Below are 144,179 nucleotides of genomic sequence, written 5' to 3' on the forward strand. Positions count from 1 at the left end.
TAATGCCGGTGTCCCGCAGGGATCCATCCTGGGCCCAACTCTTTTCCTGATCTATATTAATGATCTTCCAAATCACATCCTTACATCATTTGTAGACATCTATGCTGACGACACTACCATTTATGGTAGCACATCTAAGACAGTAAACGACCAAGTTCTCTCCAATTCTCTCTCCTCTGATCTTGAGCACGTAGTACAATGGGGTAAGGAGTGGCTGGTTACTTTTAATGCATCTAAAACCAAGCTTCTCTCTTTACATCATCAACATTCTGATCTACATCTGGCATCAATTGAAATGAATGGCTCTCGTCTTCAGGAGGCCTCAAGTTTTAACAAGCTTCTTGGCTTGACCATTACTCCTGATCTTAAATGGAACACGTACATCAAATCTGTTGCCAAGGCCGCTGGAAAAATTGTGGGATCTTTCTATCGATCCGGTAGATATCTCACTGCTGATGCTATTCTCTATCTATATAAGAGCCAGGTACGTCCAAGGATGGAATACTATTGCCACATCTGGGCAGGAGCTAATAGAAAGGACTTGGCCTGCCTTGATAGAGTTCAAAATAGACTTCGTAGCCTCGTAGGAGATGTCCTTTTCTCTTCCTTGCAACCTCTATCTCACAGAAGAGATGTTGCGAGTTTGTCTCTGATGTATCGTTATTTTCATGGAAAGTGTTCGACTGAGCTTCATTCTATGGTCCCCCCTCGCCAAACTTTCACAAGCAACACTCGTCTAGCTGTAAACACTATCAATAATTCCCCCCCACTCTTTATCTGTGCCTAAACCTAAACGTAGATTCCATGAACAAAGCTTCTTTCTTAGAACTGCACGCCTGTGGAGTTGTCTTCCGTATTCCTGCTTTCCGGCTGACTACAATATGGCTGTCTTCAAGTCTAACGTAAATAAGTTCTTGATGAGCCATTCCATATAAGTTATCAAATTTACCAAATTTTCATTACTAATGATTACTATATTGTCCAATTTCTACTGTACACTCTTTAACCCTTATCCTTGAGTGGCCTCTTGGCCTTGATAATGTGGTGATGCCTATGTAAAAAAAAAAAAAAAAAAAAAAATCATACTTTCATAAATCAGAGTCCATTTTCTGTAGGCTGTTTTTGAACCCAGTCAACGGCGGGTACCTTTGTTAGTATATATATATATATATATATATATATATATATATATATGTGCATATATAATTATGTTTTTACTATAATAATTAAATACCTACAGACACTAGTGTTTCATCCTTTGGGAATCTTCAGTGCAGGATGTCACGATTAACACCAGCCGAACGATTTGAACCCCGCAACACGAGACATCTCTGGCTCGATTAGCGGAGACCATATCCATTCGGCTACCATTAACCACGTGAAATAGCATTGAATTTTTTAAACATTTTAATTTTAAATGTTCATTACGTCAGTCAGACAGTGATCTAATCGTTATACGATGATCTATGCATATATATATATATATATATATATATATAATATTCTGGGTAAAAATAAAATTTTATAATAAAAGTCATTGGAATATTATTTCATTGGCATAGGGTGGGGTGAAAAAGTTAAAAAAATAAACAAAAAAATGTAAGTAGGACCCTCCCAACCCGCTCTAATGGTAAACCGGCCACTGTTTTCTGGCTCGTTGGGGACCAAAAACGAATCCATCCTGAATACATGAAAAGTCAGATTTTTTTTGTTTTCAATAAAAAGTTTGAGCCAAAATCCACGACAAAAGTTAACGTCTGCTTTATACTAGCCTTCCTTGTGCCTCTGTTGGGCGATGGGAAAGTTAAATCACGCATTTTTTTAAAACCATATACAGTCATAAGCATATGCACTAGGACGAACTGGACTCATAAAAAAAGAATTTTAAAAACTACCTGCCTGGCAACTATACCCGGTGAACCAAGTGTAAGAGAAATTTTTTTTATATATTACAAAGGAGTCACCATTAATCAAGGCCCGGAGGCCACTCGAGAATAAGGGTTAACGAGTGTATGGTAGTCAATGGGACAATATCGTAGTAATTGTTAGTAGTGGAAATTTGGTAAATTGGATTACTTTAGGGGACGGCTCATCATCATTGTTTATGTTGGACTTGAAGATGACCATATTGTAGTCAGTTGGAAAGCAGGAAGACGGGACAGAGTTCCACAGGCGTGTGGTTCTAAGAAAGAAACTTTGTTCATGGAATCTACGTTTACATGTAGGCACAGATAACGAGTGGGGGGGGGGAAATTATTGATTGTGGTTTCAGCTGGACTAGTGTTTTTCGTGAAAGTGAGGCAACAAACAATTGCACTTAAAGGAACGGTCAGAATACTAAAAAGATCTCTCGGTTGGAATATCTGAGTTAGTAGGTGACTGTTTGGCATCGGGTAGGATGCCCCATTCCCAGCTTGAACAAATTGATAAGACAATTAAAAAAAAGAAGAAAAATACTCAAGCTGAGATCAAAACCAAAACCTAAAGACACTCTTGACCATCAGGATAGCTTGATACGATCATTAAAAAGTGTTTTCAAACATACTTATTCTTAACATAAAGAATCTATAATGTGAATGATTCATGCATGCACATTCATGAAACAGTTAGCAAACTAATAAAAATCCAATTACTTCTATGTATTAATTTTTCAATGTTTATCCCTTAGCAGCCCTTTTTTCTGGATGAAAACTAATTAAAATATTTTTCACATGTCTGAATACCCTATATACCAAGTTTCAAGTCGGTAAATACAAAATTCGTTGAGTATATAGGTCGGGTTGTCTTCACAAACACACGTTCTCACTTTTATATATAGACTAGCGGGGGGGGGGTACCCGGCGTTGCCCGGGTGTTTGTAGGTGTGTGTATGGAGGGGGGGGGGGTAATTAATAACCCTGCTTAAATATTATAAAAAAGACGATGTAAAAATAAAAACCCAAAACCAAAACGGAAAAAAATGGCATATATAAACCTGTGTATGAGAGAGGGGTAAACTAAAGAATAAGCGAAGTAATAAAAAAAAAAAAACGTTGCCCGAGTGTTTAAAGGTGTAAAATAAAATAAAATAGTTTTGGTCGGGATGAGGGATTGAACCCGGAAGCCTTGATGCGGAGGTGGAAACCGATGCCAGCTACTTAACGGTCTCAACCACGAGTGAGAGTAATTGATTAGCTGTTAAGTTAAGGCTTATAAAGCTAGTAAAAGATGTTTGATTGACAGGAAGACGCTAAATGAGGTCATCGCGGGATCGTTATTTTTAGTTTTCACTTCCCCCCCAGATGATGGTGGGAAGGGGGGTGTATATACACATTAATGTGAGTGTATGTACGCTAACGTGAATATATGTACGTGTGTGGACGTGGGCGCGTATGTTTGTGTGCGCGTATGTATATGACAAGTAATATAGCTTGAAATGTGAATGTGTGTTTTTGTGTGAGACTTGAAAAGGCTTGCGCAACATTTTGATACATCCATCTTAGTTTATTTTTAATTTTTAATTTTTAATCAGTTCATATATGTGTCAAAGTGGTAACGTCACCAGCTTTAAAATGCTACAATTTTACTTTCGGTTTTGATTCTAGCTGATGGCACCCAAATACATTTTCTTTTTTACTTTTGAAGTCACGACTCTATAATAATATATAGGATATGTGGACAAATCAAAATATCATATTTAAGCGTATTTTGCGTCCGGGCAAAGCTCTCCCCCCCCCCATCACCACCACTAGTCTCACATAATAAACCTTGTGTCTAAATTTGCCCTATTGGTGAGGAAAGTAAAAGAAGGTCTCGATGAAAAAGATGTAATGCTTCAGTGAGATGATGACCTCTAAGGTCCGAAAAGATACTAAATTTTCATCTTAGCTAAATAGACTAGATAAAATATCTATTTTTCTTGCCTTCCCATGAGGGCAAAATTACACATAAGGTCGGTTTTAAATGTGGAGAAAATTCAGCTCCCAAATTTTGGAAGAAAAATAATTCGCATAATGATGTCAGTATTTGAGGTGATAGGCAACAAACTCATCCTCTCTTCAATGGAGGGGATAAAGCTTAGGAGTATACTGAACAAATAATAGCTGAAAACACTATCAATGATCCCCCCAGCTCTTTATCTGTGCCTAAACTTAAACGTAGATTCCATGAACAAAGCTTCTTTTTTAGAACTGCACGCCTGTGGAACTCTCTTCCGTTTGCCTGCATTCCAGCTGATTACAATATGTTCGTCTTCAAGTCCAACGTAAACAAGTTGTTGATGAGCCGTTCCACTTAAGTTCCCAAATTTACCGAATTTCCATAACTAACTATTACTATATTGTCCAATTTTACTACTGTACACTCTTTAACCCTTATCCTCGAGTGGCCTCTGAGCCTTGATAAGTGGTGATGTAAAAAAAAAAAAAAAAAAAAAAAATCCCCAAAAACTACAAGTTAATCTTAGTCAAAGACCCAGGCTGTACATAACGTTCTGTTAAAAATGCCAGACTCATAATTTGTCAATTAAGTTAAGTCAAGGGAGACAAGTCAGTTTGTCATACTGAATTGGTCGCACGACTCTTCCGCATGGTGTTTGTTTAGCAATTTGGAATAACAACTGATTGTTCTAATCTTTTAAACCAATGCATTTCAAGTGAAAACATCATTACGTATTTACATGTTATAGTGACGTTTATATAAATTTAAAAAATCAAGAAAAATGGTCCAGAAGATGTGCTAGATCTATTTTTAACAAAAAAAAAAAAAAAAAAAAAAAAAAATCATCCACAATTGTGTTCCGTTGATAATTCAGAATGAGAAACCATTCTTCTAAGGGACATAACTCTATTGTACTAATAATTGTAAGACTTTTTTTTCTTTTTGCAACTACTTTATTTAATGTAACAAAGTTTTATAAAATTGATAACAAAAAAAAATGTAACATGCGAGGATATTGTATTTTTTCTTAAACAAACATTCCAGTAATTGAAAGAAAAAAAAAATGATTTTTTTCCAACTACTTTAGTAGAATAGAGTTGCCTCCCTTTAGAACAATAAGTTGTTATTCCGAATTGCTGTCTCGTTTAAAAATGGCGGACTATTGAACGCCATTTAAGTCAAGGGAGATAAGTCAGTTTGTCATATAGAATTGGTCGTGCAGCTCTTCCATATTAAAGCATACAATAAAACTTGATAATTCGATTAATTCTATTTCTACTTGTTATTATTTTTCTACTGGATCATTTTTCGTAATTTATACCGATTTTGCCACGACACGTAAATACTTTAGACAATTCAGAAGCATAGACGAGCCTAACTGCGACCTACCGGTGTTAGGTGAGAACCTATCCTCAATGTGAAAATGTTCCGATTACCAAACCAGATTTAATGTTTTAGGTTTAAATCAATCTGTAAAATATATATAAAAAAATTAAAACGTGCTCAAAAGTTTCGCATATTTTTTTTTTCATGCCTATTTATTATTTATGGAAAACCTAAAAAAAGGAAGATCTGATTGGTAATCGAAGCATTTTCACATGGAGGCTAGGTTTTCACCTGACACGGATATGGTCGCACTTAGGGCCACCTATGCTTATGATACTTTCAAATGTTTTCACCTGAAATGCGTTGGTTTAAATGATTACAACTAGATTTTATTAGCAATGATTATTAGTGTGAAACGTATAAAAATTCAAGGGAAGTAACTCACCGTGCTTCTTTCGTCAAGGGAGACAATCAAGCAAGTCACCTTTTAACGGTGTTGTGATGCACTTCGAGAAAGTCCGTTCCGGTGAGGTCAGTCTAATTTAATTTGTTTTTATGTAATTAAAAAGAATATTAACAAGTTTTAACTCAATTATTATTTAATTTACGTTTAAGTTTAAATCTTAATAGTCTTTTGCGTTTTCCTTGTCTAAAATTGGATTTCAGTTCGTGGTTGATCTCTGAAATAACACCGACGAACAAAATAAAAACAAATACTTTGAAATGTCTATCTCTTCTCTTCTCTATCTTCTGGCATTACATAATCGGAATTTTGTCTGTGAGTTCATTCCCTACAGACTCGAAAACGACTGGGTCGATTTTTATGAAATTTCACACGAAGGTACTATATATGCCTGGCAGTGTTCTTGGATTGGTTTTGTATCAGAATGTCTTCGATAAGTATCAATAATCGATAATCAAAATAATATGGATGAAAGAAGGAACAGGATATTCTGACCAAAGTTAACATGTTACAGAACATAATCTCATAAGTGGATTTGAGAAGTTTTATTACCACACAAGCCGTACGTTCTTTGATATGACAGGGGCGCGGGCGAAATCAATGTTTCTGTTTAAAGCACAGTTGAACCAGGGGTACTTATACAGTTTCAAAACATTAAAAGAATGAAAATATTGGAAAAAAAGTTGGTACTTCAGTGAAGTAAGTACCAACTTTTTTTTTGCCCTTTTTTACGCTCTTGCATGGAACTATGATTTTAGTCGCCGTTTTTGTTTTTTTTTGTTTTTTCACTTCAAGTGCGTACATTATTGTTGAGACATTGGTGGCCATAATTTTTTTTTTTTTTTTATATTGCCATTCTTTTTTTCCCCAAATTATTATCTTTTTTTTTTTGTTTGTTTATTTGGGGAGGGGGGAAGTATTTTCATGGGACCATGATTTTTGGCGTCCATGTTTAAAACAAAAAAAAAAAATCATAATTTGGAAAAAAAAGAATGGCAATAAAAAAAAAAAAAAAAGTGTCCACCAATGTCTTAACAATAATTTACACACTTGAAGTGCACATTTAGACCCCCCCCCCCAAAAAAAACCCGTTCGGCCAAAATCATGGTTCCATGCAGCAGCGTAAAAAAAAGGGCCAAATTTGGTCTCAAAAAGGCCAGTCTGGCAAGCCTTAGAAAGGCCAAAATTTCAAAACAAGATGGCAGCCTTATTTGTTGTACATTAAAAAATATTGAAAAAAATAATAAAAATTAATTTTTTTCGGGTTTTATTTCAGCCTTAGGGTCTAATAATGTGTTTTATATAAAAATAAATAATTTTTATAAATTTTTGTCTATCAAATAATTTACGCCGCTGAAATATACATTTGCCTTATTTTTATTATTATATTTTCTCCACTAAATATTTATATTTGTTACATTTATTTTTTCATACATATTCAAATAATGCTTTTGGTCTTTTTTTTTTTCCTAAATTAGTACTTTAAAAAAGTTTTCGTGATTAAATAAACCAAAGAAAACCTTTTGTGCATGCGCTTTTAGAGAGCAGTCATTAAACAAAACAAACCGTTTACGCAGGGTCCACGTTCCCCGTGAAGTACCAAAAAGTTATATTGTACGTACTTGTTATGGAATAAAGTTTTTTATACAAAAAAAAAAAATCACTTAATTTGATTAAGAAGTTTATTTTTTTTACAGAGGAAAATCAAACTTTTAATGAGATCAATCGTGCTGTGACCATCTTGTTTTTCGCGGATGAGGAGGGGGGGGGCGCCAGGGCAGATAACTCCAATCACCGCTTAAAGTTTGTCAAAATTTGATGAAATTATTTTGAAACAGGAACAAAAAAATACCTAGGTAAATATTTTAGTTTTTTTTTGTTTCAAAGTTTGTCTGTCCTTTTTTAATCTTTTTTGTTTAAAGGCATCCCCTCTTTGTTCCAGGCAAATGGCGCCAATATGATCGGTCTCATTAAAATTTGTTTTTCCGCTGTAAAAAAAAAACAAAAAAAAAAACTACTTGATCCAATTAAGTAAAAAATTTTTGTATGAAAACTTAATTCCATAATGAGTATGTACAATACAATTTTCTTTAATATTTTCATTTTTTTTAATGTCTTGATTAAACTGTACAATTACCGAAACATGATATTGACATTTTCATTTTAAACTTTCATTCAAGCCATTATCACTGCACAGGCAATAAGTCCAGACATGTAAAATCAACAGAGGGGCACATTCGAAATGAATGTTTCTGTTTAAAGCACAATTGAAGCATGATATTTGACTTTCCGCATTTTAAACTTTAATTAAAGTCATTACATATAAAAATAATTTTATGAAATCACCAGTAGGTTCTCTACAGTGCAATGTAGATTACAATGTATTGTGGACTAAGTCACTGCATGTAAAGCTGTGAGAAATTTAATCTCACATTGCTTAGAACTCGGCGGAGAAGAAATTGTCATGTAAAGAAATGCAAACTTACTTGGTATGAGGAAAACAAGTCGTGTTCTTCTTGATTGCAATATCATTATAACATTTCGCATCTCTGTTGAGTCTGTTAGTTGACTTCGAAAGAAGTGTTAGTTAAATTTCTACTGGGTAGAGTTGAATGTTCTTGGTCATGGATTCATTTAGTTATGACTCCAGTTAAAAGAAAACAAATGTTTCCACTCAATAGATAATTATGATATCAACCTCATTAGCTGATATAAGGAGACAATATAAGATCATTTAATGAAACTTAATTGGTTAGGTAAAATAGTCTCACAGAGAAAGGGCGTCAATCGCCCTTAAATAAACGACTCCATGGATATGGGAAGGAGAAACACTAAACTACGTCTTGCCTTCCTGAGATAAATACACAAAGTGAAGTTAGCAGTTTGAATACTTTGGGGATGGATGGCGAACAGAGGTGTTCAATTTTTGAAGTAATTCGTAAAAATGAAGGCTATACTAAATACTGAGACCCCTTTTAGTAATTTATAAGTGCCTTTTGTTAAGTAAATTATCATTGATCTTATCATTTGGACCAGGTGAAAATGTTTTTTTTCAAAAATAATTATTAGATCAGGGTTAAGGTTTCGAATGAAGTAGATTTCATTCCCCCCCCCCATCATATTGTCCCTTTTGGCAATGGTTTCAACCATTTCTTTGATTAAAAATTCGATATTATGCGTAACCGCTTACTTTCTAAAGTGGTCTTGTGATTTTGACCAGGACTATATATATATATATATATATATATATATATATATATAGTCTTTGTGTTGCTTGATAATCTTTCATTTCACTTTTACTTTCCCTCCTTATTTGATTGTCACTTTTTGCTGTGTTGTGTAACAGAGCGCGTATAAAAAAAAAAGCAGCAGGGAAGGAGAAACACTAAACTATGTCTCGCCTTCCTGAGATAAATACACAAAGTGAAGTTAGCAGTTTGAACACTGCCCAGCGTGGTGTTCAAATGTAAATCCACCAATCAAAAAGGCTGTAATAAAACATGGCATTACTTCATCAACCAATAAAAGTTTGCATTTCAAGTCTTGCAATTTCTGACACACTGCCAAAGGAGGAAAGAAAAAGTAATGAGTATCCATTACTTTTTTTCCAAATATTAATTACAAGGTAATTGGCTAGTAAATAATTTTATTGGTCTCAAGGACTTAACTAACCATCATAGGTTTTATTTTAAAGTAATTATATGTGACTTTTTCTGCTCATGATAAATGAATTTATAACCAATAAATCTAGTTTATCAAGATTACCAATATATTATTAATAATAAGGACGATAACTTGAACAGCTCCAATCTCTGCCCCCCCCCCCGCCGCCAATCTTTTTCGAAAAACACCCGTCTAGCTGAAACCACTGTCAATAACTTTCCCCACTCTTTAACTGTGCCTAAATCAAAATGTAGATTCCACAAACAAAGCTTTCTTAGAACTGCACGCCTGTGGAATTCTGTTCCGTTTGCATGCTTCCCAGCTGACTACAACTTGGTTGTCTTCAAGTCCAACATAAACAAATTCTTGATGAACCGCCCCCTTAAGTAATCCAATCTACCAAATGTCCATTAATAACGACTACTATGTTATTATCTCATTGATTACTGTACACTCAATAATCCTTATCCCCGAGTGGCCTCAGGGCCTTGATAATAACTGTAAAAAAAAAGAAGAAAAGAAAAAAAGTCAAATGATAACTTAATACTGAGTTTAGTGATTTATTTTTTCCAAACAATTTGGACAGTTTTATCCGAGCTACATTGCGAATGTTTTTCAAAGTGGCGACTAGAAATAATAAAACGATCATCTTTTTGCGATTGTATTTCTTTCACTGACAATCACCAAAAGCTCCCTTCTGAGTGAAAATTATCTTTTCAACTTTTTTTTAAAAAATAAAACGGAGAAAGTTAAATTATTTAAACAACAAAAGTTTAATAGAACAATATACTCTTTTTTTTTTTTTAACGAAGGCTGTTAAAAAAATAACTGAAGAAGTTCAGATATATGTTCTGAATTTCTTCAGATATTTTTTTATCAAATTTCAACATTAACGTACTTTATCAAATCTCAACATTAACGTACTGTACACGCAATAACCCTTATGCCCGAGTGGCTTCTGGGCCTTGATATAAGTGGTGACTGCCTTGTATAAAAAAAAAAAAAAAAATTAAAATGTTTATACCTTCAAGTATCAACATAAAATTTGTTGTATATTTAGAATTACACGTATTAACAAAACACCGAAAAATCTTTGTAAATGCAAAGATTGAGAAAAATGAAATTTTATAACAAATATTTTCATAAATATTTTCATAAATATTTTCATTTACAACGTTGCCCGGGATTGAATGATGAGCAACGAATGTTTCACACTCCCATATTTTTATTGTCATTGGACTCGCCCATTTTTCAATCATATCGATTACACCTGGAGGAAGCTTCACAAGCCTCTCACAGTGACTTAGTTCACAATACATTATACTCTACATTGCACTGTAGAGAACCTACTGTGATTTTATAAAATTATTTTTGTATAACGGCTTGAATTAAAGTTTAATATGAAAAAGTCAAGTATCATGCTTCAGTTGTGCTCTAAACAGAAACATTCATTTCAAACGCGCCCTTGTCATATCAAAGAACCTACTGTTGATTTTATATGCTTGGCCTTACTGCTTATGCAGTGATTATGGTGTTCATTTAAGATGAAAAAGTCAGCTATCATGGTTAAATTTTGCTTTAAACAGAAATATTAATTTCGAATGCACCCTCTGTCATATCAAAAAACCAACTGTTGATTTTATATGTTGGGCTTTTCTGCTTGTGTGGTAATAAAACTTCTCAAATGCACTTGTGATGTTAGGCTGTGTAAGGTGTTAACTTTGGTCAAAATCGCTTGTTCCTTCTTTCATCAGATTATTTTGATTTTTGATACTTATCAAAAACATTCTGATACAAAACCTTACTAAGAACACTGCCAAGCACATAAAGGACATTAGTGTTAAATTTCATAAAAATCGACCCAGCCGTTTTTGAGTCCATAAGGAATGAACTTACACATACACACACACACACACACATAGGCAAAGTTCCTTTTATATAATTTATATAATTATAAAACTTAGATCAGCTTGCTTGGGCGTTTAAACCGTCCATCTGGTTTCTGACTTTCGGTTTCAAAAAATTTGTCTGCTTACCTATTTCGTGGCCTTCCTATCTTAGTCTGATATTAGAAGCCACTGCTGCTATTCAAAACATACACAAGGTTTAGAAATTTCTTTTTTTGTTTTAACATATTTTAACATACTTTCTTTACAAATAAATGTAATTTGACCCCATTGAGTTAAAAAAAAAAAAACTGATTTAAATAAATATATAATATATAACTATAATCATATTTATAACCATATTTACTGCTTTTAGTAGCGCTCCTGTGGAATCTGACGATTTATTTTTTTCAGGCCTTAATTAAAAAAATAGGGTGGGGGGGTAGGTAGAAACTTGGTTTTAGTAGTGCTTTTAGTAGGACCTCCTATTGAATAGTCCCGTGACCTTTGTAATAGCCATCTTTACGAAATCCGTAGTTGTCGGCTCTTGAATTGGAACATAAAATCTAAGAGACATGGTAGCTTCCTTCTCCCGTAATAAGATATTAAAAAAAAAGAAGAAAACTTAATCAATATACATAATTTTTGGAATATGACATCTTTGTTCCATGACTGGTATGTATATCATAAAGATTTATCTTTATTTTCTGTACTTTTTATTATTTTTAATTCAAATTCTAAATAATAACCCAAAATTCATTAATTAAGTAGTTTTTGGTATTTATGGAGAATATCATTTTTTAGCAACCCATTTTTGATTAAATTATCCAACAGCATATTCTATAAGTTTTATTTATTTGTTTTGTTTTAGCATTTTTTTTTTTTTTTTTAATTAATATTGAATAAATTTAGTTTCAGTATAAATTGTGTATCTTATTTTTCTTTTTTTCAATGCAAGTTTTTAAAGTTTTCTAATGTTTTTCTAAAAAGCTCTAACTTTTTGACAGATCTTGCTTGCTAGGACCTCATGAATGATGTCATTTTTTGGTGAACTGGCCTGAATCTATTACATTGGTCGCAATAGAACTCGGTCAAAGGGCAGTAACTCCTTTTCTTTTTCAGGTGGAGTTACCTCATTCCTTTTAATTCTGTTATGTGAGTTCTCTCGTGGAGACAGATGTTGGCAGGCCCCAACTAAAGAATAACTTTGAACCCAGGTAAATAAAGATGGAGATATATTCTGTTTGTGACACACAAACTCAAGTAATATCAGACTCAGACTAAACGGTGTAATTTGTATCATTTTTTTTGTTGCCTTTTTATACGGCATAATCACGTTTGGCACAACGGTTCCTGTCAGATTACCGAAGTTAAGCAACAATATGCCTACCCCAGTACTAGATAGGTGATCATTTGGGACTTCTAGGTGTGGTATGTGCTCTCTGCTTATCTTGGTATTGTTTCCAGTCGTCCTGAACTTCTTATCACTGGACTCAAGCAGCATTGATTCAGGAGAGGTGTGGTTGGGGATTGCAAAATCCTTGACACACAATTACATGCGCAGCTTCCCCTACAGGGGGTATCCTTTGTCTTTCGAGACTGAACGGAGGCATTGATGTGTTGCCTCCTTGTAAATAAAATGTCTACGCAAAATGGAAAAATTTATCTTTTGTTGACCTTTGACAACTAAATATTTTCGTTTACTAGCCAAATAAAAAAGTTACTAGCCAAACCAACATGATTTTTGGAATGTAACATGTTCGTTCTGTTACGATTATGTACATCATAAAGTTTTTTTCTGTATATTTTAAATAGGTGTTATTCTAAATATACAACAAATTTTATGTTGATACATGAAGGTATAAACATTCTAATTTTTTCAGGTGTTTTTTTTAAACAGCCTTCGTTAAAAAAAGATTATGTTGTTCTATTAAACTTTTATTGTTTAAATAATTTAACTTTGTTCGTTTTATTAAAAAAAAAAAGTTGAAAAGATATTTTTCGCTCAGTAGTGAGCTTTGAAAGATTGTCGGTTAAAGAAATGCAATCGCCAAAAGATAAGCTTTTCATTATTTCTAGTCAGCACTTTGAAAAATCACTCGCAAATGTGACTGTCTCACTCGCAATATAAAGCCCTGCTACGTCAAGTGAACTGTGAATATCCTCATCTTTTCCACTAGTTTCTATCATTCATGTACACACACAAATATACACACATTCGTTTTTGGGCATAATTTTCTGCAATACATTAATAGTTACTAGCGGGACCGGTGAAAATTCCACAGGGGACTCATTCATATGTAATATATTGATGTTGGCATTCTGTAGATGTTCAGCGTAAATGGAGACAGCCTGATATTATTGTAGCTCTTTTGTTAAAACTGCAAAAGTATTTATCTAAGCCAGCAGGGATACCCGGCATATCCCAGTTGTAAAGTATGCTTAAATGTGATATTTTAATTTTTGCAGATTTTGTATATATTATTATAGAGTTAATGTTCTGTTGATTTTTAAAGTTCTGATTTAAAAAAAAACAAAAACATCTATCCATACAACTTGGGTGTATCAGCTCGAATTGAAACCAAAACCCAAACCAAAATTTATGAATAAAAAAAAATATATATATAACTTGAGTTCCGAAACCAAAACTCATGAAGAATTTTTGGTAAAATTATTTATAAAAATATAGATGACTTAAGTGCCATCAACTATAACTGAAACCGAAATAAAAAAAATTATGAAGAATTCTTGATAAAATTATTTATTTCAAGATTCATAACAATTAAACGACAGTCACTTGGATGTAAGTGCGTAACACGCAAAATAAATAACACACACATATCCTATTAATATATAGATGATATGCCAACATCCCCATTCATAACATGCATGCCAAATTTTATGTTGTTTTGCTATCAAATTTATTCTTACCCTTTTTCAGAATGTAGCGGACTGAAGATGCTCACAACCCTATCCCCAGCATATCGGGCATCTCGTCATTTTTTTTGTTATACAAGATGTTGCAGTTTACACACAACGGCACGGTAAGTAACGATGAACAATGTCAAATTTTTGTGTAGAGAGTAAGATATTAAAATATGTCATGTTGTATAGAGATATCGACATATCAACTGAGTCATGTTGTATCAGAGAGTTATCACATGGGTATACATTACAGTTCATATTTACACAAGGTATCATTTGTTATAAAAAGAATAATATATGCTTCATACATTTTCTTTCTTCAAGAGTTCTATCTTCACTGCTGCGCTCCGTGGTGAAACATGAAATGACCAACCATAATTGATTGAGACCTCTGTTCGTCCTTCTTTTGTATAACCACAGAACAAGACTTTATATTTTTAAAATATGAATTTATTTCAGTTGTCTCAAATGGTCTTCACTGGAGTCTGCATTTCGTCTACATGCTTATTCTTCACAGCCTTGCTTCTTGGCTTGAAGTATGTCTATTCACTCTCGTGACTAAACTCCAACTCTCTGACTCTAAACTTCCCGACCTCTTGACCTCAGTTCCGTTACATCATCATTCAGAAAGCACACATATCACTAACGTGTGACCTTTCCACGTCTGCCTGCCCAACGTTATTTTGTTTATATTTAACCTAGCTAATTTATGTAAACATCCTCAGCTAAAACCCATTGCTACACTTTATTCTATAAACAATAAATAACTCCCAATATAAACTATTTTAAGAATATCATTGAATAGATAGATAAATAGATAGACAGATCGATAATAACTAATTAACTGTTAACAATGTTAATTAGCCAACAAAATTAATTAAGAGTATATCGAGCTCTTGGAATGTTTTTTTTTTTTTTTTTTTTTTTTGTATGGAAATCTCTCCAGACAAAGTATGAAGCCACTTGCTGTTAGGAATTAACAAAAAAAAAAATACCACTTCAAAGTTAAAAACTAACCAATGAATAGATCCCAACCTAGAAAGCAGCAATTCTTCCCCCTTTCTCAGAAACATTGCTCATGGAATGCAAGAACAAAAGGACAAAATAAGGGAAGTGAGAGGTGTGAGGCTGCTGAAAGTAAACTTTCTACTCTTGGTTTCTCTCTCCTTTTTTTTTTTTTTTTTTTACATAGGCATCACCACTTATCAAGGCTCAGAGACCATTCGAGGATAATGGTTAAAGAGTGTACATTAGTTAATGGAAGAATATCGTAGTAATTGTTAGTAGTGGAAATTTGGTAAATTGGATTACTTAAAGGGACAGCTCATCAAGAATTTGTTTATGTTGGACTTGAAGATGACCATATTGTAGTCAGCTGGAAAACAGGAAAATGGAAAACAGTTCCACAGGCATGCAGTTCTAAGAAAGAAACTTTGTTCATGGAATTTATATTTCGGTTTAGGCACAGATAAAGAGTAGGGGAAATTATTGATAGTCTTTTCAGCTAGATGAGTGTTTCTTGCGAACGTTTGGCGAGGTGGGACCATAGATTGGAGCTCAGACAAGCACTTGTCATGAAAATAATGATAAAGCAGAGACAGACTCACAACGTCTCTTCTGTGAGAAGCAGGTTGCAGAGAAGAGAAAAGAGCATCTGCTATTAGGCTAAGAAGTCTATTTTGAACTCTATCAAGGCAGGATAAGTTTTTCTGGCAGCTCCTTCCCAGATATGGCAACAGTACTCCATCCTTGGACATAGCTGGCTCTTATATAGGTAGAGAATTGCATCAGCAGTGAGATATCTACTGGATTGATAGAAGGATCCCACTATTTTTCCAGCGACCTTGGCAACAGATTTGATGCATGTGTTCCATTACTAGGAGCTTGTCAAAACATGGAGCCTCCCTAAGGCGAGAGTCATTCATTTCAATTGATGCCAGATGAGGATTAGAGCATTGATGATGTAAAGATAGAAACTTGGTTTTCAATGCATTAATCTAAGTTATGAATCCGTCATCTTTTATCTATTTTTATATTCGTGCCCCCCCTCCCCCCCATCCCCCCATCCCTCCCCACCCCCCCGCGCATTGCCCAGGTGTGTGTATGTGGTGTAATAGGGAACACCGGGGGAAAAATAAAAAAAGTGGTAGTTGGGGGGGGGGGGGAGATAAAAATCAAGACAACAGTAGGTAGTTTGGGTGGAGAGAAGCTTTGTTAAAAGGAAAAGTGGTAGTGGGCAGGCAGTGAAGGAGGAAAAAAAAAGTAACGTCTTGGCCAATGCGTTCATGGCGCAAGCGGAAGTAGAGAGCGTTGAAATTAAGCATAGTCAATCCAACGGAGACGATGACTTGCGAAAATGTCAACGAAAAAAAAAACGACCCCTCCTTGTACAAAACTGCCCAGTGGAGGGTGAAAGAATGAATGTTTTTGGCTAATTTTTCGATATTTGTTGTCCGAAAGATCGAATTTCAAAATGATACCAATCTCGTGAGGATCCATTGCATGTGTTGAAGATTTTGCAAGACGTACAAACACACACACACACACACACACACACACACACACATTTTGCCTTTTTTTACTCTTTCACTTCAAACAAGGCATAATAATAATAACAATTTAATAATAATAATAATTTAATAATAATAATAACAATTTAATAATAATAATAATAATAATTTAATAATAATAATAATTTAATAATAATAATAATTTAATAATAATAATAACAATTTAATAATAATAATAATAACAATTTAATAATAATAATAATTTAATAATAATAATAATACGATGTGTAACATAAGCAGTTACTAACAGACGAATGTGAAAAGTTGAGTAGCAAGTTTGTTCACATTACATTTAAACTTCTGCAAGTTAGTACAGTCAGGGAAAACAGAAAACAAGTCCAAGGGAAGAAACTATTAGAGTAGAAGGCTTTCCGGCATCTAGGAACCTTAACAGTGAAGGGGTGGGATTTTGCTGCTTGTTGAGTTAGTCAGGAATGTCTACATAGAGGGCGCACAAGTGTCTTTCTTCTTACCAGCAGGAGTGAATTGTCCCTTTTTGAATTCTATGGAAACCGACTAATATCACCTGGGTGGTTAAGTTATATATGACTATACATAGCTCGAAACGATTTAAAATGATTTGATTGTTTTCGTATGATTAGAAATAATCGATGAATAGTTCTACACACATCTCCCTATATTTAATTTTCCTCTGAGGTCATCAAAACGATGCCTGTAGTTAAGACTTGCATCACACATTTATCGCATCATTTTCCTATAATTCTCTCCATGCAACACGTCTTTAATCCTTAATTCTGGGGTAAAATTCCAGAGCCAATGTTCCCAAAACAACCTATAATATATACAGCAATGTTCCGGAAACGTCTGCAATAGCACTAAAACCATGTGTATCAGTGCCGTCCCCCTTTCCAATGGACTGTTCCAATGATGTAGATTGGGAAATGACCCCCCCCCCTCTTATTTGTTTTTTGACTTTTGGCAGCATTCACCCAGGATGGGTTGAACCGGCCCCTCCGATAGACCACAGAGTGCCCTAATATGTAAAATAGCTCATTTTGCAAGTGCAGTTTGCAACAGCCTCTATATATAGTAAATGACCGCCTGTGCATAACAAAGAGTCACATCCTTCAAGAGGTAACCTTGTTAATATGCATAGGTATAGATAGAATACGGCTGATCTAGAAGAGTAAACCTTGTTATCAGCATAAATGTTAATTTATTGAGGTGAAGGGGTGAGATTTTGCTGATTGGCTAATTGGTAGAGTGTATTTGGATGGCAAAGCTATTGTAGTTTTTCAGAATTTTTGTTATCTTGGTGATACCATTGGAGCACAAAGTGGAGCAGGTACTAGCATGATTGCAAGAGTAATAACTGGATATAGTATGTTCAGAGAACCTGTCATTACAATCTAGCAGAGCATTACCACTGTTGACAAAGGGAAGAGTCAAATCACACGTGTACGCAGTGTGATGATGTATGGAAGTGAAAACTGGCCAGTGATGGTTGAGGACATGCGTTGCATGGAGCGGATTGCTATGAGAATGATACAATTGATGTGCAGCATGTATCTTAAAGACAGTCTTCTCAGAGGAAGATTAAATATGTACAGTATAGCGAGATGTGTGCGGAACAGGAGACTTTGATGGTATGGTCGCATTGAAAGAATGGATGAGAGTTTTCTGCTGAGCAGATTGGGAAAGAGTTGATGTATTAAGTTTAATCCACACATGAAGACCATGGAAAACATGGGAAAAAGTGGTAAAAATTAATTTATGTGGAAGAGGGAGAAATAAGGACCTGGCCAGAGATAGATTAGTTTGGGAGTCAGTTTCTTAAATCTATCCAATGCTTGCCAACAGATGTTGTTCACAAGATGATGATGATGATCTTTGTCTTTAGTCCGGGCATCTCTATTGTGACAAACTATATAAGAGCCAGGTACGTCCAAGGATGGAGTACTGTTGCCACATCTGGGCAGGAGCTGCTAGAAAGGACTTGTCCTGCCTTGATAGAGTTCAAAATAGACTTTGTAGCCTTGTAGGAGATGTCCTTTTCGCTTCCTTGCAACCTCTATCTCACAGAAGAGATGTTGCGAGTTTGTCTCTGATGTATCGTTATTTTCATGGAAAGTGTTCGACTGAGCTTCAATCTATGGTCCCCCCTCGCCAAACTTTCACAAGCTGAAAACACTATCAATAATTCCCCCCACTCTTTATCTGTGCTTAAACCTAAACGTAGATTCCATGAACAGAGCTTCTTTCTTAGAACTGCACGCCTGTGGAATTGTCTTCCGTTTTCCTGCTTTCCGGCTGACTACAATATGGTTGTCTTCAAGTTAACGTAAATAAGTTCTTGATGAGCCGTTCCATATAAGTTATCAAATTTACCAAATTTTCATTACTAATAATTACTATATTGTCCAATTTCTACTGTACACTCTTTAACCCTTATCCTTGAGTGGCCTCTTGGCCTTGATAATGTGGTGATGTCTATGTAAAAAAAACAAAAACAAAAAAAAAACCTCTGCCTCACTAACTGAGTATGTGGATCCAATAACGTCTCGTAGATTTTTCTGAAATAGGTAAGGTAGACAACATTTATTCATTTATAGGAATGCACATGCGCGAATCTGCAACAAAATCTTACCATCAAAGAAACAACAACTTCCTTTTTTTGGTTCACAGGTTTATTTATGTTATCCCTCTCTTTCTTCTGGATCTCGTAAAATCATATTTGCTAATCAGCTGGAATGAAAGGACTCCTTCTGCCCAGCTAGCTTTTTCAGGGCAGAGAACGGCGGTCGACGACAAAAGACCAAAATTTGCGACTGTTTCAGTAAGCTGGACAAAGGATGATCGTTATTTCTTCAACTCTTCAAGTCCAACGTAAACAAATTCTTGATGAGCCGTTCCCAATTTAAGTAATCAGATTTACCAAATTTACACTTCTAATTAATATATTGCCCTTTTGACCACTGTACACTCTTTAACCCCTATCCTCGAGTGGCCTGTGGGCCTTGGTAAGTGGTGATTCCTGTGTAAAAAAAGAAAAAAAAACTGTTGCTATGATGTCACTCACAAGGTTTATACAGTATGCAACGCAACTAGATATAAATAAAAGAAAGTAAATCGCACGTGCATGAATTTGAGACAAAATCAACCTTTTTACGGTTCATAACTCACCCCCACATACTAAAAAGTGAAGAACCTCCCAAATGTATACCATGTCACAAACCTTATACAATGAAACACTTTTTACTTGACTGCTATGACTTCCGACAAATTTGTCAACACTACTACAAGGCCATGAACCTGTTATATCGTAGATTATTATGAATAACAAGTCATTACTGGGGTTGTACAGAAAGGGTTTATTTAGGTAAAAAGGTACACACATTTCTAAGCGTCCATTGACAGCTTAGTACTAAATTCTGTCTCCCACGTGAGGAGAGTTTGCTTGTCTTTTTATAGACGTAACAGTCCATTCATTTGAGGGGTGTTGGATCAGTCCATTATATCACCTTCCTCCCAAGCTAAATTCTTCCCTAGAATTTCGCTTCACCATTTTTTTCTTTTTTGACTTTGTCCAAAAAATTCAGTTCACTACCCAAGGCCACAAGCTTAAAAGCACTCTTCAAAAAAAAAACCCCTAAAACCATTCTAAATTTCCTGAAAAGAGCAAATCTTTACTATAAAATATAAATGCCATCGAATAACAAACTATACCAAAGCACTGCCCAAATAACTCTTTATACCCAGCAAAAATCGACTCTGAAAGTATCAAAAAAATTTAAATCTTATATACAGCATTAAATGACCTAATTCAATCCGATCACTAACGAAGCAAGAACCCCTGAATTTGAATTTCTTCTTAAGACCCTTTAAGCTTAAACCTTAAATTTTAGTTATTTTTCTAGAATAAAAATCATGCAATAGATTTTGATCAAAATTGGAATAAGAATTCTAGACATAAAGTTTATTATATATATATATATATATATATATATATAACTACTTCATTTACTCACATAAATTTAATATACGAAAGTATAGATTTATGCGTAAACTTTAAGTATTTACTTCAAAAGTGCTCAATACTAGTTAGATATATGTGCACGTATGTGTATACACATAGGTATATTTATATATATAAAAAAAAAAGAAAAAAAAAAAGGAAAACGTCTACCTTAAACCACTAACCTAGTTCTAAAACAGATCCTTTGTTCGATAAAATGCATGCCCATTGGCTGATAGGAAGGGGCGCGGTGGATACTAGAAAGCTGATTGGCTAACTAAAAATCCTCAACATATATAAAAACAAGAAACAACCACAGAATTTGCGCATAAGCCTGACGAATCCTACCTATAGTGGATGAAACGCAGAATATTCAGTGTAGCTTAATCACCATATATATTTTATAAATTACTATATATATATATATATATATATATATATATTGGTTTTAATCTTTATAAGAGGACGTAGAAGTGGTGCAAAATTATTCAGTTAAGGGAATTAATTTTCTTTGTCCTAGGATGGGTATTCTTTTAGTAAATACAGAATGTTACAGAAAAATCTGATACTTAAAAGTAAATCAAATAGGCGATAAAAACAAGAGTTATATATGCAGCGATCCGATTTGCTACTTGGTCCATATTGTAGTCATTGAAGTCCCATATCTTATATAACCTTTTTCTTGACATTGAAAAATTTGTTGAAGGTCAAAATAGTTTTTGAGTGATCAACATTTCCATGACATGTTATTAGTTTATAAATTCTTTTTATTTGGTTTAATAAATTATTGTTTTCTTTGCAGCAGACTTGGCAGTATCTTTTACATATTTATTCCTATTCATGTCGCTAGTAAATGTTAGACGAAGGAGTTTTAACATTGGACTCTTGGTAAGGGTACTATCAGTTACAAGTATCAGTGGTTGGGAAGGTTTCTTATCTAGTAGAGCAAGTGCCTGCTTTTATGTCAAGATAAAACTCGAAAAATACACAGCAAGTATCTACAAAGTACCTAAAATTTTTTTGATTGGCATAACCCCAAATGCATAATATCTAAAATTAAAAAAAGAAAAAATTGACTTTCCAGGTCAAATGGCATTTGTATCATTTAAAGTTACTGGTTACTTGCCTCCCCACGAGGGCAGAGTTAGACACGAGGTTGGTTTTTAATGTGAAGGAAATTCAGCTCCCCAAAAGGGGGCACTCTGGATAAGAACAAAAATAAGAATTGTCTCAGTCATGAAGAATTTCTCCTCCACTGAATGAGAACAGAAAAGGTGAAGTGTAGTATCAGCAGAACAGATACTACACTTTGTTTCTAGCCAAAAGGCCTTAAAATTTTATTTTAATGTTATGTGAGGGGATGTAACGTTGATTTTTTTTTTTTTTTTTTTTCAGTGTTATTTCCCTTATGTTAACTCGAGTTATTTATGTGTGTGTATGTCCAGAGAAAGGAATGGGCTGAGCGAAGAAAAAGGAAGAGAGAGGGATTGATTTTTGCCCCGGGCAATGCCAGATAGCCCTGCTAGTAATTAATAATCTATGTGTTGGTAGCATTAAATGTAACCATCTCCTTCAACCATATAGACTGAGGGTCATTTTCTAAGGATTCAGCCATTGCCTTGGGTTTGTGAGAGTGTTCGCTTTGCCCGTATGTCTAGAATCGTGTGTAGTATCTGTTCTGATAGTGCACTTTACTTTTTTCTTCACTGTTTTGGTGTCGGTTAATAGAGGAGAAATTCTTCATGACTGACAGATTTTTTTTTATTTTTGTTACTAACCAGAGTGCCCCTTTTTGGGAAGTTGGTTCCCCCCCCCCATTAAAAACTGACGTTCTGTCTAATTTTGCTCTCGTGGGGAGGCAAGTAAACAAAAAATAAATTAAAAAAATATACCCATTTCAGACATGATTGAATCACGCAGGTTGTTTATGAAAATGCAATTAACAACCCCTGTGTCACACCCACGTTAACGTGATGTTTAGATATTCAGCCTTCAAGAATGATCTGAATTTTTCTTTTGGCTAAGCGGGATGTTATTATATTAAATATTCGGCTAGTAAAACTATATGAATTAATTTTCCCGAGATCTTCATGCCAGACCTTGAATATGGTAACTCATGTCACCTAGTTTCACTTGCCTTATCCAGTGTGTGGCATATGTTTTCTGTGATTAGTAGCGCTATGACAACAGCATATTCTTTTCATTGTTTTGACTCTTGAATATATATCCGACATAGACACAGTTAATCAACCGAGAACCACATCACTCTTTGTAAAAGTATATAAGATATCAACGGATACACACTCGAGAGTTAAAACAATGAAAAGAATATGCTGTTGTCCTAGCCCTAGTGATGAGTTAGGATACCTACAGTAAAATGACTGTTTTTAAAGTAATTATCTCCCCTTCTCATGAAATCTCTATAAAATGAGATAGTAAAAATCCTGTAAATTGAAAAACAAAAATAAAGAAAAATTTCTATAATGTATGTACCCATGATGAAATGAAAATATCATATTCACAAAATCATGTAAATTGATCAAGTAGTCTTATTATTATAAAGAAAATCATTTTTAAGCAAATAATGGGAATTCGTAGACATTACAACATTAATCTTGCAAGTTTGACTTATTGTTGAGTTAATTCCCTTTGTTTCTTGGCTTTGTTTTTAAAATGGTGACCAAGGCGGTTGTTCTCGGTTATTCATCAAATTTGATTTTCTTATTTAAAAATAAAATTATGCGACCAATTTACTTGATTTTTGGAATATGATATTTTCTTTTTGTTACAGTTATGAACATCATAGAGACATTTTTTTCTTTATTTTTGTTTTTAATATTGGGAGAATTCTAGACAAGAACCTAAAAAGGATACATTATTTTCAGCAAAGTTCTCTAGTTTTGTTTCATTTTTCTTTTAAGGTGTGCCATGAAAAAAAGGAAAACTCACTACGACGTACTCGACGTTGATTTTAACGCAACACCAGAACAGATACGAGCAGCGTATGTCAAAAAATCTAAACAGCTTCACCCTGACCTCAACCCCAATCAGCCCCAGACACACGAGAAGTTTATCCGGATGACAGAGGCCTACAATACACTGATCAAGAAGAATACTCGCCACAAATATGATCTCAGTCTCCGAGCTTATCTCCGCAGGGAAAAACTCCACAGATCTACTTACTCTGGTCATACGTCTGCCAGCAGTTCCACACGGCCTGGAAGTAGTTTCGATCAACCGTAAGTCTTTGGAAATTTTCTTTAACCATTAATCCTATTGTTACATGCAGGAGAGTCTTGGATTACGGTTTGGCAGTGAGGTTATCAGTTATAGGATGCGTGTTCAGTTACTTGAAGGTCGTTATTTGTAGATTGTATAGAATAAGAAATCAATAATAATATTTATTGCAGACTATTATCCCCATCTTTCAAGTGTTGCTTCATGACGTTTCAGTCAACTATTCCTCTGGCCTTCATCAGGTGGTTACCGCGACAGGATATGAACTCTGAATCTCCGAACTGCATTCTCAGCAACTACCACCTTCCATAGTTGTTGTTGTCTCACCACGTTTTTGGTCAAGTAAGCCTCTGGCCGGCTTTGGGTAGGATTGAAACCACTATCTTCAGACAATGCTCACCTGGGACCGTAGAGATTCAACGTCTCTATTCACTGCGCCACGGGCTTTGAAGGGCGATCAAGGTTGGATTTTTTGATCTTATAAATCCACGTTTATTCATTATATGATCTTCCATGGTCGGGTACGTACCAAATGGTATATATTATTTAGTGGATGGATAGCGGTTTCGATCCTACCCAAAACCGGCCAGAGGCTTAGTTGGCCAAAACGTGGTGAGGTGACAACAACTATGGAAGGCAGTAATTGCTGAGGATGCAAGTCAGGAGATTCGGAGTTCCTATCCCGTCGCGGTTACCACCTGACGAAGGCCAGAGGAATAGTTGACCAAAACCTCGTGAAACAGCAACTAAGAAAGATGAGAATAATAGTCTACAATAAATAAATGAATAAATGAATAAATGATACTCATTCCAATTAATTAAATAATAAATGAAGAGCGTGTTTTCCAATTACATTTAAGAAGATGACGTCAAAAAGGAGAACGTAAGAATTGAGTTACATATACACATATTTAAGAAAGCAAGAACGTTAAGAGAGCGTTCTATGCACACGTGTGTATGTGCACGAACATGTATGCGTGAGATTGAAAGTGTTCATTGCGTATATGCATTCTTTGTGCACACGTGTGTCTGGATGCTTGTGTGTAATCACAAGAGTTCATTAAAGTTTACGTTAAAAGTTTATTGTGTGTGCGAGAGTTTGCTAAGATAAACACGTATATTCTTTCTTACCTTGTGAAAGAATATACATTCATTTTATCTTGAAACGGAGATGCCGCCTTGTTGAGACAAAAAGTGTACCACTCACATGAGCCGTTCGAATGGGAAGAGAGAGATAGAAAGAAGATAACGGAGTAGACAATGCCGCCTGTTGGCTGAAACGGGAATTCCGCCAAGGGCAGGTTGCTGGTGAGTATTTAAAAGTGTATACGTGTGTGTAATTTGAGTAAATGCATGTTAAATCTAAAACGCATGTGCTTATAACAACATATACGAAGCTCCTTCATAAAGTAAAGCCTCACATTTTTTGTATGTTTTGAGATCCACAGTCCTTCGAAAAAGTGATAAAAAAATCAAATGAATAAATGTTTGCATTATTTTGATTAATCGGACAATCATTCTCATTTTGGGTGTTATTAGCACAACGTTTCGGTCACTATACCCTACAACCTTCTTCGGGTGTTGAATACATGTTTCCTATTCTCTACAAAGGAAAAGAGGGGTTAGCTCTGCATTTCAAGAATTCAAACCGTGGGTTTGAGGGTGGGTCTGCAGAATATAAAGAAAGTTCAATCTTCAGGGGGTCACTATATAACACTTAAAATGAAAATAATTCTCCGATTAATCAAAATAATACAACCATTCACATCTCATCTCAAAAATCCAGAATTACAAATGAATATATTTTTATGGTGAAAATCTCAGATTGTTTTCTTTTCTCGTTCACTTTTATTTTGCCAACGATATAACCCGTGAAAGCGAAAGAAAACATATCCTTAACCTGTTGTATATTGGTTTATATTAAAGGAGATGATATATTAAAACGTGTCATGTGTTATCTAGTGGATGTAAGATATTGTTCTTTCACAGACAGATAATAAATGTATAAATCGTATGTATGTTGTATGAGGACACGATATTGACGTGTAAAACTAACTACATCACGTGTTCTCTTACGCCACCTAATTACGTGTCTCATACCAATCTAATCCACAACTAGTTATTTGTTTATTCAAAACCCCAAAATAATGTTTACATATATTTTCTATTTTCGCATTCCTTTTGCGATTCACACGTCAATTATTTCTCCCACAATTTAATTGTTTATTCTCCTAATCATAATAACTGATCCAACGACCATCTGTCGCTCAAATCAATTAACAAGAATACAATAACAATAATAATAATGTTTTGACCATTGACCCCGCTTGCCACAGTTAACAGATACTACGCTATGATCACAGCCTAAAGGGTCATAACATTACAAACCTTCGTTGTACTTTCTAATTTGAAATTCAGTCTCGTTATACAAGGACTGACGTAGTGCACAATGGAACGGTGGCGTTTACATTAGTCATACGTTTACATTAGTCATACGTTCTGCTTTAGAAGGACCCATGGTTGTGCTAGAAAATGTTGACATATAAAAAGCGTCATGCAGTAAATTAATCTCCCTTTTTTGTAAACCTGGGCTGGCAGCTGCAAATGCCACCAACAACACGTGCACGCTCCACACAAGCACACTGTAAGATATGTAAGACTTTCCTCTCTGCTCTCTATCCCTATCTTGCACATTATTTAAAGACTCTGATAAACTCTTCATTATAGACATACTTTCGTCATGAGCCCAGAGGGGTTAGCTCTGCATTTCAAGAATTCGAACCGTGGGTTTAAGGGCGTGTGCGTGCAGTCAGCACCAATCCTATTGGGGTTTAACTAGCTTCCTCTGAAGGAGGAAGTGTTATGGAAGTATGAAATTCACAAGCAGTCCCCAGTCGTATGTATATCCCCGTTAGGGGAGCTGACGACGTTAGGTTTTTGCAACTTTTTGCAGGGAGGTGTTGACGTCCTGCTACATACAGCACCTGGACTTCCCAAATTGGTCACCCATTTTAGTAATGACCAGGCTCAACGTTGCTTAACTTTGGTGATCTGATGGGAACCGGTGTGTCAACATGATTATGGCGTATGTTTGAGGGTGTGTCCGTAGATCATAAAGAAAGTTCAATCTTCAGGGGTCACTAAGATATTTTTTTAGGGTTTTCCTATGACTCGATTTTTCGGGATATCTCTGCAAAATCCCCCAATACATTGTAAGTCTCTCTCTCTCTGTTCCTCTTCCTCTCCCTCGCTCTCCCTCGCTCTCTCTCTCTCTCTCTCTCTCTCTGTTTATCGATTTATCTTTCGCAGCTCCTCTTGTTTACGTAGCAATTGACGTCAATAAAATAACTTCGCATTTGCCTTGTTTCTGACCAGAATGTGAGATACACTCTGGAATCATTTCTTCATCAAATTCTAACAAACTTCCTCCTATTGTCCGTGTACCGACGTCAACATTTTCTAGCACAACCATGGGTCCTTCAAAAGCAGAACGTATGACTAATGTAAATGTCTACCGTTCCATCGTGCACTACATCAGTCCTTGTATAACGAAACTGAATTTCAAATTAAAAAGTACAACGAAGGTTAAGGATATGTTCTTTTTCACTTTCACAGGTTATAATGGGACATCACTGTTACGAGGGGCGTGCAATAAGTAATGCCTCTGACCCACTTCCAGTTGTCTGATCTAGCTGAAATTTTGCATGTGCAATGATTAATATCTCTACAGGTTATGTGGCAAATTACAGCTCTGAACTAATTGTGGTTTCTGTTTTACAGGTGTTTGAACTGAGTCAAGTGTGAAATGGAGCCTGTTGAATGTCGAGCAGTAATCTGGTTTTTGTATTTGAAAGGACGCACACTACAGGAGACTTTTGATGAAATGAAAGAAACGTATTGTGATAATGCCCCATCATATAACCTTGTAAAACGTTGGCATCGTGAATTCAAACATGGCCGGGAGTCTGTGGAAACAGCTCACAGACCTAGTCGCCCCCCCCCTCTTCTGCCATTGATGAGGCATCTGTCTATCAAGTTGAGGCTACCATTTTGGAAGATCGACACATTACTATTCGCCAAATAGCCCAAGATGTCAAGATTAGTGCAGGGTTTGTGGAAACTATCATTCATGACCATTTGCATATGCATAAGGTGTCTGCCAGATGGATTCCCAGGTTGCTCACACTATTTCAGAAGCGAGAACGTGTTGAGTGCTTGAGGATGAATTTGGTGATGTGCCAAGAAGATGAGTCAAATTTTTTCAAAAGACTGATTACACAGGATGAAACCTGGGTCCATCACTATGATTCAGAGACCAAAGCCCAGTCAATCCAGTGGAAGCACTTGGACTCACCACCTCCAAAGAAGGCAAGGGTGCAGCCCACCGCTGGCAAGGTCATGCTCACAGTTTTCTGGGACGAGGACGGAGTAGTGATGACAGATTTCCTGGCAAAGGGTACAACAATTACAGGAGCCTATTATGCTTCACTTTTGAGGAAATTAAGGGAAGCTATCAAAATCAAGAGGCGGAGCAAGATCAGCAAAGGTACCCTCCTCCTGCAGGACAATGCTCCGGTCCACAACTCACATGTCGCCAGATCAGAAGCACGGGCGTGTGGTTATGAAATCCAACCCCATCCTCCCTACTCTCTTGACCTTGCACCCACTGACTTTCACTTCTTCCTAGCCATGAAGTTGTTTTTGAAAGGAAAGCGATTCCCAGATGATGCAGCCTTGATTTCTGAAGTCACGTTGTGGTTGGACGACCAACCTGGGGTGTTCTACAAAAATGGTCTCCAGAGCTGCATCAAACGATGGGAGAAATGCATAACTCTGGGTGGTTCCTATGTAGAGAAAGACTAATAACTGTGCCAAGTTTTGTTGCTCTACTGCTATGGGAAGTGGGTCAGGGGCATTACTTATTGCACGCCCCTCGTATCGTTGGCAAAATAAAAGTGAACGAGAAAAGAAAACAATCCAAGATTTTCACCATAAAAATATATTCATTTGTAATTCTGAATTTTTGAGATGAGATGTGAATGGTTGTATTATTTTGATTAATCGGAGTTTAGTTTGATTTTAAGTGTTATTGATATAACGTTTCGGTCGCTGCACCCTGCAATCTTTTTCTGGTGTTGAATACGTTTCCTTTTCTCTACTAAAGAAAAAGAGGGATTAGCTCTGCATTTCAAGAATTGGAACCGTGGGTTTGAGGGTGTGTCCGTAGATCATAAAGAAAGTTCAATCTTCAGGGGTCACTAAGATATTTTTTTAGGGTTTTCCTATGACTCAAATTTTTCGGGATATCTATGCTAGTTGTTAATATTAATGAAAAAAGTGTTTTACAAAACAGAGAATCGATACTCACGTGTATTTTTATTTAAAAAACACACATACACACACACAACGCAAGGGGAACATCTCCAAGGGAAGAAGGTTTTTTTTGTGCAAGATAAGTTACTCTTCTACCTACCTGGACAAATTTTTTAGTGATTTTGCTCACTTGAAAACGCTTAATCGGTTCGAAAAACAAATCCACCCAATATATATTACACTAACATAGATTGGGTTGGTTTCTAACAGTATTTTGTATAATTTTTTTCATTTTTAATTCATGTTCCAAATTTCAAATTTTACGAGCCAAGCGCACAGCTATTTTTCTTGCTTTCATGTAAACGCTAGACACTTTGTTTTTCAAACTAACTTAAAGTGAGAAAAACCACTAAAAAATTTGTCCAGGTAGGTAGAAGAGTAACTTATCTTCGATAACATTTATTTGTTATGTATTTGATTTTCTTTTAACCACTTTTTCGAACAACTATGGACAGTTAAACATACCCTATTTTTTTTTTTTACTGAAGAAGTTAAAGAGGTATGAAGACGCAAGTAGTACCATTAAAACGAGTGACGTTTTGTGCTCAAGAATTTATTTTTCTACATAGTCACCAGTGTTTTCAATTTACTTTTGCCAGTGATAAACGATGGCTACGTATGGGCATCCGGAGCATGCTTTGTCATATGAGGGTCGTTCTAAAAGTTAAGCCTCCTATTTTCTATTTTTTTTTTTTAACTCACAAAGTTGAAGAGCTATAAAGACGGTAGTGATACCATTAAAACAAGCACACTTTTGTGCTTAGGAATTTATTTTTCTATATAGTCACCACGATTCTCAATTTACTTTTGCCAGAAATTTGATGGCACATCTCTGCTTTTGGCACATGTCTATGGCACAGGTTGCTTTCTGAGAGTCTAACACCGTCAATATCAGCAACAGAGAGGTGAAACATTCAGGCCATGAATGCATAAGTTCAGTCATCATAACAATGCAAGTTACAATTCCCTCTGAGCCATTACTTTTAGGACACCCCTCATATATTGTTACTAGTCACTTTGCATTCATAACCTTTGACCTCATCAAACACTCCGATCTTTCATTCTAGTTCTTCATTCTTTCCCAAATGGGTATTGTACAGTTTAATCGAGACATTAAAAAATGAACATATCAAAAAAAAAGGTTATATTGTACGTATCCGTTATGAAACGAAGTTCTTTTAAATAAAATTTCACTTAATTTTATCAAGTAGTTTTTCTGTTTTCGAAAAAAAAAAACAGTTTGTTATGATACCGAGCAAAAGGTTCGATTTTTAGGAAGAAAAGCTAATATTAATGATGAGGAGGGAGTGTCGGCACTTTACATGGAGTTATCTCCCCGTTTAAAAATTTCCATAATGGCTGACTTCAACGCGCTCTCATAAAACATGTTTTTTCCGCTGTAAAAAAAAACAAAACTACTCGATCAAATTAAATGAAATTTTTTTTCAAAGATCTTCAGTCCAAAACGGATACGTACAATATAACCTTCTTTTTTTTTTTTTTTTCGATATTTTCATTTTTTATGTCTTGATTAAACTGTACAGGTATCCCCAAATGATATTTGTGGCTGGAATCAATGTTCCTTTTTATATGATTACATCTTAGTTTTATTAATGAACACAAACCATAATAACAATACACAACTGACAATTACAACTACTACCTTGTGTGTGTGTGTGTGTGTGTGTGTGCTGCTGTAAGCGAATTACGATAGTCTGATGTGTGCTTTTTTTTTTTCTACATAGTAGTCACCACTTATCAAGGCCTGGAAGCCACTCGGCGATATGGGTTATTGTGTGTACAATGAATGGGATAGTGTCGTAGTAATCGTTAGTATTGGAGATTTGATAAAGTGTCTTACTTAAGAGGGCAGTTCATCAGGAATTTGTTTATGTTGTAATCAGGTGGAAAACAGGCAAACGGAACAGAGTTCCACAGGCGTGCAGTTCTAAGATAGAAACTTTGTTCATGGAATCTACGTTTTGATTTAGGCACAGATAAAGAGTGGGGAAAATTATTGACAGTGGTTTCAGCTAGATGGGTGTTTATCATGAAATATTGACTAGGGGGGGGAACCAGAGATTGGAGCTCGGACGAGCACTTGCCATGGAAATAACGATAAAACAAAGACAGGCTCGCAACGTCTCTTCTGTGGGAGAGAGGTTGCAGGGAGGAGAAAAGGGCATCCCCCACTATGCCACAAAGTCTATTTTGTACTCTGTCAAGGCAGGATAGGCTGTTTTTTTGCAGCTCCTGCCCAGATGTAGCAGCAGTACTCCATCCTTGGATGTACTTGGCTTTTATATAGATAGAGAATTGCATCAGTAGTGAGATATCTTCTGGAGCAGTAGAAGGATCTCCCCATTTTCCCAGCGATCTTGGCAACAGACTTGATGTACGTGTTCTATTTCAGATCAGGAGTAAAAGTCAAAGCCAGAAGCTTGTCAAAACATGGAGCCTCCACAAGATGAGAGCCATCCATAATCTAACATAACAGTGTGCTTGCTTAAATTCGTTCATTTGTTATTCTCTCACTCTGTCTACCAGATTTTATCTGTTTTCTTTTTTTCTGCCTGCTTCTCTATGTAGACCAGGGGTCGGCAACCTTCGGTCCGTGAACCAAATCAGGCCCTCAAGTGAATTTTGTTTGGCCCACCATCACGCATGATATAATCAATGTTCCTTTTATACTATTACATCTTAGTTTTTTTTTTATTTAGTACATTAATTACATTACCATAATAACAAGGTACAGTTGATAATTACAGCTGAAGCTACTACCTTCTGGTGTGCGCACGCCCACAAATTACGATAGGTGAATGTGTACTTAAAATGTGGAATAAAAAATAGGAAGCATTTCTTTTGAAACACCTCTTACCCCACCCATATAACATGTGAGTCCCTTTTCTTTGTTATCTATAATAGAAAAGCGAAAATGTGTTTGTGTGTATTTTTTCGTATGTCCGCCAATGGCATTTTTTTTTTGGGGGGGGGATCACTAATTCTTACAACTATATATCGTCCAGTAAGAATATTTACACCCTTCATTATGCTGCATAGTATAGTAGCCGTCCCCCAGCAGAACCTTACAACTGGATGTTGTGTAGCACAACCTACACTTGTAATTGCTGAGACAACTCATCTTAAAAGCCTTCGTCTTTGGCAGCCATCAAAATCTTCTCCTGATTACAGTGGAACGTTCCTCTTTTTAGCCAGTCTACAGAGTGTTTATCTATATATTCCATCCAGAAATTATTATATGAATTCATCCAGAAAATACTTTGCACTCTGTTAGTTGGTTGGTCCAGTCTTCTTTTTTGCAGTGGAATATCTTGCTGTATTTTTGGTGACTCTTTTAGACTTCAACTCCAAATAAGGGAATGAAGAGTTATCCCCCTTACCTGTAGAAATATTTTTGGTTCCTCTCCATTATAATAGGGAAATTCGGAAATGGAAATATTGAATTTATAGTAAAACCAATGGTATCTAATTAATTGTCATGTCACAATGATAAACACATTTAAAAATCACGAAGACGATAACTTAGAAAATTAATTATTAATGAAAATAGTTTTCAAAGACAACTAGTAAAAATCGAGTTTTACAAAAAAATAAAAAAAAAAATAAAAATTTATAGGGAACCGGACAGTTCGAATTGTAACAAGGGAGGTAAATATTTTCTGAAAACTTTGGCCAATTTAGCAAAACTTAATTTTTGCTAACATTGTTTTCATTAATAATTGAATTTATAGTAAAACCAATGGTATCTAATTAAGGTAAAATCCATTGAAAGCGGTCGGTGGTTCTATGAGAAAATAAAGCTGTGTACGCATTATAAATGTTTCTTTTCTGTGTCTTACGTTATACATTAGTACATTAGGGGTCATTTCGAGTTAAAAGTTTATTTACTGCACTCATCTGGACTAGAGAAAATCATGATTTAAATGTGTATGTCTCGTCTAAATAACTAACGATAATTCTCTGATATGGCCGACCAGACGGGGGATCAAAAAGTCAGATCGAGCATACCGGAAAACGAAATGAGATCAAATTGACAATTGGCCTTTTTTTTTTTTTTTTTTTTGGCTTGAACTTTGCGCTTTTCAGATTAATTTTTTATGTTGTATTTTCTTGGTGGATAATTTTTTTTTTTTGCCGTGTTTTTTTTTTTTTTTTGCCCGTTTTTTTTTTGGGGGGGGGGGGGGTTCTTGAATAAAAAAGAATAACTCAACTGTTTTTTATTCAAACGTAAATAAAATTCAATTTCGATTTGGCTCATTTCGTTTTCCGGTACGCGGTATGCTCGATCTGACTTTTTGATCACCCGTCTGCCAGACGGCCATCAGAGAATTATCGTTAGTTATTTAGACGAGACATACACATTTAAATCATGATTTTCTCTAGTCCAGATGGGTGCAGTAAATAAACTTTTAACTCGAAATGACCCCTAATGTACTAATGTATAACGTAAGACACAGAAAAGAAACATTTATAATGCGTACACAGCTTTATTTTCTCATAGAACCACCGACCGCTTTCAATGGATTTTACCTTTTCCCCCTTATCGTTTTTCGTAATTTTTGGATACTTTCATTAATGCCACATGACAATTAAATTGCTACCATTGGTTTTACTTGAAATTCAATATTTTGAATTTTGCTATTATAACGAAGAAGAACCATAGTTTTAAAAAGAAAAATAAGCATAATAGTTTTGGGGCGCCTTTTCACCAGTACAATGACGAATTGTGAAAAAGCGACATTTTTCTAATTACTTTTTATCTTAAAAAGTGTTAAAGTTTTTGAAAATCTAATCTATAACAAAATAAAAAGGAAATGCGATAATAATTGCAGTTAAAAAAAAAAAAAAAAAGTAGTTACGTTGATAAAAATTCCGGTTATTCGCAATAACTGATTGTTCCAAGGGAAGTAACTATATTTTACTAAGAAATTCGTTCGGGTTTTCATCCGTTTATTTGGAACGCTAAAACATTCCTGGAATTGTGAAAAAAAATAAATAAATAAATAAATAAAAAATAAATTTAAAAAAAACCCTAAAAATGTATATATTTTTTTCAACTACTTTATTTAATGTAACCAAGTTTATAATATTAATAACAAAAAAATATAAGCTTTAAATTACAAAAAAAAAAAAAAAGAAAGAAAAAATGTGACCATCATCGTTAGCAGTGTCAGAAATTTCGTGAAAACTATTGAATAATTCCACCCGCTATCTTTCGAAGCTTATAACTCCTCGAAAAATGTAATTCAAGCCCTAATTTTTTTTTTCAGTTAAAGGAGCAAGGACCAAGGTTTCATTTAAAAAGAAAAAAAAAAAAAAAGTGTTTCTTTTAAAAAAAGGTTTTAAACTTCGGACTTTACAGGTAAATTTCTAAAAAAACACTACTTTTTTTATTTTAAATTTGAATATATTATTTATTGATCCTTTATCTCCAATTTGTGATATATAAAACTTTGGTACATAAATTAATTATTTACTTTTTAATAGACATTTGAAAATGGGGGGGGGGGGTGAATTTAAAAAAAATCGTTTGTCTAAAATATTATATTTGGTTTATTGGAAAGAGCATAAAATTTCACATTGACCCTGAAAATATCGTAAAAATAGAATCAATAGAAAAATTTTGATAGATTTTTAAAGTTTAAAAATTGAAAAATACTGAACTTGTAACATTCAATTAATTTCATTACTATTTTTTTTTTTTAAATATTTCTATTACATTTTATACAACTTTAATAGTTTATTTTGGGAGTATAATCCATAAAGAAAATAAACAACCCATTTTTAAAAGAGAAATTATGAGTTTTTTATATTTTATTTGCAGTTTCGTGTTAGAGGTGTCAAAAATTCCTACAAAAATTCTGATACACCTATCGTAGAAGAATTGTAATAAAAAAAAGATTAAGGTGTAAATAGTGGGGAGGGAACTGAAATTGCTTCACGCGTACGAGCGGTACCCCCCCTTCTATATTTTTTTTGGGGGTGGGGTATTCAAGTTTGTATTGTTTTCACTGGTTACCATATTTGGTTTCATGTGTGCACATTCAATTTTTACCCCTAACAATCAACTTTTTGAAGATAAATCTGTAGTTGGTAATCTAGCGCATAGTGACCATAAATTATTGCCCGTAGATTGATAAATGAAAAATCCTTTGTGTAAAAAAAGGTGCGCATGTTCTCATTGAGTGATTCCAATATGGGGGATCGATTTATTATATTAGAAACTGTGCACAGGAAAGAGTTTTCCTGTTAATCAATAAAATTATAAATGTTGGCTGATGAAACTTGAAGATTAGGTGTTAAAAAAAAAATTCGCAAAAGAAAAAAGAAAAATTGTTTGGGCGAAACCTTTGAAGATAACCATAGATATGTATATAAAATAATCAAAAAAGGGCAAATTTCATGTGAAAAAAAAAGGCCAAACAACATGAAAAAGGCGAAATTTGGCTTAAAAACGTTGTGTAGTTCCATAATGGGTCCTCGATTATTTTTTTGTATAAACGAATCACAACTTCTCAAGGCCCAGAGATCCCTCGAGGATTAGGGTAATCAAAAGGACAATATAGTAATGGTTAGAAGTGTACATTTTGTAAATTGGATTACTTAAGGGGAACGGCTCATCAAGAACTTGTTTACATTGGACTTGAAGATGACCATATCGTAGTCAGCTGAAAAGCAGGCAAACAGAGGACAGTTCAACAGGTGTGCAGTGCTAACAAAGAAGCTCTGTTCATGGAATCCATGTTTAGGTCTAGGCACAGGTAAAGAGTGTGAGAAACTATTGATAGTGTTTTCAGCATGAATATTTGGCGAGGGGGGGACCATAGATTGGAGGTCAGACGAGCACTTGTCATGAAAATAATGATAAAGCAGAGACAGGCTCGCAACATCTCTTCTGTGAGAAAGAGGTTGCAGGGAAGAGAAAAGGGCATCCCCCACTAGGCTACGAAATCTGTTTTGAACTCTGTCTATCGAGCAGCTCCTGCCCAGATGTAGCAACAATACTCCATCCTTTGATGTATCTGGCTCTTATATAGGTAGAGAATTGCATCAGCAGGAAGGATCCCACCAATTTTTCCAGCGACCTTGGCAACAGATTTGATGATCAGGAGTAAAGGTCAAGCCCATAAGCTTGTTAAAACATGGAGCCTCCCCAAGTTGAGAGCCATTCATTTCAATTGATGCCAGATGGGAATCAGAGCGTTGATGATGTAAAGATAGAAGCTTGGTTTTAGATTCATTAAAAGTAACCAGCATAAAAAAATATTTAAATATTGACTTTTTCATTGTTTTTCTTGGTTCTAGATAACCTGGTAGATTAATGTCCATTCGATAATAATCCACTGAAAAACATTGAAAAAAAAAAACGAAAATAAAAAAAAATATAGAGTGGGGGCGGGGGATATACTACTCGTACACGTAAACCAGTTTCAGCCAACTCTTTGCTATTTGCACCAAAATGAATGTTCTTTTTTGTAATGTTAAAGCTTATATTTTTTTGTTGTTGATTTTATAAAACTTTGTTACATTAATTAAAGTAATGTAATAAGACTGTTACACATTACCCGTATTGTTACATTTCAATATATACGGCATAATCACATTGACACACCAGTTCTTGCCAGATCACCAAAATTAAGCAATGTTGAGCCTGACTAGTACCAGATGGGTCACCATTTGGGAATTCTAGGCACTGTATGTGCTTTTTGCTCATCTGAGCATTGTTTTCAGGCATTCATGTATGTCTGTATGTATGTCTGTATGTATGCATGTAGGAAATGCCAAACCTTGCCGCCCAACCATGGAGATCTCTGGATCTGTAAGATGTGTGATCGGGCTCTGTTGTCTAAGGCAGGTTTTGTTAATCACATGAAAGCCCACGATAATACAGGTTCAGCTGCTGTTAGTTTCATACAAATCAATGAACGTTTTCATTGTCATGTCTGCTTGAGGGTGTGCAAGTCACTGGCAGGGCTAAAAAGTCATATTCGGACACATGGATTCTGACAAGACGTTGCAATCATCATGCATGTATGCATGCATGTCTGTATGTCTGTATGTATGTATGTATGTATGTCTGTATGTCAGGTTTTGTTAATCACATGAAAGCCCACGATAATACAGGTTCCGCTGCTGTTAGTTTCATACAAATCAGTGAACGTGTTATAGTCAGGTCATGTCATATGCTACTGGTACCATGTAACCCAGTACTACCTGCCTCATGGTCGGGTGACCGGCGACTAAACTGGTTCCCCCACCAGACTTGTTTGGTGAAGAGGGCGGCTAGTCTCCCTGAAGGATTAAAAACAAGACCTTTTAAAGGGCGAATGAACTCTTTTTCTGGGTCAACGGCCAACTAGCACCGTGTATATTTGTGTGTGTGTATATGTGTATTGGGATCGAGAGGGCTCCCGTAAGCCGTGGTGAAGGCAACCTCTCTAGGAGAAGCAAATCTCTGATTTAAAAAACCATAAAGTGGAAGATCAGTACCCGCATTAAGCTGGTCTGCAGTTTAATTTGTTGCTGGCTATCTTGCTCTTGCTTGTTGCTGGATCTCAACATTTTGAACAGAGAGAGAGACTTAGCTGTTGTACAAAGCTAAGACTCTGTAACATCATCTTTGTATAGATACTTGCTCAGGCATTTGGGCTCATGGATTTTAAATGTCTGAGGGAGTGGCACTCGTCTGACAAGACGTTGCAATCATCATGTCTGTATGTATGTCTGCCTATCTCGCCATTGTTTCCAGTCATCTTGTACCTCCACTTGCGACTGGTATGCAAAAATGTTGACTCAGGAGAGGCATGGTTGGAGACTGCACAACTCTTGCCGCACAAATTTCACACACAGGCACCCTTACAGTGGGTATCCATAGTCCGTCAAGACTGAAGGAAGCCACATTTAAACCATTTTGACCTGCACGTTATCTGAGACTTTATCGCAAAAGAACGAATAAAAAAAAAAAGAAAGAAATAAAAATCCGACTTGGCATTTTTTTTAAAAAAGTGCAAATAAAATGCATTTATTTGTGCTTCTTCCATTATCTTTTCAAAGTTTCTGCCATATAACATGTCCTTTTTTAAAAGCCTCCCCCCTTCCTCCATCTTATGCCGGCCCTCACCCTCATATTCACAAGTCCATTTTCCCTGGCACACGGGTCATTCCATGTCAAATCATCCAGAAATATGGGATTTTGAAACCCATATCCACAGACCTGGCTGTAGCTGTCAGTGCCTATATTGTCTCTCTGCAGTAAGAAATTCTGAAAATTTGAGCACGTAACTCCAAGCGGTTTCTGATTTAGAACATTTTTTGTTTTGGTGTTAGTCGTATGATGCGACGCCCAGGTGACAATTTTGTGATGTCATTTCTTTGAATATTTTCTAATTAAAAGATCGTACGGTCCTGAAAATTCAACCAAGTAAGTTTTTTCACCCAAGGAATCCATAAATGGCTTCAGATTTTCTCAAAAATAAAGCCTTATTAAGGGTTTTTGGATTTTTCCATATGTGCCCCAAAATCGAATAAAAAAAGGCCGTAAAAAAGTAATGCATTACCATGCCAGCTACATTCTTGTTTTACTTGATTTTGTCAAGATGCTTGAAAAAGTGGTAGTCGGTAGGTTAGAGGTTTGGAGAGTATGGTGGATGAGGCAGATTTTCGTAGCCCAACTCGTTCAACTTCTACAGGCTCAGTTTAGCAACGTGTGAATGGGCATTGTCGTGGAAGAGAATTGGGCCTTTTCTGCTGGGTGCTGTTGTCGAAGTTTCTGATGCATTTCATCCATTTACAATAAGATATAATCAAAAATACAATAAAAAAACATAATAAAAAAATTAAAAATAATACTTATTTATATCTTAATAGTTTATTGTATACTAGCCTGGGTACCCGGTGTTGCACGGGCGTTTGGAGGTGTGTGTTGAGCCCCCCCCCAAAAAAAGTGGTAGTAGGCAGGAAGGCAGGCAGGCAGGCAGGCTCAAACCCGTACAGTAAAGGAGGAAAAGAATGTGAAAAAAAAAAATAACGTGACGCCTTATCCGCTACGGCCATCGTGAAACGAGAAGTGGCAAAGGTTTAGATTAAGGCTAGTCAATCGAAAAGAGGGGATGACTTTCGAAAATATTGGTGAAAAAAGCGACCCCTCCCAAAAACATTAACTCCTTCATCCCCAACTGGGCACTTTTTTATGAGAAGGGGGCCGCTTTTTTTTGCTGATCCACATTTTTTGATTGATTAGCCTTGATTTTGACGTTTACACTTCTGGTTTTGTGATGGATGCGAAGGCAAAGATGTCACATTTTTTTTTTTCACATTCTTTTCCTTCTTTGGGGTACGGGTTCGAGCCTGCCGGACTACTACCACTATTTTTTTTTTTTTTTTCTCAACACACACCTTTAAATACCTGGGCCACACCGGGCACCCCCGTTAGTCTATAAATATAAAAGCAAAAATGTATGTTTGTATGTGTGTTCGCTTTTTTTGTATGTCTACGAAAGGCTTTTTTCAGAGAAGCGGTCAGTTGCTTCACAACTTTTTAAAACTTTTTATATCGCATATAAATCGTAATATCTCACAGTTAACAACGAAGCTCGCCTGTCTATTTAATTTGCTCGATTTCGGGAAGATAAATATTATACATTTGTCGCTCGCCGCATATGGGTTAGTCTTTTTCCTATAGCATCTTGGGAAAATAAAAATCCCGCAGTCAAACTTGACCTCATTAACTCATTAAAACGGGCACCTGCCAAATCCAAGTAATAAAATAAATTCAAACATGTTTCCGTTAGCATCTCGCGGTGGGGCAATCGTTAACGTCGCACGTTTTTTTTTTTTTTTTTTTTCACACTTTGATTTACAACTTTGCCTCAACGGTTCGGGTTTGATCCTCATACTTACCTACCAAAACATTCCCCCCCCCCCCCCCCCCCCAGAGTTTCCACACACACCTCCAAACACCCGGGCAACGTTGGGTACCCCTCGCTAGTCTAATATATAAAAGGCAAAATGGGTAAGAGCGCTTGTGTATGTCTGCGAAAGGCTTTTTGTATCGAGATTCTCGTGTCGGTTAGATTCCGCGAGAAGTTTTCGCACACTTCCCAGATCGTAATATCTCAGATTTGCAAACGGACATCCTTTCTTTCCCTTCTACCACTTTTTTCTTTCTTCTTTTTTTTTTTTTTTAACGCCTCTCTCCTCCCTTGTGGTTCCTTACTACACCACCTCTCCACACCTGGGCAACGCAAGGTACAGTTCTTTCTAAATCTCTAAATATTTAACAATAGAGTTGTTATTTTCCCCCAATTACCGTAAAAACATTTTAAATGTGCAGAAATTTTCTCAAATGTAAAACTTACTTGTGGAGGATGATCTCTAGATTTTAGCTTTACTTAGCTTAATCAATTTATTGTTTTATTATTACTACCGGCAGTGGAAGATCATGGCATACAATAATGTTTTCACCTGAAATGTGTTGGTTTAAAAGATCATTGATCTACACAAGCATCAATATTTTTTTTTTTTATTTGGATAATTTCCTGTGAGTTAAACATTGATTTTTAAAAAAAATTTTCTTTAAAAATCAAAGAACCAATGCAAAGGTTTTATCAAAAGTCACTTAAGTAAATACTTTTATTTTAAGATTCCTGTTTTTCATTGTGAATGATAGTTTGGCATTAAATTGCAAACAAGAAACAAAAAAAGACATTAAAAAAATAATAAACAAAAACTAAAAAAAGAACAAAAGTCAAACTTATTTTCTAATAAAGCTAAAACACAAAGATTCAAATTTAAACAATTTATAAATTAAAGTTAAGAAAAAAAAAAAAAATGACTGACTTGTTTTCAAAATAACCAAATTATAACCGACTTCACATGTGTTTTTTGCCAGCCATACTTAATCTTGGATAGACAAATTTTTGTTATTTAAGGTTTAAGGAATTGTTAGATTTTATTTGTCTTTTTTTTTTTAATAGTTTTTTTTTTTTTTGTGTGTCGGCTGTTTAAAATGAGATTAGATTTTGTTGTCAAATATTTTTCCTATTTTATGATGAATTGCTCCTCTTCTTTTTCTTTTTATTCTCCTCCTCTTCTTCTCACATTGCCACTTGGGCATAAGGGACTATGGAAAATTAGGAGCCAGATTTATAGCTAGGAAGAAGAACATAAAAATTGTACAAAACTTCTAGTATATCTATATGTATGTATGTGTGTGTGTGTGTGTGTGTGTATATATATATACTAGCAGGCCGTTATATTTTGATTCATGCATATTAGAAATGGAAAAAAATCTTGAGATTAAAATTCGAAAAACAATTTTTGTAGAATTGGGGGTGATATGATGGGGAGAAAAGAAAGGACAGAAAAAACTTGAAGAAAATTGTGGAATTTTTAATTTTGATTTCAAATGATGTATTTTCAAATAAGTTTCTAAATATTTTTACTTTATATATCATTTTAAAGAGCGGTTTTTGCTTTATCTAATCGTTTCAAAACAATTATGCCTTTATTTATTTATTTATTTATTTATTTTTTTTTTAGAACGTTGAATACCAGATAAAAAAAAAAAAAGCAAATTCGCGCAATTTTCTTATTTCAATTCAAGCTAGGCCGAAAATCTGCTGAAACAGCTTGCAATATCAATGAAATGTTTGGTCCAGGAACAACTAATAAACGCAAAGCACAATGGTGGTTTAAGAAATTTCATGGTGGCGATGAAAGTCTTGAAGATAATGATCATACTGGTCGACCATCGGATGCTGACAACAATGAATTAAGAGCCTTAGTCAAAGCTAATTTATGCACAACTGTCTGAGAACTTGCTTCTGAATTAGATGTAACATATGCAACGATTTCTAACTACCTGAAAGAGATTGGAAAGACAACAAACTTGATAAATGGGTGTCACGCAAATTGAACGACAATAAAAAAAAAATGCTGTTATAAACTGTCATCTTCCCTTTTGCACAACAAGAACAAACCGTTTCTTGACCAGGTAGTGACTTACGATGAAAAGTGGGTTCTTTACTACAACCAGCAATGCTCAGCTTAGTGGTTAGACGCCAATGGAGCTCCATGACACTTCCCGAAGCCAGAGTTGGTCATACTATTTGGTGGTCTGTGACCGGTTTCATCCATTTCAGTTTTTGGAATGCAGGCAAAGCCATTAGATTACGGTGCGTAAGTACTGTCACCAAATGGATGAAATGCATCAGAAACTTTGACAACAACACCCAGCATTAGTCAACAGAAAAGGCCCAATTCTCCTCCATGACAATGCTCGACTGCTCATTGCTAAACTGACCCTGCAATAGTTGAACGAATTGGGCTCCAAAAATCTGTCTCATCCGCCATACTCTCCAGATCTCTCACCTACTGACTACCACTTTTTCAAGCATCTCGCAAATTTCTGTACAAGAAATGCTTCAAAAGCCTAAGCAATATGAAAAATGCTTTCAGCATCTTCATCACTATCAGAACGCAAGATTTTTATATTGCTGGCATAAATACACTTGTTTTGCATTGGAAAAAAAATGTGTTGATTCTGATGGTGTTTATTTCGATCAATAAATTTTTGTTTGAGGCGAGATATGTTCGTCTGAAAACAAATGCAAGAACTTGTTAATCTGATAAACGAAGCATGGAAAAGTAAGAAGGAAAAAAAATATATAAAAAAGTTGAAATGTAAATCAGCTCAAATTCTTGGAAGATGTAACCTCCGACCTTCTTCAGGTGTGTCTTGTTGAACTTGGGAATTTGGATGGAATTTCGAGTGGAATCCTTTATGGGATGAAGTAAAAATTATAGACAGAAAGGAACGGTGGAGAGTAAGACGACTGAAAGAAGCAGCACATATGTTGGGGAAAAACCAACTACAAAGCAGAGTATAGAATATAATAATATTAGAATTTAATATGATATGGGAACCAGTAATTATTTTTTTTTTTTTTTTTTTTTTTTTTTTTTTACAAAGGCGTCACCACATTATCAAGGCCCAGAGGCCACTCAAGGATAAGGGTTAAAGAGTGTACAGTAGAAATTGGTCAATATAGTAATCATTAGTAATGAAAATTTGGTAAATTTGATAACTTATATGGAACGGCTCATCAAGAACTTATTTACTTTAGACTTGAACACAACCATATTGTAGTCAGCCGGAAAGCAGGAAAACGGAAGACAATTCCACAGGCGTGCAGTTCTAAGAAAGAAGCTTTGTTCATGGAATCTACGTTTAGGTTTAGGCACAGATAAAGAGTGGGGGAAATTATTGATAGTGTTTACAGCTAGACGAGTGTTTCTTGTGAAAGTTTGGCGAGGGGGGACCATAGATTGAAGCTCAGTTGAACACTTTCCATGAAAATAACGATACATCAGAGACAAACTCGCAACATCTCTTCTGTGAGATAGAGGTTGCAAGGAGGAGAAAAGGACATCTCCTACGAGGCTACGAAGTCTATTTTGAACTCTATCAAGGCAGGACAAGTCCTTTCTAGCAGCTCCTGCCCAGATGTGGCAACAGTATTCCATCCTTGGACGTACCTGGCTCTTATATAGGTAGAGAATAGCATCAGCAGTGAGATATCTACTGGATCGATAGAAAGATCCCACCATTTTTCCAGCGGCCTTGGCAACAGATTTGATATACATGTTCCATTTAAGATCATGAGTAATGGTCAAGCCCAGAAGCTTGTCAAAACTTGAGGCCTCCTGAAGACGAGAGCCATTCATTTCAATTGATGACAAATGTGAATTAGAATGTTGATGATGTAAAGAGAGAAGCTTGGTTTTAGATGCATTAAAAGTAACCAGCCACTCCTTTCCCCATTGTACTACGTGCTCAAGATCAGAGGAGAGAGAATTGGAGAGAACTTGGTCGTTTACTGTCTTAGATGTGCTACCATAAATGGTAGTGTCGTCAGCATAAATGTCTACAAATGATGTAAGGATATGATTTGGAAGATCATTAATGTAGATCAGGAAAAGAGTTGGGCCCAGGATGGATCCCTGAGGGACACCGGCATTAATACTGTGAGCTTCTGATTTTTGTCCCTCAACTACTACTCTTATGAACCTATCAGAGAGAAATGATTTAATAATTGAGAAGACTTTTCCAGCTATACCATAGCTAGCGATCTTATGAAGTAAACCTTTATGCCATACCCTATCAAAGGCTTTAGATATGTCAAGAGCAATTGCCCTAGAAAGATTGCCACCGTCGAGAGATTTGCTAATCCTATGCGATATAACTGTAAGGACATCTGCTGTAGATCTAGCAGAACGGAAACCATATTGAGTGTCACTAAGAAGGTTATTTTTGTTGAGATGTTTGATTACTTCTGTATTTAACACAGATTCTAGCAACTTACTCATGACGCACAGGAGACTTATTGGCCTGTACTGAGAGGGGGATGAGCGATCACCTGAATTCTTAAATACAGGGCATACTGATGAGATTTTCCAGGGAGATGGGAAACTATTCTCCTTAAGACAACGTTTAAACAGTTTTGTAAGTATGGGCGCTAATTCAGGTTGAAGTTTTTTGAGTACTATAATTGGAATACCGTCAGGGCCAGTTGCCTTACTCGAATCAAGGTTTTTGATTAGCTTCGCAACATCACATACAGATATACGTATATCACATAGCGTGTTTTCTGATACAGGAGGAAATATTGGGGGTTGGCGGTCTTGGTCGCAAAGGGTAGAATTAGCTGCAAAGTTCTTGACAAAGAGTTTGGCTTTGTCAGATGCTGACGAGATTACCTCAGGTCCATTGATAATAGTTGGGATGGAGCACACGCTTCTGTTCAGGATTCTGTTTGCTATTTGCCAAAACTGGTGGGAACCAAGCCGCTGCTCAGCTACTTTGGACTTAACAGATTGAGCATACAACACTCTTGCGTTCCTTATTACTTTCTTACAATGGTTGCTGGCAGTCCTGAAAACGGCTTTAGTTTCCATACATCTATTACGTTTGAAGCAGTGGAAAAAGTGATTTCTGTGCGCAATGGCAGCAGCACATTCTGGAGAGAACCATGGCTGGCTGTTAGGTTTTTGCTGAAACTTTTTAGAGGGTATGAAATGGTCAATACCTACATTTAACCATTCAGTTAGGTCTAATACTATAGAGGACACATCCTTTTTAAACATGGAATGCAGAGGTAGATCAGATATAAATGTACGGAAGCTATCCCAGTCAGCCTTAGTGTATCGATATACTGTACGATGAAGAGGTACGTCTGGGGACTTATTACATTTCATTTTTATCTTGATTGATACAACAGAGTGGTCGGAAGATCCAAGAGGCGACAGAACAGAAACTGAACATAGTTCAGGGCAAGTTGTGAGAAAAAGGTCTAGTAGGCTCGCATACTGGCCGTCATTATCGGGCACACGGGTAGGTTCCTGAACAATCTGAGTGAGGTCATAGGCAATGGAGAAATCATGACAGAACCTCCCCTCATCATCGGTCTTGTTTGAGTGGGTCAACCATTCGACGTTGTGAACATTGAAGTCTCCACATATGTGAATGTTAGCTGAAGGATAAGTAAGTAAAAACATTAATATATATATATATATATATATATAGAGAGAGAGATAGATATGCGTTAACATATAGTAATAATTAGTAATATTTACCACTAGAAATAAAAATAGGTTTAAGGCTCTTAAAATTTGTACAAGAATTGTCCACAATGACTCGTGGCGCAGTGGTTAGAGTACTTGGAAAAATCAATTGTAAAAAGTGATAATCTCCTGAAGGTTGAAGGTTCAATCCTCAGTGTGGGCGACCGAAAAATACAATTGTGAATTACTTAGGATGGCTGATGGAACAAGAGCACACTACCTCCTGTGAAGCAAATAAAGGATTCTGCTCAAAATTCCATCTAAATTCTCGAGTTCGACAAGATACACCAATAGAAGGTCGGAGGTTACATCAACCGAAACGTTGTGAAGATTACACTCAAGATGAGAACAGTAGTCCAAATAATCAATCCTCAGTTCAAAAATTCAGAAACGTCGATCCATCAGGAATCAGATGTATTTGAGTTGATTTATATTTTAAATTTCGTTTTTTCTTTTTTGATGAAGATACTGTCTACCACTTTGCAGAATAAAAGTTACATCAAACTTTATTAAGCCATCAGGATAATAAGGAGGAAAATGAGAGGAAAACAGAAAAAAGGAAACTATTTAGGCCATGGCATTTTGAAGCTAAATGCTTCTCATCAGAAGAGTTTTTTTTTCCATTTTCCTTTTATTTTCGTCCTAATTGACCTGGTGATTTAATAAAGTTCATATGTAACATTTATTTCTTATCTTTTTAATTTTATTTATGAATTGCTCCTCTTAATCAGGTAGAGCTTTTACTATCTTGATAGGTTTGCTTTATAAAAGAAATATTCTTTTTTAGCTCATTTATTTTATATATAAAAGACTATATGTCTGTCTGTGTCCATATTTTCAAACTCTGTCTCCTCCGAAACTACAAGTCGCTGAGCGTCGCCAAGGGCCTCAAATAATTGGATTTTTTTACAAACTCTTCTTTTATGGATCTTTACCAGGTTAAAATAGCTTTGAGGGGTCAAAAATGGATCAAAATTGAAAAAATCGTAAAACGTTTTGTACATTCATCTTAGTTTATTTTTACATTTTTAATTTTTAATCAGTTCATATGCATGTCACGTTGGTACAGTGGTAACGTCACCAGCTTGAATGATACAGTTTCGATTCTAGCTGCTGGAACCCAAATGTTTAAAAAAATCTTTTGACGACTCATACGGTGTCTAAATCGAAAAAAATCGTTATACATTTTTTATATTCATTTTAGTTTTTTTTTTTTTTTCAATCAGTTCATATGCATGCCACGTTGGTACAGTGGTAACGTCACCAGCTTTGAATGCTGCAGTTTTGCTTTCGATTCTGAGAGCACCCAAATACTTTTTTTTAATTATTTTTTTTTTACTTTTGAAATCACAACTCTATAATAATATATACAAAATCCGGACAAATTAAAATATCATATTTAAGCGTATTTTATGCTCGGGAAAAGCCCCCCCCTCCCCCTGGCTAGTTATATATATATATATATATATATATATATAAAGACAGAGAAAGAAAGACATTTTAGCCTATTGACATAGAATTAGTGCTTTTTGTCAAATACAAGGCTTGTCTAAAAAGTATCTGACCTTAGGCCAGAAAAAATATTTCACATACCTTCAAAGTAGACCCCTTGTGCTTCCACACGTTTAGTTCACCGATACTTCCACTGCTGGAGGTCCTGGATATGACCTTAAACTATATCCAGTGGTGAGGCCACCCTTTAATTGCCATTGCTCCCAGGTCCACTCTGACCCTGAGTGGTAGTACCTATTAGGGTCCCAACTATGGGTTAAATAGAAACCGACTTGAAAACAACAAATGTATTCTAATTAAAAAATTTTTCTTCCAAATCTTTGGATTCAGCATTAAATAACCAGAAAAGGGTTGATATGCCGTAAAACAAAAACAACCAATCCACTGCTGGAAGCACCTCTGGAAGTCGTCTTTTGGAATGGTGTTCATCTCTGCCGTCGTGTTCCGCATTATCTCTCTTCTACTCTCAAAACTGGATCCTTTCAGTGACCTCTTCAATTTTGGAAACAACCAGAAGTCACAAGGAGCCATGTCTGGAGAGTAGGGAGGTTAGGGAACGATTGGAATTCTATGTTCGGCCAAGAAATGTTGAATCAAATGGGATGAGTATGCGGGAACATTGTCGTGGTGCAGTTGCCAATTTTTTTGCAGTCTGTTGCACCGAACTGCATCATCGACATGCCAGCACGTATTCATGTTGCACAATTCCACAGATATCAAAGAAGACAGTCAACATCACCTTGATTTTATTTCGCTCCTGTCACGCTTTTTTCAACCTTGGAGACCTGGGATGCTTCCATTTCAATGACTGTCTTTTTGTTTCTGGGTTGTACCCGTACACCAATGATTCATCTCCAGTTATCATAGTGTTCAGAAATTCAGGATCAGTGTTTGTGGTGTCCAGGAGATCTCGTACAATGTGAACACATAGGTTCTTTTGTTTTGGCGACAACGATCTGGGCACCAATTTGGTTGCCACTCTGTGCATGCCCAAATCATCACGCAAAATTGCATTTGCAGAATCTTTACTCACTCCAATCTCTTCGTCAAGCTCCCGCACAGTCGAACGATGATCTGCCATCACCAAATTTCGCACCTTTTCAATAATAGCTGCACTCCGAGCAGCCTGGGGCCTGCTAGAATGCTGGTCATTCTCTGCTGATGTGCGGCCATTTTTTTAATCGATTGAACCATTTTTTAATTCCAAACACCCGCTGAATCTTACAAATTGTTTCGCTTTGAGAATCACCAAGCTTTTGACAAAATTTGCTCAACACGTTCAGTTATCTTGAGAGAATCAGTAATCCGACGAACATGTTGTGTAGCACTAGCAGTATCAGAATTTTTGTAGGAATTTTTGACACCCCTAACACGAAACTGCGAATACAATATAAAAATCTCGTAATTTCTCTGTTAAAAGTGGGTTATTTATTTTCTTTATAATAAACTATTACAGTTGTTTTAAAAGTAATAGAAATATTTTTTTTTTTTTAAAAACTAATGAATTTTCCGAACTCAATATTTTTCAATTTTTAAACTTTAAAAATCTATCAAAATTTTTCTATTGATTCTATTTTTACGATATTTTCAGGGTCAATGTGAAATTTTATGTTCTTTCCAATAAACCGAATATAATATTTTAGACAAACGTTTTTTTTTAAATTCACGCCCCCCCCCAAGTGTCACCCATTTTGAAATGTCTATTAAAAAGTAAATAATTAATTTATGTCGCACAAATTGAAGAGAAAGGGTCAATAAATAATATATTCAAATTTAAAACAAAAAAAAAGATCGCTTTTGTAGAAATTTACCTGTAAAGTCCGAAGTTTAAAACCTTATTTTATAAGAACACATTGTTTTTTTTTGTCTTTTTTTTGTCTTTTTTTTTTTTTTTAATGAAACCTTGGTCCTTGCTCCTTTAATTGAAAAAATAATTACGGCTTGAATTACATTTTTCGAGGAGTTATAAGCTTGAAAAGACAGGGGGTCGAATAATTCACGCCTCTCATTTTGAAATGTCTATTAAAAAGTAAATAATTAATTATATTGGGGAGTTTTATATATCACAAATTGAAGAGAAAAGGTCAATAAATAATATATTCAAATTTAAAACAAAAAAAAAATCGCTTTTTTAGAAATTTACCTGTAAAGTCCGAAGTTTAAAACCTTTTTTTTAAAAAAAAAACACATTGTTTTTTTTTTGTTTTTTTTTTAAATAAAACCTTGGTCCTTGCTCCTTTAATTGAAAAAAAAAAATTAGGGCTTGAATTACATTTTTCGAGGAGTTATAAGCTTGGAAAGATGGGGTGGAATTATTCACTATTTTCACGAAATTTCTGACACTGCTAGTGTAGCACCTCACTCGGCGACCGTCAGGCAGCGACTGATGCGCTGGAACTTCACCCAAAACTTTACCCGTGTGTCTTCCTTCACTGTGTAGAGTGATACCGCGCTATTGTCTGTATTCCCCATAGGAAAAATAAAGATTGGGTACTTTTTAGACAGGCTTGGTATGTGCTCATTGCTCATTTTTGCATTAAATATATATTTTTCAGATCAGGCTATCTGAAGATATTGGCTTCCTGAGACGAAATGTACCTAACATTAATGCTTTTTTGTTTTTCTACTTCCTTTTGCAAAACTTAATTATGTTCTACAAAAACAAAAACAACAACCCACCTTTTCCCCCTTTTCCTTTTCTCTTTCTATCTCCTCCACTTCCTGACTTTTTTCCCAACTTAAAATTTACCAAACATTAATATTTTAACCCTTTTCTGTCTCCCATTGCAAAACTCATTCATGTTCTGCAGGGCAGGGAACAAAAACGATAAAATCCACTACAAAACAACCAAACCAAACACTACAAACTAGCGATTGAAGATACAAAGAGCTTGAAGAATGAAAACCTTCTACAAAATAACTGGATCCGACATGAATACTATTTCCCAAATAACTGGAATCGGCATTAAATAACCCGAAAAGGGTTGATATGCCGTAAAACAAAACAACCAAACTAAACCAAACATAAAAAAGGTCTATACACAATTTCAACCAGTTTCCTAGAAAAAGTGGAACAGACAGACAAACTAAAAGAAATCTATAATGTAAATCTCACCTGTCTGTTTAAATGCATGTATGTATGTATGCCTAAAACTTTCGACAGAAGCGATGAATTTTCACAAGATCAGTATCATCTTGAAACTCGACCCTTTGGACGACAAATATAAAAAAATTGGCTAAAATCAATAATTACTTCACCCTCAACTGGGCATTCTTCTACAAGGAGGAGACGCTGTTTTCACCGATATTTTCAAAGGTCGTACCTTCTTTTCCATTGACTAGCCTTAAACCTTCACCATTTCTAGTTTGACGATGGACACAGCGGCAAAGACATCGCGTTTTTTTTTTTTTCACATTCTTTTCCTCTTTCTGCCTACTACCACTCTTTTTTTTTTTTGTTCAACACACACCTTCAAACACCGCGCAATGCCAGGCACCCTGTTATAATCTGCTGATTTCTTTATGAATTTGAATTCATTTTTGCATTAAATACTGATCCCGATTAATTAATTCCTAACTATGCATCAAACAGATACCATAATACTTACTTCACTGCACCTTATGGTACCAAAGGTCCATACAAAATTTCATCTATATCAGCCCAGTAGTTTTCAAGAAAAAGTTGAATGGACAGACAGACAGACAAAACGAAAATATGATATAGATATATAAGTATATATTTAGTTAGCAGATCTTTATCAATCCAAAAACTGATGAAATTTTTTCTATTTGTCATTTTCTTTATAATTTTTTCGATTCCTCACTCTCGTTTCCTGATCTTTGGTGTTAATTCATAAAGGACGAATCTGATTAGTTTTTTTTTTTTTTTTTTGGTCCATCTTGGGCATTTATCAATCTTTTTGATCTTCTTGTAGAATTACTTTTGTACGAGGAACTGGTTGCTGAGTAGATAATAATTCTAGTAGGACAAAAAATTGGCCGCCATTTTTTTTTGTCGTGAGTACAAACTTCTCCATTACAATTTCAATCAATTTTCTCCACACAACAAGCATCGGCTTGAATGCGTTACTATGAAAATACAAAAGCATGCGGGGTCAGCACGTTTACATGACACATGGGTTGAGTCTGGGTCATTCGTCTTGAGCCAGCCCAGTCTTGACTTTGGGATGAGATAGGATATGGTCAGAGTCACCTTAACATTTAATCACCGACTGCCAAAAGTGTGGGAAGAATGCGATGAAAAGAATTTGGAGGAAGTGTTTCTCCATACAAATGTGTTCTGATTGGATAATACAGGATGACCCAAAAAAACAGGACATTCAATTGTTTTTCTGAGCATTTTACAGTCAAAGGAGAAAAAAACGCCAAAGACCCTAGTGTTTTGATGTGATGTTTTGAATATAATAAACTAAACCAAACATAAACAAAGTTTCATTTCATTTGGACAAAACACTAAGAAACAGGGCTCAATTAGAGTTGGGACCCGTTTTTTGGGGGTCACCCTGTATTTGAATCGCTCTGTGAGTAAGCTTAAGTTCATAAAGAGAAAATTGATCATATGCATATAACTGATACATTCTTCATTTTTTTTTTATTTTGCAATATTGTTATTTGTATTTTCTTTTGTAAGATTGTTTTTTTTTTGTTGCTATATTATTATTGTTGTTCTTATTTTTTTGTAATGTTTTTTTGCTATATTATTTCTGTTTTTTGCTATATTATTTCTGTTTTTTGCTATATTAGTGTTTTTTTTTTTTCTATATTATTTTTTGTTTTTGCTATATTGTTCATTTTTTTGCTATATTATTGTTGTTCTTATTTTTTGTAATGTTTTTTTGGGTTTTTTTTTGCTATATATTTTTTTTTGCTATATTATTGTTCTTATTTTTTTGTAATGTTTTTTTTGCTAAATTCTTTTTTTTTTTTGCTATATTGTTTTTGTTTTTTTTGCTATATTATTGTTTTTTTGTTTTTGTTGCTACATTATTGTTGTTCTTATTTTTTTGTAATGTTTTTTTTGTTTTTTTTGCTATATTGTTTTTTTTTGCTATATAGTTTTTTGTTTTTTTTGCTATATTATTGTTTTTTGTTTTTGTTGCTACATTATTGTTCTTATTTTTTTGTAATGTTTTTTGGTTATTTTTGCTATATTGTTTTTTTTGCTATATTATTGTTTTTGTTTCTTTTGCTATATTGTTTTTTTTTTGTTGCTATATTATTGCTGTTCTTATTTTTTTTGTCATGTTTTTTTTTTTGGTTTTTTGCTATATTATTGTTTTTTGTTTTGCTATATTGTTATTTTGTTTACTTTTTTCATTTTATTTATTTATTTTCTTTTTTGCTATATTGTTTTTTGTTTTATTTTCTTGCAATATTGTTTATTTTTCTATTTTTGGCTACATTGCTGTTTTTGCTTTCTCTTTTGTTATTTTTTTTGAAACATTGTTTTTATTTATTTATTTTTTTCTAATATTGTTGGTCACCTGACAAAAGGAGGTGGACCTGTAAATTCACTCTTGTCTGTTCATCTGTTCGTCTGTCCGCACTTTTCTCAATAACTATGCCTTAGAATTTTTTGCACAAACATTAAACATGATATGAGTAAAAAAGTAACAGAACGGATTTTCTGTGAAAACTCCGGTTGCGCCCCTAAGGGTGCCTTTCAGATTAAAATGGCTAAAATTGACACTTTTGTGCTTATTAAAAAAAATTGATGCCTTGGATTTTTATAAAACTTTCTGAAAAATTGTAACTAACTGATTTCTATATAATTTTGTTTGTCTATACTTTGCGATAACTCTTGGGTGTGCCCCAGGAGCTCTTTTAGCGCTAATAAAAACACTCCATTTTGGGGACTATTTTACCATATTTGTCCCAAATTTTCTGTATATATTTATTTAGCAGTTTTGCATGGTGCTGAACTCAAATGTAAATATGTTAAGACCTTGGGGACTTTTGGGGCTAAATGGAGGGGGGAGTAAATGATGGACTTAGTCATTTCTTTTTTGCATGGTGCTGAACTCAAATTTCTAAAATGCGCTTGTGATGTTAGACTGTATAAGGTGTTAACCTTGTTCAAAATCGGTTCCTTGTTTAATTGGATTATTTTGATTATAGATTTATGATACAAGACCTATCTAAGAACACTCTCAGACACAAAGTATATTTATGTGAAAATATAAAATATTTCTATAGTCCAGACCTTGCTCCTTGTGACTTTTTGTTATTCCCTAAGCTCAACGGAAGCCTTAGAGGCTGTTATTATGAGACAATTGAGGAGATAAGATTGTGATGAGGGTTAATGCTCACCTGAGAGGGCTTCCATGGGGCCTTCCAGGAGTTGTTGGAACGGTACAACAAGTTTATTGCAGCCAGAGGAGATTACTTTGAAGGGGAATAGAGTTTCATGTTTGTACTATCAATAAAATTGCCTTGCGAAAAAAGTCTGGAAACTTATTTAAGGCACCTCGTATATGATTTTTTTTTCTTTTATCATGATTTGTTTTGTTTAATCAAGATAAATGTTTAGTTTTTATAGTAGACTAGCGTGTGTGCCTGGCGTTGCCTGGGTGTTTGGAGGTGTGTGTTGAGCAAAAAAAAAAAAAAAAAAAGGCAGGCTTGAACCTGTACCACAAAGGAGGAAAAGAGCATGAAAAAAAAAAAAAACGTGATGTCATTGCCATTGTGTCCATTGCCAAACCGTAAGTAGCGAAGATTTAAATTAAGGCTAGTCAATCAAAAAGAGATGACTTTTGAAAATATTGTCGAAAAAAGCGACCCTTGTAGAAAAGTACCCAATTGAGGGTGAAGGAATTATTGTTTTTAGCCAATTTTTTAATATTTGTTGTCCGAAGGGTCGAGCTTCAAAACGATACCAATCTTGTGAAAATACGTCGCCTCTATCAAAAGTTTTAGACAAACATACATATATTTAAACAGACAGGTGAGATTTATATTGTAGATGTTTTCATAAATGATGTTTGCTGTTGTAAGTTCATTTGCTCAGCGTTTTGGCACCTTTCGGCATTTTATGCTAACAGCACAGTACTTATTCTGCATAAATACTCTTTTAGTGTACAAAAATGACAATTTTTATTTTTTATTTTTAATTTTTCAATATATTTCAGAGAGGCTGATGAGCACGTTTATTGGGATGAGACAATTCGGTCGATGAGAGATAAAAGTAAAGGAAAAGAATTCAGCGATACAGACTACTATGGTGTGAAAGGCTTGAAGCGGCAACCAAATTCTTATATTTTGGCCGGAGTGATAGTGTGGATTTTTATAGGTGTCATAATACATTTTGTAATTTTCAGGTATGTGGAAATCTTTTTTTTTCTTATTTATTTCTTAAGTTACATTCCGTAAAAGATCTATCAATGGTATTTGTTGTGTCCAGAGAAATGGGTTGTCGGAATCATGGAATATTTGAATGAAAAGCAAACAAGCTCATTTTAGGTTAAATAGTATTTATTACAGTCGAAACACAAATTATATTTACAGCACGATATGCACATGTTAGCGCGGCTGTCATCTTGTCTATTCTCCCTGGAACTCTCCAGTCTTTCTCTTCTCATCTATATAAGGACAATAACTCTTACTTCCTTTATAAGAGTTATTTCCCCTTTAGCTTTTGAGTGTTATAACATTATTCTAATCAAAGTATCTGCTTGTAGTTTTCTCCACAAACAAGGCCGATAGCCATTAGTCGTGTGCTCTCGTGTAATGAATGAATGCGTGAATGTAGGATTGACATGAAATTCTTAAAGATAAATTAAAATGACCGAAAAAATGGGCTGAAATGACTTAAATAAATAAAAAGTAATTGACTTAGAATGACTTTAATGAACTTAAGGGTGAATTGAATGACCTTAAGAATGACTTGAATGTTTAAAAAATAACTGAAATCCTTCAAAAACAACTTGAATGATCTGGAGAATGACTTGAATGGCTTTGAGACTGGTTGTAAAGTGGGTGATCATTTTACATTAAATTAATACAGAAAAGTGATCCCCCACTTTATATCACAAAGTTACAACATAAGTACAGCATGTAGTAAGAACAGATACTACACTTTGAACTTGGCCAAGAAAAGGGTATTTATTTGCTCCCCCACCGAGCAAATTAGGCACAAGTCCGATTTTTAATGTGAGGAGTGAAGGGGAAATGGAGACCAACTCCCCGGGGAGTAGAGGAGCTGGATAGTGACAATTGGTATGAAAGGTTGTCCCTACGTTGACCAAGGTCTTATATGTGAGACTGCCCCCACATATGGTCTTTGCTTGCAGTATCTGCTGGAACAGATACTACACTTTGATCTTGGCTAAGAACAGCATCTATTAACAGCAGACCTTTGATCTTAACCAAAAAGGCCAAGCACAAAAGTGTTACGGACAGACCAACCGACCGAGTGACTTCTAGAGTCACTTGCACGCGACTAAAAACTTACTCAAGGTGTTCTATACTTAAGAACTATACATAGTGTTCTATACTAAAGGCGCATTATTTATCCATCTATTTATTGTGGTCTATTATCCTCATCTTCTAGTTGTTGTTTCACAACGTTCCCAATCTTGATCTCCCTTCACGGTCCATGGCACAGTCGATAGAGATGTTGAATCTCTACGGCTCCAGGTGAGCATTGTCTGAAGATAGCGGTTTCAATCCTACCCCAAGCCGGCCAGAGGCTTACTTGGCCAGAAACGTGGTGAGACAACAACAACTATGGAAGGCAGTAAATTGCTGAGGATGCAGTTAGGAGATTCGGTGTTCCTATCGAGTCGCGGTTAACCACCTGACGAAGGCCAAAGGAATAAGTTGGCTGAAACTTTGTGAAACAAGAACGATGAAAATGAAGATAATAGTCCGCAATAAATAAATGAATAAATAATACAAATTACTCATCTCACTAAGAATTCTAATTAATTAAATAATTTAAAGGCTCATTCATTGCAATGTTATGTACTAGAGGCTTAATCATAATATTATACAATAAAGGCCCACTCATGATGGTAGTTGTGGTTAGTGTGATATATAGAATTAAGAATCAGGGTCATTGTTTTAGATTAGAAATTCTTAAGTTGAAATGGGCCTGTTGCAAGCATGACTCTAGGTTGTTTATTTACCTAATGTGTCACAATAAAATAGTTCAAATAGTGCAGAGCACATCTTGACATGTGGTGATGTTGATGCATTGCAACGTCACAGAATCGTTCATGAAACATGATTATTATGATGTCAGGGTGTCTGATTTTGAGTGACAGAGACAACGGATCGGAAAGCCGGTCTCTGGATTTCAGGGAAGTTGGGCGAACAGATTTCTCATGGTGGCGGTGAGAAGAGCCACATTTAGATTGAGATCATAGCAAGATAAAGAGCCCCTCCTCCCTTAAGTTAAGTTGGCGATGCAGGTTAGACATGGTAACAATGGTGTTGTGTACTAAAGACCTACTTGTTTTGTTGTTTTTAGTTGTAATACTCCTACCCCCTTCTTTTTTAGTTGTAGTACTCCTACCCCCTTCTTTTTTAGTTGTAGTACTCCTACCCCCTTCTTTTTTAGTTGTAGTACTCCTACCCCCTTCTTTTTTAGTTGTAGTACTCCTACCCCCTTCTTTTTTAGTTGTAGTACTCCTACCCCCTTCTTTTTTAGTTGTAGTACTCCTACCCCCTTCTTTTTAGTTGTAGTACTCCTACCCCCTTCTTTTTTAGTTGAAGCACTCCTACCCCCTTCTTTTTTAGTTGTAGTACTCCTACCCCCTTCTTTTTAGTTGTAGAACTCCTACCCCCTTCTTTTTTAGTTGAAGCACTCCTACCCCCTTCTTTTTTAGTTGTAGTACTCCTAGTTTTAAGGCAATGCTTGAACCCCCTTCCCCTCTTTTATTTTATTTATATGACATGAACTTTTTTTAGAAGTTGCTTCATCCTATCCTGGCTCTGACATCACATCTCACTGAACTTGGACCGACAACTCCTTTTCCCCTGAAGGATTTAGCAGTTACCTTACCTTCTTCTGGCTTTAAGATCACTCCTTGCGTTACTTTGTCTGAGAACAGGCAAACTCCTCCTCCTCCTCTTCCTCTTCAAATGCAGTTTTCAATGGTTGCACCATGAGTAAGCAATACTATAGATTCCAGTTGTAGTTTTTAGTTGCTTTACTTAATTTAGTTTGAATCCGCTTCCTCTAAAAGAGAACTTTGATTTTTGTTTATATGACACTAGCCTGGGTGCCCGGTGTTGCCCGGGTGTTTAGAGAAGTGTGTTGAGCAAAAAAAAAAAACAAAGTGGTAGTAGGCAGGCAGGCTTGAACCTGCACTGCGAAGGAGAAAAAGAATGTGAAGAAAAATATGTGGCGTGTTAGCTGTTGTGCCCATTGCCAAACCGGAAGTGACATAGGTTTAAATTAAGGCTAGGAAATTGAAAAGAGGCGATGATTTTCGAAAATATCAGCAAAAAAAGCGCCCCCCTCCCTGTAGAAAGTGCCAAATTGAGGGTGTAGGAATTAATGTTTTTGGCCAATTTTTTGATATTTGTTGTCCGAAGGGTCGAGCTTCAAAATGATACCAATCTCGTGGAACTCTGTCACCTCTGTCGAAAGGCTTTGTGAGACATACAAACATACATACATTTAAACAGATAGGTGAGATTTATATTATAGGTGGAGTCTTGGATTTGACGTCACCCTCCTCCTTCCCCGAACTCTGTGCGGTAATGGGCAGATAACTCATTACAATTTCAGTGTCAAACATGCCAAACATGAATAGGATCTCTACTATTATATAAAGGGAACTTATGTGTATCTGTGAGTTTGTACCCTCTGGACTTGAAAATGGCCGATTTTTATGAAATTTCACTCAAAGGTACTTTATGTGCCTGGCACTGTTCTTAGATAGGTTTTATATCAAAAAGTCTTCAATAAATATTGATAAACAATATAATTCGATGAAAGAAGGAACAGGCGATTTTGACCAAAGTTAACACCTTACACATCCTAACATCACAAGTGCATTTGAGAAGTTTTATTAACACACAAGCAGAAAGGACCAGAATATAAAATTAACAGTAGGTTTTTTTGATATGACAGGGGTGCATTCAGAATGAATGTTTCTGTTTAAAGCACAATTGCACCATGATAGCTTACTTTTTCATTTTAAACTTAAATTCAAGCCATTATCACCACACAAGCAGTAAGGCCAGGCATATAAAACCAACAGTAGGTTCTTTGATATGACAGGGGCACATTCAAAAAAATTAATCTTTGTTAAGAGTACATTTTTTTTTTTTTTTTTTACACAGTGATCACCACTTATCAAGGCCCGGAAGCCACTCAGGGATAAGGGTTATTGCAAGTACATTACGTTAGTGTGGAGATTTGATGAAGTGTTTACTTAAGGGGGCGGTTCATTAGGAATTTGTTAACATTGGACTTGAAGACATCCAAGTTGTAGTCCGGCGGGAAGCAGGCAGACGGAACAGAGTTCCACAGGCGTGCAGTTCTAAGAAAGAAGCTTTGTTCATGGAACCCGCGTTTTGATTTAGGCACAGATATAGAGTGGGGGAAATTTTTCACAGTGGATTCAGCTAGACGGGTGTTTTTCATGAAAGATTGGCGAGGTTTTAATTGAAGCATGATAGTCGACTTGTGCATCTTAAGCTTTAATTCAAGCCAACATATATCTAAAATAATTTTATAAAATCAACAATAGGTTTTCTACAGTACAATGTATTGTGGCCTAACTTTTTTCTCAACCTTATGGAAGAGCAGTGCCTCCAATTCTGCTTTTTAGTTATAAGATGTATATATTTATGATGGTGTGTAGTCGTTTGAAACGCGTGTCTCCAAATATAAAGTTGATACTTCGTTGTTTATTAGCTTGAAAGTGCAAGGTTTCTGTTTGGTTTATGAATTGCGTTAAATGTTAACTGCAATTATTTTTTGCCTGTGATAAAATATTGTATTACTTTCTTTTCTAGCAAATCACGAGATTACACAAAATATGCACATGATGCGCAAGATATAAAGTTTCATAACTTATACATGGAGCGCCGGATTAAAGCAAAGTAAGTATTAACTGTTTCTATCTTTACTAAATGCATTTCTGCACACACAGAATACAAATATTAGTGTGTGTATATCTATCTATCTATCTATCTATCTCTTTCTCTTTTTGTCCCCCCCCTTTCTCTCTCTCTCTCTCTCTATATATATATATATTTTGTGTACAGAAAGTTGTTAGTTGAGACAGATCATTGGTACCGTCGGTTTCAAGCCCAATAATAAGGCCCGTTTAAGGTATCCTTATCAAGCTCTCTTCAGCCAATATTCGTCTATCTTAAATGGGACTTATTATCGGGCTTGAAACCGACGGTACCAATGATCTGTCTCAACTAACAACTTTCTGTACACAAAATATAAATACGCTCTTAAAGTTTGGATTTTCCTTTTAATTGAGCACTCTGCTGGAATTTTTTTTCCAAAAAAAAACTAATCATATATATATATATATATAAAAACACTAGAGGAAGACCTCCAATCTGTAGTGGAATGGGGACAAAAATGGTTGGTCACGTTCAATGCCGCCAAGACTAAACTAGTTTCATTCAATAATTACAAGAAACCCTCTCTACCACCTATAGCAATGGCCAACGACTCTTTATCTGAGAGTACGACTTTCAAACTCCTTGGCCTAATGTTCACAGGAAACATGAGTTGGAACAATTACATTGAAGGCATTGCCAGGGCCGCTGCAAGAAAGGTGGGCTCTCTCTCTACCGTGCTAGACAACTACTAACACCCGAAAGTAACCTGTACCTCTATAAGGCCACCATTCGCCCATGTATGGAGTATTGCTGTCACATTTGGGCTGGTGCATCTGCTACTAGTCTCTCGCTCCTTGACAAGGTTCAAAAGAGAGTGACAAATCTGATAGGCCCTGAACTGGCATCTAAGCTTCAGCCTCTGTCCCATCAACGAAATGTTGCATCCCTCTGCCTGTTCTACAAGTATTTTAGTGGTGAATGCTCTGACGAACTGCAATCACTTGTGCCCCCACGATGTGAGCACCCTCGACAAACCTGACAGGCTGCTAAATCCCACCCCCACACTGTAGAGATCCCTAGATGTAAAAGATCTTTCTACTCCAATAGTTTCTTCCCCAGAACCGCTAGACTTTGGAATTTCATTCCAGGTCCCTGTACTGATGTGCAGAAGTTCAAGTGTAACGTGAACTAACATCTTGCTGCCCAAATCCCTACATAGTATTCCAGTAATTGTTGCCCCTGATAGTAGTCCCCTACACCAAAGTGGCAATTTGCCTTGTTTGGAGTGAAAATGTAATAAAAAAAAAAATATTTGTAGTCACAACTCATCAGTGCCGCTAGACTAGCACCTCTCCCAAAGATCGAACCTAGAACTGTCGTGTTGACAGTCGGCAGTTCTACCTCTCGACCACGGATATATGATGAGAATAATGGAAATAGTATTCCGACAAAACAGAGAAAGAAAATAAAGAAACAAACCGAGTTATGTGTTCATCAACGTTTCGTCTTTATTTCGAGACTTCCTATGGATGAATGAGATTAAGAAAACAAAAAAAAAAACAGTACAAATATTTGAAAATGTCACACTTTGCACGTGAAACATTTTCAAATATTTGTACTGATTTTTTTGTTTTCTTAATCTCATTCATCCAGAGGAAGTCTCGAAATAAAGACGAAACGTTGAACACATAACTCGGTTTATTCCTTTTTTTTTCTTTCTCTCTCTCTCTCTCTCTCTCTCTCTCTCTCTCTATATATATATATATATATATATATATATAATGTGTGTAGACTAGTGGGAGAGAGGGGGGGGGGCTGGCTTTGGCCGAGCATAAAATATGCTTAAATATGATATTTTAATTTGTCCAGATTTCGTAAACCAAACGTATTTGGGTGCCATCAGCTAGAATTGAAACCGAAACTGTAGTATTCAAAGCTGGTGATGTTACCACTGTACCAACGTGACACGCATATGAACTGATTAAAAATTAAAAATAAACTAAGATGAATGTACAAAATGTATAACAATTTTTTCAATTTCGACCCATTTTTGACCTCTTAAAACTATTTTAACCGGCTAAAGATCCATAAAAGAACGGTCCGTAAAATATCCAATCATTTGAGGCCCCTCGTGTCACTCTTCAATTTTTAGTTTCGAAGGAGTTTGAAAATATGGAGATAGTTATATATGAGATATATATATATATATATATATATAAGCTGTATGTACCCAATATTTCCCAGGAATCTTTTTGCCCTCACCTCTCCGCCTCAAACTTTGCTATGATGTCATAGACAATATCATAGCATATATATGTATATATCATTGTAAACAAACAAACAAACAGGAATACAGATTTATTATAGTAGATATATATAAAGTGGCTTTGTATGTCTGTCTGAGGAACGGTCTCTATAAAACTCTTTTGTCAATTTTTGGTCTCCAGACTTGAAACTTGATATATAGGGGATTTTAACCTGTGGAAATAATGATTCGGTCTTTAGCCAGTAAAAATAGCTGCTAAGAGGTCAAAGTTGAAAAAAAATTGGAACATGACAGGCCTAAGTCGACTTAAAGTACTCTTATATGCATGTACAACTCTCCATTTGTACATTAAATTTGGTTCATTTTTAACTATTTATTTAGCTTAAATGGTAATGACTAAGATTGGAGTGCTAAATGTTTTGGTTTTAATTCTAGTTGATGGCATCCAAGTCATATTTAATAAAAAAAAATTTATATTTGAGATCACTACTATATAGTATATATCTATAATATATATATATAAAAATCAATAGAGAATTGACTCTATAATAAAAATCTGAAATCTGCAAAAATTATATTTAAATGTATTTTATGACAGGGCAATGTCGGGTGGCTGTCTAGTATATATATATATATATATATATATATATACTAGCTATTTTACCATTATTTTTTATGTTTTAAAAGACTTCACCAAAATTATTTTAAATAATGTTAATGAGTTTAGATTGTTAACAGTTAAAAGAATGATCATGTTGTGATGCATGGGTGAATAGTGCATTTAAGAAATTTTTTTTTACATCTCTTTTATGTTGACCAAGCCTTTTCTCAAGTTCTTATTGAGTTTCACCAATGTATATCTGATGACAATTATTGCATGGGGTAGTTTATATATTTTAGTGTTTGTTTTATGGGTTATGATGTAGTTTGTATTCCTAGTTTGTTTAGAATGCTGTAAATTATTGTCTTATTGACATACCTAGGTCAAAGATGATGTTGATTTTAAACAGATAATCTATATTAATAAAACAGTAAATGTATGCATACATATGTGTGTGTATGTGTGTAAATATTTAACCAATAAACTTTTAAACTATTGGTCACATAACACATAAGATTAACAGGAAATGGCAATCATACACCAAGGATGGTTTATAATGAGTAAAATCTTTGTTTGGATGAATGACAAATGTGTACAGCTAATAGTGAAAGTGAATTAAAAACAAGGGAGATAAGTCAGTTTGTCATATGGTTTAGCTGTATGGGACTAAACTGGTAAAATTGCATTCTTTGATAAATTTTATTTTTTCTGGTAAATGTGTACAGCTAATAGTGAAAGTGAATTAAAAACAAGGGAGATAAGTCAGTTTGTCATGTGGTTTAGCTGTATGGGACTAAATTGGTAAAATTGCATTCTTTGATAAATTTTATTTTTTTTCTGGTAAATGTGTACAGCTAATAGTGAAAGTGAATTAAAAACAAGGGAGATAAGTCAGTTTGTCATATGGTTTAGCTGTATGGGACTAAACTGGTAAAATTGCATTCTTTGATAAATTTTATTTTTTCTGGTAAATGTGTACAGCTAATAGTGAAAGTGAATTAAAAACAAGGAAGATAAGTCAGTTTGTCATATGGTTTAGCTGTATGGGACTAAATTGGTAAAATTGCATTCTTTGATAAATTTTATTTTTTTTCTGGTAAATGTGTACAGCTAATAGTGAAAGTGAATTAAAAACAAGGGAGATAAGTCAGTTTGTCATATGGTTTAGCTGTATGGGACTAAACTGGTAAAATTGCATTCTTTGATAAATTTTATTTTTTCTGGTAAATGTGTACAGCTAATAGTGAAAGTGAATTAAAAACAAGGGAGATAAGTCAGTTTGTCATATGGTTTAGCTGTATGGGACTAAATTGGTAAAATTGCATTCTTTGATAAATTTTATTTTTTCTGGTAAATGTGTACAGCTAATAGTGAAAGTGAATTAAAAACAAGGGAGATAAGTCAGTTTGTCATATGGTTTAGCTGTATGGGACTAAACTGGTAAAATTGCATTCTTTGATAAATTTTATTTTTTCTGGTAAATGTGTACAGCTAATAGTGAAAGTGAATTAAAAACAAGGGAGATAAGTCAGTTTGTCATATGGTTTAGCTGTATGGGACTAAATTGGTAAAATTGCATTCTTTGATAAATTTTATTTTTTCTGGTAAATGTGTACAGCTAATAGTGAAAGTGAATTAAAAACAAGGGAGATAAGTCAGTTTGTCATGTGGTTTAGCTGTATGGGACTAAATTGGTAAAATTGCATTCTTTGATAAATTTTATTTTTTCTGGTAATTATTTTTCTACCCTATTATTTTTCATAAATATTTAACCGATAAACTCTTAAACTACTGGTAGCACAACACTGAAATTAACAGGAAATAGAAATCGTACACCAAAGATAGTTTATAATGAGTAAAATCTTTGTTTGGATGGATAACATATTCATAAGTCAGCAAGTTGCAATGTACAATGTTCATTTCGACTTGCCGAGATTTCTATTAGTTTGCGCACGTGTAAAACTAATCATAGCAAAAAGGGGTTTAATTTTATAATTTTTTTTTATCTGTTGAGTTCGCTCAAACTGTAGCAAACATGGTTGGAGCATTAAATGTTTTTGGTTTCGATTTTAGCTGATGGCACTCAAGTCACTTTTTTAAAACTTTTGAAATCAGTACAGTAGAACTCTGGGATACTGCATTAAAAATTAGTAACAAAATACAGTACAGTAATACAGATGTATATAATCAAATAACATTATATATAACACCGTAAGGTGGGGCAAATGCCATAACCAGGGATTGGAAAAACATTGTATTCCACATTGTAACCTCAAAAAAACGTATTCTGGTGTTCTGCTGTATGCTATATATGTATAATGTTGAATAGAGAATTGACTATAATAATAAATATGAAATCTGCATGAATTAAAATATATTAAAGCGTATTTTATGGCCAGGGAAGGCCAGGCACCAACCATTATTTATTAATACATTGTTTAGAAATGAATAGACTGAGATCATAATCGTTTGTTTAAGATTATTTTTTAAGATTTTTTTTTACTCCTTTTATGTTTTTTCTATCTTTACTCCTTTTTATGTTTTTTTTATCTTTACTCCTTTTTATATGCTTTTTTTATCTTTACACCTTTTTATATGTTTTTTTTAATCTTTACTCCTTTTTATGTTTTTTCTATCTTTACTCCTTTTTATGTGTTTTTTTAATCTTTACTCCTTTTAATGTGTTTTTGCAATTTTACTTCTTTTTTCATGTTTTTCTATTTTACTCCTTTTTATGTTTTTATCTTTACTCCTTTTTATGTGTTTTTTCTATCTTTACTCCTTTTTATATGTTTTTGCAATTTTACTTCTTTTTTCATGTTTTTTCTATTTTACTCCTCATATGTTTTTTCTGTTTTACTCCTATGTTTTTTTCTATCTTTACTCCTTTTTATATGTTTTTTATCTTTACTCCTTTTCATATGTTTTTTTATCTTTACTCCTTTTTATATGTTTTTTTAATCTTTGCTCCTTTTTATATGTTTTTTTAATCTTTACTCCTTTTTATATGTTTTTTTTTAATCTTTACTCCTTTTTATATAATTTTTCTATCTTTACTCCTTTTTATATGTTTTTTCTATCTTTACTCCTTTTTATATGTTTTTTCTATCTTTACTCCTTTTTATATGTTTTTTCTATCTTTACTCCTTTTTATATGTTTTTGCAATTTTACTTCTTTTTTCATGTTTTTTCTATTTTACTTCTCATATGTTTTTTCTGTTTTACTCCTATGTTTTTTCTATCTTTACTCCTTCTTATATGTTTTCTGTGTCTGTTACTTACTTCTTCCCCAACCACTATTTCTTGATGCTTTACTGTTTTCTTGTTCTTTAATAGTCCCCCATATTTTATTTCCTACAGAAATATATATATATATATATATATATATATATATATATATATATATTACCAATACTCCTCATTCGTGTTTTTGTTATTGTATATATAAGTGGTACTTTTTTAAAAGTATTTTATTTTCTATTTAAATCTTATTCAGAGGACGTTTATTTAGCATGTAATATCTTATCAAACAAACGCTCATTTTAAAGTCGTAAATTATTAGCTGTTAAAAAAACCTGAACTGTAAAGACATGGACACAGTAATGCTAACACTAAATTTAATTAAACTAATTTTAATTAACTAAATTTAATCAGAAGTACTCACAAAATAAAAATGGAATAAAAAATCCATAGAAGCTAAACTAATGTAACTTAAATACAAAATAAACTATCACACAAAAATACTTGTTATTTAATAATGTTTGCCAAAATGAAAATATGCTGCCTAAATACACACAATTACATTATTTTGATTTTAAAACTTAAAGTTTAAACTTAAGAACTCTTGAAATTGAAATCTTGCCAAATTGGTATCTAATTATTATGGATCAAATTTAATGCAAATCTGAAATATTTGAATTTTAAAATTTTATTATACTTTTTAAAAACCCTTATAAATATTCCCCACAAAAACTGAAATTTGGAGAATTTTTTCTTTCTCCAGGTTCTAAGTCTTGTCACCTTTACAATATAATCACTTCCCTCAAAGTATCAGCTTAATCAATTCCAAAAGCGAACTATATATATATATATATATATATATATATATATTAGTCCTCGCACGAAAGAGCAGGACACAAAATGTTTTAAATAATAATAATAATAGAATAACAATAACAAAGACTTTCGCTGGTGAGGACTACTATTGACCGTAACCAGTTATATAGTCCTTTTGAAATTTTCATCTCTATTTTTCTCGTTATGTATTGAATATTTGTTAATGAAACCTATATGAAATATGTTCCTTATTAAATTTTAAAGATTTTCTATTCTGAAAGAAGTTAAAAAAAATTTAATCTAAAAAAGTTATTTTAAAGTTTTTGTTAAAAAAAATTAAGATTTTCTCATTATTCAGACCTGTACTACAAAGAGGGGGTTGCAAAAAATGAAGTGTGGTGTGAGGAGAAATACAAACTGAAACAGAGAACTATTCAGACCTGTAATAATACAAAGAGGGGGTTGCAAAAATGAGTTGTGGTGTGAAGAGAAATACAAACTGAAATAGAGAGAAGGAGAGTTTTAAAATATAATCTTAAAAAGATAAGATACAAGTTAGAAAAGCATTTCATCCAAGACATGAAAATTGTTAAACCAAATGTTTTTACTATAGACTTTAAAAATAAAGTTACAAGATTCAATTTGAAATTTATTTATCTTCAAAGTGCACTTTTATAAATTTTACAAAGTAAGGTAAAAATTTAATGTAAATTGAATCAAAAAATTACCTTGAATTTATTTTATGTAATATACATTTTGTTGCAATTTAAAAACATTATCTTTCATCTAGCAATTAATGATATAGATATAAAATTTTCAATTATTTTTTTTTTAAAAGTGCAACAGAATGTACGTTACATAAATTAAATCTAAGATAATTTTTTGATTCAATTTAAATTAAATTTTTATACCTTACTTTGTAAAATTTATAAAAGTGCACTTTTAAGATAAATAAATTTCAAATTGAATCTTGTACCTTTATTTTTAAAAACATTTTGTCTAACAATTTTCATATCTTGGATGAAATGCTTTTATATATATATATATATATATATATATATATATATATATACTAGGAAAAGTACCTGTCATTGATTGGGTTCAAAAACAGCCTACAGAAAATGGACTCTGATTTATGAAAGTATGATAGGTTATGAAAAGGAAGGGTTGTAAATTTGGATTGAATTTGGGGGTATCAAAACCAAAGCAAAATATGATGAAAGTAAAAATAAAATAGATGAACCCCATAATTTATTATACCATACCCAGCAGATGATGGAAATAAACATAAACTTAGGTCGATCTCTATAGTAGAAGTTATGAGAAAGTGATATCAAATGCTCTGTTGGGCTTTAGCCGATAGGAATGTAAGCAGACATATTTTATATATAAATTGCAAGAAAATTTAATTAAAAATTAAAGTAAATTATTCAGAAAGCCCAAAAAAAAAAAAAGAAATGAAAGATAGTGTTACTAATTTATTGTTACTGGAAAGAAAAGAAATATTTCCTGGCTTGTAACAAATTCCTCCCTCAACCACCAAACATTAACATAAAAAAACATTTTCTTCCAATTTTTTTCCTTCCTTTCATACACACACACACACACAAAAACATTTCTGAAAAAAAAAATTTCCTTACAACTTTTCTTCCAATTTTTCTTTTTTGGTTGTCATATATTTATTGAAAATTTTGTGTAAGGGATTGGTTATAGGGAAGTGCTTTTCGATGAGATCTAGAAATTCCTTGCCAAGTTTTGTTTTTAACATTTAATTGTATGGCGCCATATACCAGATTATATTTCTTTTTCTTTTATTTTTATTTTAGTGTTATTGGTGTTTTGTTGCTTATATTTGATATCAATATTTTTGTATCCACTATTTTTAGGGCTCTTTCGTAGATATTGATTGACCTGTTAAATATATTTTCATCACTTGAGTTATTGCTGAGTCTACTTACGAGTTAGGAATCTGTTTTATAATTGATGGTGGGTGATTAAATTTTGGGTTTACGTATATTGGATTAGCGTTATCTTTTAAGTAGGGTTCATATGTGTTTTTATCTAAATTTAACGTAACATCCAGAAAGTTTGTTATTTTTATGTCAGCTAGTATGTCTACTTTTAGGCCTATTTTTTTCATTTCCTTGTGTATGATTTTCTTAAAGTTATCTCCCTTGACTTTGTTGGAGTCTTTTATTATACCTAGTCCATCATCTCTAAATAGGCCGATAACTGTAGTATCAAATATGCTTGTGAGGGCATATAGAATGAATAATCCCACAAGATCTGATGCCTCTGCAGAATCAAGAGCAGGAAAAAAATAAAATAAAATAAACATACATATACATAAATTATCATTCATATATATATATATATATATATATATATAACATAATATTAAAAAAAAAGCACATTTAACTACACCTAGGTTTAAAATAGGTCAGATCACTAGATATCTACACTTCCCACTAAAAAAGCACACAAAAATGAAGAGTTGAACCTAAAGTCAACTGGGCCTTCGTCCTGTAAGTGCCTGCCCATTGGCTGATTAGAAAGGAAGTGATGGAAACTAGGAAGCTGATTGGCTAACTAAAAACTAAATAGAATATGCATATATAAAAAAAACGCGAAACAACCACAACTCTTCAAATAAGCTCGACAAATCCTAGCGTGGATGAAACGCGGAATATTCTGTGTAGCTTTATTGCCATATATATTTTTATAACTTACTATATATATATAATCAACAGGAGAAGTTTACTAGATAAATGTAAAAGTAAGCTTCTGTCCAATAAATGTATTAATGTTTATATTTATTCCAACCAAGTAAAAGAATTTCCATACAATGAGAAGTATAAATAAAAACTGTAAATCAAAAATTGTACAAATTAATGAATACCTGCAATAAAAAAAAGTGGTGAAATATCCTTATTCCGCAGAGTTTCAAAGAATGTAATTTTTTTCTCATCAGGTGATAGAAACTGGTTAACAGATTATGTATATACTGCGGAGCTAAAATCTGCTGGTTTTAGCACTTTCTGAAACTGCATTTTCATAAAATGTATTATTATGCTTGCAAAATAATGTTTGTATAAAATTTGTCAGGGCGTATAAACAAACAAGAAAGAGGGGAAAAAGAAAAAAAAAATTCCAAACCGGAACTGGTTGAATCCAAGATGTGATATTGTCCTTTGTAAATATCATGAATCGAAAGATGTATATATCAGTTTTGGAGTTTATATCAATGCCATGAGAAATTCGAGATACTCTGACCAGATAAATTACAACAACTCTGCAGAATAAAGATATTTCACCCCCCCCTTTTTTATTGGAGGTATTCTGTTGAAAAATAAATTTGTACACGTAAATTTTTGATTTACACGTTTTATTTATACTTATATATATATATCTATATATATATATATATATATATATATATATATATATATATATAAATCTTGGAAGTTTTTAACCTTTAAAACTATAAAAAAAAACTTATTTAATTTTTATATTTTTTATCATTCGTTGGAAAACTATTTAGTCTTCATATATCTTTTTCTTCACCATATTCCCTCTGCTTCACTTTTTTATTTTCAAGTAAGATCTTTGACTTACTTGTTGTTTCATCAAATACTTTTGCATGCAAAATCCGATCCTGCATTTTGCTAATTCCTACCCTCTGATGAGAAGGAAAGTATTTCTTTGAAACTCCGCGGATTAAGGACTATCCACTTATCTAGTGTTTCCTTTTCAGATTAAATATGTTTTCAACTCATTTCAAAGTGTTTTTTTAACATATTTTATTAACTGTTTGCTCATATTATAAGCTCTATTTCCTATTTGGTTTTATCGAGCTTTTACATCTGGCTGAGATAATTTTATAAATATTAATTCTTTAATATTTATAATATACTTTAATTTTACCATCTTGGATCATTTTGGTAAATTTAATTGTAATTTTTATTTTTTATATATATATATATATATATATATATATATATATATATATATATATATATATATATATATATTATTTACAGGCACTGATTCATAGTCCGATGGTTATAACTGCCAACTGTCAACACGACGGTTGTAGGTTCGATTTACAACTGGGCAAAGGTGTATGTCTAGCTGCACTGATTCGTTGTGATACAACGAAGCAGTACTGTATGTGGACGACTATTTTAAGCCCACCCGACTTTGGTTTGAGCACTTTATGAAAATATATTTTCACCTAATGCGTATTTAAGCAATTAAGCGAAGCCTGCTATTAGTTTGTTTGTAAGCAAACTGATAGTTTGAGCACTTTGCGATGGGCAAGTTGTTAATTTAATCGACACTTGAGAAATATTTACTGGTACTGATTCACAGTCCAATGAGTAAAGCTGCCGACTATCAACACGATGGTTATAGGTTCGATCCATGACTGTGAAAAGGTGTATGTCTAGCCGCACTAATGAGTTGTGATGCAATGAAACAGCACTGTATGTGGATGAATATGTATATATATATATATTTTTTTTTACACAGGAATCATCACTTATCAAGGCCCGGAGGCCACTCGAGGATAAAGGTTAATGGGTATACATTAGTCAATGTGATTATAGTGTAGTAAACATAAGTAGTGGAAATTTTGTAAATTGGATTACTTGGGGGGGGGGCGGTTCATCAAAAACTTGTTTACGTTGGACTTGAAGACAATCAGATTGTAGTCAGTTGGAAAGCAGACAAACGGAAGAGAGTTCGACGGGCGTGCAGTTCTAAGAAAGAAACTTTGTTCATGGAATTTACATTTAGGTTTAGGCATAGATAAAGAGTGTGGGAAACTATGGATAGTTGTTTTGGCTAGACGAGTGTTTTTCATAAAAGTTTGGCGAGGGGGGATCACTTGCCATGAAAATAACGATAAAGGAGAGACAAACTCGCAACATCTCTTCTGTGGGAAAGAGGTTGCAGGGAAGAGAAAAGGGTATTCCTCACTAAGCTACAAAGTCTATTTTGAACTCTGTTAAGGCAGGATAATCTGCTTCTAGCAGCTCCTGCCCAGATGTGGCAACAGTACTCCATCGTTGGCCGTACCTGGCTTTTATATAGGTAGAGAATTGCATCAGGAGTGAGATATCTACTGGAGTGGTAGTAGGATCCTATTATTTTTCCAGCGACCTTGGCAATGGATTTGATATATGTGTTCCATTTCAGATCGGGAGTAAAGGTCAAGCCCAGAAGCTTGTCAAAACATGAAGCCCTCCCCCCCAAGACGAAAGCCATTCATTTTAATAGATGCCAGATGGGCATCAGATCGTTGATGATGTAACGATAGAATCTTGGTTTTAGATGCATTAAAAATAACCAGCCACCTCTTTCCCCATTGTACCACATGCTCAAGATCAGAGGAGAGAGAATCAGAGAGAACTTGGTCGTTTACGGTCTTTGATGTTCTACAATAGATGGTAGTGTCATCAGCATAAATCTCTACGAATGATGTAAGGATGTGATTTGGAAAATCATATATATATATATATATATTTATATTTTTATTATTTTTTTTAAAGATAATTTGAATACAAAGGTGGCGTTCCCATGTTGCTACTATCACTTATAAAAACAAGAAAATTAAATTATAATTTAACAACGAATAATAAAAACATGAAGGGTGCAGTCTTTCTCTACCGCCCTCACGCCAATGTTGCATCCTGCCCCCTCCTTTGATAACCCATCCTCTAGTGTGAAATTGTTTTGTGTTGGGAGATGAGGCACGGGGGTGGGGGGTTCTGTCCTCACGTTAGTAGTGAGACACTTCCCACCCGTTGAGCTCCGTATGTGACAATAAATCTAAGCTTCATTTTTATCTTTTATAATTTTTTTTTTTTTTTTTGCCGATATTATTTTACTTTCTAAAAACTGAAGGACCACCAAATGTAAGATGTCTTCGTCATTTCAGTTGCAACTTAACACGACAGAGCAACATTCCTGAACCATTTTTTTTTTGTCGTCTGCGGCTGGGAAAGGTGATTGATGTCAGATATTACATTTTCTATTTTTCTTTATTCATTCAGAGAAAAACCGAGAGAGAGAGAGAGTGGTCGAGATGGGGTTGTCAAGGGTGGATCCAAGATGACCAATTGGTAACACTGTAATAACGAACTCAAACAAGTCAACGCAAATAAGACTGACAATAAGAGAATTAAGAAAGAAATTTTTCATATGATGACATACTAAAAACGTTTGAAAAAAAAACAGACAAAATTCATATTCATATTGATACAAGCAGTTTTTTAACTACTCAAGAAAGCCTGACATAACGTGATTGTCAAGTGCATTTATTTAAACTTCTTTTTCTTTTTCTTCCTCTTTCTCTTCTTTTTCATGCTGTTGTTGTTCTATTTCTTCTCCTTCTTCCTCCTCTTCTTTTTCTTCTTTTTCCCTCTTCTTTTTTCCTCTTTTTCCTTCTTCCTCTCCCTTTTCTTCTCCTTCTTCGTCCTTTTTCTTCTCTCTTCTTTTTTCCTCCCTCTTCTTTTTTCCTCCATCTCCCTCTTTTTCTTCTCCCTCTTCTTCTTTCTCTTCTTTTTCACCTCCTCCTTCCTCTTCTTCATCGTCTTCTTTTTCTTCTTTCTCTTGTTGCTGTTCTTCTTCACCTTCTTGTTCTCCTTTTTCCTCCCCCATTCTTCTTCTTCTTCTTTTTCTTCTCCTTTTTCTTTTCCTTCTTCTTTTCCTTCTTCTTATTATTATTCACTTGTTCATTTACCATCACTTTTCTCTTGTCCCACGTTTTCTGATATTGTGCAAACTCACCTTCCACTTGTAATGATTCAGCAGGTCGGCTGTCTTTAAATTCCACTCTTTACGGTCTTGTTTTTAAATTTTTCATAATTCATGTTCTTTGGATTATTTGAACTACTTATTCCCTCAACATTTTGGCAGATGTAACCTATGACCTTATTCAAGAGCAACTTGTCAAACTCGGGAAGGGTACAATTCAAAATTCTGTGTAGATTCCCGAGTTCAACAAAATACACTTGGGAAAGATCAGAGGTCACAGTGGCTGAAACGTTGTGTGAATAATACAAATTGTTCAGTTTTGTCGAATTACTTGCTTTCAATTTTCTTTGACTAGCTAATCTTTCTTTGACTAGTCAATCTTTCTTTGACTAGTCAATCTTTCTTTGACTAGCTAATCTTTCTTTGACTAGTCAATCTTTCTTTGACTAGTCAATCTTTCTTTGACTAGTCAATCTTTCTTTGACTAGTCAATCTTTCTTTGACTAGTCAATCTTTCTTTGACTAGTCAATCTTTCTTTGACTAGTCAATCTTTCTTTGACTAGCTAATCTTTCTTTGACTAGCTAATCTTTCTTTGACTAGCTAATCTTTCTTTGACTAGTCAATCTTTCTTTGACTAGTCAATCTTTCTTTGACTAGCTAATCTTTCTTTGACTAGCTAATCTTTCTTTGACTAGCTAATCTTTCTTTGACTAGCCAATCTTTCTTTGACTAGTCAATCTTTCTTTGACTAGTCAATCTTTCTTTGACTAGCCAATCTTTCTTTGACTAGCTAATCTTTCTTTGACTAGCTAATCTTTCTTTGACTAGTCAATCTTTCTTTGACTAGTCAATCTTTCTTTGACTAGTCAATCTTTCTTTGACTAGTCAATCTTTCTTTGACTAGCTAATCTTTCTTTGACTAGCTAATCTTTCTTTGACTAGCCAATCTTTCTTTGACTAGCCAATCTTTCTTTGACTAGCCAATCTTTCTTTGACTAGTCAATCTTTCTTTGACTAGTCAATCTTTCTTTGACTAGCCAATCTTTCTTTGACTAGCTAATCTTTCTTTGACTAGCTAATCTTTCTTTGACTAGTCAATCTTTCTTTGACTAGTCAATCTTTCTTTGACTAGTCAATCTTTCTTTGACTAGTCAATCTTTCTTTGACTAGTCAATCTTTCTTTGACTAGTCAATCTTTCTTTGACTAGCTAATCTTTCTTTGACTAGCTAATCTTTCTTTGACTAGTCAATCTTTCTTTGACTAGTCAATCTTTCTTTGACTAGTCAATCTTTCTTTGACTAGTCAATCTTTCTTTGACTAGTCAATCTTTCTTTGACTAGTCAATCTTTCTTTGACTAGTCAATCTTTCTTTGACTAGTCAATCTTTCTTTGACTAGTCAATCTTTCTTTGACTAGTCAATCTTTCTTTGACTAGTCAATCTTTCTTTGACTAGTCAATCTTTCTTTGACTAGTCAATCTTTCTTTGACTAGTCAATCTTTCTTTGACTAGTCAATCTTTCTTTGACTAGTCAATCTTTCTTTGACTAGTCAATCTTTGACTAGTCAATCTTTCTTTGACTAGCTAATCTTTCTTTGACTAGCTAATCTTTCTTTGACTAGTCAATCTTTCTTTGACTAGTCAATCTTTCTTTGACTAGTCAATCTTTCTTTGACTAGTCAATCTTTCTTTGACTAGTCAATCTTTCTTTGACTAGTCAATCTTTCTTTGACTAGCTAATCTTTCTTTGACTAGCTAATCTTTCTTTGACTAGCCAATCTTTCTTTGACTAGCTAATCTTTCTTTGACTAGCTAATCTTTCTTTGACTAGTCAATCTTTCTTTGACTAGTCAATCTTTCTTTGACTAGTCAATCTTTCTTTGACTAGTCAATCTTTCTTTGACTAGTCAATCTTTCTTTGACTAGTCAATCTTTCTTTGACTAGCTAATCTTTCTTTGACTAGCTAATCTTTCTTTGACTAGTCAATCTTTCTTTGACTAGTCAATCTTTCTTTGACTAGTCAATCTTTCTTTGACTAGTCAATCTTTCTTTGACTAGTCAATCTTTCTTTGACTAGTCAATCTTTCTTTGACTAGTCAATCTTTCTTTGACTAGTCAATCTTTCTTTGACTAGTCAATCTTTCTTTGACTAGTCAATCTTTCTTTGACTAGTCAATCTTTCTTTGACTAGTCAATCTTTCTTTGACTAGTCAATCTTTCTTTGACTAGTCAATCTTTCTTTGACTAGTCAATCTTTCTTTGACTAGTCAATCTTTGACTAGTCAATCTTTCTTTGACTAGCTAATCTTTCTTTGACTAGCTAATCTTTCTTTGACTAGTCAATCTTTCTTTGACTAGTCAATCTTTCTTTGACTAGTCAATCTTTCTTTGACTAGCCAATCTTTCTTTGACTAGTCAATCTTTCTTTGACTAGTCAATCTTTCTTTGACTAGCCAATCTTTCTTTGACTAGTCAATCTTTCTTTGACTAGCCAATCTTTCTTTGACTAGCTAATCTTTCTTTGACTAGTCAATCTTTCTTTGACTAGTCAATCTTTCTTTGACTAGCTAATCTTTCTTTGACTAGCTAATCTTTCTTTGACTAGCCAATCTTTCTTTGACTAGTCAATCTTTCTTTGACTAGTCAATCTTTCTTTGACTAGTCAATCTTTCTTTGACTAGCCAATCTTTCTTTGACTAGCTAATCTTTCTTTGACTAGCTAATCTTTCTTTGACTAGTCAATCTTTCTTTGACTAGTCAATCTTTCTTTGACTAGTCAATCTTTCTTTGACTAGTCAATCTTTCTTTGACTAGTCAATCTTTCTTTGACTAGCTAATCTTTCTTTGACTAGCTAATCTTTCTTTGACTAGTCAATCTTTCTTTGACTAGTCAATCTTTCTTTGACTAGTCAATCTTTGACTAGTCAATCTTTCTTTGACTAGCCAATCTTTCTTTGACTAGTCAATCTTTCTTTGACTAGTCAATCTTTCTTTGACTAGCCAATCTTTCTTTGACTAGTCAATCTTTCTTTGACTAGCCAATCTGTCTTTGACTAGCCAATCCGTCTGTGATTTAAGGCATTCATGCTTCTACAGCATAATTGATTCGTTCCTAGGATAACTTCGGTGGGTGTGTGTGAAACAGCACTAACCCTATTCGGGTTTAACTGTCTTCCTCCAAAGGAGGAAATTTCATGGGAGTATTAAATTCACAAGTGCTCTTCAGTCACATGTATATCCCCGTTAGGGGAGATTACAGCGTTAAGTTTTTGCAACTCTTGCAGGGAGGTGTTGACGTCCTCCTACATACAGCGCCTAGAATTATCAAATTGGTTACCCATTTTTGTAATGACCAGACTAAACGTTGCTTAACTTCAGGGATCTGACAGGTAACGGTATATCACTGCCACCGTTCAGTCTCAAAAGACAAAGGATATCCAACTGCACATGTAATTGTGAGGCAAGGGTTGCGCAATCACCAACTGCACCTCTCCTGATTCGGCATTGTTTGAGTCCAGTGACAAGGAGAAATCCAGGATGATTGGAAACAATGCTGAGATAAGCAGAGAGCACATACAGCACCTGGAAGTCCCAAATGGTCACCCATTTTGTACTGACCAGGTTCAACGTTGCTTAACTTCGGTGATTCAACAGGAACCGGTGTGTCAACGTGATTATACTGTACATCACTGATTATGCTGTATATATAACTTCGATGATGGACAAATGTAGTGCTTTCGACAAATCCTCTAACCTAATGTGTTGGTTCTGTTCAAATTTTACATGACAGATCCATCTTATCATGGATCTGTCATGATGCTGTAATTGGGTGAGAGAAAGCTGGATGAGGGCCTAGCAGACACGGCCACTGCCGCCGAGAAATTTGAAACTTTAGATTGCTGACTGATAACAAGATATGAATTCATTAACATTATATGTTCAAAAGATTTTGCCAATGTAAAATTTAATCTTGAAAATGTAACTAAATGTAAAAATGAAAATTGTTCTTCAAAATTTTTAATCTTGCGTATTACAACCTTTGCTCTCTATAATTTGATTCCATCTGCCAACGAGCGTATAAAATGCCCCATTTGTAAAGTTTAGTTTTTGATGTTTAATATAAATCTAATTTATGCTCGGTCTATTTTCGATATGTTGACCTAAGGCCATCTAAATTGCTTTTTAATTCTCCAAATAAATGATAGTCTGAGGGAGCTAAGTCAGGAGAATATGCAGGATAGGGCAAGATTTTCCAACCAAATTCACGTACATTAAATCCGTTGCTAAGGTTGCTTGGAAAATGGTGGGATCCTTCTATCCATCCAGTAGATATCTCACTGCTGATGCAATTCTTTACCTATATAAGAGCCAGGTATGTCCAAGGATGGAGTACTTTTGCCACATCTGAGCAGGAGCTGCTAGAAAGATCTTATCCTGCCTTGACAAAGTTCAAAATAGACTTTGCAGCCTAATGGGGATGCCCCTTTTTTCTTCCCTGCAATCTCTTTCTCACAGAAGAGACATTGCGAGTCTGTCTCTTCTTTATCATTATTTTCATGGCAAGTGCTTGTCTGAGCTCAAATCTATGGTCCCCCCTCACCAAACTTTCATGAGGAACACTTGTCTAGTGGAAAACATTATTAATTCCCCCCACTCTTTTTCTGTGCCGTAACCTAAATGTAGATTCCATGAACAAAGCCTCTTTCTAAGAATTGCACGCCTGTGGAACTCTCTTCTGTTTGCCTGCTTTCCAGCTGATTACAATATAGCCGTCTTCAAGTCCAATGTAAACAAGTCCTTCCCCTTAAGTCATCCAATTTGCCAAATTTCTAACCATTACTATGATATTGTCCCATTGACTACTGTACACTCTTTAGCCCTTATGCTCGAGTGGCCTCCAAGCCTTGATAAGTGGTGACTCCTATGAAAAAAAAAAAAGAAAAAAAATAAGATCTTTCATCAGTATTGTTGTATGAGGACTTCTCTTAGCAAATCCTCTGATCTGATGTGTTTCGTTCGGCCAGGTTTTGATGTGAAATATGAATCTAACTCATGTTCAATCTCCTCTCGTAATATTAACTTAACGCCATCTTAATGGTTTTGTAATTCTAAAAATAAGTGACAGTCTGAGGGAGTGAGGTCCGGAGAATATGCAGGTTGAGGCAAAATTTCCCAACTGAATTCTCCTAGGAGATCTTTGGTCAGTAGTGTTGTATGAGGACGAGCATTATCATGATGGAAGATGATTTAATTTTCTGTTGACTAAGGAAGGTCGTTTTCAGGTCAACATGGGTGAGAATATTACAGAAAAATATAAATGATGCTTTTAATAATCCGAAAGAAAAAGTTATGCATTAATCGTGATGGTATCTTTAAGTAATAACGATATTCATAAAATAAATTACAGTTGTTTAAAATGTCCTCTACAAACCGGTAAAACCTTTTGCACCAACCTGATTATTAAAGCAAATAGCATTTCTATGTATAATAAAGTTGAAATACAAAAAAAAAAAATCTAGCTTCATCTCTAATCTATATATTAATACGATAGCATGTATGTTCTTTTCTGTGTCACGCTTACATCCGGGTCCTTTGAATTGTTATGTACTTCCATTTCTTGTCATATACAATTTTACCAAGAATTGTTGATAAGTTTCGGTTTCGATTATGGCTGAAAAAACTCAAGTTATATATATATATATATATATATATATATATATACATATATATATATTCATTTAGACAAATATTATTGAATAGCATGGAGTTATTCTGTTTTACAGTTTTCCTTTTTATCTTCACCAATCTCCGAATAGTCCTTTTTGTGTTCTTCTCGAAATTGTATATGTTGGATCCATAATCGCGAGCGCTTTCGACAGAAGTACTTCTATCATCCTCAGGCATATTGGAGAAATAAATGTAGAAATTTATGTATATATTTCTACAATATGCCTGAGGATGATAGAAGTACTTCTGTCGAAAGCGCTCGCGATTATGGATCCAACTTATACAATTTCGAGAAGAACACAAAAAGGACTATTCGGAGATTGGAGAAGATAAAAAGGAAAATTGTAAAACAGAATAACTCTGTGCTATTCAATAATATTTGCCTAAATCCGAAAATGCTGCCTAAATATACATGATATATATATTTATATATTTTTTCATAAGTTTTTATTTCGGTTTTGAGTCAAACTAATCCACCCAAGTCATATGGATATATATTTTTTTTATTTTTGAATTCGCAACTTTATAATATATAAAAATCGCTAGAACATTAACTCTATAATAATATATACGAAATCTGCAAGAATTAAAATATCATATTTAAGCATACTTTAAAACCGGGCTATGCCGGGCGTCCCTGCTAGCTTAGATAAATACTTTTGCATTTTAACAAAAAAGCTACAATAATATCAGAGCGTCTCCATTTACGCTGAACATCTACAGAATGCCAATATCAATATATTACGTATGAATGAATCCCCCGTGGAATTACCACAGGTTCCGCTAGTCTGTTTTGAATCATATTATGAAGATTCAATGTGTTAGCTGTTGAAATGAATCTTGTATGAACAGTCAAAGTTGTCTGTCATTTTTGCGCATTTCTTCAAAGGATTGATCGGACTTTAGAATGTAGAATCACATCACATGTGACAAATCTGTATTCCGATGAGGACGATTGTTTCGATTGTAAAAATTTGAAATAATGACTCGAGTAATGTAAAGGCAATAAATTTTTGCTACACACTCATCTCGACTGCACTTTCTTTCTGTCTTATTCAATAATCACAATGCTGAAACAGTAGATGGGCTGAACCGGCTTCTTTCAAATGAGGAAGTTTCTAAGGAATATTAGATTCACAAGCGGAGATGATGACGACATTAAGTTTTTGCAGTTCTTGTAGGGTGTTGTTAATGTCCTCCCACATACAATGTTTGGTATTCTCAAATGGTCACCCATCTGGTAAGAGCCAAACTCATTGTTGCTTAACTTTGGTGATCGCATGAGAATCAGTGTATCAATGTATATTCTATGACTGACAAATGATTAAAAAATAGAAGTAATATTTGACATCAATCTGAACCTTTTATTTAATTCATTGGGGTAGATTTTTCTTGTTCTGTCAGCCATGACTGGGTAGAAGTTTTAAATAAGTTATTTTTATTTTAGTCTTAGTTAATTTCACCTGTAGTGAAGATTGAACGTTTGCTTTTCAGAAGACTATTGTTTAGAATTAATTGTCAGTTAACACCTTCCTCCATTCTACTATGTTGTCATGTTTGTATTTGAATTCCTTTATTGTCTTCTAACATTGGTCAAGATGGGGTGTTTCTTTTTTTTTTTTTTTTTACACAGTGGTCACCACTTATCAAGGCCCCGAAGCCACTCAGGGATAAGGGTTATTGCAAGTACATTACGTTAGTGTGGAGATTTGATGAAGTGTTTACTTAAGGGGGCGGTTCATTAGGAATTTGTTAATGTTGGACTTGAAGGCATCCAAGTTGTAGTCAGGTGGGAAGCAGGCAGATGGAACAGAGTTCCACAGACGTGCAGTTCTAAGAAAGAAGCTTTGTTCATGGAATCCACGTTTTGATTTAGGCACAGATAAAGAGTGGGGGAAATTTTTCACAGTGGATTCGGCTAGACGGGTGTTTTTCGTGAAAAATTGGCGAGGGGGGACCAGAGATTGGAGTTCAGACGAGCACCTGCCATGGAAATAACGATAAAACAAGGATAGGCTCGCAACGTCTCTTCTGTGGGAGAGAGGTTGCAGGGTAGAGAAAAGGGCATCCCCCACTAAGCCACGAAGTCTATTTTGTACTCTGTTAAGGCAGGTTAGGCTGTTTTTAGCAGCTCCTGTCTAGATATGGCAGCAGTATTCCATCCTTGGACATACTTGGCTTTTATATAGATAGAGCATTGCATCAGTAGTGAGATATCTTCTGGAGCGGTAGAAGGATCCCACTATCTTTCCAGCGACCTTGGCAACAGACTTGATGTACGTGTTCCATTTCAGATCAGGAGTAAAGGTCAAACCCAGAAGCTTGTCAAAACACGGGGCCTCTCCCAGACGAGAGCCATCCATCCCAATTGATGCCAGATGAGGATCAGAGCGTTGACGATGTAAGGATAGGAGTTTGGTTTTAGACGCATTAAAGGTAACCAGCCACGTTTTCCCCCCACTGAACCACGCGCTCGGGATCAGAGGAGAGAGAATCAAAGAGAACTTTGTCATTTACAGCCTTTGATGTGTTGCCGTAGATGGTCGTGTCATCAGCATAGATGTCAACGAATGATTTAAGTATGTGTTTGGGGAGGTCATTGATGTAGATCAGGAAGAGAGTTGGGCCCAGGATTGACCCCTAAGGGACTGCAGCATTAATACTGCAGGCTTCTGATTTTTGTCCATCGACTACTACTCTTATGAGCCTATCGGAGAGAAATGATTTAATGATTGAGAAAGCATTTCCAGTTATACCGTAGCTAGAAATCTTATGAAGTAGACCCTTATGCCATACCTTGTCGAAGGCCTTTAATATGTCAAGAGCAATTGCCCTAGAAAGGAAGCCTTTGTCAAGAGATTCACTAATCCTGTGAGATATAATCGTCAGCACATCTGTGGCAGATCTTGCAGAGCGGAAACCATATTGCATGTCACTAAGAAGGTTATTCCTGCTGAGGTGGTTGACTACTTCTTTATTTAATATGGATTCCAGTAACTTACTCATAACACACAGGAGACTTATTGGTCTGTACTGAGAGGGAGATGACTTATCACCTGAATTCTTAAATACAGGGCAAACTGATGAGGTCTTCCAGGGAGTCGGAAAGCACTTCTTAAAGCAGCGCTTAAACAGTTTCGTAAGTATGGGAGCAAGTTCTGGTTGAAGCTTTTTTAACACTATTATTGGGATGCCATCAGGGCCAGTTGCTTTACTGGAATCAAGGTTCTTGATTAGTTTGGCGACCTCATGCACGGATATTTGTATGTTACCTAGCGTGTTCTGTGTTATAGAAGGAAATATGGGGAGTTGATGGCCTTCGTCGCATAGGGTAGAATTAGTTGCAAAGTTCTTTGCAAATAGTTTGACCTTGTCTGATGCTGACGAGATGACCTCTGGTCCACTGATAATGGTTGGGATAGAACGCACACTTCTGTTCAGGATCCTATTTGTTATTTGCCAAAATTGGTGGGAACCAAGCCGCTGATCAGCTACCTTAGATTTAACAGGCTGGGCATATAGCTCTCTTGCATTTTTTATTACTCTTTTACAGTGGTTGCTGGCAGTCCTGAAAGCAGCTTTAGTTTCAGTGCATCTATTACTTTGGTAGCTATGGAAAAAATGATTTCTGTGCGCGATAGCAGCAGCCCGTTCTGGGGAAAACCATGGCTGGCTGTTAGGTTTTTGTTGGAATTTTTAGTTGGTATGAATTGGTCTATGCCTACAATTAACCATTCGGTCAGATCTGATACTATAGAGGACACTTTCTTTTTAAACATGGAGTGCAGAGGTAAATCAGATATGAATGTACGGTCAGCCATAGAGTATCGGTATACAGTACGGTGGAGGGGTACATCAGGGGACTTATTACATTTCGTTTTTATCTTAACTGATACAACTGAGTGGTCGGAGGATCCTAGAGGAGAATGAATGGAACAGGAACATAGCTCAGGGGAAGTTGAGAGAAAAAGGTCTAGGAGGCTTGCATATTGACCGGGTGTATCGGGCACACGGGTGGGCTCGTGAACAATCTGAGTGAGGTCATAAGCAATGGCAAAATCATGACAAAACCTCTCCTCATCATCTGTCTTATTTGACTGGGTTAGCCATTCCATGTTATGGACGTTGAAGTCACCACAGATGTGGATGTTAGCCGAGGGATGTGCAGACAGGATGTGGTCTATTTTCTTAGATATGCTCTTAAAGATAGTAACTCTGCTGTTGTGGGGCCGATAGAGGGCAAATATAAATGCAGTGGTGTTAGCAAGTGCAACCCGGAAGCACATATAGGGTAAGTTAGGATCTTCTCTAGAGATATCCCTGCCACACGGGAAGCCATCTTTAATGTAGGCACATATTCCATGCCCATGGCGATCTTGGGAGTCAGATTTAGCTGTTAAATTAGAGTATCCGTTAATTATGAACTCATCTAGGGAAGTGGTCGGCCCTATTCCAGTTTCGCTTAGAAATAATATGTTCGGTTTCATCTCCTGTAATTGGGTTTCAACCTCTGGAAGGTTGGAACGTAGACCCCTGATGTTGGAGAAGGAGACCTGGTAGTAGGGGTCTACATTGGAAGATGGGGTTCTAGGTTTATTCGAGTTTTTTTTCTGGAGATATTTCATGTTGAGGTTTTGGGATTTGTGGAGACAGGTCGGCATATTTGGTTAGAGCAGTACAGAGAGGGAAAGTAAGAGAGAAAAAGACAGGAAATTATTTTTTTTTTTTTTTTTGTAGCACACGAAAAGGTAAAGCCGTAACAATTACCCACTAGTATGGCATCGAGAGGCCCCACCAGAGACTACTGCATGGTCCAGATCCACTCACCAAATGGCAATACAGCAGTCCCAGTACTTTGCGCCTGCTGATAGGACAGCCTCCTTAGTGGTTAATCCAAGGTTCGGGTCTCTGACTATCAGGCGGATAACATCAGCCCAGACAAAACGTTTACCGCCAGCACCCTTACTAGTGACATGGCCACAAGGACAGACATAGAGACAGAAAAATTTCCGACATCTCAGACTACTGTTCACCAAGTACTACCGACCTTTAAGCAGCTTTTTCTTCACCCTTTGTCAGAAAAATCACTCATTGAATGAGGACTGAGTGACAAAAAAGGAGAAGCGAGATTTACTGGAGCTGCCGATAACACATCCACTGTATTATCTACTCTCCATTTAAAAAAAAAAAAAAAAAAAAGAGAGAGGAGGGGAACGGATACAAGTGACTTATTTATATCTAAGTAGTAAAGTCTGGTGCTAAATTATCAATTCAGGACACTTTTGATGATAATCTCCCCTCCCATATTAATGGGTGGAAGTTTGTCGTTATCTATCTCGAGTTTGAATAATGGAGCTTCACCTTATAATTAAAATCCAATAATTAACTTTTATCAATTTGTAAAGTCGGCTTAATATTAATTTACATTCGAGTTTGGATAATTATTCAAGGTTTTAATTTAGGAGGTTCGTTTTCATAGGTGACTTTTTCTTTCCTAATGTCACTGTATTATATTTCGAATATAATAGAAAATAAGACTAACTATATTAGATGGTTTGATTGGCTAGCCAGGAAGCAAGCATTTTCAATACAGGCAAGCTTGCAGTAATAATATATATTAAGTATATTACTTAAATAAAGTCCTAACTTTATCTACTCTAATAGAGAAAAATAATTCCCGGCATTTTTTTTTTATCGTTTATTTACTTTGTAGCAATGGGGGGGGGGTGACGAATAAAACAGGAAAGTAGATACAAATAAATACAAATACATAAATAAAACACGAAAAACAAGTTTAAACAAGGTAACATGTAAAACATTTGGAATGAATTTTAAAAATACTTAACGTCCGTTTGCCATATAATAGTCCTGCATCTTTTTGCCAACTGGCATGTTGTCGTGTCTTTCTAGAACGTAAGAAGATTACTATTTCCGGATAAATTGTGCACGTGTTCCTATTTATTTATAGAATAAAAGTCGTTACGTTCAGATGTGTAAATATTAAAATTGCATTTTTTTTTTTTTTTTTTTTTTAAAGAAAAAAAAAAAGTCCCAACTTTTTTTTTTATTTAAAAGTCCTAACTTTATCTACTCTAATAGAGAAAAATAATTCCCGTCATTTTTTTATTTTTTTTTTATCGTTTGTTTACTTTGTAGCATGGGGGGGGGTGACGAATAAGACAGGAATGTAGATACAAATAAATACAAATACATAAATAAAACAAGAAAAACAAGTTTAAACATTTAGGATGAATTTTAAAAATACTTAACGTCCATTTGCCATAATAGTCCTGCGTCTTTTTGCCAACTGGCATGTTGTCGTGTCGTGTAAGGATGAGTCCGAGACGACTGATTGATAATTTTGTGTTAACAAACTAGTACACATCAATACTGATAATAAGGGAATTATGAGGCCGATAGTGGTTAAGTGGTTAACCCTACCAGACCAAGTTACCGATATATCTGTGATTTCTGAAAATGCTATATACCGAGTTACCGCTAACCGATATTTTTTTTTTTCTTACATGGAGATCACCACTTATCAAGGCCCAGAAACCACCCGGGGATAAGGGTTATTGCGTGTACAGTAATCAATGGGATAGTATCGTAGTAATCGTTAGTATTGGAGATTTGATAAAGTGTCTTACTTAAGGGAGAATTCATCAGGAATTTGTTTATGTTGGACTTAAAGACATCCAAGTTGTAGTCAGGTGGGAAACAGGCAAACAAAAGAGAGTTCCACAGGCGTGCACATCTAAGAAAGAATCTTTGTTCATGGAATCTATGTTTTGATTTAGGCACAGATAAAGAGTGGGGAAAATTAATGACAGTGGTTTCAGATAAACCGGTGTTTATTGTGAAAGATTGGCGAGGGGGGACCAGAGATTGGAGCTCAGACGAGCACTTGCCATGGAAATAACGATAAAATAAACACAGGCTCTTCTGTGGGAGAGAGGTTGCAGGGAAGAGAAAAGGGTATCCCCCACTAAGCCACAAAGTCTATTTTGTACTCTGTCAAGGCAGGATAGGCTGTTTTTAGCAGCTCCTTCCCAGATGTGGCAGCAGTACTCCATCGTTTGACGTACTTGGCTTTTATATAGATAGAGAATTGCATCAGTAGTGAGATATCTATTTTTCCGACTACGTGTTTTTGTGTTGTCAAGGAGCTAAAAATAGTTACCCAATCGCTGCTTAGCCTTGATTTAGCACAAGCTTAACGTTCTGCAAATGGCTTTCTTTGTTTTGGTGGAGTTGTGAGTTGTTTTGTGGACTAAAGTAGCCATGAAGCGAGATAGTGATGAACCAAGCACTTCGACAGTCGATTTAGTCGATTATTATGATTATTCAAGGCAAAAAGTTTTGTCATCTAAAATATGTTTCAGAATAATCAAAATATTTAGAATAAATATTTATTTACATTAATTTAGGAAGGTTAACTTAAAAATGTCATCAAAACAGTTTAATTGACAACTTACAAAAATGACATGTAAAACCATCAGGTGATTATCTTAGTGACGTGTACTAATGACATCATTTAGACGAGAAGATCGCGTTTTGGAGATGTGTGGAAATTAGTCGAGCCAGTTGGAATTGGGAGAGGGACAGAGACGGTTTTCACATTGTGATGGCTCCAAGTAGAGCGGGCCAGAAATGGCGATAGTAAGAATCTAGGGTCAGTGTTGCAGCTTTTCAATGAGGGAGATATCGGGAATAAAACTGCTATAAATTACCACCAAGACTTCATTTGCAACTTTTCCAAGGATCTATCAAAACAAGACCAAAGATGGACAAGATATGTTCCCGATTGGTCAGATGTGGAAACCCTAAATAAGTGTTATTCGTTGTGTTGTAAAAGTATTTATGTGTATGCTTGTCTCGTCATAAACTGTATTTAAATGTACATACACACATAATGAACTTAGATTAGATGATCACAATGCTAAATGGTCATAGATACAGACACGTATATGTACTAGTTTTGGGACGATTAATTGGAATCGGGAATCAGAAAAATTGGAAAATTTGAGAGTATCAGAGTTGGAAAAATTGATGCCTATTTTCCGATGCCAAAGCGATTCTTTTAATTATTCATTTTTTTTTTTATTTGATTTTTTTTTAAGTAAAATCTTCCATTGCTGGTAATAATGATAAAATGATAAATATTTATTGATTTTAAATTACCAGTAAAGCTAAAATCGCTAGATCACTCTCCACAAGTGTGTTTTGACGTTTAGGAAAATATCCGCATATTTAACATGTGTTTTTACGAAAATCGGGGAAATAACAATCTTATAGTTAAATAATTAAATATTTATAAAGAATCGGAATCGGTAATTGTATTGGAATCGAGAATTTAGCACGGAATTAGTAATTGTATTGGAATTGGGGAAAAATATTGGAATCGTCCCATCACTAATCTACACACATCATATAGATGACTGTGGCATGAATATACACACATATATACGCTCTCATACAGTCAACTCCCTAGATGGTACATGAATTCAGTGGCGTTAATAATGACACTCTACACTGATGATTCCCGAAAGGATGAAACACTAGTGTCAGTAGGTATTTAATTATTTTAGTAAATAATTATGTCAGCCCCTTTAAGAAACTTGTTTATTGTTGAGCATTTTCAGTTGTAATAAGTCAATCAACTTAGTTCATATGCGTAGATCGTCATATAATGATTAGATCACTCTGACTGACGTTAAAAGCATTAAAAAAAGAATGAATGTTTAAATTTCAACTGTATATCTCGCAGTTGACGGTAGCCGAGTGGTTCTGGCCCTTGCTAATGAAGCCAGACATGACTTCTGTTGCCGGGGTTCGAATCTCTCAACTGGCATGAATCATGACACCCTGCACTGATGATTCCCGAAAGGATGAAACACTAGTGTCTGTAGGTATTTAATTATTTTAGTAAATAATTATATATATATATATATATATATATATATATATATACACACACATACAACCCCCCTCCATGTTATACAGAACCCCAACAATTCAACACATAGAACTTTGATTCATAGATAAATCCATAAAACAAAGACTGTTGGATATTCATGATTGGAATTTGGTGGACAAGTTAGGCATAGACTACAGTTTATTTATACCAAATAGAGTTGGTGTTGTGGTCTCGTAAGCGTCCGAAAAAAAAAAAAACAACAACTCAGTAATTAGTAGAAACCACTTATATTAAACAGAAAAGCAAATACAACAAAGAGTGTTGGGAACCAATTCAATTTGCTTCTTTTTTTTAGCCGGTAAAAATAGCTGCTAAAGAGTCAGAATTAAAAAAAAATTGAACTTGGTAGGCGTAGGTTAACTTAAAGTACTTCTCTGCACTAGTATACATTAGGTACAAGATAATAATCAATAGAGAATTTGCTCTGTAATAATAAATGTGAAATCTACATAAATTAAAATATCATATTTAAGCGTAGTTTATGATTGGTTCACACCGGGTACCGTGCTAGTATAATATGAAAAAAGAAAAAAATATATATACAGATGTTGGGGGTATGTGATTGTTCTTTTTTCTTTTTTTTTTCTTTTAAATGGCCGAGATGTCTTTGAAATCTCGACAAACACTTCAAAAAACGAAATAAAACAAAAGGATGATAGAAACACACCCAATAAATGCTACCGTGACATTTATTAGGTGGGTTTCTAACACCATTTTGTTTTATTTCTTATTTTGAAGTGATTATTGTGACTTCAAAAATATAAACAGACGTCGCGGCCATTTTTTTTTGTTTTTGTTGTTCTCTGGTAGCGCTGAATATTACTTTTTTTTTCAAACCGAATAAGCATTTTACATTAAAATAAAAACACTTAAAAATTTTCAGTTAGGTAAAAAATAACTTATCTTGCCTTTGATAATGACTATTTTTTTATTTTTCAATAACTTTTCTTATCTCCGTGAATTGTAATATAAATCCAAAATAACATTCAAGACGAGAACAGTAGTCTGCAATATTCAAATATTAAGAATTATCAATGCTCATCTAAAAAATTCCCAAACTTAAAATCAGGGTGTGTGTTTTAAAGGAGGAGGTGGTGATAAGGGTGAATGGATTACGTTTCTCCAGATGTTTGGGGGATGTGACTGTGTTTTTTTGTTTTTTTTGTTTTAGAAACTGTGGTGGTGTTGGTGGTGGAATGTTGTTTCTTTTTTGTTTTGGAAATGTGATCAGATTTCACCTGTTCCATATTTTCGACATTTTTCTGCACACATGTTTCCGGTGATCGTGTCAAAGACAATATGGATGTGCCTTTACATAATGAATTGCCACACATGTCTTTCGGCTGGTGATGACGGAGATGGGGGAGGAGACGATAGCGGATCTTTTGAAACTTTGGTCCCAAATAGAATAAAATGGGTTTGATTACATAGATATGTAGATGGATGTGTAAAAAATGTGTTTTTATTATATATATATATATATATATATATATATATATATATATATATATAATATGAAGCTGAACGTCTGTGTGTGTGTCTGGTCACGAATAGGCTCGTATATGGTTGACTATTATAGAAAACTAATCACATATAATGATAGATGTATCAAGACACAGGAATGGGTATGTTTGATCTGGCAGAATGATGATTCATTAAAATTGTGGGGTCTGCATACGCGCCTGATCCACAAAGTATGGAAATTAAAAAATTAAAAAAAAAACGTTTACAAGTGTTTTTGATATAGATGTACATAATAATACTTTGATAAGTATGTTTTAACTTAAATAGGGATGGTATAATAAAATTGTGGGGTCTGCGTTCGCGCCTGGCCTCCATAGAATGGAAATAGGCACAAACTTTAATAAACATTTTTCATATCTATCTGCGTAAGTATACTTTGATAATTATGTTTCAGTTTGAAGAAATATGGTATAATAAAATTATGGAGTGTTCGTTCGCGCCTGACCTCCATAGAATGGAAATATGTCACAAAGTTTAACAAGGTTTTTTTTAATATAGATCCACAGAATGTTATAAGTGTTTCAGTGTGAACAGGTATGGTATAATAAATTATGAGGTTTATCTATTTTAGTTTTACTTTCATCATATTTTGCTTTGATTTTGATACCCCTAAATTCGAAGCTATCTCTTTATAACCCTTCCTTTTCATAACCTATCATCTATAAATATAAAAGCGAAAATGTATGTATGTATGTTCGCTTTTCCTCGATGTCCACGAAAGGCTTCTTTCAAACAAGCGCTTGCTCGCTTCACAACTTTTTAAAACTTTTTATATCATCTATAAATTGTAATATCTACGAATTATCCACGGAGCTCGCCTCTCTATTTAATTTTATTGACTTTCAAACCTTAATTATTCCACATTTCCCGCATCGGCACGCGTTACATTCGGTTTTCGGTATAAAAAAAAGCGAAACTCGACTCTAATCACAGGCCGAAAGCCAGTTTGTTCAATGTCGACTTCCTCATATCGAGACGAGGGAACAGCTTTTTAAAAACAAACAAACCCATTTATTCAAAACTGTCCCGCACAAAATAACTGCTGAATGCCTATCGCCATCACGTCAATCAAAAACAGTCACCTGTTTTTTTTTTAAACATTTTACTATTTTCCAACTGCGCTTCGGCTTTTTTTTCACATACCCCGAAAAACACCCGAGCAACGCCGGGTACCCCTCGCTAGTACTTTCATAAATCAGAGTCCATTTTCTGTAGACTGTTTTTGAACCCAGTCAATGACGGGTACTTTTGCTAGTATATATATAATTTTAGACGTTTTTTTTTGCTTGTTAATTCTATTTTTGATCCTTTCTAACTTCTGAATAATGGTCTTAATTTCTGGCTGGAACAGGCTGATGTTATCTCTATATTTATTGTAAGTTTGAGTACTTTCCAATTCTTTTGAATTTATCGTCAGGAATAGATTAATCTAACTGGTTTTGAACAAATATATATATATATATATATATACTTGATCAGTTTTCTATAATAGTCAACCATATAGGAGCGTGTTCATGACCAGACACACACACACACAGACGTTCAGCTTTATATTATATATATATATATATATATATATATATATATATACTTCAGAATAAAATTTTTAATTGTGATTTTCCGTGTCTTACTGACTTCAGCAAATAAAGTGTAAATTTGTTAATATTGGTAGACATCGAAATCCTATAGGATGAGGAGTTATAATATTTCAAATGTATTCTTTTTCTTACATAGAATAATAAAAATCCTTTGATTTGAAATTCAAAAATTTCACATTATAATTTTTTAAATTCATTAAATGACTAAAATTATATATATATATATATATATATTCTTTTTGTAATGGGTATATTTATTTCATTGGTTAATTATTTTAATAGCTTGATAACCATTTCAAGATGTTTGCATCTACCGTTATGGGAGAAAGTAAAAATTATAGACAGAGAAGAATAGTGGAGAGTCAGATGATTAAAAAAAAAAAAAAAAAAAAAAAACCAGCACATATGCCGGATGAAAATCAACTACTGTATAGACCTTACACGATATGGGAACTGTTCATCTATAATATAAATCTCACCTGTATCTTTAAATGTATGTATTTCTGCCTAAAACTTTCAACACGACGGATTTTCACTAGATCAGTATCGTTTTGGAGCTCGACTCTTTGGATGACAAATATCGAAAAATTGGCTAAAAACATTAATTCCTTCACCCTCCACTGGGAAATTTTCTACAGGAAGGGGTTGCTTTTTTTTTTTTTTGACGATATTTTCAAAAGTCATACCCTCTTTTCGATTGACTAGCCTTAATTTGTCAATGTTTTGCTAATTTGTCGGTTTGTCAATGGACACAACGGCAAAGACGTCACTTTTTCTTTTTTCACTTTCTTTTCCTCCTTTGTGGTACGAGTTCGAGGCTGCCTGTCTACTATCGCTTTTTTTTTTTTTTTTTTGCTCAGCACGCACCTCCAAACACCCAGGCAATGCCGGCCACCCAGGCTAGTTAGAAATAAGAGATAATATATATAATATATATAATAATAATCAAATTTTTTTTTTTTTTAATACATTTTTACCCCAAACAAGACACATTGCCACTTTGGTGTAGGGGGCTACTATCAGGGGAAACAACTACTGAGGTACTATGTAGGGATTTGGGCAGCAAGATGTTGGTTCACATTACACTTGAACTTCTGCATGTCAGTACAGTTGGGGAAGCAGTGACCTGGAATGGAATTCTAAAGTTTAGCGGTTCTGGGGAAGAAACTACTGGAGTAGAAAGATCTTTTACATCTAGGGATCTCTACAGTGTGGGAGTGGGATTTTGCAGCTTGTCGGGTCTGTCGAGGGTGTTCACGTCGTGGGGGCACAAGTGCTTGCAGTTTATCAGAGCATTCACCATTAAAATACTTGTAGAACAGGCAGAGGGATGCAACGTTTCGTTGATGGGACAGAGGCTGAAGCTTTGATGCCAGTTTAGGGCCTGTCAGATTTGCAACTCTCTTTTGAACCTTGTCAAGGAGCGAGAGACTAGTAGTCGATGCACCAGCCCAAATATGACAGCAATACTCCATACATGGGCGAATGGTTGCCTTATAGAGGTACAGGATACTTTAGGGTGTTTGTAGTTTTCTAGCACGGTAGAGAGAGCCAACCTTTCTCGCAGCGGCCCTGGCAATGCCCTCGATGTAATTGTTCCAACTCATGTTTCCTGTGAACGTTAGGCCAAGGAGCTTGAAAGTCGTACTCTCAGATAAAGAGTCGTTGGCCATTGCTATAGGTGGTAGAGAAGGTTTCTTGTAATTATTGAATGAAACTAGTTTAGTCTTGGCAGCATTGAACCTGACCATCCATTTTTGTCCCCATTCCACTACTGATTGGAGGTCATCCTCTAGTGTTTCTGCCATTTCTTTAGATATATGTTCATTTGTTTTCCTGTCGTGCCTGTTATAGAGTGTGGTGTCATCAGCATATATACCCATCTCAGAGGCAATTTTGTCGGGGAGGTCATTTATGAATATCAGGAACAGTAGAGGTCCAAGGATAGACCCCTGGGGCACTCCCGCATTTATATCATATTGTTTAGATGTACGACCGTCGAGGATAACCTGGATTTTTCTCTTATCTAAGAAGGATTTAATTATGTTAAGAATTCTACCAGTGATACTTTATGATCTAATCTTCCTGAGGAGAACCTCATGCCATACCCTGTCAAAAGCCTTAGATATATCTAGAGCTACCGCTCTGTCCTCTCCCGCTTTGTCCAGTGAATGGTATAAATGTTCAGAGATTACAGTTAGGATGTCTGCTGTAGAACGGGCTTGTCTAAATCCATATTGTTGGTCAGTCAGAAGTTTAGCATCTGTAAGGTGATGCACTAGAGCATGGTTAATTAAGGTCTCAAATATTTTGGCAAAAAGTGGGAGGAGGCTTATGGGGCGATAATTTAATGGGTCAGTTCTTTTGCCAGAATTTTTGAATACTGGTACCACAGAAGCAGTTTTCCAACAGCCTGGAAAGCAAGATTCATTAAGGCATTTGTTGTAGAGTTTGGAGAGAACTGGAGCTACTTCGGCTGAGCACTTCTTTAATAGCACAGCTGGGATGAGATTGGGTCCACATGCTTTTGAAGTGTCAAGGTTTTTATGATAGCATGCACCTAAGCAGGGGTGATTTTCAGGTCGTCTAGCGTGGCGTCTGTCCGCATAGGAAAGTCAGGTAGGGAGTGGTTGGAAGGGTCCAATGTGGAGTTTGAGGCAAACCGACTGGCAAGCATGTTAGCCTTTTCGGTTGCTAAGCAAACAACATCGTGATTGTTGGTTAATGGGGGAATTGTTGATTGCCCATTATTTACTACACTCTTGTAGATTTTCCAGAAGTCACAAGTTCCTAGTTTTTGTGCTTCGATGCGTTTTTTAGTGGTTTCCGTAAATTCTCTCTTAGCTGTCGCTATTTTTTTCTTAACGTTACTTCTAGCTTCTATGTACTTCCTGTCTGTTTGAGCTGGCCTTATGTTGGTTAAATCTGCGGTATGCATGTATAACACTAAAGAGAGGCCACATCAGACCTGTAGGGTTGATGTGACGTTTCTTTTAGTTAAAAGTAATTTTTTGTTCCCGGACGATAATCGGGTTGAAGGAATAAAAATTATTATTAATTTTTATTTGTGAATAAATTCTGAGCTAAGTCTGTTGTTGAAATGGCGGCGGCAAGAGTGCCTTTGTAGCGAAAAGTTGAATCACATTCTAGACTTCAAAAGCGAAAAAGAATGCATAAATATTTTTGATCTACGATGGCCGGAATCATAGTGGTACAGTAGCTGGAGGGGTGGGGATTTCACACCCGCAATTGGCAAAACTATGAGCCAAAGTTGACCTGTGAATTTGACAAGTTGAAAAGTCGGGTTGTTTTTGATCTAAGAGAAACACACGCAGTGACTCGGCATTATGTTTAGAACAAAGAAGACGAAAAAAAATGAATTGTCCGAAATTTCAAAACAATAAGATAACGTATCGAGAATTGTCATTTGGTGAATCAGGTCGAACGAAAGTTATGAAATATTTTTGCTCGGATGGGAAAATGTGTTGTCCGATAAGTTCAAAGCGACAAATGCATTCTTGGTCTTTTGACGTAAACAAAATGTCTGATATAATAAGATGGCCGACAACCAGAACTTAATTCAAAGATAAACTAAAATTCCTTTGAATTATCAAAGCTAAAATTGAGATCAATAGATAATTTTAAAACAAATAAAATTGCGTGATTTGCTTTAAGTCAAAGGGAAAATAATTTTCCTGGATATGGGGAAATTCCATTAGTAAGCCAGGGAGGAGTTAATTAATGCAACGTGTAAGTTGGACGTTAATTAAGGGAGGAGTCAATCCAATTTTGGAAATGGACCAATGAAAAAGGGCCCTGTCGAAGTATAATCAACCAATGAGAAAAGGCCCCGTCGAATTATAATCAAGCAATTTGATTGGTCGATGACGAACATGGGTGTCGTCATCATTCCATAATTGTATTATAAAAGAAATGAAAAATCAGAGATTAAGTCAGTAGTCAGAGTAGTAGTAAGAAAAGAACAGAGTCAAAGAGAGATAAGTCTCGGCAGAATCACCTCTCTCTCTCTCTCCCTCTCGCTTGTTGCCTGATAACTCAACACTTATAACGTGTCGATTACTTAATGAGAATTACGCAAAGTCCGCGATACCGACCAGGTATTTCAACAACAGAAGCTCAGTTGTAGAACTAACTGCTTGCTTGAATTAATTGTCAACCATATGTATATGCTGTAAATACTTCTTTTATGAATTTCCGAAAATATATATTATATTAACCAACCTCCGGAGTTTTGTTGCTGATGTGCGTTGATCCCTATATATGTACATTCTTTATTTGCCGTTTGTGACACAGTATCCGTCAACGAACACCCAGGATAACTAGACGATCCACGGAGGACAGGCCTTGAGGACCGAGCATCCGAGAAGAATCCCCAACGCCTTAACGAAGAACTCACTGGGTGACGCGACGTACTAACAGTTGGCAGACCTAGTTGCCCAGTCGACATATTATAACTGTACCGACCAGGGTGCAGATCATAACTGGGCCGCGATCAGGGGTCAAGGACGTGTAAGGCACACGTTTAAAGGTCACACATGCTGCCTTTGAGCAATGGCAGTTGCACAAGTTGAAGCAAACCATTGGGGAGAGTGAGGCTTGCTATAGAATTTCTGTATGGGAACATGCGCTTTGATTGCAGTTTTGAACCAATCAGTGGTCTCGTTTGCACACTGTTCAGCAGGAAGAGAAAAAATATTTCCCCATGGGGCGTCTCTGATAAGATCTCTGATGGCTTCCCAGTCAGCCTTTTTATAATATCTCGTTGTTTTGAGCACTGGCTCTTCAGTTTTGGCTCTAGACTTTAGGGAGATTTCAACCATTATCACTGCATGATCAGCGTTCCCAAGTGGGCTGTCGGCTTTTGTTATACAATCATCAGGAACTGTGGTCAAAAACAGATCTAAAAGTGATGCGTGTTGTTCTTCCTGGTCAGGGAAACGGGTTGGAAAAGTAATAATTTGTGATAGGGAGTGAGATATAGAGGAGCTATGAGTTGTGCTGCCCGCTGCATCTGCGTAAGTAGAGAATCCAAGCCAGTTTTTGTGATGGACATTAAAGTCACCAAATACATGTACTTGGGCGCTAGTGTCGAGGGAGAGTGCTGTGTCTATGCTGTCAGAGACTTTGTTTATTATGGTGCAGTCTTCGGTCGAGGGAGAGCGGTAGAGAAAGTAAAAGTAGCTAACGTTGTGTTGCATAATTAGTCTAACGCACATAAAGGCTTGATCATCCGTTTCTAGGGTTGTTTCTCTAGTCAAGGGAAGGGTATTACGAATGTAAACTCCAAGTCCGTGTAGTAATTATATGATTATGATTGCTTAATTTAATCACATGAATTAATATACAAAAGTATAAATTTATGTGTAAACTTTAAGTATTTACTTCAACAGTGCTCAATACATAAGTAGAGCTAGGTAGTAAGTTATAAAATATATATGGCAATTAAAATACGCAGAATATTCCATGTTTCATCCACGCTAGGATTCATCAGGCGCTACTTAATTTAGCTGAAAAAATGCAAAGCTCGCGGTTTGTTTACAAACAAACGTTTGAGCACTTTATGAGTGGCGGACGGATGTTTATTTAAATAGACGTTCGGACAGATTAGTTGTGGCCACTGCTTCCGTAGTCAGGGGGTAGAACTACCGACTGTCATCACGACGGTTCTAGGTTCGATCCTCGGCTTGGGATAGGTGTTAGTCTAGCGGCACTGATGAGTTGTGAAACAACGAAACAGGACTGAATGTCGATGACTAAAATATATTTTATATATATATATATATATATATATATATAGCATAATGGATAACCTGCCAGACTGTAATTCATATGATCCGGGGTTCGATTCCTAGGGACAATCAAGCTGTGCTGAAGAGAGGTAGATACCTCGAAACATGCATATCCAGAGATTTCTGTTTTAAAAAATAATAAATGAATAAAAATATTATTTGTTTATATCCAAATAAAATATGAAAGAAAACAGATCTTCAACATGAAGATGCTTGTTAACCATATTAACGTTTAAAAAATCAACAAGAAATCTACATATATATATATATATATATATATATATTTAAAAGTGTGTAGCCATCAACAATTGTGTTTTTTTTTTTAAAGGTTCTCATCATATTTTTATTTTAAAATATTTTTATAACGCGTTTCGAGCTTAGGGTGTGCTCTCTTCAGATGTTTTCGTAAAAATTTTTTCTTTAAAATGGGATATTAAATATGTTTTTCAGAGTGATGTACGGTCTCAGACATTCTGACTCCAACTGTAAGTGTTCAAAGTGTCCGGTCAAAGTTATATTCAAAGAGTGGCTTTTGGTTCATTTGGTGAAGGTTTTTATGTTTTTTTTAGGGAACTTTTTAAAGACTTTCTTTCCCCATGTATAGCACACACTCACACACAATCACACACGTATAGATATACATTCATGTACATGTACACATGCACACAGGCACACACGCACATACATAGAAATATATGTACGAGCATACATATATACATACCAAATGAACCAAAAGCCACTCTTTGAATATAACTTTGACTAGACACTTTGAACACTTACAGTTGGAGTCAGAATGTCTGAGACTGCACATCACTCTGAAAAACATAGTTAATATCAGCGGAGGTAACTCTACAAACTCCCATTTTAAAGAAAAACTTTTTACGAAAACATCTGAAGAGAGCACACCCTAAGCTCGAAACGCGTTATAAAAATATTTTAAAATAAAAATATGATGAGAACCTTTAAAAAAAACCCACAATTGTTGATGGCTACACTCTTTTAAATATACATTTTTTCTCTCGTTGGAACTACACAACCATCACTTTAAATATATATATATATATATATATATATATATCTTTATTTTTATAAAGTAATAGGGTTCGTGTGTTTCTGTCTGTGTGTACATCTCTTCATCATCAACGAAATATAAAGGAGGTAAGAGGGTAGATCTCTCCTGGTAGAGAAACATTAGAACCCATTTTAGGATGTTTCTGTTATAGGAGACATAAGAATCAATGCCTAATTTCTTTATATACTAGTCTACAAACCACCCCCATATCGAATGACTTATGCTCATTTGCATATCACATTATATTAAATCTCTTTAACTAATTACCTCGACCTTATTACATATTGGAAATATTCTAATCATTTCAATTGTACTATTTACAAAATCTATTTAACATTTAATTATTTAATATATTTTCATTTAATTTTATATTCGATTTATTTCACTTTACGTATATTATCAAAACAATTCATTGGCGAGCAAAGCTTTATGGTTTGGGATTGTATTGAAAATGTAATGGAAATTTCAATTTCGTTCCGTTTTAATCTTTTATATTTTACTTGCCAATATAATTGAAAGAATACAATTCAACTATCGTAATTTTATATAAATAAACAAAAACAAATATTTTAAAATAAAACTTTATTAAAAAATAAATAATTTTATTTTTAAATGAAAAAAATCAATTTAGTAAAATAATTGTATTAAACACCCCCAGCCTTGTCAGCAAACCTGTAAACCTATAAAAGTTAACATTTCGAATGTAAGCGCTTGCCGCAATTAAACACAATTAAAACGGGACTAACTTTATTTCCATTCTATTTTTTAAACAACCCCCAAAACATAACGCTCTCTTCCAGTTATAGCCAATTTTTTTTTAATTAAATAAAACAGGTCAAAATAAACAGATAAGCGCATTTTCTTTTACATTTTTCTTACAACCATTGTCAACCAACTGCAGGATATCGTTACTTTTGTGGGGTTGTTTTGAAAATGGCACGGAGATTATAATTTCGTTCCAATTTAATCTTTCTGGTCGAGCCTATTTCGAAAGAGATTTGAACTACAAATAATTTATTACATTTTGATTATTACTATCTTAAGACTTAAAGCTTATATTTATTTCATTTTTCTATTTATATATTGAATTAGTTATTTCCAGTCTTATTTAAACTTAGTGCTTTCTTTAAACCGGATGAACCTTTTATAAAAATATGAGTTTAACGTAAAGAACACGAACAAGGTTTTATTCAACTGAATTTCTTCCAGTTTACTAACAAAATATATAAATTTAAAAGAGATATAAATAATAAAATAAAAAGGTTATGTAATTTAAAAGAAATACACGTACTCACAAAAGCAGAACTTTTTTTTACACATTTTTTTCTTTAAAACCATAACAATGAGACTAACAATTACCTAGATCTTAGTAATTATTTGTTTTAATAGAACTGTTTTAATTGTACTGTTTACTTAGTTAACCTAAGTTGGTATTACATTTATTTTACATTTACTTTTTTTTTTAATTATTACTTTTAGACTGTGACGTTTACACCCGGAAGTAATGAGTCACACGTAGGTCGCTTTTATTCATTCCTTTTGGTCAAGATCAAAGTGTAGTATCTGTTCTTCAGATGCTGCACTTCATTTTCTTGTTCTCTTTCGGTGGAGGAGAAATCCTTCACGACTGAGACCATTTTTATTTTTGTACCTTTTCTCCACGTTAAAAAACGACCCTGGTGTCTAACTCTGTCCCGTGGGGAGGCATAGTAAATAGGTACAATATAATTGTTTATAATTGTACTATTCAGAAATATTATTTATAGTTCGTCCATTTCAGTTAGTATACATTTCCTTTACGCTTAATTAATTTACAATCATTAATATCGTTAAACAATTCCGTTTAAAACCGAAATTATGCCACCCAAACGAAGTAGAAACGAAAGTGAGGAAGAAAGAATGGAAAGATTGGAAGCTAATAGACTAAGAGTTGCTGCAATTCGCTCCAATGAAAACAATTCAGATAGAGAAAGACGTCTAGAACTTAACAGGATACGTCAAAGAGAAAGGAGAGCAAGACTGTCAGATTTGGAAAGAGAAACCCAACGTGAAGCTGACAGAACTAGACATGCTGTAAGGCGGTTAAATTCATCACAAGATGAAATTCAAGAAAGGCAAAGATATGCACTGGAAAGAGAAGCAATATTACGATCGAATGAATTATATGAGGTAAGTAGACGTACACAAGGTCAGTTGAGAGTGGCTCAACGACATCAGAATGAATCGGAAACCCAACGAAGCTTTCGCCTATACCAAGGGCAACAACGAGAGGCTGCACGGAGAGAGAGTATGACTTTGCCCCAGCAATTGACAGAAAACGAGGCAGCTAGACAACGAATGACTGCTTTGAGACACCATGAAATAGAACACTGCAATAGAAAAGGATTGCACTACAACAAAAATGACTCTCTCACTACAGCTGATATAGGAAAAATGGACAAAGTATGTCAACATTGCTCAGCTGTAAAATTTAAAGGAGAAACCCCTGGTTGTTGTTGTTCTTCTGGCAAAGTTGTGCTTGATAGCTTTCCACCACTGCCTCAGTTGCTTCAAGATTTGCTCTCCGGCAATGGTCCCATCTCTAAAGATTTTCTGCAAAATCTACGCAGTTATAACAATTGTTTTGCAATGACATCATTTGGTCACAAAATTGCGGCAGTACATGGGTGGAATCCTTCTTTTAGAATTCGAGGCCAGGTTTGCCACCAGATTGGGAGTCTTTTACCACCTGAAGATGAAACAGCAAAGTTTATTCAAGTCTACTTCTTGGATAGTCTGGAAGAGGAACTACATAATCGGGGACGTGACAGTAGACTCAATAGAGACATTCTCCAAAGTCTGACTGAATTTTTACATGAGAACAACAGCTTTATTTGTCAGCTGAAAACAACAAAGGAGAGGATTGAAGAAGAACACTTGGTAGAACATAAAGTTGTCATAAGGGAAGACCGAAGGCCGCAAGAAGAGCATCCACGGCGATTCAATGCTCCAACAACAACGTATGAGATTGGAATATTAATGGAGAATGAACCAACAGCTAACCGGGATATTGTCTTGCGTTTTAGAAATGATACATTAAAATGGATCTCCGAACTACATCCCCTCTACGATACTTTAATGTACCCGTTAATGTACCCCTATGGTTCTCCATCTTACAACATCTACATGAAGGCATCCAATGGGCGAAAAGTTACCCAACAGCAATTTTATTCGTACCATTTAATGACTCGGCCTGGAAACTATTTTCTCTGGTACCGAAGGCTATTTCAACAATGGCTGGTGGATGTGTACTGCAAGATTGAAACAGAACGTTTACAGTTCCTGAGGCGTGAGCAACAGACCCTGAGAGCTGACAATTATAGCAACTTGAGAGATTCAATTCTTAGGGAGGATGGGAATCCAGAACAGTTTGGTCAACGAGTTGTACTTCCGGCAACTTATACAGGAGGCCCTCGATACATGTTTGAGCGTCAAAGTGATGCCATGGCATATGTTCGGCGAATGGGCCGAGCCGACCTCTTCATCATGTTCACAACAAATCCAAAGTGGACAGAAATTACAGAAAATTGTCTTCAAGGGCAAGACCCTCAGGATCGTCCAGATATTGTTGCCAGGGTTTTCAGGCAGAAGCTAAAAAAGTTACTTGAATTTATTAAAAAGGGAGGATTTGGCAGGTTGAGGGCTTTCCTGTACAGTATTGAATATTAAAAAAGAGGACTGCCGCATGCACACATCCTCACCTGGCAGGCCCCAGAGGACAAACTTCTACCAGAAAAAATGGATCTCTGCATATCTGCAGAGATCCCTGACAAAGAGGAAGATCCTGATCTTCATGCTAAAGTGATGGCACATATGGTGCATGGACCTTGTGGACCATTTAATCCAAATTGTCCATGTATGATTGACAACAAATGTTCCAAAAAATACCCAAAAGAATTTCTTCAGTGTACCAAGCAAGGCCAAGCCTCTTACCCCAAGTACAGGCGAAGAAAACCAGAAGATGGAGGCCAGACTGGTACAATAAGGATGAAGAGAAATGGTCGGTATGTTAATCAAGAAATAACAAACCAGTGGATTGTTCCGTACAACAAGGTCCTCCTTCAGCAGTTCAACGCTCACATTAACGTAGAAATTTGCAGCTCGATCCAAAGCATCAAATATGTCCTCAAATACGTGAATAAAGGATGTGATCAAGCAGTGTTTGAACTACAAAGAACTGATGGAGCAGCTAACCAACAAGGCCAAGTACAAAGTCACATTGTGGATGAGATCCAGCAGTTCCAGAATGCAAGGTATGTCGGCAGTTCAGAGGCAGCCTGGAGGATATTGGAACATCCCATCCATGAACATTTCCCCCCAATTGTACAACTTTCTGTTCATCTTGAAAATGGGCAGCGTGTCATGTTCTCAGCTGATACTGCTCTGGAACGAGCCCAAGGTCCACCACCTGCCACAACTTTGACAGCATTTTTTCAACTCTGCCATGAGGATGACTTTGCAAGGGGTCTCAAATACGTAGAAGTCCCTGAGTTTTACACTTGGAACAAATCGACAAAGAAATGGATGAGAAGAATGCGTGGGGTACAAGTTGAAGGTACTGAAAATGATGATGTATGGAAGGCATCATGCATTGGGAGAATCTACACGATTAGTCCAAAAGCAGGGGAGTGTTATTTCTTACGCCTGTTGCTCAATGAGGTTGCTGGTCCAACTTCATTTCAAAATTTGCGAGCATACAATGGTCAGGTGTTTGAAACATACAGAGCAGCGTGCCTTGCTCGAGGCCTTCTAGAAAATGACCATCACTTGCATCAAGCAGTAGGAGAGGCAAGTGCCACTCAATCACCTTCAAATTTGCGAAGCCTATTTGTGATAATTTTAACAGCCTGTGAGCCAAGAAATCCTCTTGAGATCTGGATGGCTTTTCGTGATGTAATATCTGAAGACATTCTTCACAGATACAGGCAAGAAGTTAACAATCCAGAAGCAGATTTTAATGAGGACATCTACAATAAAACTCTTTGTCTAATTGAAGAAAAAGTTCTCCTTATGTGCGGTCAACCATTGGCAAGCTATGGATTACCTGCACCAATGCAAGGGAGAGATGAAAGACTCGCGAGAGAGTATCAACGTGAAGTTACTTATAATCTTGAAGAACTTCCCTACAAGCAGAAAATATGCAAGAAAAACTGACCGATTCTCAAAGAGAAGTTTACAATTCATTCATGGCAATGTTGGAAGCACAAGGTGAAATGAACAAAAATATGATGTTTCTTGATGCTCCAGGTGGTACGGGCAAGACTTTTGTAATCAATTTGATCCTTGCAAAGATTAGATCCATGAGAAAGATTGTGCTTGCAACAGCATTCAGTGGCATTGCTGCTACTCTACTACAAGGTGGCCGCACTCTTCACAGCACTTTTAAAGTACCCTTGGATACTCATCGAATGGATCAGCCAGTTTGCAAAATTACTGGTAACTCAGCCTTGGCAAATGTAATTAGAGACACCTCTGCAATCATTGTAGACGAAGCCCCAATGACGCACAAGAGTGCTTATGAAGCAATTGACCGAACACTGCAAGACATCACAGGAAACAAGAATCCCATGGGTGGCATTCCAACCTTATTTTGCGGTGATTTCCGTCAAATCCTCCCAGTGGTTAAAAATGGCACAAGGGCTAACATTGTCAATGCAAGTTTGAAAAAATCCTATCTCTGGAGGCACGTTATAGTGAAGAGACTGACTACTAATATGAGAGCCTATATCTCTGATAACACAGCTGCAGCAGACTTCTCAAAATTGCTTCTCCAAATCGGTAATGGTCAGTTTCCTATCACTTCTTCACCTGACACAATTAAGATTCCAACTGCGCTTGGTAAATGTGTCGGTAATCAGAAGCAACTGAAAGACAAAGTGTACCCAGACCTGCAAAACAATGGAAAATCACCGGATTGGCTTGCTGAGAGGGCTATTATTTCGCCATTAAACAGCAATGTGAATCATTTGAACAATTCAATAATGGATGAATTTCCAGGAGACACAAAGCAATACAAGTCAGTTGATTCAGCTACTAATGAATATGAAGCTGTTCACTACCCTGTGGAGTTTTTAAACTCTTTGGAGATATCTGGAATGCCTCCACACATTTTAAATCTCAAAATTGGATCGCCAATCATGATTCTTCGATCCTTGGAACCGCCAAAAATAACAAACGGAACCAGATGTGTTATCACCAGATTGCACACCAATGTACTTGAGGCCACCATTTCCTGTGGTCCCTACAAAGGCGAAACCGTTCTACTGCCAAGGATCCCCTTAGTTCCATCGGACTCAGTACTTCCATTTAAATTCCGGAGACTCCAATTTCCTGTGAAGGTGTGTTTTGCAATGAGCATAAACAAAAGTCAAGGTCAGACATTTAACACCATTGGCGTAGACTTGACATCAGACTGCTTCAGTCACGGTATGTTCTACATCTCTATCAGCCGGACAGGAAGTTCAGAAAAACTCTACATTCTGGCTCCAAATCAAAGCAGAAGAAATGTAGTTTACCCTGAGGCTCTTTAGTGAAAAGTTCGAGAAATGGATATGAGGAAAAACTGACATGATCTGATTGTGGTAAGTTTTTAGTATTGAATGTGCAAGATAAAATTTAAGCAAGAGTTGAAAATGACTTCAATGAAAAATTTACTATGTAACATCAAGTAACCTTCCTTTTTGATGAAAATGTTTTGTGAAGTTCCTGATTGAATTTCAGTCACTACAAGAGGTAGTTAAAATGTTAATCACCTTATGCAATCGTTGCTCTTACAACATCAACTTACTGGAAAGGTGCCCACAGATTTTGGTACCCGAGTGCGCAACAAAGCTCCGTGCGAAGCACGGGTATCTTTGCTAGTATATATATATAGTAATAAATAGTGATATTTATATCTAGAAATAAGATATGTTTTAGGCTGCTAATATTCGTACTAGTAGTTAGAGTACATGGAAAAACTCTGTTGTGAAAGTGACCCTCTTCTGAAGGTTGAAGGTTCAATCCTCTGTGTGGTCAACCGAAAATACAATTGTGAATGACTTAAGACTTTTATCCAGTCACGGATAGAAGTCCAAAGAATTAAATAAAGGGTTTCGATTCAGAATTCTGTATAGATTCCCAAGTTTGACAGAAAGATTTCTGAGTTTGACAAGATACACTTGAACAAGGTCAAAGATTATATGAAACAAAACGTTTTGAAAATGACACTCAAGATGAGAACAGTAGTCCGAAATCTCCAAATATGTTCATTTGCATGGATTAAATATTAAGCTACAAGGGTTGCTACAAAAGTAAAGCCTCATATACAGAGTGCCTTCAATAAGTTTCCGGGACTTTTTTGTATAAGCACTTTCATTGACAGTGCACTCATGAAACTTTAGTCCTCTTTGAAGTAATCTCCTCCGGCTGCAATGCACTTGTACCGTTCCAACAACTTCTAGAAGGCCCCAATGAAAGTCCTCTTGTGTGGGCATGTCAATGACTCTTGTCATAGCCTCTTTCATTTCCTCAATTGTCTCATGACAACAACCTCTAAGATTTTCCTTGAGCTTAGGAAATAACCAAAAGTCACAGGGAGCAATGTCTCGGCTATTGAGAAGGTGAGGAATTGCCTTGATGCTCATCTTAGTCAAATAGTCTGTGACAAGGATAAAGCACTTTTCAGACAAACTTTGCACAAATCTTCCGTATCTTCAGTTCCTCGTAAATAATTGTCTGCACAGTTCCTACAATCACATCAAACTGTGCACTTATTATCTCTATTGACATACAACGGTCCTTATCCATGAAATTCTTTATTTGGCCAATCAACTCTGGTGTTCTGACTTTCTTACTCCCTCCTACACCTCCCATCATTCCTCACAGACTCTCTGCCTTTCTTGAATCTCTTATGGTACTCAGAAACTGATGCTTGATTCATGTAAGATGGTCCAAAAGCAGTCTGAAGAATTCCATACGTTTCTGTGACATCTTTTCTAAATTTAAAACAGAATTTTATAGCATATTGTTCTTCTAAAGTGTCCTCACGTCCAGATTGCATCAGACTTTAGTAGGATGTATTTGAATTCCTGCTGTAGCTGTTGATTTAAACCTGAAATCATAGAAATTGGTCAGTCATCTCAAAAGATATATAGAAATTACATACTGAATTTTCAAGAGTCTGCAACAATTTTAAATGCCTGTACCAAAAAGGTCTGTAAACTTATTGAAGACATTGATTGAGATTGTCGGACTGACTTCCTCATCTTGGTTGTTATTGTCACAACGTTTCGGCCGTTTTGCCCTCCGGCCTTCGTCAGGTGAACGGTTTGTTAGGAGTCTCGAACCCAACCCTTTATTATTATTACGGGGGTACCGTGTTCGGACTCCAGCTAGGCTTTGGGACATAGTTGCTGATTCTCTGTTTTTCAATGTTACTTTTTCACTGCGTTCGTTCAGGATTGAACTCAGCACCTTTGGGTAACTGTAAACTTTGATAAACGTTGTGACAATAACAACCAAGATGAGGAAGTCAGTCCGACAATCTCAATCAATGAAAACAACTCATCTCAAAAATACAGACAATTATTATTGAAGACATCTCGTATATTATATCGTTTAACAACTTTACATTAACAAGAAATAATAAAACATACATTGAACGAAGGTTTTCTTTTTTCATCACCAATGCTCGGATCTTCACTTTATCTTACCAACCAAGCCCCCGGAAACGGCTTCTTTCCAAGTGGTTAGTTTCATTAGAATATTAAATTCATGAGCAATCCCTAGTTGCATGTACATCTTGGTCAGGAAAGATGATGACGTTAGGTCTTTGCAGTTCTTGCATGGATGTGTTGACGTCCTGCATACAGCACCTGGTATTCCCAAATAGTTACCCATGTTATATTGTCTAGTCTTAATATTGCTTTACTTCAGTGATTTAATGGAAACAGATGCTTTAAATAGTAATCATTGAATCAAGCCTCTCTCCTTTCTCCACCAATGCTTGAATCCTCACTTTTCCATCAATTTAAATAGATGTATCTCACCTTGAGGAAACTTTTTTTTTTTTTTACAAAGAAGTCACAAGGCCTGGAGGCCACTCGGGGATAAGGGTTATTGCGTGTACAGTAATCAATGGGATAATGTAGTTATCGCTAGTAATGGAGATTTGATAAAGTGTCTTACTTGAGGGGGCGGTTGATCAGGAATTTGTTTATGTTGGACTTGAAGACATCCAAGTTGTAGTCAGTTGGGAAACAGGGAACGGAAGAGAGTTCCACAGGCGATAAACTTTTAGTGTTAATCTTCACTCTGGACCTGAAATGGAAGACCTTCATCAAATCTATTTTCAAATTACCCTGCGTAGACACATATGTCTGCTAGTTTTTAATAATTGCAAATTAATGTTTAAACAACGAAACAAAGAAGCAAAAAAAAAAGATTAGTGTTATGTCATCGTGACAATAGTTTTGTAGATGTTTTCTCAAGATGGAGGAGGGGGGGAGGCATTAAATTTTTTGACTTCCTGTTAGGAATTCCTCACATGCTGCGATAGGGAAGCGACCTTTAACCTATGATTACTTTCAGATGCCATTTGCAAAAGAGATGTGATAGGGGTTATACAATGTCTGTCGGAAAAAAAAAAAAAAAAAAAAAAATTAAGGGGGGGGGGGAGGGTGTGCCGCACGAGGTACAAACAAAAGAGCGATAAGCTGATTTGCTTTTCATCTAACAACAGTGTAAATTTTTTTTTCTCTTGCTTTTGTTTAAACGCTTTCTCCTTCACCATGACAATGCACCTTCCCACAACATCCTGCGCATCCAGCATTTCCTGACCGAGATAAATATCTCTGTGCAAGAACAACGTCCCTGTTCACCTGATCTGGCTCCAAGACTTTGGACGAGTGTGTTAATTATTACGCGAAGAAAAGCCTTATAAAATTAATTTCTTTATTATCATTTTTTTGTCAGTTTTTAGTGATGACTAGTATTAAATAGCTTCCCCCTTGAGCCTTGGAGAGTTGCCTCCCATTACATATACATGAAGAAACAAACACAAGAAAATAAAATTATTACATATATACATAACATACATAAATTTTATATATATATATATAAAAGTGAACGTGTCTGTGTGTGTGTACATTTCATTTCCCGACGCAATAACTCTGTCAATTTTCAGTCTACAGACTCGAAATTTGATATACAGATTTGATATTGAGATTTGGGAAAATCTTTGCAATCCGTTTTCGACCAGAAATTTTGGGTGTTAAGGGGTCAAAGTTCAACGATTTGACCTTTGAGAACTCTACCAAACTCCTCTGCCAATTTTGGGTCTAAGCACTTGAAATTTTAGATATAGGTTCCTTGGACATGGATCTAACTTAATAAATTGATTTGAGCCCAAAACAATAAATGTTAAGGGGTCATAATAGGGGTCAAAGTTTTAAAAAAATTGACCTCTGCGGTCTCTACCAAATTATTCAGACAATTTCTGATCTAAACATTTGAAATTTGACATAAAGGGTATTCAGAGATAGGGCAAGCTTTTTATAAGGTTTGGGTCGAAAATTTGAGCTACCAATATAAAAATGTATTTATGTTTGCATGTCTGCCCAAAACTTTCGACAAAGGCGACGGATTTTCACAAGATCAGTATTGTTTGGAAGCTCAACCCTTCAAATGATAAATACCGAAAAATTGAGTAAAAACATTAATTTCTTCACCCTCAACTGGGCACTTTTCTACAAAGAGAGGGTCGCTTTTTTTCACTGATATTTTCAAAAGTCATCCTCTCTTTTCGATTGTCTAACCTTAATTTAAACCTACGTCACTTCCGGTTTGGTGGTGGTCATAACAGCAAAGACGTCACATTTTTTCTTGTTCTTTTCCTCTTTTACGGTATGGGTTCGAGCCTGCCTTCCAACTACCACTTTTTTTTTTTTTGCTCAACACACGCCTTCAAACACCCGGGCAACGCCGGGCTACTATATATATAAAACTCTGTAGACCTTATGGGCATTCTTGCTTGCTTGTTTCTTGTCTTTGATGATCGGGTGATTCCATCTTTTAGAAAAGTTTGACAGATGAATTATATATATATATATATATTTTTTTCCTTATTTTATTTCCTTTTGATGGATTAATTGTTGCTATTTCTTCTGATGAGTTAAGGGCAAAATAGATTCACTAACTGATATAATAATTAAGTAATTGATTTTGTGCTACAAAACAGATACTGTAAAGAATCGTTAATGTCAACTGAATTAAAGGAATAAATTGTAAGATGGCCAACATCATGAACTTTGGAATATAGACTTTTGTCATTCATTCAATATATGGCACTGTAATTACATTGAGCTTCTTAAATAAGGATTTAGTATATATTATAAGGAAATAAAGTATATTTCCACAGATATATCATTCAAACACTACTGTGTTTGAATGATATATATATATCTGTGGAAATATAAACAGAAATTAAAACAGAATATATATATATATATATATATATATATATTTATAATTATAGATTTTGAAACATCAGTTGGAAATATTTACTGATTTAAAACCACCTGAACAGTGAGAATTATATATATATATATATTTTTTTCTTTCTCTCACTGGTTTTCCAACTGAAACCAATTTCCCTCTTTCCTCATTCGATTCTTAGCTTTTAATTTATCATTCTGACGTTTCCTCTTAGAGGGTCAGACGATAAGGCCTTAAGAAAATTTTAACAATTCCACCTGCCCGTTTTTTTTGTTTCTTTGATCTTTTTGATTTAAATCAAATTATGTTTCCTCTGAAATTTCTCCTTCCATTTTGCTGTACCAAGAATTTACTTATATATATATATATATATATATATATATATATATATATATCTGTGGAAATATAAACAGAATTTAAAACAGAATTTAACTACATAAGGATGAAAAGAGAAAACCTCAACAAAAATTTTGTAAATAGAAAACAGGATCATCAGCTGCTTACTATGTAGCTGTTTCGGAGGTTTAAAAACAAGACAGCTGTTAAGTACATGGTTCTCCAGTGGCTAATTCCACTTCCCCAATAAAAAAAAATGTAAAATAATATATATATTATTCAAACACTACCGTGTATGAATATATGGTTAAGTGGCAGTTTTAGTCATTTAGAACTGCTTTAAAGCTTCACAGCTCACTCATTTTTCAACCAAATTTCAAATGATTATTACATTTTATAGATCACCTTCTCAGTTATATTGTGAAAAAAAAAAAGAAAATTTCCAATTTTCGTACAGTAAAACAAGTTATTAATTTTCTGGGTTCAAAATCGTAAAAATATGTAAGGTTGTGAGCGACACTTTTTATAACTGGGTTCCATAGCAACATCGTCGCTTCAGTGACTACTGTCCTGAAAAGAGAAGTAACTCGTGAAACAGACAAAAATAAAGCATGAAAGGGAGATAATTGGGGCCATTTTATTGAAAGCAGACGAGTGCCGTACATTGTTATTACATATGTGTTTATGGGGATGAATAGAAAAGACTGAAATAAAACAAAGAACTTGTAAATTTATTGGAAACCTGGAAAAGTCATGGATTACAAAAGAAAAATGGGAGCGTGAAAAGTAATATGGTTCAGCTTAAACATAGAAAACTAAAGTGCTAGTTGTTAAAACTCGAAAAGAAAAGGACCAAAGTAAAAAATATAATAAATTTAAAATATTGCAGCATTAAAAATTTCTTTTTAAATTCAATTTATAACAGTATTTATAATGATTCTTTTTTTTTTTTTTTTTGCCGAGTTTAAAACCAAATTCCGTTGATTATCGGTCTTCTAAAGTGTCCTCTTGTTCAGATTGCGTTTTCGAAATTCACCAGCTGTGGCAATCAGGTTTTTGATAGAGTGCATTTCAATTAATCCTGTAGCTCTTTATTTTAACGTGAAATCATAAAAATTGATCAGTCATCTCATAAGATGTATAGCAATAACATACTGAATTTTCAAAAGTTTATGACAAGTTGAAATACCTATACAAAAATGTGTGGAAACTTATTGAAAACACCTCGTCAATCGTGGCAGACTAATCAATGGTATTTTAAAGGAAAACGTGACAAACTATAAAAATACTTAATGCTGCAATATTTTAAGTTATAAATTTATTATATTTTTTACTAGAATATCTTGTCCTTTTCCTTTCCAGTTTTAACTACTAGTCCTTTACTTTTCCATGTGTAAGCTTAACCATATTACTTTTCATGCTCGCATTTTTCTCTTGTAATCCATGATTTTTCCAGACTTTCAGTAAATTCACTTGTTCTTTGTTTAATTTCAGTCTTATTTTTTGACCCCATATACTAGTTCCTGGCGTTGCCCGGGTGTTTGAAGGTGTGTGTTAAGCAAAAAAAAAAAAAAAAGTGGTAGTAGGCAGGCTTGAACCCGTACTGCAAAGGAGGAAAAAAAAATAAATGTAACGTTTTTGCTGTTGTGCCCATCGCCAAAACAGAAGTGACGTAGGTTTAAATTAAGGCTAGACAATTGAAAAGAGGGGATGACTTTCGAAAATATCGGTGATAAAGCGACCCCTCCCTGTAGAAAAGTGCCCAGTTGAGGTTGAAGGAATTTTTCGATATTTGTCATCTGAAGGGTCGAGTTTCAAAACGATACCGTGCTTGTGAAAATCTGTCGCCTCCGTTGAAAGTTTTAGGCAGACATACTAACATAAATACATTCATTTATATATTGGCATCTCAAATTTTCGAGGTCCTGGATAGGACCTTAAACTATATCCGATGGTAAGGCCCCAGCTTGCGGGCTTTGCGGAGTGTAGAGCCACCCTTTAATTGCCATTGCTATCAGGTCTACTCTGAACTGGAGTAGTAGTACCTGTTAGGGTTCCCAACTATGGGTTAGATAGAAACCGACTTAAAAAACAACAAATATATTCTATTAAAAAAATTCTTCAAAATCACTGGATTCGGCATTAAATAACCTGAAAAGGGTTGATATGCCGTAAAACAAACAAAAAAAATCAATCAAATTTTCGACCCGAACCGATTAAAAACTGAAATTAAACAAAGACTCAGAGAGAGATAGATGGCTAAAGTCCAAGGAGGGGTTCCTCATTGAGTGATAAAACCTTTATTGATTAATTGATACTAATTTTTTTTTTGTGGGGCGACTACGTTTAGTATTCGCAATTGGATAATTTCCTTTTCTCTACGAGAGAATTATTTTTTTTTACCATTCCTTTTTTAAATCCTTTGTTTCTGTTACGAGAATAGCTCTCCACTCATAGAAGTGTCACTCAAACTTTTAAATCCTTTGTTTCTGTTACAAGAATAGCTCTCCACTCATAGAAGTGTCACTCAAACTTTTCTATTCCAAGAAGCTCATCATTACGTATCACTCGTTTGAGAAGTGGAATGTGACAGAAAGGAAGTGCGATAGAGACGTGAAAGTATGTTTCCGTGGAGGCGGGGTATTTTTATGTGGAAACTAGGTTACAGGTTCTAGTCAGTACTTCCTAACTTCCGGTGTAGCGCTAATGGAAGCGGTGACAAGACAAGTTAGTCCCTTCACTTTTTTTCTCTCACACCTTTATCTCCCCTGTGCATGTACTTTTTTTTTTTTTTACGTTTTTTCCCGATCGTTCTTTTTTTCTTTTCTTAATTTAATAATCATTAAGAAGTTTTTTCGGACTTTTTTTTTTTTACATAGGCATCACCACATTATCAAGGCCAAGAGGCCACTCAAGGATAAGGGTTAAAGAGTGTACAGTAGAAATTGGACAATATAGTAATCATTAGTAATGAAAATTTGGTAACTTATATGGAACGGCTCATCAAGAACTTATTTACGTTAGACTTGAAGAGAACCATATTGTAGTCAGCTGGAAAGCAGGAAAGCAGAAGACAATTCCACAGGCGTGCAGTTCTAAGAAAGAAGCTTTGTTCATGGAATCTACGTTTAGGTTTAGGCACAGATAAAGAGTGGGGGGAATTATTGATAGTGTTTTCAGCTTGTGAAAGTTTGGCGAGGGGGGACCATAGATTGAAGCTCAGTCGAACATTTTTTAATTAAGAATTATTATTTTAATTAAGAATTATTGAATATTATTTTAATATAGAATTATTGAAATTATTAATTTTTTTTTTTAAGAATTATTCAAAACTTTTTACACTTTTTTTTTTATAGTAAATCTATAAGTGAAAACACTTTTGAAAATATTTTAAAACTATTTTGAGAATATTATGTATTGGATACTTTTTTTTTTGTTTTTTTTTTGTTTAAAATTTTGTTATTTTAATTTAATTTTTTATTTACTTTCATAAACATATTTATTATATAAATTCAAATAAAAAAACTCTTATTTTTAAAATTAAAAAAAAAAAAACTTTTTAGAATTTCATAAACATATTTCTTGTAAAATTTAAAATAAAATGAAAAAGTCTATTTTTAATTTTTTTTATTAAAAGTGCAAATAAAGACTAACTGTGTTATTTTTTATCTTTTTATAATTTTAATTTTTATTGTATACATTTCAATAATGTTCTTCAATTTTATTACAATAAATCTGTCCACGATAGAAATACTGAAGAACAATAAAAATGAAGGAACTGATTTGCCTCGTCATCGCTTCCGATAGCGCTACGCCGGAAGTTAGGAAGTACATTAGCTGACTATAACCGGAAACTACATAGTTTGTCTGAAATTGAAATGTGTTTTATAGCAATGCTAGTCTCATTACTTTTTTGACACACCTATAATCTAAAAAATATTTTTGCATGTCTGTGTTGGGGCTGTGGGTGATGCTAGCGAAGATAGACAATTAGGAGTGGAGATTTTTTTTTTTTGTGTCAAATTTTATTTATTTTTTTGAAAACGTGTAAAGTTAAAACGTTTGTCTTTCTGTCTTCTTTATAAAGGCTCCATGGGAACGAGTTACAGCTGCAGCTGTTAAAAGATCAGTATGCATCTCAAAATGGCGATCAGTGATTCTGGCAGGAATGGCCATAAGACACATGAAGTAAGTTGATTATTATCTTTCTTTCTTCCTTTCTGTCTTCTTCTTTCTCTCTTTTTTCTTCTTCTCTGTACCTCATTCTCTCTCCCCCCCTTTTCTCTCTCTTTCCATATACTCTCTCTCTCTCTCTCTCTCTCCATTTGATCTGCGATTCTGGGAGATAATTTGCATAAGTAAATACTTATCTTTCTCCCTTCCCCTCTCCCATCTCTCCCCCCTCTCTCCTTTCACTCCCTCTCTCTTCCTATCATTTCACTACTCTCTCTTTTTCCTCTCCTTCCCCGTTCTTTTCACTCTTTTTCTCCGTCTTCTATCCCTCTCTCTTTCCTTTTACTGTTTCATATCCCCTCCTTCCTCTCCTTTTCCTTTCACTGTCGTCCTTCTCTCTCTCTTTCCTTTCACTTCTCTCTCCTTTCACTCCCTCCCTCCTTTTTTTCTCTCTCTCTCTTTCCTTTCGCCCCTCCTCTCTCCTCTCCTCCATTCACACCCTCTCCTAGCTCTCTCCTATCTCTCTTTCTCTCTCATATTGCTTTCATTTATCTTACTACTTAATTAACTACTTATTAAATATATGTGGAGTACACTTGACTCTTTCTCTCTGTTTTAATTGTCTTATCATTTTGTTTATGCTGGGGATGGGGCATTGTACCGGATGTCAAACATTCACCCACTATTTTAGTCACTTCAACTGAGTGATCTTTTATAAGTTTCTGACCATTCCTTTGAGAGCAATTGTTTGTACTTCTCTTGCACCTGGTTCACCGGGTATACTAGCCAGGTAGTTTTTGAAATTCTGTTTTCGTAAGTGCAGTTGCTTCTATAATTACTAGAATGATGGCCAGGGTTTGCACAGGCTGGAGAAGTTCTGGAATTTTGACTTTTGCCCTGAAAAGGCCTTATTTTCTTGAAAAATCCTTAAAAATATAGAAAAATGTCTTGAAAAGGTCTTGAAAATCGGATTCTTTATGTCCAATAAAAATTTGTGTTGAAATATTAACAATGAAATCGAAATAAATATTATTAAATTATTTTTTTAAATATTAATAAAAAAAATACCATTAAACATTTTTTTTAAATATTGAAAATAAAATCGAAATACATTGTTCTGAAATTGCCTGGTATTATTGTGAATACAAGAGTGACGTCCCTTTATCAGGAAATTACCTGATGTTTTCCATATAAATAACATTGGGTAGTTTTGTGATAAAGGGACGCAACTCTTATATCCACAATACCGGAAATTCCAAATTTGAAAGTAAAATGAACACAGCATAGACCAATTCACAATGGGGAAAATAACAACATTTAATCGCGCTTCATTGGACAAATGTATGTAAACATGATTGTTGACAGGCATATTATTTTGTATGTGAAAAAGACATTTGTTTGGAGTAAAAATGGGTGAAAGTGTCTTGAAACTGGACATGGCTGGCACTAAACGCAAAACGAACGAAAGCTGTAAATAGTTGACCAGTTTTGTCGTGTTAAAGAATTCATGTAAATTACTGTGTGACCTTTAAAAACTACTTCATAAAGAGATAAATGAAAATGACTTTTCCTGATGTCAATTATTAAGTTTTTTGGTTTATTATGTGATCGTTTATATATCAAATTTTGTTTTGAAAACTTGAATTTTGTTTGGAGAAAGCCTTGAAAAACTTAAGATTGAGAATCTGTATGAACCCTGATGGCAATCTTCTCACGATTCCAGTTTCTTTTCCTCCTATGTGTTTATGTAGATGTATATACAGGGTGCGTCAGGCATTTGACGACATATGCTATTGATCAAGAGAAAAGAATCTATCCTGCATGTGTGCGCAGTATGGTGATGTATGCAAGTGAAACCTGATAAGTTACGTACGTAACACACATTTCATGATATGAGAATGATACGCTTAGTGTAATGTGAGACTTAAAGAATGACTTAGTTTTGATGATCTGAAATAAAGATTAAATCTGCACAGCAGAGTGTATATTTTCAGAGCAGGAGACCTCCATGGTTTGGTCACCTTGAAAGAATGGATAAAAGTTCTTAGGTTAGTTGATGTAGAACAGTTAAGGTAGCGGATTAAATCCTAAGAAACACATGGAAGGAATTGATGAAGATGGGCTTGAGAGAAAGAAGGGTAAATAAACACCGGGTTAAATATTGGTTTATTTGTAAATCAATTTCTAAAAGCTGTCCAATGCATATCAACATGTAAAATTTATTAAAATTCATATATTTTTGCTAACACTTCAAAGTTAAAAAAAATTAATAAAATTATGTATTAAAATTCATATATTTTTGCTAACACTTCTTCCAAGTTTTTTATTCATTTATTTTTGTTAATCTTGTTTGTTTTTCTTTAAATAAATTTTGTTATGTTTCCCAGCGTCTCTTATTTCGCTCGGCCTTTTCCAGCAGTTCTCATCAGCTGCCAGTCGAGCCTGCACCAAATTTCACGAAAATCCGGGTCCAAAGATGCATGAGTACCAAAGATTTAGTGGCAAATACATTGTTTGATTGAGAAAAGTATACCCCATAATAAAGTTCCAGCGGCAAACGCATTGTTTCCATCAACAAAAAAACATTTGTAACAGTGTTTTTCCGTTCTTTGTAGTTCTTCAAGGTGTCTCAGTTACAGATAGTGGAACATTCTGGCCTTCAGCATACTCCAAAAATCACATTCTTTTCTCTAAATGTTTTTGGCTTTGGTGTTATGGGAGGTCATGTTGGTGATATAACAAAGTTGTCCAGCGGGTTCAAGTCGGAGGAGGAGAGGGGCCAGCACCAGCCTACAAGTTCCAAAAATTCTTTGCATAATGAGGTGCATTCATTCATTTCATAAATATATGTTTCATTATATTATTAAGGAGGAGAGGAAGATAAGAATCTTTAGAAGAGAAGAAAATAGACATTGCATTTAGTTTTTGGCATCCTTGTAGCTTTAATCCACATAATTCAGTAATGATGTTTCTGACAAGGGAGAAAAATTGACGAGTGTGAGCCATCTTTCATTGTGTATTAAAAAGTGACTTTTCACTTGCTTAATTTTTTATTTTTTTTATTTTAGGTGTTATATTAGTTTATTCTAATTTATTTATTTTTACTATTCTTAGTTATATTATTATATTATAACGTTGTATACCTTTTTTTCCACAATGTTTTTACATTTTAACAGACCAACATGTTGCAAATTTCTATCTTTTTTTTTAAAAAAAAGCCTTTATATCAGGAATTTCCAAAAACACATTCTTTTTCTAAATATTTAAACATTTCATTTCTCCTTCTCCGGCCGCATGTGACTTTTTGTTTCTGTTGTGACATCACCCACACAACTGAAACAGCTCTTCTCTGAACACAGGGCACATGTGACCTTTTATCTCTGACGTGTTCGTCACTTCGCACACCCGGCTTGGTCATTTGCATATCTTTATGTGACTGCTGCTCCCAACGTCAGTGGCTTTATTACAATATTATATTATTTTTTCACTTTCTCTGTATATTTTTCCTTTCCATCTATTCACTTATTTTATTCTTTTTCTCATCCAGGTTCAACATCCAGGTTTTCCTGTTCCACCATTATTTAACTTGGGATTTTAAAGCTCGACAAAAAACTACTGAAAGCCACAAATAAAAACTCATGGCGAATAAAATGTTGGTTTGATTGAAGGAAAATTTATATCTGTGTATTCTTTCTATTTTTAATTTATATAATATATATATATAATTATAAAATTCAAATGACCTTGTAATGATGCATGTAACCCACTTTCCGGTTTACGACATCCGGTTGCGCATGCGTGCATGATCTGCGCACTGAAATATTAACGTTATTATTTCGAAATTATTATTTAACATGAAGAGTGGGGTTTAAAATAACTTAAACATAATACAGAAATGGACGATATAAAAAAAAAAAAAAAAAGCAGATATATCAAAATTTGAATTTAACTATAATAAGTATTATGGTATCTGTTTAGTGCACATTTACCTATAAGTATGGCAAACCACTTATAATTCAATAACTGTAATTTTTTTTTCAGAAATAATCAATTATAATAAACAGAACGACTCATAGAAATCTATCTATATTCTTTTTTCATTTTGATATACTTTCATAGAAATGTTTCTGTTATGTCAAAAAAAAACCAACTATTTTCTTTACGTCACAAGTGTCACGCTCATACAAGCTAATATAACATACTGACCCAATGGATCACGGGTAGTTAAGTATATATATATATATATATAAGTAAATTTTTGGTACAGCAAAAAGGAAGGAGAAATTTCAGAGGAAACATAATTTAATTCAAATACCAAAAAACAAGAAATGGGCAGGTGAAATTATTAAAATTTTCCTTAAGGCCTTATCGTCTGACCCTCTAAGAGGAAACGTCAGAATGATAAATTAAAAACTAAGAAAACGAATGAGGGAAAAAGGGAATTTTGGTTTCAGTTGGAAGAACAGTGGAAAAAAAAAAAAAAAAAAAATCTCACTGTTCAGGTGGTTTTAAATCAATGAATATCTCCAACTGATGTTTCAGAATCTTTTGTTTACACAGGCTAGGTCGAGAGTTGTTAATAACTAACGCCTCAATGATATTGAGATGATAGTTCGACCTAGCACTGTATAAAACAGAAAACCACCCATCGGAATATTGATCGGCACACCTATTTATACTCAACAGGTGATTGCCAATGGCGGACTCATGAGCTTGGGAGTGCCTGGATGTTCTCGAAACCTGGTGTAGTCGAATATCCCGAGGGATATGTTGGGATATTCTCATTTCTAATCTTTGGGATGTTTTGCCAACGTAGTCAGCTCCACACTGACAAACGAATTTATAAACAACAGAGTTCTTTTGAATGGTTGGCAAAACATCTTTACGAAAAGAAGAGAAAAAGGTTCGAGTTGTGTAAACTACTCTAAGCATAGTAGCTGGAAAACAACGTTGAGTAGCAGAAGAAATCCTTTCAACAATATGAAGGCCAACAGGACCCAACCATGGTAATTTTAAATAAATGGGACAACGTGATGGACCAATATGTTTACCACTATTAAATGTAGTAATTTTACGTTCAATAGTAGATTTTATTATATTAATGGGATATCCATTATTAAGAAAAATATTTTTTACGTTCAATAGTAGATTTTATTATATTAATGGGATATCCATTATTAAGAAAAATATTTTTCTTAATAATGGATATCCCATTAATATAATAAAATCTACTATTGAACGTAAAATTACTACATTTAATAGTGGTAAACATATTGGTCCATCACGTTGTCCCATTTATTTAAAATTACCATGGTTGGGTCCTGTTGGCCTTCATATTGTTGAAAGGATTTCTTCTGCTACTCAACGTTGTTTTCCAGCTACTATGCTTAGAGTAGTTTACACAACTCGAACCTTTTTCTCTTCTTTTCGTAAAGATGTTTTGCCAAACATTCAAAAGAACTCTGTTGTTTATAAATTCGTTTGTCAGTGTGGAGCTGACTACGTTGGCAAAACATCCCAAAGATTAGAAATGAGAATATCCCAACATATCCCTCGGGATATTCGACTACACCAGGTTTCGAGAACATCCAGGCACTCCCAAGCTCATGAGTCCGCCATTGGCAATCACCTGTTGAGTATAAATAGGTGTGCCGATCAATATTCCGATGGGTGGTTTTCTGTTTTATACAGTGCTAGGTCGAATTATCATCTCGATATATATATATATATATATATATATATATATATATATATATACTAGCATTCCAGCCCGCAGTTGCCTGGGTATTTTGGGGTGTATGTTGAACAAAAAAAAAACCGGTCAATTTTTTTAACTTTGACCCCTATTATGACTCCTTAACATTTATTGTTTTGGACTCAAATCAAGTTATTAAGTTAGATCCATGTCCAAGGAACCTATACCTAAAATTTCAAGTGTTTAGACCTAAAATTGGCGGAGGAGTTTGGTAGCGTCCTCAAAGGTCAAATCGTTGGACTTTGACCCCTTAACAGCCAAATTTTTAGCCGAAAACGGATTACAAAGATTTTCCCAAATCTCACTACCCTGTATATCAAATTTCAAGTCTGTAGACTGAAAATTGAGAGTTATTGCATTGGAAAATGTACACAGACACACACAGACATGTTCACTTTTATATATATATATAAAGATGTACACGCACACATATTATATATATATATATATATATATATATATATATATACACACTAGCAGATGTACCCGGCATTGCTCAGTATTAAACGTAACGGTAAATTCTTTAAAGAAAATTTAAGTAAAAAAAATGTAAAGAAACTGAGACATGTTCTTAATTTAATATCTATACTCCTATAAATTCGTTTTTCTTTTGTGTGTATTGATATTCATATTAAAACCCGTCTTTTCTATTTATTTAAAAAGAAAGTACAATTTTCTTATATATGTATTCACTAGCAAAAGATCTAATTTGCATATTCTTTTAAACATTCATTTTAATTAATTCCTTATTAGTTGCTTCGGTTTTCTAATGGGACGATCATCTTTAGTTAACTATTACGTGTAATTATATTCATGCAGATATTCTACATGATTTATACTTGAATAATATTTGCGTAAAAAATATATAGTAAACACAAAATTGTTTCCATATATGTTTATGTATACGTATATATTTTTGTTTAACAAATCTATCTATTTATATATCTATAAAAGTGAACGTGTCTGTGTGTGTGTGTGTGTGTACATTTTCGGGTCATAATAAGGTTCAAATTAAAAAATTATTTTACCTCTGTGGTTTCTACCAAATTACTCAGACAATTTCTGGTCTAAATATTTGAAATTTTACATAAAGGGTATTCAGAGATAGGGCAAACTTTTTAATTGGTTTGGTCGAAAATTTTTAGTTACCAATATATAAATGCATGTATGTATGTTTTCATGTCTTCCTAAAACTTTCGACAGAGGTGACAGATTTTTACAAGATCAGTATCGTTTTGAAGTTCGACCTTTCTGACAACAACTATCGAAAAATTGGCTAAAAACATTAATATCTTCACCTTCAACTGGGCAGTTTTCTAAAGGAGGTGGGGGGGGGTTGCTTTATCGCCGATATTTTTGAAAGGCATCCTCCCCTTTCGATTGTCTAGCCTTAATAAAAACCTAAAACCTATGTCACTTCCGGTTTGGTGGGGGTCGTAACAGCAAAGACATCCGGTTTTTTCCCCATTCTTTTCCTCCTTTGTGGTACGGGTTCGAGCCTGGCTTCCTACTATCACATTTTTTTTTTTTTTTTTTTTTGCTCAACGCACACATCCAAACACCCAGGCAACGCTGGGCTGCAATGCTAGTATATATATATATATATATATATATATATATATATATGTGTGTGTGTGTGTGTTGTTTATTTGTTTTTGTTAGCGATACTTTTTCAATGAATTCTATTATTTATATGAAAGTGCATTTTTACCTAAATGCGAGTTGAGAATAATTTTCCTTTTGACCAATTTGGTACTCCCAAATGGGGAGCGGCACATAAACAATATATATATATATATATATATATATATATATATTTAGCAGATTTACCTGGCATTGCCCAGTATTAAATGTTACGTTAAATTCCTTTAAAAAAAAATTAAGCAAAAAAAAAACTGGAAAGAAACTGAGACATGTGCATGTTAGTATTATGTTTTTTCGAAACAGTTCATTTTTGTGAGTGAAAAAAAAAATACTCAAGCTGAGTTCGAGAGCAAACCCTAAAGACAGTGAGTCAACTCGGAATACCATTTAGCCCAGCTTACCTTGATCTTTAAAAAGTGTTTTCAAACCTACTTATTCTTAATATAAGGGAACTGTCATGTGAAAGATTTGTGCATGTGCAGTCGTGAAACAATTGAAAAGCAGATAAAAATTCCCAATTTTGACCCTTTAGCTGCTCTTTTTATGGATAAAAACTTTAAAAATTTTCGACATATCTGAATATATACCAAATTTCAAGTCCGTAGATGAAAACTTTGTTGAGTATATAGGTTGAGAGTTGTCCTCACACACACACACACACACACACACACACACACACACACACACACACACACATTCTCACTTATATATATATATATAGATAGATGCCATTGATTTGTTTACTTTTGTTTGTGATACTTCTGAATGAACTCAATTATTTATATGAAAGTGCATTTTTACCTAAATGCTAGTTGCAAATAATTTTCCCTTCACCAATATGATGCTCCCCCCCCCCATATCATGACAGGAAGCAATAAAAATATATTTTTCAAATTAAATTATTCACAGACACATGTTTCGTCATTTACGACTCATCAGCAAGGCTGAACCTAACGAAATTCGAAACAAGAACGCCAGTGTTGGAAGCTTGAAGCTCTAACACTGAGCTAACTCCAGCTCGTACCGGAATGTACCACGTTTATGTAGATGTCTTTTATTTGATTTGTTTTTGCGTTCAAAACTTCCGAACGAATTCGGTTATTTATATAAAAGTGCATATATATTGAAACGCTTGACTTCAGAGCATGCATAAATTACAGGGTGGATCGATAAAATTGTCCCCACCCCTCAAAAGATTTATGTTAAAACTTTTATTGAAAAAATTAATGAATGATTTTGTAGTAGAGCTGACATCTATTCAATGTTGCCAGCTTCAGCCTCAATCACCCCCTTGATATGAGTTCAGAACTGGAAGCATGCCTTTCCACAAGTACTAGCGGGATTTCGGTGAATACTTGACAGATGGCGGCGATCAGGCTGGCTTTGGTGTTGTGGGAGGTCATGTTGGTGATGTTCTTGACGTATAAAAGAATTGTCCAGCGGATTCAGGTCAGAGGAGGAGAGGAGCCAGTGAAAGGAGAGTACAAAATCGTAGCACTCCGTAAATCACTTTGGAATTGTGGACTGGCGCTAACTCCTGTTGCCACACCTAGGGTCTGCCAATGGTCGCCTGATTGCACCAGGCGATCACCACACTCTTTTGTACATCCAGGTACACTCTAGGGTGCTGGCAATGGTCCTGCTGTCATAACTCGAGCATGAGTTATATATATCTCCAATCTCGCTTGTTGAACATTGTGTCACTTTCAGACATGATAGAAGGCTCCTATCACTCTTGACACAACTGGCCAGCTAGTAGATGATCTGCAAAAAAAAAAAAAAAAAAAAAAAAAAAAAAGAAAACCGATTTTCATCAAACGGAAATGGAATCATGTCATCTTTTCTCGGGCGACAATTTTATCGTTCCATTCTGTAAACAATAGAAAATTAGATCCGCTGTCCATGTGTTTATATATTCTTAAAGATATCCAGTTATTTGTAGACCATTTCGTCATCACTGAAACCAATAATTTACAGAGTTATATATCCTGGAGTTTCTATGAGATTGACTCATCAGAAGGAAAGGTCAAATTTATCACCAAGAACATCAGAAATCAAAAATAAAATTTTTATTATTAAATCATTTATATATGCAAGTTAATTAGGAAATAATCTAACGTAAATCAGCATCATATTACACACTGTGTATATATTTTCCTAAACTTTATATATATACATATATATATATAGTCATCCACATGCAGTACTGTTTTGTTGTATCACAACTCATCAGTGCGGTTAGACTAGCACCTTTCCCTAGTCAGAGATTGAACCTAGAACTATCGATAGTCGACAGTTCTACCCATTGATCCACAGGAGCGACACTCGCAAATGACCTCAACAAATGTTGATTTCAAACAAACATTCGTCCACCACTTTTTTTTTTATAGTGCTTAAGTCGCTTGTCTTTTTATTTACAAACAAAGAACGAGCCTCGAATTTACCACCAATTTTCCGGGATAACTCTGGTTGCCTTCCCTTCCTTAGGAGACTTTATAGGAATAAAATTGCTCCTAAATCGTTCACTCGTGGAGGGGGACCCTGCATACTCAGCTTGTTACAAAGTAAAATCTACTCCCCCCCTCCTCCTCTCTCTCTCTCTCTCTCTCTCTCTATATATATATATATATATAGTCATCCACATACAGTACTGTTTCATTGAATCACAACTCATCAGTGCAGCTAGACTAGCACATTTCCTTAGCCAAGGATTGAACCTAGTACCATCGCGTTGATTGTCAGCAATTCTACCCGTGGGAGCAGCACCCGCAAATGACCTCAACAAATGTCTATTTCAAACAAACATTTGTCCAACATTTTTTGATAGTGCTCAAGCCACTTGTCTTTTTATTTACAAACAAAGAGCGAGCCTCGCATTTACAGCCAATTATGTAGCGAGTGAGATTATTTACAACAGTGCTCTACCCAAAGAGGGGGTTTAAAATATATGTAGTCATCCACATACAGTACTGTTTCGTTGTATCACAACTCATCAGTGCGGCTAGACTAACACATTTCCCTACCCAGAGATTGAACCTAGAACCATCGCGTGGTGGGATGATTCCAATATTTTGCCTGATTCTGATACAGTAACCTATGCAGTACTGAGAAATCTTTTTAATCAACAAATATGCTTTAATAATGCTGATACGTTTTCCTGGATAGCACAAACAAAATGAGTTTTTTGGACAGAAAAAACCCAATAAAACACAGCAAATATGAGTTTATTAACATTTCTATGAAAATAGTGTCCACTGCATTTGAAATATAAAACTGACTTAAATGAAATAAATTAATAAGTACTAATAAATACTCGTGAAGTAATATTGTGCTACATAGTTCAATACAAATAATAAAATCACATTGTAAGAGACAATCTTTAATTTACTCTTTCTTTTAGAACCTCTTGGCAAAAAATGGTTTTCTTTTTTTGCCCTGTTTCTTTTGAATGTTCCTTTTTTACGTAATGTTTTGTTGACTTTTTCGATGAAGAACCGCTGCATGTTAAAGTTACTACAAGTTTCTTTCTCACACCATTCGTTACAACAATGATCATATATTATTATCCTGATATTCAAAAACGAGGCTACATCAGACGAAGATCAGACATTTTAAGGCCAAATTTTGCAAATTCGGCCTTTTTTGAAGCAGTTTAGCCCTAAAAAATTGTATATCGGGCGGCCTGCTAGTAAAAAAAGTAAAATGGAACTGAAACTGCAGGAAATATCATAAATTACCTCATCCCAAAACACACACACACACACACACACACACACACACACACTGTGATGGCACTAGCTTTGGCTGATATCATGTAAATGATTGTGAAGGTTCAAGGTGGATGGAAACACTCAGATGGAAGAGCACTAACCAGACTTCCACTGCAAAGATGCAGGTATAGTACTGAGACCTCGGAGAAGCTTATTGCCACCCAGAATATTAGAGATGTCAATATTTATTGCCAGTGAGAAATCAATGGTAGACGGCTGTTATGATAAGGCATAATCATTTATAAGGGTTACCAAAAGAGATGGAAATGTGGGAAGACTTATTATCACTCAGACTCCAGGGTATGTTACTGGTTACTGCTAGTGAGCAAATCACTGATGACAACGTGCGTGAGAAACGCTGCTAGTGAATAGCAACGTTAGTTCTACTATTACTACAGTGATTATAGTTAGTTTGAATAATTCAAATAAAATTCTGGTGCTACCAGATCAGGCTGTCCGAAGATATTGGCTTCCTGAGACGAAATGCACCTGACATTGATGCTTTTTTTGTTTTTCTACTTTCACTTTGCAAAACTTAATTATGTTTGCAACCCCCCCCTTTTTCTTTCTTCCCATTTCTCATTTCTCTTCTATCTTCCCCCCACTTCCTGACAGGTTTCCTAACTTAAAATGTAAAAAAGCATTAATACTGTAACCTTTTTTCTCTCCCCCATTGCAAAACTCATTCATGTGTGTGTGTAGTTATAGCCAAAACTTGAAATATTATTTTAAAAGAAATTGAATGAACTGGGAAGGAAACTGAACACCTACTTTTTTTTTTTTTTTTTTTTTTTTTTACTCACGTTCAACCCCCCCCCTCCCAACAAGGCATATCACCACTTGGACATAAGGGGCTACTATTTGGGACCATGCCTAGGAAAAATTAACAAGATGTTGGTTTACGTTACATTTAAACTTTTTCTCTTCCCCCATTGCAAAACTCATTCATGTTCTGCAGGGCAGGAAACAAAAACGATAACATCCACTATAAAACAACCAAACCAAACACTGCAAACTAGCGATTGAAGATACAAAAAGCTTGAAGGTTGTGGATTAAATAACCCGAAAAGGGTTGATATACCGTAAAACAAAACAACTAAAACCAAAACCAATCAAATAAAATTACACCAAATTCTTCAAGTGTTTCAAACGAAAGTATGGCGAAAAATGTTGTTCTCTTCACAAATATGTATTACAATGCCCAACTGTGCACCAAGGAGACAGACAGACGCAGAAGTAGGCTAGGAGAAAGATATACACATGCACGCGCACACATATACACACATATTGACTTGAAGCAGCACTCCTACAGGATCACACTGTGCTTACACATTCTTTTAAAAAAATTTGGATCTGCATTTTACCACAGACCAAAGATTCGGGTTACAACTTGCATCATTCATGTTTTCGCAATTATCTTTTTTACATGCTAGCAGAACTACAGAGCATTGCCCGGAGGGACGAATTCTTTCTATCTCACTATAATGGAGATAGAGTGTGTTTGAGTTGCGAGCCATTTTAGTTTTAGAAGAGACGAGAAATGTTGTTCCAACCCAACTGGCAGTACCAATCCAAAGAAGCCTTGAATTGTAAAAGCTAAGATTAAGATGAAGAATAGATGTAACCTTGGCGTTATGCTTTTAACCGTGTCGTTACAGCACGATCATGTTGACACACCGGTTCTCGCTAAATCACTGAAGTTAAGCAATATTGAGCCTGGTCAGTACCAGATGGGTGACCATTTGGGAAGGCTGTATGTACCGTGAGGTAAAAATACCAGGTTGGGAAACTGGTGTAGTCTATCCTTCTCTCGAGGGTAGATGGGTCTCTCGTAAGCCATGGTGGGCAACCCATTTAGTGATGGCGTCACGATAAAAAATTCTCTTGATAATGAAAATAGTGTGCTTTGAGTTGCGAGCCATTTTAGTTTTAGAAGGGAAGAGAAATGTTGTTTCGAACAAAATAGCAGTGTGACCACACGTGTGCCCCACCCCCACCCCAAAGGCGTACGCACCATGGATTTTTCGTTTAACTGCTTCTTCTTACCAGATTATCATTCTCTTGCTGGTGATTCTTGATGGGAATGCACGACGGTCCGCAAGTAGAAGAACAGAAGGAAAACACAACGCCAATACTTCACGTACATATCAGTTGGAATCTGAGTGCGTGTGAAACTTCCCTCTACATGCTGAGGTTAACATATATGTAATTCAAAGGGGAGTAACTCTTTACTTCTTTGGGCAAAGTCGCCTCCCTTTGTCCGTAGTCCTAAACTTTAAATTCTCGCGACTTCTCGCGAGATCATCAACTGGAAGTGGAGACAGTGGAGGGAAAATAGAGTGACTTTGAAATGGCGAGATGAACATCATCCCCATTCGTTCAGGTTACCATACTTGGACTTCTAACTTTCATCTATTATGCTTGAATTTTAGTTACGTGTGTGTGTGTGTGCGTGTTTTCATAATAAACGTTTCCTTGTTTGTTCATAAGTGTTATATTCTTTCCTCATGAGTTGCAACATACTCACGTGAAGGCTGGACTCCCTGCAGCAAGATATTTTATGTTATATTGATCTAACGCATCTCACGATATAACATATCTCTACTGTCGAAGCCGTCTTCGTCGGTTATTAGATTAATTCATCTCTGGTTGTTGAAGGTTCAAACCATGATCCGCTTTCAGTGGCGTTCAAACTCCTACTATCTACTTGTCGTCAACTGTTGCCCACTGCTAACTCACTACTAACTACCTGGTGTTGCAATCTCAAGTCACCCACCCCGGCTACCCAGAAGCTGCCCTTCCCTCTCTAAGCATCTTATTGATACCCTCGTTAACTGTCATTAGTTCCTTTTGTTATCTCTTCTGTAGGTTTCTATTATCATTTGTCAAATCTAAATTTGTTCGATCGAAAAATACCTACAGATTCATTGTTTGTTATTTCCTCTTTCGTTGTTTATTCTAGGCCATTGCCTATTTCTTTGTCTATTGCTCACCCCCTCAGCACTTTGTGACTGTAGGTCATCTTCGTAGTATCACAGCAGAATTAATCCAAAGAAGCTTTGAATTGTAAAAGCTAAGACAAAGAATAGATGTAGCGTGGGCGTTATGCTTTAACCATGTCGTTACATTTCAACCACTCGGACCAACATGTTATCTGATACAGTTGCATAAACAAACAAACAAACAAGGAATGGCATTAAAAACATACGACTCAGCTTTTTTTTAGGTGAATACAAAAAACATTTATTTCAATAATTTCCAACAACGCACCTCACTGTGTTTTGAAATATCACTCACACGTTGAACATGTTTTTCAAGATGCTCTTTCATGCACGTGTCTCTGTCGTTGTTTGTCTCTCTTGCATTTTTTCTATCGCCACACACGAATCCAAACATCTCTGCTAGCTTTCTTTTGTTGTCCTTTTTTTTCTGTCTTTTCTTTTCTTTTCTTTTCCTGCATTGACATTATTGCGTATGTACCCGCTTTCTTCAACATGTGTCAAAACCTTCTCCCTCTCTCTCTCCGCTTTTCTGACCATGAGACCTATTTTTATTTTCCTTTTTCTTTCCTTCTTTTTTCTGTGACGTCAGCACGTGCACACTTGCCAATTTGCATACGTGCTTAAAATGTGGCTGCTGTGTTTTTCTCCTTAGTCAATGTTCTGTTACAATAGAGTTTCTGTTAAGCAGTCAATCCGAAGAAGCCTTAAAAGACAAAGTACCTTCTTGTGTGAAAAACGAAGGTACAGATTGGCCAAAAAGTCACAGAAGGTTTTGAACTTAAATAAATTCATTGTTTTTGATGATTCTTTCTGTAATTTGAACACAATTTGACTAAGACGTTGGGGAATTAAAAAAAAAAAAATGCAAAATTCGAAAAATCTTTATTCATGAAAAATAATGTCTTTTAAATGTTGCCCATTTTCAGTTTCGCATATTTGTGCTCTTTCCAAAACATTATTCATGACAGATTGCAGAATCTCTGGATTGCGATTTTTTTTTTTTTTTACATAGGCATCACCAACTATCAAGGCCCAGAGGCCACTAGAGGATAAAGGGTTAAAGAGTGTACAGTAGAAATTGAACAATATAGTAACCGTTAGTAATGGAGATTCGGTAAATTTGATTTAACTCCCTTATATCGTTCTCGATGTTTTCCTTCAATTCTTGCAGGATTTGGGTTTTTTTTTAACATAAACTCTTTAAGTTATCCCCACAGGAAAAAGTTGGGAATAGTAAAGTCTGGGGAACATGGTAGCCATTTGACATTGCCATAGCGAGAGATAATGTTGTCGCCAAATTGACCCCTGATTTGCGTAAAACAATTTCATAACTTGCATACGTTGTTCAATGCTATACTTGTTCAGAATTAATTTCCAAAATATTATACGTAAAATATCTGAAATAGAGAAAGAAATAATCATTGATGGTAAAATGACAAAGATTTTCAACCTTTCAGTGACTTTTTGGACATTATTATTCATGACAGATTGCAGAATCTCTGGATTGCGATTACAGAAAGATATCATCAAAAATAAAGAATCTATTTAAGTTCCAAACCCTTCAGTGACTTTTTGGACAACCTGTACTTTTGTTCTTTACAACAAGAAGGTACTTTGCCTTTAGGGGCAGCCGCGCATGTAATTTTGTGGCAAGGGTTGTGCAATCATCAACCGCACCTCTCCTGAATCAGCACTGCTTGAATCCAGTGGCAAGGAGAAGTTCAGGACAACTGGAAACAATGCTGACATAAGCGGAGAGCACCAATAGCACCTGGTCAGGCTCATCGTTGCTTAACTATGATCTGACGGGAGCCGGTGTGTCAAACATCATTATGCCATATGAATACCTTCTAGAGAGAAATTAAATGACTCCTAAACATCTTTGTTCTCACTGTACATAGGTTTGTCAGGTCACACTGACATGAGAATACTTCTCATATGAAATAAACTCTGACTAATTTAAAAAACAAAATGATTCGTCATTTCCTCGGACCATCCAATATTTTAGGCGCTGTCGATGGAGCATTAGAATATGCCGACTGCCCCCCTTGCAGAGGGTAAAAGTCCCTCAATGGGGGTCCTGGATATGACCTTAAACTATATCCAGTGGTTAGGCCCCAGCTGGTGGGCTTTGGGGAGTGTGGAGCCACCCTTTAATTACCATTGCTCCCAGGTCCACTCTGACCCGGAGTGGTAGTACCTGTTAGGGTCCCAACTATGGGTTAAATAGAAACTGACGTGAAAACAACAAATAGATTCTATTAAAAAATTTTATTTTCAAAATCTTTGGATTCGGCATTAAATAACCCGAAAAGGGTTGATATGCCATAAAACAAAAACAACCAACCAACCAACCAATATTTTAGACTTGATCCTCACACGTACTCTAAAGCTTTTATGGGTTGCTTCAAGCATAATACAGTAGAGCCCAGGATACGGCATTAAAAATTAGTAACAAAATACAATACAGTATATAATACACATGTATATAATCAAATAACATTATAAATAACACCGTAAGGTGGGGCAAATGCTGTAACCAAAGGCTGGAAAAACATTGTATCCCACATCGTCACCTGAAAAATGTGTATCCTCGGGCCACCTTATCCTGGGGTTCTACTGTATACAAATGATCCGCTACACATGGTGAACTGAAATTTCATGAAAAGTTTTATTTATGAAATGGTAAGGGTCCATTACTTACAACCCTTATAGGAAAATTGTGTGTGTGTGTAGTTATAGCCAAAACTTGAAATATTATTTTAAAAGAAATTGAATGAACTAACACCTACTTTTTTATTTATTTATTTTTTTTATTTTACTCACGTTCACACCCAATGAGGCATATCACCACTTGGAAATAAGGGGCTACTATTTAGGACCATGCCTAGGAAAAATTAACAAGATGTTGGTTTACGTTACATTTAAACTTTTGATTAATTAGTACAGTCAGGGAAGCAGGTGGCAGGAAAGGAATTACAAAGTCTGTCTGTTTGAGGGAAGAAACTATTAGAGTAGAAAGCTTTCTGGCATTCAGGGACCTCAACAGTGAAGGGGTGTGATTTTGTTGCTAAGCAGGTTTGTCGTCGGGGGAGGGGCACAATTGCAGCAAGTTCATCAGAGCACATTCCCTTGAAATACTTGTAAAACAGGCACAGAGATGCAACATTGTGGCGATGGGACAGGGATTGGAGCTTAGTTGACAAAGTGAGGCTTATTAGATCGAAGACTCTTTTTCGGACCCTATCCAAGAGGGAGAGATTAGCGGTAGATGCACCAGCCAAGATATGGTAACAATACTCCAGACATGAGCAAATGGTGGCTTTGTAGAGGTACAGGATACTCTCAGGTGTGAGTAGTCTTTTAGCATGATAGAGGGAATCCACCTTCTTTGCAGCAGCCCTTGCAATGTCCTCACTGTATTTGTTCCGATTCATATTGCCTGTGAATGTAAAGCCGATGTTATCAGACCAGCCTTAAGTGTCTTCAATCTCTCTCTACAGTGGTTAGATGGGCCACCCTGACATGAAGATGATTCCCAAATGAAGTAAATCCTGACCAATTATTTAAACTGAAAAACATCTCCTCGAATTATCCAAGGAAGACACAGCTTCAACTATTAATAGAGAAACAGCTGTAGATAACAATGAGAAATAAAACTTAATGTTGATAAGCTAGTACCCAGGTTGAACCGGGCCCCTCAAACCAGTTGACAAACCAGGTGGAAAGAGATAAATATTGTGTAAACCTTCGAATGCTCCTAATTGAAATCATCTGTCTTCAGCTGTCGGGCACTCGTATGCAGTGTCGGTCATCAGAGGAAATGAAATTGACTGTGGTTATTGTCACTTCTTGACAGAGGTGGGCACGGGTTGGCACTGGCAGGTACATCAAATGTCGGACACTGTCATCTATTGGCGAGCACCATCATGTATATTATTAGTAAAATAACATGTAAACTGACAACGATATTAAAATGAATGAGCAATACCAATACATATAGAGAAAAAGTGTCGAATGATGTATTTTTGGTTTTCCGTACTTTTGATACATGAATTTTATAAGCAATGACAATTATTTGAAAGTATTTTGCATTATTAATCTGGTATCTGATTTTCTGATGCGTAACATGAATTAATAAGGGAAAGGTTTGCCTTGCAGTGAAAAATTTTTTAATTGCCTGGGAAGTTAAAATACGATATTTAGGAAAATATTTTATTTTGTCTAACGTATGTGAAATCGCTACCGAGAATTGTCTTGTCCGTGTTCACAAATAGTAATCTGTTATTCTAAGAAGGACTGTTTCTTTTTTTATTTTTTTAAAATTACATTGTCACCCCAAAACAAGGCACATTGCCACTTTGATGTAGGGGTCTACTATCGGGAACATAAGTTACAGGGGTACTATGTGGGGAGTTGGGCAGCAAGATGTCGGTTCACGTTACACTTGAACTTCTGCATGTCAGTACAGTTGGGAAAGCAGGAATCCGAAAGGGAATTCCAAGGTCTAGCAGTTTTGGGGAAGAAACTGCTGGAGTAGAAGGCTTTCTTATATCTAGGGATCTCAACTGTGAAGGGGTGGGATTTTGCTGCTTGTCAGGTTTGTCGGGGGTATTTACATCGAGGAGGTACAAGTGCTTGTAGTTTGTCGGAGCAGCTGCATAAGTAAAAGTAAATACTGGTAGAGTGGGGCTTGCTATAAAACTTCCACGTGAGAACAATTGCTGTTTTGAACCATTCAGTGGTGTCATTTGCGCACTGTTCAGCAGGAAGTGAAAAGATATTTCGCCATGGGGTGTCACTGATGAGATCCCTAATGGGTTCCCAGTCAGCCTTTTTATAATATCTTGTTGTTTTGAGCAATGGCTCTTCCGTTTTGACTCTAGAGTTTAGGGTGATTTCAACTATTATCACTACATGATCAGCATTCCCAAGTGGGCTGTGGGCATTCGTAACACAATCATCGGGAACTGTGGTCAGAAACAGATCTAAAAGTGATGCGTGTTGTTCTAGTTTTGCTTCTCTAGTCAAGGGCAGGGTGTTTTGAATATAGACTCCAAGCCCGTGCATATGTCTGTCAAAGTTCTTATGGCAGAGTGGGAGATATTCGGGCATGTTAAAGTAGTAAGAGGGGATGTAGGGGTGTAGGATAGTCTCACTTAGTGCAAAGATATCTGGGGGTGTTTGTTAGGAGAAATGCTTTAACATCATTAAGATGTTTTCCGAATTGCTGGTTGCCACCCATTCCGCCGTTCTGCTAAACTATGAAGTAAACGGAATTGGTTGTTATTTTGTATTTTTAATTGAACATAATATTTATGGAATTAATGAATTTAATAAGTGGAATAAATAGCTAGTGTCTTGTAGGTAGGTATGATTTTGAATAAGAGAACCGGTGATTTAGGGGTTTGTAGGAGCAGTAAAAGTAAAGAAGGAAAAATATCTGCTACTACCTCTGTGGGATTACGTAGCTGAGAGAGAGAGTGAGGCATTGAGGGCAAAATATGTTTTTTAGAAAGGGGGACGAAATATGCATATTTTAGGTATATAAGTTTTTGGTTCGAATGATGAGTGCGAAATATTTGCATAGAAATTCCTCTTTGGTTTCCTATAGATTTAACAGGGGGGATTGTTATCTTTTTATTATGTATATAGATTAAGGAGCGAAAAATGGAAATACCCTTTATTGAATAAGCAACAAAATGCTGTTCTCAAACAGAAACTGATAAAAAAGATGAACAACAATACTGAATACTGACAGGCCTGCGTTCAGGATAAAACGGGGTTCTAAGCTAATGTACACGCCACATAGAAAGAAGTAAGAAATTATGTAAACCTTCTTGCCACTAGAAGCGGCACTCCAGCCATGAAAGAAGCCAACTAGAAACAACGATGGGCCTTTAAAAAAAGTTACTGGTGCCATATCCTCACAATATGAAGCAACCACATAAAAATGAATAAGGTTTTATATAAAAGGAAGCGAGAGACAGACATACAACCAAAATAATACTAAAGAGAGGCTGACAGCTTTACGCTCGTATTCTACATCGTACTGGGCAGGATAGGCTGCTACAAGCGGCTCCTCCTGCCTTGACGGAGTTCAAAATAGACTTCATAGCTTCTCTGCTTTATCATTATTTTCATGGCAAGTGTTCGTCTGAGCTCCAATCTATGCCCCCCGCCAAACTTTCACAAAAAAACACTTGTCTAGCAAAAACCACTATCAATAATTTCACACACTCTTTATCTGTGCTAAAACCTAAATGTAGATTCCATGAACAAACTTCTTTCTTAGAACTGCACGCCTGTGGAACTCTCTTCCGATCGCCTGCTTTCCAGCTGACTACAATATGATTGTCTTCAAGTCCAACGTAAACAAGTTCTTGATGAAGTAATCCAATTTACAAAAAATTACAATTTACAAAAAATTAAGTAATCCAATTTACAAAATTCCCACTACTTATGTTTACTATGCTATAATCACATTGACTAATATATACTCATTAACCCTTATCTTCGAGTGGCCTCCGGGCCTTGATAAGTGGCGATTCCTCTGTACCCCCCCCCGAAAAAACCGTATTCTGGAGTTCTACTGTATTGTTTACATTCTACATTCTTTAAATATTTATTTTGCTAGGATAACATACTATTTTTACAAATATTACAACGATCATAATAATCAACTATTATAATTTGTTAACAACACAACAGTATTTACGTCGAGTAGGCACAAGTGTTACGCGTTCGTAAGAGCATATACGTTTTTTTTTAAATTATAAGTTAAAATATGCAGCAACAACTCCATACAAAAATAACAAGACTGACAAGGAACATTTAACGTTGGATAACTTTTATGCACGAAAAAAAAGGTACGATTTTATGCTTGAAAAGAAAGAGAAAGGAAGAAATCGAGAGACGAATGTTTTTTTGTTGTTTTTTTGTTGCTTTTTTTTAAGTACTTATTTTTCAGTTGTTGGTGGGTGTGTAGTAAAGAAGTATTGTCAGCTTTAACTCCGGAAGCGGATCTATCTCTAGTTTGATGGGTCCCTCTTCTTTGATCTGTTTTTCCTTTCTGAAGACCTTGCCTATTTACATATTCCAACCGACTCCCACCACATGCCGGTTGTTCATACTTTATTTTAAGCGCGCACGCTTCCCATTGGTTGGATTACTTTCTGCTATTTTTCTTTTTCTCAGTAGAAACGTGCGCGGAGCCGATGCGCAGGGACGCTTTCGTACACTTTGTATGTAACAGCCGACAATTCAAAATCCGGTTGGGAGTTTTATTATTTTCATTCATAGACGACACCCCCCTACATATTCTATTAAAATACTTGTAAAACAGACACAGGGATGCAACATTGCGGTGATGGGGCGGAGGTTGGAGTTTGGTTGATAGTGCTGGACCTATTAGATTGTAGACTCTTTTTTGGACCCTGTCTACAAAAAGAAGATACTAATTGTAGAAGCATCTGCCCAGGACGAATAGTGGCTTTGTAGAGATACAGGATATGTGATTAACTTTCTAGGAGGGGATATATATATATATATATATATATATATATATATATATATATATATATATATATATATGAGAGAGAGAGAGAGAGAGAGACCGCTTTCTTTGCAGCAGCCTTGGTAACTTCTTCAATGTATTTGTTCCAACTCATGTTTCCTGTGAATGTTAAGCAAGGAGTTTGAACAAATTATATGAATATTGTGGATGTTATTAACGATTTCCTTGGTGGCAGCTTTTAGGGTCACTCGGTATTAAAGTTTGAATTTTTATAAATAAGTGCTGGAGAGGATCATTAGGCTGGGATAATGTTTTATTTTTATTTGCGAGGAGTGTACATTCGGATTTATAACAGTCTCATTTTTATAAAGAAATACTTGTAGAGGGTATTATTACATTGGGCTAGCGCTTTGGGGAACACCCGTAACAATAAAACATCTGTTTTTTCCATGAATAAATTTTTGCACGGCTCCCTGTCGTGTACGCCTATGGTGACATCTATATAGAAAACTGACGCAATTCGATCCAGAAATGCAACCTTGCACCAGGCAATAGACTGCTATGAGAAGACATACGACCAAGCACCTGTGATTGAAAAAAAAAAAAACTTAAAATATTCGAGTAGGAAGTCTGGGGTATGTATGGGTGGATGAGTGAGTGAGCGAGAGAGAGAGAGAGAGAGAGAGAGAGAAGGATGGGAGTGGATGGTCGCGTAGTTTTGATCCATTGAAATGCTTGACAAACACGTACCCGGGGTCTGGGACGCAAACACCTGTGCCGGTAGCGATCAACTGTCCTTGTCGAGAAAAGCTACATGACCAGACCCCCACACCATCCTGCGACTTGAAAAAAAAAAAAAATTCAAATACCCCGGGTAGATTTACAATTCTGGAGGAATACCTTCGGTCAGGTGGACCATTAATTAGAAATCATGTGTCGCACCCTGGGCGGAGACAGGTGAAAATGTAAGAAACTTGAACCCGTACGGGTGGGGATCATATGGCGTTTGTGTGTGTGTGTGTGTGTGTGTGAAAGAGAGAGAGAGAGAGAGAGAGAGAGAGAGGGAGAGTCAGAAGGAAAATGCGAATTTGTTCTCAATGCGTATCCAATAGCAACGCAGTATAACTCAAACCAGTCAATTTATTCCTAAATACACATATTTCCAAATTTGACAAAAATGTACTTGTAAGAAGATCGGAGGTTATATCGGCCGAAATGCTTGGAAGCAGCAAAATAACAATATTTTTATGACGTATTTTATGACGTAAAAATGATTTCTCAACGAAATCACAGACTTGTATTAAGACCAAGAAAAAAAACAAACAAAAAACAAAACAAAAAACAAAAAAACACGTTTATGAGTTTAAACTCAAAATCCCGACACCATGAGCTCAACATCATTTTGAGCAGAGTCGCCATCTTGTCTCAAATATCAAATTTCTTTAGCAATATACGGACATCAAAGCAATATACGGACATCAAAGTAATAATTACTATTACAAACGTAAATTATTTAACAAAAAAAATTGATAAAAAATAATTTACGTTTGTGGATTTTTGAGATGAGGATTGATTATACGTATCTTTTAGATTTTTCGGACTACTGTTCTCATCAGAGAGCATACTATTCCCGAGGATTAAATGAGGCTTCCGTTCGAAATTCCGTGCAAATTTTCGTGTTCGACAGAAAGATTCAAAGAGTTCGATAAGATGCACCTGAAGAAGGTCGGAGATTATATCGACCGAAACGTTGTGAGAATAACATTCAAGATGAGAGCAATAGTCCAAAGAATCTGAATGATCCGAAAATAAGCATTTATTCATAAAATTCGATAACAGAAGAGGAAAGCGGCCATCGTTGTCTTTGTCGTCGTCGTCGTCGTCGTCGTCGTCGTCGTCGTCGTCGTCGTCGTAATAATAATAATAATAATAATAAGAAGAAGAAGAACAACAACGAGCGAGACCCGTGGAAATTCCACAGGGGACTGATTCATATCTAATATATTGATATTGGCATTCTGTAGATATTCAGTGTCAATAGAGACGCTTTGATATTATTGTAACTTTTTATTTTTTGTTAAAACTGCAAAAGTATTTATCTAAGCTAGCAGGGACGCCCGGCGTAGCCAGGTCGTAAAATATGCTTAAATATGAGATTTTAATTCTTGCAGATTTCGTATATATTATTATAGAGTTAATTTTCTATCGATTTTTATATATTATAAAGTTGCGATTTAAAAAAATATATCCATATGACTTGGGTGCATTAGCTTAAATCGAAACTGAAATAAAAACTATATATATATATATATATATATATATATATATATATATATATGCATAAATGTTTAGAGGTACAGAATTTAAATAAAGTTTTAAATATAATGAGCGGAAGTCTCTTGAGAGGTCTTTCAGCTATCATCTCATCAGGAGAAAATCGTTAGCGTAAAAATAATAATACTATGTCGTTTATTAACGTTTAAAAAACGATTAAAATGATAGCACAACAAGGGGGGGGGGACGGGAGAAAAGATTCACAGTTCCCCAAAGAGAAACAATGCGTTAGATGTTTCAGCCGGCACAAAGAAGGTTTCCGTACCGCAGTAGAGACAGACTCCAAAATCTTTAAATGGTTTCTGGAGTCCGCTCTATGTAGCACCTCGAACCATTCAATTTTATATCTATCGGCATAGCACGGGCTGTCAACCAAATGCTGGCCAATAGCAGATTCCAAGGCTGCAGAAGGAGGGAAACTACCAGATCCCATCCTCCCTTGTCTGATCTTCGATGGAACATGCTTGTTTATACGAGTCAAAATATGCAAGGATGTTCGCCCAACATAACCAGCATCGCACTGGCATTTGAATTGATATACAATATTGCTATTTTGGATGTAAGGCAAACTATCCTTGCGAAAAGAAGGAAATGCAGGTCTCGTAGTATATACCAAACGCAAGGACACAGAATAAAAGCAGTCATAAATACTTCTGCGAATCTGTTTGAAAAGTCTGTTACACTTTTCCCCAATTCACGGTAATTAAAAAAAAAAACGGGCATTTCAAAGGTCCAAACTTTTAAGGGGACTTAAAATCCGCAACCTTTTTGAAAATACAGTCATCAATAAGGTCAACAGGGTAACCATTATTGATGAATATTTCCCTGATCTTATCGAGTTCGGCGTCTAATCTGTTTGGCGAACAAATCATGAGGGCTCTATGTACCAAAGTATTAATTAAGCCGACCTTACGTGATTTAGGTACAAAAGACAACCAGTTCACATATAGGCCAGTAAATGTCGGCTTTCTATAAATTGTAGTGAGAAAGCCCCCCTTGAACGTTCGACAAGAACATCCAAGAAGAGAAGCGAATTGTCCTTCTCACTTTCCATAGTGAACTTTAGAGCTCCATGCAAGGAATTCAACCTATTAAAAAATATCAACGCTTCACCTTGCGATGGAAAAATACCAAAAGTGTCGTCAACATATCTGAAATATGCAGTGAGTTTTGTTATAGAATTAAACAGAACGGATTCATTGTACCCGACGAAAATATCTGCTAAAGTTGGGGTCAACGGACTCCCCAGTGAAACCCCGTCAACCTGACAGTACATAATATCACAAAAACTAAACTCCACAGATTTTGTGCACATTAAAATGAGTTCAATAATAATCTCTTTAGAAAAACGTGGAGCAGTCAGGCGACCATTGTAAAGCGCGTCGGTACATATACGTATAGTCTCATCCAACGGTATGTTGGTAAAGAGACTAGAGACATCAAATGAGCACATAAAAGATGTCTCTGCATTAGAATCCAACCCACGTACATAATCAACAAACTGAAAAGAACCAGGAATACAGTGCGTGGTATATAACTCGCGCACAGGTTGCAGAATTCCCACAAGCCATTGAGCCAAAGAATGTTGTGCCGAACCAACCATTGATAAAATAGGTCTCAGCGGAACATCTTGCTTGTGGATTTTGGGGAGACCATACATTCTAGGACGTTGTGAACCAGAGGGTCTAATCCTGTCATAGACGTCCTTGCAAAAAACTTTCTTTTTAAATAATTCAAGTAGACGTCTTTGCATTTTTGCCTCGTTCCTGCAAGTATTATCCGTCAACTCGACAGAACCAAGTTTACGGAATTTCGAAACATCATTGAGAATAACTGCCATTTTCTCAACGTAATCTGATTTGTCCAAAATCACCACTCCTGCACCTTTGTCTGCTTTGCACATATAAATATTGTCATTGGATTTTAACGCTTTCATAGTTTTAAATTGCGTTATGTTCCAGACAGAGTCGCTATAATCAACAGGTGTGTTACTGTATCGGTGAGCTAAGGCAACTAAACTAGATTTCATCCCAGAAATTCTTTCCGGGGAAATAGGAACATTATGTCTCCGTTGAGAGAACAAAACTTCAAAGGCAGAAAGTGTTTTCAATTTCTGTAAGTTCAGTTTTCGAAAGATTGAAAATATGTTTGCTTCCATTTTCAATCTCGGTAAGATCAGGGAAATATTCATCAATAATGGTTATCCTGTTGACCTTATTGATGACTGCATTTTCAAAAAGGTTGCGGATCTTAAATTCCCTAAAAAGTTTGGATCTTTGAAATGCCTGGTTTATTTAAAATTACCGTGGATTGGGGAAAAGAGTAACATTTTCCTAACAGATTCGCAGAAGTATTTATGACTGCTTTTATTCTGTGTCCTTGCGTTTGGTATATACTACGAGACCTGCATTTCCTTCTTTTCGCAAGGATAGTTTGCCTTACATCCAAAATAGCAATATCGTGTATCAATTCAAATGCCAGTGCGATGCTGGTTATGTTGGGCGAACATCCTTGCATCTTTTGACTCGTATAAACCAGCATGTTCCATCGAAGATCAGACAAGGGAGGATGGAGCCTGGTAGTGGGTTTTGTTATAGAATTAAACATATACGAAAAAATAAATGATGTTGAGAATCATCATCATCATCATCATCATCATCATCATCATCATCATCATAACGTCCATTTCATATGCTGGCAGACGTTGGGCGGCTCTAATTTTACCATTGTGCTATGGTTCTAGATGATAACTAAGAATAACGCATAAAGGTTACTCTTGATCAAGGCTAATGAAACGGGAACAATCTACTCTCATCTAAATAATAGTTCAAAATTGGGCATAGCTTCCCATCGTTCGCCCCAAAGAATTTCAAGCTTGAAAAGATGCACCCGAAAGAAGATCGGAGGTTATATCGGCCGAAATGTTCTCGAATCACTACATTGTGCTGTGTTGAATCTCCACCTGTTACATGATAAGGGCTGTCCCCTTTTCATGTAAGTATAAAAATAGAGAGATTTAGTTAAAATGAAAATGAAATAGCAATAGACGAAATTCGAACCTCGTAATTTAGGTTTAGAAATAGATTACGTGTGAAAATTAGAAAATGGAATGTAAAACAGCTTAGAGATAAAATAGTTTCAAGAAAAGAATGTGCACTGTCAATTTTGTTATGAAAATTCAATTGAAAGAATGCAGCTACAAGATAATTTAATAAACATGTTTTTAACATATTGGAAATATAGGTTACTGAGAATATAGGTTAAAATTCCTTTTGTAAAAAAAGGAAAAGTTTTGGGCACGCATGTCCAGCACACGTGAAAGAAGAGACATGTTTTAACATGTGTATGACGCCATGGAAAAATGGGAAGTTCTAGATATAGATAGAAAAATTTTAGAGTTAAGCAGAGAGAAGAAGGGTGAGAGACGGAGAGAGAGTTTGAGAACGACAGACGATAGTCTGCAGTTTGGGATTCGAACGTTTAGAAGCGAGACGGTAACTTGTGAAACTTAGAATGAAGCGTTGAATTCTTGATGATGAAAACCACGGCCGGTCGTGAGAAGAAATAAACCCATCATGTGTTTTTAAAAACGTCGTCTTTGTGTTGTAATTCTACCGAAAGGTAAAGTGAAAATTTGTATTACATGTCTATATATCTGTGTTATAAAATGTCTTTTCATACACGTCTCGACATCTCATATCTATACTAAGACTGTCTGAACACTGTTTCCTCACTTTAGGAGCATCTATTCAACACTTCTAAGTAACGAATATTTTAAAATAAATATGAATTGTCATAACACGAACAACATCTCTCTACAACATTCCTCTTTACAACATCTCTTTACAACAACATCTTTCTTTAAGACTCTAAGACTGTGCTTCTAATAAGACTCTCTCAACGACAAACACTCAATAAGACTCTCTAAGACACAACACCCCTCCAAATAAAAGACTCTCTCCAAGACACAACAACAAACTCTCACTAAGACTCTCTAAAACTCTCTTAATAAAACTCTCTCAATGAAACCCCTATACAACAAAAACGAATTGGTGCCCGTGGGCCAGTTTGCATCAGCGATGCAAAACCTAACCTGGGGTATATATAATAAATACAATTTGGAGCCGTAGCGACCAGACCACCCAGCAAGGGTGAGTTTAAAAAAAAAATGAAGAAAAACCTTCGGAACCACGGAATAAAAAAAAAAAGAAACACAACGTTTTAAAAGGGTCCAAGATAATTAAAAAAAATAAATAAATAATACCACGGGGGAAAAAAACATCACACGATCACAGAATGCGAACAAAAAGAAAAACATTTTTGATTACACACGCACACAGAAAACTAAAGTTTACAAGAAAATATTAAAAAAGAAAAAAAAGGCCGATATGCCGTAATGAATGATAAAAGAGATACGGTCAGTTAAAAAAAAAACTACTCACGAATATTTCATTCATAAATAAAATAAAAATAAATAGAAATAGGACAGTGTGTCATTCCTAAAAATGTGTGTAAATGTCTGAATTGTTTAGAGAAACTGTCAATCATAATAAATAACAAGTTAGTGTCAAAAGTCGAAAGTACATTTAAAATTCTCGAGCATTAAAAGGAAGAATAACTGAATAAATAAATAAAATAAAATACACTATAGAAAAAAGAAAGATGCAGAAATGAAATCAAATTTATGCACTGTGTATAATTTTCGGCTTTTTAGTGTGTCTTAATTGTTCTGTTTTTGAAACGGGACAATTTTTTGTTTTGTGTCAACGGACTTTTGAAATGTATAATGTAACGAATTTTTATTATTTTTTTTGTGTTTTGTTGCAAAATGTTTAAATGTATTAAGGTATTTTCTTTTGAAAATGTGTTTTAAACAATATTGTAAATTTATACTTAATGTAAATGTTATTGATTTTCACAGCAAGAATTCAAAGTTATCAGTAAATATACATTAGATTTAAACAGTCTAGGAGAAAATAAAACTAGTTAAGACGTATGTTTGGCTTACAGATTCTGTTAGAATTTTAGAAGGGGGACAAGAATTAAAATTACGTAAACGGGTATTTAGAGAGTTTTTAGATGTGATAAGCCACAAGAAAGATGTTTTTTTTAGCATTTGTTTTTTGTTTTTTTAGAGATCCTATAATTTTTTTCCAAGAAAAGTGACTTGGTAGGGATTGATAAGCACAAGATGTGCCCCTATTCGAAAAATTTGGGAACCTGGTTAATTAAGTGCTTAAAATAAGCTGGTTGCACGTAAAGACTCCAAGCAAGTGGTAAGACTTGGCTTAATTAATAAACAGGCGTTGGAAAGAATACGAAAATTCTTAAGGGGACCAGTAAACCGATGAGAGGTAGTCCCGAGGCAATCACATATAGCTTAATGAAGTGAGAGACAGGCAAAAATATGCCGTAGATTACGTAAGAAAGATATAACTTGTATTTGTTTTTTAGAGACGCATGAATGTGGGATATATCTGCTGGATCTTGGTTAGGGGATGTTTCAAGAATCTAAGCAAGGAAATCCGAGTGAATCCGTATGAGAGAAAAAAAGGTATATCTTGATAGTTAAAGCCAACCAAGAAGATTGGTTATGAGCTTTGGTATGTCCCGTATAAGGTAGTTATAGAATAAAAAACAAAGCCATACTTGATAAGACTAACCACGCGGAAAGAGATGATCAGGACACTTTTGGGACGAAGGAAGTCGTCCATTTCGAGGGAGGTGGAAACCTATAGTCTGCGGCATATGGGTGGCTGGAAAGTAGCTGATGTGAATCATAGGTAAAGACCCTACACCCAAAAAGTAAATGCCAAGAAGATCAGAAAGGTTCTGATCTTATAAAAATATAATAATTGTGAAGTCGGCCGAGGAGGGCTGACTGAAAGAGATTTTTTTTTAAAGCCTGATCTTTCCTAGCTGTGTGGTTGTGTAAAAGTAGAAAAAATGTACTAAATTTTAAAATGCATACATTTTTTTTGTGAAATATGGAAGGGAGGATGTTACATGATAATGGCTGTCCCCTTTTCATGTAAGTATAAAAATAGAGAGATTTAAATGGAATTGTAGAAGGCGGTACAATGCAGAAGTAACAGAAAGACACAAGCTGAAGCAGGTGAGAAATTCATTAATACAACTTATAAATACATGTGTACATATTCATATTTCATATACGCAGTATATTTATATTTG

At 35.2% G+C, this 144,179-nt stretch overlaps 1 protein-coding gene and 1 pseudogene across 3 annotated transcripts; one reads left to right on the top strand and one right to left on the bottom strand.

Annotated features, from left to right (window-relative positions):
• Positions 1-5,656: 5,656 nt before the first annotated feature.
• On the top strand, positions 5,657-117,643 carry LOC145255812 (dnaJ-like protein 60). Of its 3 annotated transcripts, none has more exons than XM_080114510.1 (8): positions 5,666-5,775; positions 12,379-12,473; positions 14,198-14,300; positions 23,649-23,966; positions 54,642-54,830; positions 59,485-59,571; positions 113,881-113,981; positions 117,514-117,643. In XM_080114510.1, the coding sequence occupies exons 3-7, from the start codon at positions 14,215-14,217 to the stop codon at positions 113,948-113,950; spliced, it is 750 nt and encodes a 249-aa protein (XP_079970636.1). In that variant the 5' UTR covers positions 5,666-5,775; positions 12,379-12,473; positions 14,198-14,214; the 3' UTR covers positions 113,951-113,981; positions 117,514-117,643. The 3 variants fall into 3 exon arrangements, with proteins under 3 accessions (XP_079970635.1, XP_079970636.1, XP_079970638.1); XM_080114512.1 differs by lacking the exon at positions 5,666-5,775 and adding an exon at positions 11,909-11,931; XM_080114509.1 differs by lacking the exon at positions 12,379-12,473 and having other exon boundaries at positions 5,657-5,775.
• Positions 26,937-27,055, bottom strand: LOC145256023 (5S ribosomal RNA; annotated as a pseudogene).
• Positions 117,644-144,179: the final 26,536 nt, after the last annotated feature.

Source organism: Euprymna scolopes, chromosome 31 (assembly GCF_053919585.1).
Source record: "Euprymna scolopes isolate OS-2025 chromosome 31, ASM5391958v1, whole genome shotgun sequence".
Taxonomy (NCBI): domain Eukaryota; kingdom Metazoa; phylum Mollusca; class Cephalopoda; order Sepiida; family Sepiolidae; genus Euprymna; species Euprymna scolopes.

What these genes read in the sequence shown, in the direction of transcription:
- LOC145255812 (XM_080114509.1), top strand. Translation starts at nt 14,215, where the DNA reads ATGCTCACAACCCTATCCCCAGCATATCGGGCATCTCGTCATTTTTTT. An exon ending in GGAAGTAGTTTCGATCAACC is followed by an intron (nt 23,967 to 54,641) that starts GTAAGTCTTTGG and finishes AATATATTTCAG; the next exon opens with AGAGGCTGATGAGCACGTTT. An exon ending in GAGCGCCGGATTAAAGCAAA is followed by an intron (nt 59,572 to 113,880) that starts GTAAGTATTAAC and finishes TTCTTTATAAAG; the next exon opens with GCTCCATGGGAACGAGTTAC.